We start from the raw sequence: 144,179 nt of genomic DNA on the forward strand, positions 1-144,179 counted from the left end.
CTTTGTCAAAAGCCTCAGATGCAGAAGCGTTGTCTTTCAGCACCATCTGCACAGAGGGGAAGTGCAGCACCTTTTTTTCTCTGTACATGCACAGAGAAGATGCTCATCTGGGCTTTAAATCCATTTAAAGCACTTATCATGTCAGCAACAGTCTTACCTTTGCCTTGCAGCTTACAGTTGAAATGGCTCAGTTTCCCAGTAATGTCCGTCAAAAATGCAAGGTCAAGTATCCACTCAGTGTCCTCCAGCAGCGTTGTGTCATCGCCTTGGATTGCATGAACTCCCTGATTTCACCCAAAAGTGACAAAAAACAAAGCAAAGTCTGTGCCCTGCTGAGCCACCGGATTTAGTAGCAGGTCACCACAGTCAGCTGACAGCTCCTTCAACAGCACCTTGAATGCTCTGTGCTGTTTAGCTCTGGAACGGATGCTGTTTATGATCTTCACGACGGGAGTCATGATGTGCTCGATCACCTTTGCGCATAACGCCTGTTGGTGATTGATGCAGTGGTAATGCATGAAGTTTGGGCACTCTGTGTCACCTTTACAGTGAGCGATGAATCCCGTATGTCGGGCGATCATAGCAGGGGCCCCCTCGGTAGTCACTGATACCAGCTTTTCCAACGGTACCCTTTTCTTCGCGAAAAACTCCTTCACCGCGTTATAGATGTCAACTCCCTTCGTAGTTGTCTTTAGCGGCAGTAGTGTCAGAAGTTCTTCTTTTGTGGAGAAACCATCAAACACCATCTGGATAAAGACCATCAGCTGTGCTGTACTGCTGCTGTCCACAGACTCGTCACACTGGATGCTAAACCAACTGCACTTTGCCAGATCCTGATCCAACTGATCGGCCAAGTTCCCGGACATAGCCGACACTCTTCTAACAATTGTAGTTGCCCCCAGCTGGACATCAGAGAGAGTGGAGATTACATCGTTTCCATACTTCTCGTCTTTAAGCACAGTTTTTGCAATTATCATCATTGCTTCTTTGAAAACCTCCCCGTCTAAAAATGCCTTCTTTTTCTTAGTCATGAACTGTGTAGCTCTAAATGAGGCTTCGGTTGCTTTTTGGGAGTTTTTCACTGGTCTCGTGAAAAAAGACTGCTATTTGCTCAAACCTGCCTTTAATTCGCGGGCCTTTTCCGCTCGCAGTGTGCTGCCCTTTGGGTAGTTAGCATGGTAGCTTGTGTGACACGTTCGGAAATGTCTCGCCACGTTGTGCCGCTTTGCCGTTGCCACAGTTGCGACACACACATGAATCTTTCACAGTGGTAGAAAAGAACTCTTCCTCCCATTCACTGTGAAAATGATATGTTTTCTTCCTTTTTTTCTGCCATGTTTTCCTCATCTCCTCACCTTTGCTGGTCTTCACGGCAACTGTTTCCGTGGAGACCAGCTAGCACTGATCTAATTTAATAATAAATTTTTTTTTATATATTATCTCTAACAAATTGACACCAATGCAATTGTGATAAAAAAAAATAGCAAGAAAAAATAAAAATAGATGCAGCTTACTGGTAAGTTGTTATGGCGAGCTATTTTTAGAACAGGCCTGCGGGCGACTCATGTGGTCCTTGCGGGCGACCTGGTGCCCGCGGGCACAGTGTTGGTGACCCCTGCTATAAACAGTACATTGCACCTGATGGTGACCTGTGCCTGTGCAGACTTTATTCTTTTGTACTAGAATCTCTCAAAAGGCTCGTTACTTTGGTCGAGGGACATTTAACATCAAACTGATTTGAGCCAAAATGGTTTGATCAGCAACACATAAAAAACAAGTTGATCTGGTGATATAATATAATAATTATGACAAGTACGGCTCAACAAAGTAAAGACAAGCAATAGTTCAATATGTCACCACTGTGATGAATAAGCACCACGTGCATGAGAGTTACCAAACGCAGAACAAATACCAGCAGCTCCAGTTAGAGTCTGCATCATGTCTCTAAAGTTCGTGCAGCAGACACATCATCACGTATCAGGTCTTTATGTTGGACCTGGAGATCAGCCATGGCTTCTAACGTTCTACTGTTTCATGTTTCTGGGATTGCTGTAGTCATGAGAAATCATTTGCTTTTTAACCACAAATACAAAACTGTTTGAAGCACCTTACTCTAGCTAAACGGTGAAGGAGGAACAACAAGCAGGTCACAATTTCCTGCTTTGGATTCACAAACAAGGAAAGCAAATTATAACATTTCCCAGCCTCTACTTTGATGCTCAGTCTGCTTTTTACTCCTTTAGTTTAAAGCTTCTTCAGATATATCCTGGTGGCATTGTGTGCTGCAGGGCTTGTTGGAAGCTGTCCACTCTAGCAGGAGGAATTGGCACTTGCCTGCTTTCCAAACTCCAAGCTCTCTGTGTTTTCATCAATCTGTCTCTCTGTCAGTACATCTCTGGGGAAATCGAGGCTCTTTGCTGACATACCTCTCTCTCTTTCTCTCTCACACACACACACACACACACACACACACACACACACACACACACACACACACACACACACACACACACACTTTCACCATCTTTTGCGATATCACTCTTGTTCTTTCCTCTCCTCCATCTATCACCCTCCTTTCTTCTCTTTGTCTCAGGGGTATTTGAGGCCAGAGCAGCTGCTGTCGCGTCAGGAGTCATCCACTGTGACAGGATGACGAGCAGCACGCAGGCTCAGACCTGCTGGACCAGTCCACAGGCTGCTAGCTACGCCGTGCACACACACATGCAGTGTTATAGGGAAACAAACATGGTGATTATACCGTTTTTTTTCTGTCTGCAACCATCAAGTTTATTCTGCTCCACGATAAATAATAAATGCTAAGCTCTTCTTTCTGCCTCGGTGTCTTTTTATCTCTTTTCTGTTAGAACTAATAGAATAATATTATTTTGGTCTTTTGGTTTAGGTTTTTAGAAACTGTGTTGGTCCTCATATATTTCTCTTTCTAAGAATGACATGTTCAGACCGATCTCATCTTTGAGGAAAATGAAAATCTCGTGACTTAATGAAAACCAGTAAACTTGCAAGCAAAGTCAGCAGAGTAAGACGTCAGCGCACATGCAGACAGCAAGAGGAGCATATGCTTGGCTTGCAGACTTGTGATGTGGTGCTAGAGATATTAGAGATGCTAAACATCGGACAGCAATCCTCCTGATTGCTGCTTTGTCATTTAACTGAAATCATCTTGATTTCTTGCACATAACAGTGTGTCCACTGTGCTCAGACATTCAGACCATGAATGTGCAGACAAACAGTCTCCAGCAGCTGTGTGACGTTCTCATGTAAATATGGACCAAACTCTTTCCTTTCTGGATGGTGGTTATGTTTTGGGCCTGTTCATCTTCATGCCTATAGCAGGAGCTTCCACGTGACGCTGTGGCAGGTTAGTGAATGTCTAACAGCCTTCAGTCAGGCATTCTCGGGGTGTCTTATCTATTAGCAGCTGGTTCACTTGTGCTACCAGATGCTCATGGAGCGCTGTTAGCTTCTTTAGCTAGTAGCTTTGAATCATGTCAGGGCCTGGTGCTGCCCAACTCTTCATGCTTGGATGTCTGCCACTGTGATGGTTACTGGAGCCTGCTCAGGGACATTGCTATGGCAGCTCCACTAACCACTGAGCATTGTTCTTATGTGTTGCTTCTCCCATATACTGTTCCAGAATTGCTCTGTCTCCAGCCTTGGTGAGGCTGTTCCCATATTGTTCTCTTGCCACTGAGAATTTGTCTTAGATGGTTCAGGATTCTCCTGGTGTTTATATGCAAGGCTTTAGGTATGAACAACTTGTTGTTCTTGTAAAAAATCCCACATCTTCTACTAACTGCATACATTTTGGAAAGTAACAGCATAAAAAAGCAGTGCAATAAAATCGGGAATGTGCAAATGAGATTTGTTCCAAATGTAGTTTCTGCATTTGTTCATGAGGCTTTCTCGTAGTGTCTCTGGACCTCTCAAGCTAACTCGAAGTGATCTGATGACAATAGTTACTGTATTGAAAGAGTCTCGAGGAGTGTGTGAGCCTTACTCGTTTAGGATCAGGCTATTTGCAGAAACTTCACCTGCTCACCCAACAATGAAAACTCCACCTGTGCAAACAGAAGTAGAAGAGGCAGAGAGTTCAGCGGAGCTTATAAAAGTGAGAGTGGCAGGTCTAGTGAGGGATGCATAAACAAGCTACAGACAGAGCTTTGAAGCTGACAGGGTCCACTCGGTAAATAGTAAAATAGTGAACAGACATGTCCTAGAATGACGATCAGGACAGTTACCCTGCTTCAGATGCAATCAACAACGATAAAGCCTCGTCTTTCCCCCGACTTTCACCCAACAGTGTCTTCCTGTTGTTGGCAGAAAGAGATAACAGCAGAGGTGGAGAAAGTCGTGTGTTTGTGAGGGGGAGAAGGAATGACTGTTTTCTCATTAGCAGGTAGATAGGATATGGCAAAGGGGATATTTATCATAAGACACTTAAGGCTGACATACAGTATCAAACACACAGACACATGGTGCTGTTTCTACTTTGCTTAGATCACTTTATACAGCTTGTGCCATTCGCCCATCGCGCAGCATTCTCATCTAACATTCACACATGTGAACACATCAGGAGACACTTGGGGTTAAGTGTGTCACCTATGAAGCAGGCGGAGATAGAAACACCAACTCATTAGTGGATGCTCTGAGCCACCCCACTGCGTGATCATGGCTTTACGATCTAATTCTGTTGTTCTATGTTATTCTCAGTACTCTCACCAGTCTGAACTCAAAGCATGAAAGCAACATTATCTGAATTACATGAATTATATTTTATACATTAGGTTAATCTGAGAATGTCACACGCCTAATCTCAATTTTTTAACAGTTTCTAGAAGGGAAGGAAGCAGGAGGTTTTTTCTATTCTACATCTCTGTGGCTATAATCATATTTCACTCAGACAGTTAACATTTCAAATGATTTATTACATAGTTGTAGTTTACATCTCGGCTCCAAGCTTATTACTCCTGACACACAGCATGTGAGCAGCGGTGGTGGAGGGGTTGGAACATCAGCTGGAGACATGGCAAGTTTCAGTGGACCAGCAAATTTGGAGCTTGTGATTGGCTGGGGCCGCCATATGGAGGAGAAAAGTGATGATTATTCTGGGGGCCCATGATCAACAGGGGCCGTAGAAATAGCAGGACAGTCCATTAGTCACCATGAAAGAGCGTTTGCTTCTCAGGGTACTTTGAAAAATATTTGTTTTTGGGAAAAAAGATTCAAATCCAGTCAGCCTCTGACTCCGCCTCCCTCCTCCTGATTTCAAGATGTGGTTTGGTCCAGATGCTGAGATGCGCTGAGCACCAGTGCAGCGGCAGGTCAGAGCCTGTAGCATGACAAAAGATGACAGCAAAACATAGCTTTCATTTTTTTTACCAGTAAAGGTGAAAGTGAGAGCTAAAACCTGCAGGACACCGGCCCTCGAGGCCTGGAGTTTGACACCCCTGTTCTAGACAATATTTAATTTATAATAATGCATTATCATTATACCCCATGTGTTTCACAGGCTGACCAATGATGTGAAGCTGAAATAGATTAAAAACTACTGCAGGTGCAGCACAGAGACGTAGTTTAGCTTTCTTGTGTTAGAAAATTAATATCCAAATGATTATTTAAGTTCTATTTTTATAAATAAAAGCTGTAAAAATGATCTGACATCTTTTTACAATCAGAATTTAAATGGATTTGGAACCAAAAACGTATTAACTAATTTATATTTCATTTGTATTTCATATCAGGTCTTAATCAGTGAAAAAAAAAATCATTATCATTACAATATTAAAAAGTAGCAAATGGCTCACACGTTGTAACAAACCTTTTGGGTCATAGCACCACTAGGGGGGGTTGCCCAACTATTGTAGTAGCTATGGGGGTCTCCTAGTGGGTGTGTGAGTTGTTAGCGGCAGCCATTCCATGCTGCTCATGTTCCATGCTCCAAGAAAACACCTTACTTACTGTTGTGACAAGCTGGCGCTGGCGGTACAAATCCCCGCACATGTAGGTTCGGACGAGTACAGCCGAGGAGACCTGGCTTATAAAGTGTAATGTTGCTGACGGCGAATAAAGGTCTGTTATTGGATTTAACTGACTGGCTCCGTGTTATCCGGCTAACCTCCACACCACATGCCCGCTGGACCTGCTAGCCGCTCCTTCCTCGCCAGACTGCTGTTACAATGTCTCAGTCTGGCACAAACTCATAAAATGTACAGTAGGCAGAATATTGATCTGTATCTGCACAGGGTTTCCTGGCTGAGTGAGATATGACGTACCTGTGAGGATGATGCGGTGTTTAGGATCCACAGAGGCAGAATCAAAACAAACTGAGGAGGATTATCAGGGTCACAGTTTGAACCACAGCTTTGGGCATTTCCACTGTACTGTGCACTTTATGCTAAACAATGACAAACAGTTCAGTACAGAATATTATATGTGGTCAGCGTGAACCACTCAGTGCAGCTAAAAGAAGCAGCACATGACGAGTTGATGAAAGGAAGTGTAACTGTGGGACGTCACCTCAGGGCCATGACAGGTGAAATCACACTGGGAGCAGTGCACATGTGAGCGTGCTATAACTGAACCCATTATCTGAGGAAACATGAGCTCCGTACAGCACCTGTGTTTGATTGGAGAGATGGGTGATGATGATAAGAACACATAAGCACAGGTGCAAAAGTCAGCCAATGCACAGCACACAGATCAACACCACTGGTGTGTGGGTATGTTCCTGAAAACATCTGAAGACAACAGAAATCAGTAATTAAGTTAGATGCTATTAAAGAACTGTTTTCACCTGCAAAGGGACTGATTAACATAAATCCTTTCATGGTGGAAGAGAGTGGAGGAGAGAAAGAACAGCCAGTGTTCCTACTGTTTAAACCAGTAACTGTGATGGTGTAGTAAATACTACCAACAGGGATAAACCACAGAACAATTCAATTCAATTCAATTTTATTTATATAGCGCCAAATCACAACAAAAGTCGCCTCAAGGCGCTTCATAGGTACAGAGAAAAACCCAACAATCATATGACCCCCTATGAGCAGCACTTTGGTGACAGTGGGAAGGAAAAACTCCCTTTTAACAGGAAGAAACCTCCAGCAGAACCAGGCTCAGGGAGGGGCGGGGCCATCTGCTGTGATTGGCTGGAGTGAGAACCAGCAGGAGAGTTTTGGACTTCATCAATAAAAAACACTGTTCACTTCTTTTTGTGTTTTTCTTAGAAATGAATGGAGCTACACACACACTTCAAGGTGTGATCCAAGCTCTGTAACGTAAATGTCAGCTTCTGTGATTTCATTGAAAAAAGGATTGCAATAAGGAGCCTACCTCAATACCATCTCACCAAAAGATCACACCTGTCCTCTGCAGGCTCCCAATTCACTGCAGATTCTTCCTCTTTATTCTCAGAGCCCTGTGTTAATGGCATCCAGCCTTGGTGACTCATCCACTCACGTCCCTGCTACCTCACTTCTCACAAACACCGTCTGCACCAACAGGACGAATTACTGGGCCCGCTCCCCCGTGTGTCTGCAACACATCGTCACAGGCAGAGTCAGTACCCTGTGTGCCAGGCTGCAGAACATTTAAATGTCATTAATTACACATATACCAGGTCAGCCACCCTGCAAGGCTGTAGTGTTAATACTGTCCATCATCCAGTGTTTTCATGGCCAACTGAGAATCACCTCAAAGTCATTTATATTGCGCAGTAATAATGCAGGCCGCCGCTAAAGGGTAAAGATGGGACATTTGCTTGAATTAGATATCACCTGCGTGTGTGTCAGTTCATTTCAGCTGCTGTATTTGTGCCTTTGTTTCATTTACTGTTGGCACATGTGTGTGATATGAATATGAGAAGCCAGAGTTGCATGGGTGCTAGCGTCTGTCTTTGAAGTCTGACGGTAACACTGTAATAGTTGAAATGTTGTTCAGTATTTGTGTCGTGTACAGAGGCTGTGTTTTAGGCAGGATCTATTATCCCAGTGAATAATCATATTGGAGAGCTCAGGTGTCCCTCTGCCTCTGCCTGGTTAGCTCCTGGGCATCCTGCTCAGTCTCATGATTTGATTTTCTCCTCTCTTCCACTTGGCATCAATTTGCATTACTACTGGCAAGGCCTCACAAGGGTATCAATACTGATTGCCAGCCATAAATACAATGTAATGTTTCAAAGAGACAGACTTTGAATGAGACATTAGCAATATTTATGCCACTGCTGATCCCATAAGCTCCTTATTTGGAGGTCACAAGAATGCAGAGTTATACATTATAATGAAACAAAAACTGAAGTGCTTGCCTCTAAAGTAGTGCTTTATTTGTCTGGCCCTGCAAAAACATTAAGACTGTTAATAAGAATGACCAGAAACATGACGAGTGACACGGAAGCAACGAAGCGCCCTACGCTGATGTCAGTGTCACGTGATGGTTGAACGTCACATTTCCTGGTGTGTTTTGCATGTGCACAAGTCCACTCCTGCAAACTGTCTCCTGTTGGTGCTCGGGTGTGAAGTTTACCTCCCAGGTGAGAATCATACTGTTGTTGTGTCACCTGTGGGGTCGGGAAGCCCTCCCTCCTGTCTAGGTGGAGTAGTTCAGCTGGCCTGATGTTACTGCTGTTTTGTGCTTGTTTGTGCTCGTTTAGTCTTTTTTGTTTTGTTCTTTGGTATTGTTTGGGTCAGCTGCATTCAGCGTTGCTGCTCTGCTGCTTGAGCAGCGACATGTGCGACTAATAATTTAAGGTTAACTTTGCATTTGAGTCCGTCTCCCTCCTTCTTTGAATGTGTGTTTTTCAGAACAAGAAACTTTAACTTTTGAATTGTGGAACCACGTCTCAGCTTTAGTTGAGCAAACCTGTGCACCTTACTGGTACTTTTACTGATTTATTTATACAGCTTTTGGAAGAAACCACACCAGTGGATTTTACAGTAAACAAATAAATGTAAGGCATCAAATGATGTAAAAAGTATTTGATATTTAGCTTCCCATAGAGCTAAATATGATGCTCTGCAGGCACCAGATAACAGATTGTGGAGCCCCTGTGCAAACCAGGAGGGGCTCAACATTAGTGAAAGTTCATCTCAGCCAGATGCAGTGACAGATAGAATCAAGCTAATGGCAAAGACAATTACTAGCACGGATGAGAACTTCCTCCCTCCTCCTCAATCTCCTGCTACATTCCTTAAATATGAGTATACGAGTGTTTAATTAAGCAGCAATATTAATTAAGACTTGATGATATTAAGTATGGGTGAAGAGTTCTGAGGCTGGTTACAGTAAATGAGTTTAAGATGAATGTAAGGAGATTCGTATCCTGCACTGCATATTGCTTCTGAGCTTAATTGCACCAAGACTGAAGATATGAAAGAGCTGCTGGATGATGATGAGCCGTGTGCATTTGCACTGAGGTAATACAGCATTAATGACTGTGCAAGAAAGCGTTAGCGAGTAACTGTAGGTGGAGGTGGATATGAGAAGTGTACTACAAATGACAGAACAAATGACTCGGTCCAAGTACAAACCGACCCAAACAGGTTTGTTTGGGAAGAAGAAGAAGAACTTTGAGAAAGGCTGCCCTACATCCACTTACCTACATCCACTTTGTCCGTATTTGCTTAGCTATTAAACCCTGAGAGATGCTGGGTCAAATCTTGTTAAGTAAATGAAGCAAGTAAGCTAAATTCTTTTTTAAAGATGGAGTACTGTTTAATTTGCAGCTGAAAGGCTTTTCATTACTAAATTAAATGCTTGTATAAATATTCTAGTGCACTGAATGATAAATGATTTGTGCTCTGAGTTGCTTAATAGAGTTCTCTATCTTGCCTCTGCACATAATGATCCACCTAGCTCTGTACTGAAAAGACTCAAAAGCGCTGTACACAATTAACCTGGCAGCAAATAGAAACACTCTATTCTCTTTGTATTCAAGCACTACAGTGGTTTCAAAGAACCATATTTAATCTGATTGCTGACTTTCTTGTGAGCAATTAAATAGTATTTTCTGTGTGGCACTAGCTGATGAAACCACCTAGTGTGATTTAAGGTATTTCTCAACTGGATGATTACAACAAAATGAAACTCCATGCACCTGAAGGCTGGTAAAAAGCCACATACACAATTCACAACGATGCAACACCAAAGACACTGATTCAGTAAAAAGGACTAGATGTTACAGTCCCTGATAAAGCATTGCTTTAGATGGAGAGACTCTTGAGGGATGGCTGTTATGAAGAAAGGCAGCCCAGAAACTTTGCCAGCAGCACACATCGTTGTGTGCCTCAACTTTCGGTCTTTTACCCAGGCTAATCTGCCATTTTCCTTCCTTGGTTAGGTTTAGGGATTAGAGATCTGATCTAAATTATCATTTTAAATTTGGGACACATCATCAGTAGTGGACCTTGGATTCATCGGGTGTTTCGGTCATTATCACTAGACACCCTCATCCAAGGAGGCCCTGCCAGGGTTGATCAGGCCCTGGAGTGTGTCACTGGTTTATGTTAAATTATTATTTCTCTTCTTTCTTCTGTTTAGTTTCCTACGGTTTATTTTCTCCTATCTATTCACTGCAACTGAGAAATAATACTTACCTCTTTAGCATTTATGGAGCCTCACTTCTTCAAAGGGATAGAAAAGGGGAACGAGAGAAGTAAGAGAAAAGGGACAAGATAGGAGAGAGCAGAGAGACGAGTCGGAAGGGGGCGCCCGATCTGGCTTCTCACACCTCCCCGCCGGATCGGGCTGTGTGCTCTACCTCCCCACTGCCTCCCAGAAAAGGGAAGAAGAGCAGAGGGGAGAAGAGCAGAATATTTATTTTCTCTCACGGTTAGCTGACTGCCTTAGCTGCCCAAGTGATGTCAGCCCTTTTTAATCATAGCCAGTGACTGGTCCTCTCAGCACTGTTAGCTAGTTCTCTTATAGCCTGCCGTTGCACCTGTCCTCTGATCCCAATCTCTCTGAGCAGTTTTGCTGTTGTACTGGCAACAAAGCCCCTGCACCTCACTTCCACCGGACGCACCTTGATCTTCCAACCTCTGTCCTCTGCCTCAGCTGCCAAGTTGGCATACCGCAGCTTCTTGCGCTCAAACGCCTCCTCAATTGCTTCCTCTCATGGTACCATCAGCCCAAAGATTTATGCAAGTTTTTGGGAGTTAGACCAAAGGACGAGATCTGGTCGCAAAGTTGTTGTTATGATCTCTGTGGGAAAAATTAGCCTCTGATCCAAGTCCACTTGCATCTGCCAATCCCTGGCGACCTTCAGCTGGCCAAAGTCTGGGGTTGAGGGGCTTGTCTTCGGCTTGTCTCATTTCCGGACAAATGTTAAAGAAAACTGATGCTCGTCTTGGTTCATGAAAGGTTGAGCGTTAATGGATTTTCTTTTGCACTCAACTTTCTCAGCTTGACACCCGAGAACCTGGTTGTGTCTCCATGTGTATCTGCCCTGAGTAAGGCTAGTCCTACAACCAACCAAGATGTGCTTGAGTTTTGCTGGGACTGTACACAGGGGGCAGGATGGGTCCTTTCCAAACCACAGCTGCAGATTTATTGGGGAAGGTCGGGGGTTCGACTCCACTGAACGGCTACCCTGAGGTACACCTGAGCAAGGTACCGTCCCTACACACTGCTCCCCGGGCGCTGCATTGGTGGCTGCCCACTGCTTCACTGGGTGAATGGGTTAAATGCAGAGGAGTAATTTCCCTACGGGGATTAACACACACACACACACACACACACACAGACACACACACACACACACACACACACACACACATTAATCGTATGTCGCTCGGATGATGAAACTTAGTCTATTAGACTCCATGCCCCAGATTTCACTCCATGAGTTTCCTCTTTTCCACACTCTCCCAATTCACCCAGCGACCCTGTTTGGCCAGCGCCACGGCTCTGGCATGTCTGGCTGTTTCCTCCTGACGACGCACCTCCTCCACCACCATTTTTCGACGTTCGGTTACAGATGCCTGTTGCCACTGAGGTGTTGCTGCGAAAAGACCAAATGCTCCTCTGCCCTGTTGGTCGTGACCCACCATGTCACGATGCCCGAAGAGCGGATTTCGCCTGTAGCACAGATGTGGCTGGGGTCCACTTTCTCCCCGTTGCTAGGGTGGGAGCAGTGCCTCTCACTATGGGGTCCCGGGCGTCCGTGAGTAAACTCCTCAACCAGGCTAGGGATAGGCAATGACAGTATCCCGTCGCTGTAGAGTCCAACGCTGCTGAGGCATTTGGGAAGTCCGAGCCACTTCTTAACGTAGGAGCTCACTTGCCCTAGCTAGTCAGTCAGCCGAGACTGCAAGACAGGGCTGACCAACCTGTGCACTGCCTGGATTGATTACAAGAAGGCCTATGACTCAATGCCCCACACCTGGATCCTGGAATGCCTAGAACTGTATAAGATCAACAGGACCCTGAGAGCCTTCATCAGGAACTCAATGGGGATGTGGCGGACAACACTAGAGGCCAACTCCAAGCCCAGAGCACAAGTCACCATCAAGTGCGGGATCTACCAAGGAGATGCTCTGTCCCCACTGCTGTTCTGCATAGGCCTCAACCCCATCAGTGAGATCATTAACAAGACTGGCTACGGATACTGACTACAGAATGGAGCAGTTGTCAGCCACCTCCTGTACATGGATGACATCAAGCTGTATGCCAAGAGTGAACGGGACATCGATTAACTGATCCACACCACCAGGATATACGGCTGGAGAAGTGTAGTCGGATGATAACAAAGAGAGGGAAGGTAGTCAGAACTGAGGGGATCGAACTACCAGAAGGCAACATTGCAGACATAGAGGACAGTTACAAGTACCTGGGGATCCCGCAGGCGAATGGGAACCATGAAGAGGCCGCTAGGAAAGCTGGAAGCATCAACTACCTGCAGAGGGTCAGGCAAGTCCTGAGGAGTCAGCTGAACGGTAAGAACAAGATCCGGGCTATCAACACCTACGCTCTGCCCGTGATCAGGTACCCAGCTGGTATAATAAGTTGGCCAAAGGAGGAGATAGAAGCCACTGACATAAAGACAAGAAAGCTCCTTACCATGCATGGATGGTTTCACCCCAAGTCCAGAACCCTGAGGCTGTACGCTAAGCGGAAGAACAAAGCTGGACTGAAAGACAGCACAGAGGCACTAATCATGGCAGCACAAGAAAAAAGAAGATCTCATATTTGTTTCCAATTCTACTGAATCATCTGCTGGCCGGCAGAACGAATGGAATGGAATGGAAATCAGTGTGCTTAAAAGGTCATACTCAAACCGTTAACACAAGATTGCAGCTTTTACAAGTTAACTGGTCCATGCGAACTTATCTAACCCCTGTTAAGTTACATTCATTTGATAATAATATCCTGGATACATGTGTGAAATGTGGTATAGAAAAGGGAACTTTTTTCCACTGCTTATGGGAATGTGAGGAGATACCGAAGTTTAGGAGGGAGGTAACTTTAGCAATAAATACTATGTTAAATAGAACTCTAAATCCAGACCCCAAATTATTTATATTGGGACTTTGTTCACCATCTCCAACAATTCAAAGAGAAATAATGACCCTCATAAATATGTGCCTCTTGCTAAATGTCTAATTGCATTGTATTGGAGAAAAGTTGATAGACCAAAACTGGAGCATTGGTTACAGGACATGTCCTCATCTCTGGCTGTGGAAAAGATAACCTATATTTTGAAAGGGAAGAAGGAGCCGTTTGAAATTGTCTGGAAACCTTTTATATTATACTTGGAAGGAGTGGACCTTTCACAAGTTTTGGTGGAATCCGGGGAACCTGGAGTCACATAACGGAGAGACATAACGGAGTGATATAACCGTGAGGGATATGGTGGAATGACACTTGGTATAGTCCATCTGTTTTTGTTGTTGTTGTTTTGTTTTTTGATTGTTTGTTTTTGTTTTTTAAACTTTTTTTTTTCATATTCCTGTGTATGATTTATTTGATTTGTATTCTAAGTGTTATAAAATCTCAATAAACATATTGTTGCAGCTCAGCCTTTGAAACCATTGATCATCAGATATCTGCATCTGTCCAAAAATGGTTCACCTCATTTCTGGTGGATATAACATTTTTGTTTTCAGTGGGAAACTTTCAGTCACATGAAGCTGAATTTTCATGTGGTGTTCCACAAGGATCGGTTTTAAGCCTCTTGTTATTTTCATTATATGTTCTGCCTTTAGGCCGTATCATTAGCAGTTTCAAAATTATTTCATTACCATCAGCGTGCAGACGATATCCAATTATACATCTCATTTAAACGTTTTGAGTTAGACAAATTATGCATTCTAATGGATGGACTTAAGAAAATTAATGGTTGGATGACAAACAATTTTCTGCAGCTGAACGCAGACAAGCCTGAGTGTTTAATTCTTCCTCCAGAGAGTATCAAGCCCCAAATTAGACAACATCTGGGTTCTTTCTCATTGATGGTAAAAGCTCCTGCTCAGAATCTTGTGTTAGTTTTTGATCAATCTCTGTCTTTAAATGCTCATAAGAGCCTTACACCGTGATCTCTCACTGCTATGTGGGTATTTACCTCTTTCCAAAAAGGAAACACTAAGCAAAAGAGGAAACCACCTCTGTTACCTGTGTCTCCTGTACATGATGATGGCAATGATGATGAACATGAACTCTTCTCATACCTACCTGTTCCTTTATCTGCTGAACCTGTCACATTCACAATGCTTACTGACTTACCCACTGTTCAGCAACCTGTTCCAGTCATCAACCAGCCTATTGTCCCAGCAGTATCTGCTACTGAGGAGGAGAGTGAGATTACCTCAGAGAACGTGTACCTATTGAAGAGGAACAAGTTATGGATAGCGAGGCACAGGACATTTGCTGTGAGCCTGCTAATCTTGCTGAGACCCCGAGAGCTGAAGAAAGCCCATCTTCTGACCCACATACTGTAGAGCCATCCAGAAATGACTTACTACAACATTCAACTACTGAATCAAAACCTGTGAGCCCTGAGGCTGAACCACCCTTGAGACACTCAACCCACTCCAGGAATCCTCCTGATTGGCCGCAGTACATCAAGCCTCTGTTGAACAATATTCAGCCATTTCTCCATGGTTTGATGGTCTGACACCAAATGAAAAGTTTGGTGTCAGACTTTCTGGAATTAGTAGGGAAAAGGCCCGTCTGGCTACATAGATGGCAGGAAGTTATAGATGTAACCAGAAGTCAAGAAAAGATTTGAGACTCTTTGGCCAAAAGCAGAATTATAAAGTAAAATAAAAATGAGCTTGCCTGGGGTTTAGGTTTTTAGCAAACTGGAGATGCTCAATGTTCAGATCAAGAATGACAATAGTAAATCAGTATAGGGATAATGTATAATCACCCCCAATCACGGTGTGTGTGGATAAGTGTAAGTGTAGGTTCGCCCTCCCCACACAGCTCCACAGTTCATCTACACCCACCCACTTTGGGTCCACGTGGTCATGTTTGTTGACACATTCATAATAAGGAAACACCACATAGGGAAATGAGATTTCTGTGGATTTCTGTGGTTAATGTGATTTTATTTTATTTTTAGTGGTTTACATGAAGGAGGGAGACGTAAATCTCTTGAATGTTGTGTGAGCAAGTTTATTCAATTTTCAATTCAATTCAATTTTATTTATATAGCGCCAAATCACAACAAAGGTCGCATCAAGGCGCTTCATAGATACAGAGAAAAACCCAACAATCATATGACCCCCTATGAGCAGGCACTTTGGCGACAGTGGGAAGGAAAAACTCCCTTTTAACAGGAAGAAACCTCCGGCAGAACCAGGCTCAGGGAAGGGCGGGGCCATCTGCTGCGACCGGTTGGGGTGAGAGAAGCAAGACAGGATAAAGACATGCTGTGGAAGAGAGACAGAGGTTAATAACAGATATGATTCAATGCAGAGGTCTATTAATACATAGTGAGTGAGAAAGGTGACTGGAAAGGAAAAACTCAATGCATCATGGGAATCCCCCGGCAGCCTACATCTATTGCAGCATAACTAAGGGAGGATTCAGGGTCACCTGGTCCAGCCCTAACTATATGCTTTAGCAAAAAGGAAAGTTTGAAGCCTAATCTTGAAAGTAGAGATAGTGTCTGTCTCCCGAATCCAAACTGGAAGCTGGTTCCACAGAAGAGGAGCCTGAAAACTGAAGGCTCTGCCTCCCATTCTACTTTTGAATACTCTAGGAACAACAAGTAGGCCTGCAGAGCGAGAGCGAAGTGCTCTAATAGGGTGATATGGTACTACAAGGTCATTAAGATAAGATGGGGCCTGATTATTTAAGACCTTGTATGTGAGGAGCAGGATTTTGAATTCAATTCTGGACTTAACAGGAAGCCAATGAAGGGAAGCCAAAACAGGAGAAATCTGCTCTCTCTTTCTAGTCCCTGTCAGGACTCTTGCTGCAGCATTTTGGATTAGCTGAAGGCTTTTCAGCGAGTTTTTTGGACATCCTGATAATAATGAATTACAGTAGTCCAGCCTGGAAGTAATAAATCAGAATCAGAATCAGAATCAGAATGGGTTTTATTGCCAAATGTTGAGCAGGTTTACAACATTAGGAAATTGCTGCGGTGCTTCAGTGCAAACATGCTGTCATAAATTGCGCTTAAATAGACATGAAAAAATAAAAGTCAGAATAAGAATTAAAAGTGCTACGTAGAAAGATATATGCATGAGTGCAGGTGGTGATCAGTGCCAAAACATGGAATCATGCAGTGAACACAGCGTAGGGTCATGAGTTAGTGGTGGGGACAGTCGTACGTTTATTGTTCATGTGTCCGACAGCAGAGGGGAAGAAACTGTTCTTATGGCGAGAGGTTCTGGTGCGGATGGACCGGAGCCTCCTGCCTGAGGGGAGCAGGTCAAACAGACTGTGTCCAGGGTGAGAAGGGTCAGCTGAGATCCGGGCTGCACGCCGCAGTGTCCTGGAGGTGTACAGGTCCTGCAAAGATGGGAGTCTGCAGCCAATCACCTTCTCAGCAGAGCGCACAACACGCTGCAGTCTCTGTTTGTCCCTGATAGTGGCTCCAGCGTACCACACGGTGATGGAGGAGGTGAGGATGGACTCGATGATTGCGGTGTAGAATTGCATCATCGTCCGTGTTGGCAGGTTGAATTTCTTCAGCTGCCTCAGGAAGTACATCCTCTGCTGGGCTTTCTTGATGACGGAGGTGATGGTGGGCTCCCACTTCAGGTCCTGGGTGATGGTGGTACCCAGGAAGCGGAATGAGTCCACAGAGGTGATGGGGGTGTCAGTCAGGATGATGGGGGGGAGTGGGGCTGTGTGCTTCCTGAAGTCCACAATAATCTCCACTGTCTTCTGGGCATTCAGCACCAGGTTGTTGTGGCTGCACCAAGACACCAGACGTTCAACCTCCCTCCTGTAGGCAGACTCATCCCCGTCTGAGATGAGCCCAATAACGGTGGTGTCATCTGCAAACTTGATTAGCTTGACAGACTGGTGGGTGGAGGTGCAGCAGTTGGTGTACAGGGAGAAGAGCAGAGGAGAAAGAACACAGCCCTGAGGGGAGCCGGTGCTGATGGTCCGAGAGTCAGAGACATTCTTTCCCAGCCTCACGTGCTGCTTCCTGTCCGTCAGGAAGTCAGTGATCCACCGGCAGATGGGATCAGGCACATTCATCTGGGAAAGCTTGCCTCGGAGATGGTCTGGAAGGATGGTGTTGAAGGCAGAGCTGAAGTCCACAAACAGGATCCTGGCGTAGGTTCCTGGGGAGTCCAGATGCTGCAGGATGAAGTGTAGGGCCATGTTGATGGCGTCATCTACAGACCTGCATGAACTAGTTTTTCAGCGTCACTCTGAGACAGGATATTTCTAATTTTAGAGATGTTGCACAAATGGAAGAACGCAGTCTTACATATTTGTTTAATATGTGCGTTGAAGGACATGTCCTGGTCAAAAATGACTCCAAGGTTCCTCACAGCGTTACTGGAGGCCAAGGTAATGCCATCCAGAGCAAGAATCTGGTTAGATATGTGATGTAAGAAATCTGCAACATCAACTGAGTGGAAATAAGTTGCTTTTCTGAGAACCATTCTTGTCCACACTCCACACTTGACCTGGTCCTGCACCGTGGGAGGCCCAGACATGCCCTGCATTTCACACTGTGGGCTGCCAACTGTGGGCCATGTGAATCTGCCCACAATACACAATACCAACACAAGCCCCGAGGGGGCAGGGATGGTGGTATTCATCCCTCTTGGATACACTGAAGAACCGAGCTTGTACAGACAGCAAAGAGGGAGACGTTGTCATGACATCCATGAACAAGAAGAAGATAGAGGACTTTGAGTGCTCAGGTAGAGTAGAAAAGTGCTATTAACGAACAGTCCAGATTACACTTGCACAAGAATATGTAAAAAGATGAATAAAATCCCAATTTCTGAGCATCTTATAGTGCCATTAGATTTAAATTATGTTTTTTTAAATGGGGCATTTATTATGCTGCTCTGTGTGATCTAGTTAAGTGCTAAACAATGATTTAAAAATTCCTTTACTGATGAAAACAATGCAAACTTGAATTAAAGGAGGAAGAGATGAGGATGGGATGGAGAGAGTGGAGAGAAGACGTGAATGAGGATGTTTGATTGGATGAGTGGGAACATTAGATGAACTTAGTGAAGGGAGGTGAAGTGTGCTGGTGAGCGTTTAACGTTAAAATGTGGAGTTTGGTGGCCAGCTAAGAGCTATCAGGTTGTACTGGGCACAGTGTGTGTGCAGAGTCTGTGTGTGGTAGTAAAACCTCCCATGAAAAAACATATTTTTGTTGAAATGTGAATTATAGGTTCATTGTTTTTGGTTAAATTTCTGCCTGTTTTATATTGTCTGTTTTACCCTTTTATTATTTGTTATTTTATGTGCAGCACTTTGTGATTCTGTCTAGAAAGGTGCTATATGAATAACATTTTATTTATTTATTCACTGATATGTTTATCTCACTCATGTTGTTAGCAGCTTGCTAACTAAATGTTAGGCTCAGCCTCAGAAAGCTTATCTGAGTTGTACATAATTCATACATTTCTTCCAAAAACACAGATATAGCAGACGTCACATAGTTTGAATTTTCAGGAATCTCAAACAAATTAAATTACACAACTGTATCACTGAAGTGACCATTCACACTGAAACAGCTGTCCCCAATACACAACACACACAACACACATCAGTCAATCTGTTGTTAACAAACACTCAGGATGAGACAAGAGTGAAGCTTTCCTGCTTACCCGGCAGTGGAACGCTTCAATATTCTTTTACCTTCACATAATATTGAAGTATATGGTAAGCTGTGGCACTGTGCCTGATTTTTGTCCTTTCCTTTGGTAAACAAAGTTATTTCCACCACCAATTGAGCTAGAAAAGTTACAAATTATACAGAAATGGACAAAAATGAACAAAAATGACTACATTAAAACAAATTGTTGGCTTTCCATAAAACCTCTCAGTTCAGCCTCTGAGAATTTTTTCCCCCAGATATTGTAGACTTCCTTTGTCACTGTGCTGACACACTTCCTATCGAGCAGCCACATTAATAATAAAAAAAGTACTTTTCAGGAGAAAAATCAAAACTAAATATATAGAAAAGAAAATGTTTTTGTGGCAGCAGGCATGTCTTGACAAGCCGGTTGTGTCCCCACATTAACTTACAGCTGGCACCACGACTTACTACAGACGCTAATGCAAGTCTATAACGGTCTGTTAATTTAGGTTTAAAGACATGCAAGTAATCTTCAGTCAGATTATATCTGATTTACTCATTCGATGATCGGTTTGTCTGATATCGGGTAATGTTGGCTAACCTTGTGTTTAGCTTTAGTGTTGCTGGATCACCAGTAAGAAGCTGGTACCTCTGTAAAGGTCACATATATGGACTTTTGACCTTTCTCACTGCTATTTTAATTTTGTGTAGTGTTCTGTTGCAAAGTGTAGCGACTCTGATTAAACACCAAGCTAAACCTGTGTCAGTGAATACAGGAGTCAGAGTAGAGTTGACTTTTTCCTCTCAGAACCTTCATTTGACAAGCGGTGAAAAGGCGTTGCCTGAACAATGTTTCCAAATGGATGGATGTGGCTGAGCCTCACTCTCCCTCTCAGAGCAACCAGGAAGAGGAAGTAATCAGGAAATGAACCAATACAGGTAATCCAGCAGGAAGTGAGGTTATTGTCAAGTTCACCTTCAAAATAAAATCTTAACATTTAACATTTTTGACCTTTTTACTGTTCTTTCTAACTTAAATACATATAAATGAATTATTTTAAAGGAAACATAAAAGATAAATGACATAAATGCCTTTGAGGCATCATAATTTGTATTTACCTTTAAAGTATAGAACTCCAGTCCACACCGACGTTTCCAAAGCGAGACACAAAATAGTGGACAGTGCAGCAGTTTTTGACCTGTAAACATGGCTGCTTCCGTTCATTTCAACATAAATTATTGTAATTGTGTGAACATCTTTCAACAACATATATAAGGGTACGAGGACTAAATTATGCTTAGATGAGACATGTTGGACATATGAGGTCCTTATGTGCAAATTCAACAGCTGCCCTATTCCACCTATTACACTGATAAATGTTGTGCCTGCAGAGTTTGCATGCTCCGTTTTGGGATTGTTCTTTACCCTCTTAGAACAAACCCACTCAGTTTCTTTTCCTGTGTGAATCGAAGTAATCATGTACAAATACTTTGTTACTGTATTGAAGTAGAATATTCGGGTATCTGTAATTTACTTGAGTAGTTTTTTTCTGACAACTTTGGACTTTGACTCCGTACATTTTTAAACAAGTGTCTGGACTTTCTACTCCTTATATTTTGTGAAACATAAACAGTTTAGTTTGCTGCACTGTGATGGATTTAAAGTAAAGAGCAGTGTGTGACTGGTGCACAGTGACCATCTAGTATGAAGGCAGCAGAAACTGCCTGCGTACTGCCCGCGTAGGGAATGCAACTCAGCCAGGACAACTCCTGAAACATCTGCTGACATCTGGCTGAATTCAGGTGCATAAATCTGCAAAGAGCAGCTGGTCAGCTGATCACAGGCTGTATATTAAGAAAATCTACTGGACCCCTCAATATAAATTATTATGAATTGTGCTTTTCTTCCTCGTGCTGAGCCATTGACACTTAGTTTAGGGTCCCCCACCTACTGAATCAAACTTTGACCCCTGACTGTTCACATTTTCCTTTTTAGAGGCAAAGAAAATAGAGCTTCTCGTTTTTCTACATATTTCCTCTGAAGAGTTACTGTTTACTTTCTTACTTTGAGTACATTTCAGAGCCTATACTTTTTTACTCTTACTTGAGTAAAAAAAATGAATCAGTACTTCAACTTGTACTGAAGTATTTTTCAACACTAGTATGTTTTATATTTTAGATTCCTAAAAGAAGCTGCCACCCTTTGCTTTGTTGACAGAGCTGCAAACCCTCGGCCTTCTCTCAATGAGCTTCATGATGTCGTCACCTGAGATGGTTTCACCTCACAGGTGAGCCTGTCAGGGTTCATCTGTGGAGTTTCTTGACTTCTTCATGGGGTTGGGACCATCAGTTGTGTTGTGCAGCAGTCAGGTTGGTGCACAGCTGACAGACCTATTTGACAACTGTTAGAATTCATATAATCCCAAGAACCAATCAGCTAAGTAAAGAGAAACAACAGCCAGTCCGTGCAGTCGCAAAAACCATCAAGCACTAAAATGAAACTGGCTCACACGAGGACCGCCCCAGGAGAGGAAGACCAAGAGTCGCCTCTGCTGCTGAGGATAAATTCATCATCAGCCTCAGAAATCACAAGTTAGCAGCAGCTCAGATTAGAGCCCAGATAGATGCCACACAGAGCTCCAGCAGCAGACACATCTCTACATGTTCAGAGGAGACTGTGTGAATCAGGCCTTTACGGTCAAACAGCTGCTAAGAAACCAGGACTAAGGAAAAGCAACAAGCAGAAGAGATTTGTTCGGGTCAAGAAACATGAGGAGTGGACATTAGACCATCTGTGCTTTGGTCTGATGGGTCTAAATTTGAGATCTTTGGTTCTACCTGCCGTGTCTCCATGCAGAAAAGGTGAACGATGGTCTCTACATGCATGGTTCCCACCGTGAAGCATGGAGGAGATGGAGGAGGTGTGATGGTGTGTGTGTGTGTGTGGGGGGGGGGTGTCACCAGCAACCGCTGGTGACATCGATGGAGATTTATTTAAAACTGAAGGCACACTGAACCAGCATGGCTACCACAGCATCCTGCAGCAACATGCATCCCATCCAGTTTGCATTTTTGGACCATCATTGATTTTTCAACAGGACAATGACCCCAAACACACCTCCAGGCTGTGCACGGGCTGTCTGACCAAGGAGAGCGATGGAGTGCTTTGCCAGATGGTCTGGCCTCCACAGTCACCTGACATAAACCCAATGGAGATGGTTCAGGATGGACCACAGAGTTACGAAGAATCTTAAATATAAAACATGTTTATTTATGGTTTTGATGCCTTCATTGAGAATCTAGAGTGTAAACAGTCATGAAAATAAAGACAAACCATTAAATGGGAAGGTGTGTCCTAACTTTTGACTGGTAGTTTATATAGATACACACACACACACACACACACACACACATCTAACTAACCAGCCATCAAACTACTGGAAATACTTCCATTCTTTGTATTGATCCCTCTCCCCTGCTGGTTCACCGACTCCACCCTGCATTACATTGGACCCCAAATTAGTATCGACAAAAGGAGGCGATTTCTCACTGGCCAAGCTCAAAAGATGTTTCCCTGCCCTTTGGAAAAGGGAATGAGATTAAGGGATATTTATAAGGCTTCTCTCAGTATGCTAACGTGCTGCAGGCAATTCCCCTGGAAGACACAGAGCTGCAGCATAAGATTTCAAATGGGCTCCTCCTAAAAACAGAGTCAGAGAGTCACTTTGTGCTATAATGTCCCCTCAAAGCTCTTACTGGTCATCAAATCCCATAAAGTAGCTGGTGGATGTAAATTATCCGGGGCTTAAATAAGGATCGTATTCACTTTTATGACAACTGGGCATCCAAGTCCTACTGCTTAAATGGGAAATTAAAACCTGAGAGAATTAAGCTTTCAAAGGATTTGATTTCGTCCCAAGCTTTCTGGTGGTGCAAGCACGTAAACAACGCATTGATGGAGGGGTGTTGGCACTCTGGGAGAGATGGTATCAGACACTGATGAGCAAGAGGCCCTGACTTCCGGCGCCCCCCGTGTGCGGCAGCCTGTTACAGCAGCTCTGCTCATTCTGAGTTTCTTTCTTTCTTATCTTTTCTTCTCGTAATTTTTTATAACTAACGTATCAGTAATTAGACTCTGCAACCATGTTCTACCGTTTTGTGCTAGTTCTGGTCATTTTTCTTAGTTTATTTCTACTTTTTTCACGCGTGTCTGGGGACCCAGAGCAGGGATCCTTTGTTTACAGTAAGGATCAGCTGTTAGCGCTGCGTCCCGCAGCGGTACTGCCGGCGGACAGACCCGACATTCCCAGCGAGCTGAGGAGGAAAAGACGGGGGTGTCGTGCTGGGAAGGAGCGCCGTCGACCGAGAAGGAGACGTTATCGACCATCTCTTCCTTCTGTAATCATTGGAAACGTAAGATCTTTGCCCAATAAGATGGATGAGCTCACGTCGCTAACCTGGTCACAGAGGGAGTACCGGCAATGTAGCATCATGATGCTAACGGAGTCGTGGCTAACACCGCTAACTCCGGACACAAGCGTGACACTACCGGGATTTCAGATGCTGCGAGCGGACAGGACGAGAGAGAGCGGTAAGAGGAAAGGAGGGGGACTGGCAGTTTTTGTGAACGACAGATGGTGTAACCCTGGGCACATCACTGTGAAAGAACAACTCTGCAGGAGAGACATTGAGCTGTTAGCCGTTAGCATGCGTCCATACTATCTGCCCCGGGAATTCTCGCATGTTATCGCAATAACAGCGTATGTCCCCCCCTCGGCCAACGCGGATGCAGCCTGTGACACTCTCCACTCAGTGGTCAGCAGACTGCAAACACAATCTCCGAGAGCCCTTCTCATAATATCAGGGGACTTCAATCATGCCTCTTTGGACTCCACACTGCCCACCTTCACCCAGTATGTGACCTGCTCAACCAGAGACAATAAAACACTGGACTTACTGTATGCCAATGCAGAAGAGGCATACAGTTCATCACCTCTCCCTCCACTGGGCAAATCTGACCACAACCTGGTGCACCTTGTCCCTGTGTATGAGCCCTTAGTGCGCAGGGTGCCACCAGCCACCCGCACAGTGCAGAGATGGTCAGAGGAGAGCGAGGAGGCTCTTAAGGACTGTTTTGAGTCGACTGTGTGGGAGGTGATCTGTGACGACCATGGAGAGGACATCGACAGCCTTACTACATGCATTACTGACTATATTAATTTCTGTGTGGATAACACCGTACCTACCAGGACTGTACGGTGTTTCTCCAACAACAAACCTTGGATTACCCCAGAAATTAAAGCTGTCCTCAAGCAGAAGAGGAGGGCCTTCAAATCCAAAGACAAAGAGGAGTTGAAAAGGGTGCAGAGAGAGTTGAGGGGACTGATAAGGAATGGGAAGGACAGCTACAGGCAGAAGATGGAGAACCAGCTTCAGCAAAACAACGTTGGTGAAGTCTGGAGAGGCCTCAGAACTATCTCAGGCCACAAACAGCAGAACTCTCTGCCTGGGAGGGATGTGAGATGGGCAAATGAACTGAATCATTTCTTCAACAGATTTGATTCAACCATGAGACAGTCTACAACATCGGCTGCAGACTCACCCACCCCCACTGCTGCTGTTCCACCTCTGACACCTCAGACACTTCACACCTCCTCTATTCACCCTGCTCACTCCTCCCCACCCCCAACAACAGCATCCAATACACACTCAACACAAGGCTCCAGCCTGTCTCTCTCAACCACCCAGGTTAGGAGGGAACTGAGGAGGATTAATGGCAAGAAGGCAGCGGGCCCAGATGGCATCAGCTCGAGGGTCGTCAGGTCCTGCGCGGACCAACTGTGTGGGGTGATGGAGCACCTCTTCAACCTGAGCCTGAGGTTGGGAAGAGTCCCACAGCTCTGGAAAACCTCCTGTGTCGTACCAGTGCCAAAGACTTCACGCCCCAAGGACCTCAACAGCTACAGGCCGGTGGCTCTGACATCCCACCTGATGAAGACCCTGGAGCGGTTGGTCCTGGCTCAGCTTCGGCGCCTAACAAGCTCATCACTGGACCCACTTCAGTTTGCCTACCAGCCTGGCATTGGAGCGGATGATGCCGTCATTCACCTCCTACATCGTTCCCTCGCTCACCTGGAGACCGCTGGAAGCACTGTGAGAATCATGTTCTTTGATTTCTCCAGTGCCTTCAACACTATTCTTCCCTCGGTTCTGAAGGACAAGCTGGAGAACTCTGGAGTGGACCATCACCTCACTACCTGGATTTTGGACTACCTCACCGACCGACCACAGTATGTGAGGACTCAGGGCTGTGTGTCGGACAGGGTCGTCTGCAGTACGGGGGCCCCACAGGGAACGGTTCTGGCTCCGTTCCTCTTCACCATCTACACTGCAGACTTCTCCCACAATTCCACCCAGTGCTTCCTGCAGAAGTTCTCTGATGACTCTGCAATAGTCGGCCTCATCACTGATGGGGACGACAAGGAGTACAGAGGACTGACTCAAGACTTTGTGGACTGGTGCCAGCTGAACTACCTCCAGATCAACGCCAGTAAAACCAAGGAGCTGGTGGTAGACTTCCGCAGGCACAAGCATTCTCCACTGCAACCACTGAACATCCAGGGTATGGACATTGAGGCTGTGGACAGCTACAGGTACCTTGGTGTTCATCTGAACAACAGACTGGACTGGACTCATAACTCAGACGCCCTCTACAGGAAAGGGCAGAGCAGGCTGTACCTGCTGCGGAGACTCAGGTCGTTTGGAGTGGAGGGCCCACTCCTGAAGACCTTCTATGACTCTGTGGTGGCTTCTGCTATCTTTTATGGTGTGGTCTGCTGGGGCGGCAGCATCTCTGCTGGGGACAGGAAGAGACTGAACAGGGTGATCCGAAGGGCCAGCTCTGTTCTAGGATGCCCTCTGGACCCAGTGGAGGTGGTGAGTGACAGGAGAATGGCGGCTAAGCTGTCATCCCTGATGGACAACATCTCCCACCCCATGCAGCAGACTGTGACAGCACTGAGCAGCTCCTTCAGTGGGAGACTGCGGCACCCACGGTGTGGGACGGAGAGATTTCGCAGGTCTTTCCTCCCCACTGCTGTCAGACTCCACAACAAAGACTTTAACTGATCAAGCACACACATCCACACATGTGCAATAACACTAAGTGCAATAATCTTTTCTGGCATCGTTGTATTTTTACTCAGTTGTATATAGTATTTGTATTCTATTTTTATCTTATTGTATATTTTTATTCTATTTTATTCTACTGTATATAGTATATTATTTTATTCTATTCTGTACAGCTGTGTACTGTATTTATTCTTATTGTATTCTAATTTTTGCGTCATAACTTTTGCACTGTCCACTTCCTGCTGTGACAAAACAAATTTCCCACGTGTGGGACTAATAAAGGTTATCTTATCTTATCTTATCTTATCTAAAGAGGCTGACAACTAGAAGGACAAAAACGTGGGCGTTGAAGGAGCTGAAATAGGGGAACACTAGATGGCCTTTGAAGCATCCTTGACCTCGCCTCAAGGGTCAAGTCTCCTACATTAGCTCTGGTTTGAACGTAGTAATGAGCATAACAGAGAAACTAGGTCACCAAGGACGAGGGAGAGAGGCAGTTGACAGCACATCCTCCCATCTCTGAGCCAAGGTGAGTCGCACCACCGACATAGAAAACCATCAGTTTGAGAATGTGCAAATATAAGAAGCAAAAGAAAGACCAAACTCTTTTGTGTTTTTTCTCTTTCTGTCTCTGTCTCACTTTCCTTTTGAAACAAAAGTCACTTTGTTGTATAAAACATGAGATGGGCATTTTATTTCTACTCAAACCGTCATGCCAGATTTGGAATTCATAACATCGATCCAGGAGGGAAAAAGAAAAGAGACAGAAGGGAAAAGTAAACTCATTTGCAAAGGGAAGTACACTTGTAATTAAATTTCAAGCTAAAAGCCCTGTTCATGGTGCACTCTCATTTGCATCCTTCTTAAATATGCATGAATTTATTTTGCATGAACAGGCACAGTGTCTACACAGGAGACGTCACACACAGTTTCATGCATGCAAAAAGAAATAAGAGGAAAGGAAAGCCATATTTAAAAGTTCACATGGGCTTGTTGATGTTTTGGGGCCTTTTCAGCTCATTAAAGCATTCATGTGTTCATCATGTGCTCTCCATGTGTCAGGAGATGTGTATCTGCTATCTGGAGTGAAGCTTAAAGGCACAACGATCCCACTGATGCCGTGATCCACATCACTGTGGTCTGTCTTTAGATGTTCCTGTGATTTCTGGATCAATATCATTTCTCACTCTTATTTATTTTCACAAGAATCTAATGAGCAGCAACTGATTTCTTTACTGCAAGTTTATCATGGAACATGTTATCAAAAAACAGAAAAAAAAGTCTTACAGGTATCAAAGGTTTCGCTTTGCACACAAACAAACAGCACACTCGGTGCAGCACTCTGGAGCCACTCTTCATTTCTTCATGTTTAGGGTCCAAGAAGCCAGAATTTCTGGTTATTTTTAAGTTGGAGGCTTGAATGTCTTCAAAAGTTCTTCTTTGGAGTTTGGCGGCTTTTTCAGTCACTTCACTGTCACGGTTAGCGTGGAATTAGGGGAGCGAGGACCCAAACACAGACACACGGGGATGAGGTGGATATGAACAAAAGCCTTTATTTAGGGCTGAACAAACGTTACAGATAAACAGGAGGATAACTAGAAAAGAACAAAGAAAACCTAGACTGGGAAATCTAAACCGGAAATCTGAAACACAACTAGAAAACCTGAGACGTGGAGACACGGAGGGAATGCCTGAGGAAACGCAGGCGGTGACACACAGGAGAGAATGCAGAAGTAATGCAGACGATCCGACAAGGAATAAAGGGAAGCACACACACACACACACACACACACACACACACAAGGAAACGAGGAAAGGGAACACAGCTGACACCAATCAGATGAGACGAGACTGGGAGGAAGCAAAACAGAATATACTGATGCACAGGACGCAAGACTCGCCAAAGTAAAACAGGAAACATGAACATAGGACCAAGAACACTAATAATAACAAATAATAACAAATAACCCAAAAACTAAATCACTGAATATTAACACAAAACATAAACACAGAGTCACCAGACTCCGTATCACGACTTTTTCAGAGGAATGATTTCTTCATTATTGAGCTTCGTAACCCTAAACTATGAGCAGGAAACAAACTCCAGCTTTGTTCATAGACTAAAGTTTATTTATTAAGCACTTTTCATAGACAGACAGAAGCGCCGCACACAAAGGTTAAAATAAACACAATGTTAGGTACCAAAGTAGACAAAACAGACAACAATCAGTCAGCTAACAGTCTGTGAGTGGAGACAATGACTTGTAACTTTGGGCAGTTTGTTACCAGCAGCCTCTTTTACCAGATACCAGAATGAGACAGTTATCTTATTATTTTATTCTAATGCTGGTTTTAAGGGTTTGTTTTAAATATTTATGTAATCTTTAGTGTTATTGTGCTTTTTGCCTTACTTTGCCATCTTAGTCATAATGTGTAATACTTTCCTTTTATTATTTTATTTTTTTTGCATTTCCTACATTTCATTTATGGTCTTATGGACTCTTTTGGTGTTAAATCAAGAAAGAAGAAAACAAACAAACACTAATGTTTTTGTCACAGTGACAACTTCATGAACAGTCTTATTGCGCACACACTTGTTCATCTAGAAATCATTTTGTATGTTCTCACTGAAAGCTTAATACTGTTTCTTCTAGCTTTGACGATCCACACTGAGACAAACACAAAGTGAAATGTGAAGCTGCACACAAAAATATTTCCAGTATTTCTTTTCCATTGTGCGTTTTGACCTGCAGAAAATGCGACGGTAGAATCTCACAGGATGCTAGAAACGGCATCAACGGCACCCCAATGTGAAGAGTGTGTTTTTAATAAATCACCAAAGCAAATACTTTGTGTTCACTAAATGGTCCACTCTCTTTCTATTAGCATCACATTTAGGCCTGGTGCACTTTAAGGAACAAGAGTATTTGACGTGACAGCGTTGCACTGCATATTTAATACTGTGGGACTGGCAGAGGAAGGATTCCACTTTGTAAGTAAGTAAAAAACAAAGGGAATGAGTGTGTATTTGTGTGTGTGAGAGAGCGGGAGGATGGTTACACAAGTTAGAGAGAAAAGCCATGTCTGAGAGATTACCCAGAGCTAAAAGTGTAACAGTGCTTCTCTGTATCAAATTGCATAATTCAAAAGCCATCCTGGTCCTGTTGTGTTCTGCTTCACTTCAGCCTGGGTCCTCAGACACTTCTCTGACTTCTTCATGATTGAGACATCACTGTACACAGAGAGGGAAGGATGAAGCGCCTGGCTCTGTTTGGCCCTCCCCTCGTTGGAGCAAATCACAGTTCCATGTTTACGGCGCAGCAACTGTTTTTTTCTTTCATTCCCAGAACACACTTTGCATTTTAATGAGGCCCCGGCCTGCATACTAAGTGCACATTAAGCTGGCTCTGTGGGGGTGAGTGTGTCGATACATCACGGTCAAAGTGAAGAAGCACTCTTCAAATTTTAAAATGAACAAAAGCTGGAGTTTTTCAGTTCCCCGGTGTGAGCGTGTGTGTGTGTGGGTGTGTGTGTGTGGGTGTGTGTGTGTGGGTGTGTGTGTGTGGGTGTGTGTGTGTGTGTATAGCCTGTGATGATTTTGAAAAGGTTATTTGGTTGCACTGGAGAAATTTGGGGAGGCTGGAAGAGCGGGTGACAGCTTTAAAGGGACACTGCAGAGGACTTCAGGACTTCCTGAATAGTTCATTGTTAGGGTTACTACAACTGAAGCGGTACGCACTAGTACTGATAATGAAGACTGAGCTACACACTGATATACATCAGCTGATCACAGATAAAGATGTTTCCCAAACTGATTGAATAACCTGAGTATTGATACATGTGAGATTTAAAAAACAAAGTATCTCAGTAAAATGTCCAAATAAATAGAGCCTGGAAGTAATAAATGCATGAACTAGTTTTTCAGCGTCACTCTGAGACAGGATATTTCTAACTTTAGAGATGTTGCGCAAATGGAAGAACGCAGTCTTACATATTTGTTGAATATGTGCATTGAAGGACATGTCCTTGTCAAAAATGACTCCAAGGTTCCTCACAGTGTTACTGGAGGCCAAGGTAATGCCATCCAGAGTAAGAATCTGGTTAGATACCATATTTACACCACCCTTTGGATGGCGCTGTCACTTGGTGTTCGATCTCTCTGCGTTAGAGTACCACTTCCTGTTACAGCACACGGTGGATATTTGTGTAGCTTATCTGCGTAGCAGTTTAATAAAAAACTTGATATCTTCTTATTTCATAGTATAATCTTCACGTGCTTCATCTGAAGCACACTCTCTGTGTACTCACTGCCTAATTTATAGGCAAAGTATTCACTCACTGTCTCTGTACTGTTTCGCTAGCTTAGCTTAGCTTGTAGCCAACTTGCTAGCTGCATGGCCTCTTCACCTGTCCCTCCTGCACTTTCTTGCTCATTGTGTCAGATGTTTAGCTACTCCTCGGCCTCCTTTAGCAGTAATGATACTTGTAACAAATGTAGCATGTTTGCAGCTCTGGAGGCCAGGATTACTGAATTGGAGACTTGGCTTTGCACCTTTGATACACCCGTAGCCAGGCAGGCCCCTGTAGCCAGTGCAGACGAAGATAGCATAGGCCCCACTAGCTTCCCCCTGGCAGGCCCCGAGCAGCAGGGGAAACAGGGCGGCTGGGTGGCGGCGAGGAGGAAGCATAGTCCTAAACAGAAGCCCCAGGTACACCACTGTCAGGGCTCTGTGTGCGGGCAGGCAGAGATGAGGATCTAAATGCAGGACTCGGAGACAGAATTGTCACTGAAAACCTCAGCTTTATTGCTGGCACAAAAACCAAACCGTGAAACCACAAACTGGAACACACAGGCAAGTCTGAGGGTACAACACGACACTGAGCAAAGGCAAACACAGGGCTTAAATACACAGGGAAGTAATCAGGGAATGGAAAACAGGAGGGAGACACAGCTGTGAGAGATTAGGGCTAACGAGACAAGGGAGAAGTAAAACTGAACACGCTGACATCACACATGGACATGAACCTTCAAAGTAAAGCAGGAAATAACAACACAAAGACGCAGACTAGACTCTGAACTACACCTGCAGGAAAAACGTGGACACCAAAACAAAACCTAAGAACTAAACCCTTAACCAAAATAAACTGAAACATAGAATTCTAATAATAGTCAAGAAAGACCAAGAATCAAAATACAATACAAACTACAAAATCAAACCAAAACATGACAACTCAAAATACTGGGTAAAACTGACCCAGAGCCGCGACAACCACCAACCCGACTCTGTTCTGAGACATGTGAAGGTAGAGTCACCAGCAACCATAGCCAGTTGTCTTCCAGGGGCCAGAGCAGGCGACATTGAGGGAAATTTAAAACTGCTGGCTAAGGGTAAATGAAATTTCAGTAAAATTATAATTCACGATATTTAAATAATCTGTATTCATATGTATAAAGTTTTGATATTTGTAAACAATTTTATATTTGTTAGTCATATAAATTTCCTGCACCTGACATAGACATCCAAAAAACGACCCAGTCCAAAGTTCAAATGCTGACGTCCAAGACGGGTCATAGCTGGACGTCCAAATTGTAGACTTAGTTTGGATGTCATATAGATACGACTGACCCAATATAGACATGATCTGCACATCTATCCGACGTCTGGTGTTTACTGTGTTGGTATAAGAGACAGCACATTGTAACATTCAGGCATAATCTAACACAGTAACACTTTTATTTGTTACACCTTCGACAAGTTGCTTGTTGTGTGGAAAGAAAAAAACTCCTTTCAGTTCATTGCTGCTCTGTTTCATGAAAACAGTGTTACTGAGCAACAATATGTGAGGCTTGCCTCTAAACACTGTGTGTGAGGACTGGGCGAACAGTTTTAGGACAGAGCCACAGTACAAACAAAGTGCCAATTATGCATTTGTTCTGATATCATCTTTCCCTCCTGAAAATAAACTGTCCTAGTAGCGACTATCACAATCACAACAGTGATAACATGTGCTTTTTTAACAACCTTAATTTGTGTATTTTGCAGGAAATTGTGAGCTACAGACTTTGTATGACTCATTTAAATATTCTCCTCATGAAAGTGAAACTTACAAATACATATACCACAAGGCAAGCCGCACAAATACTCCTGATCACAACTTTCAGTCACAAACTCAAACTGAGCCTCTTTAATACCTTTGAGTCAACAGACACACAGAGTAGTTATGTCTCCTATCTCCTATTCCTAACCTCTTTTACTTCATTGGCGTCAAGGGAAAGTGGATAGGAGAAATGCTAAGGACTTACTAAGGAAACGGAAGAGCCTTACCTCAATGTGATGTCCACCGTGTTGAAACTACAATGTGTAGAAGAAGGACTTCAAAATGTGCATCTGATTTCACCACGATGTGTTCTTATGGACGAACAGTCTGTAAAAAATATCCCTTCATTAAAAAGGCTGGCATTTTAAAAAGGAAGGAACATTTAAAAGCGCTTAGAGTGGCTGGTCCCAGCACACCTCAAATCCTGCCCCCCCCCCCCCCCCCCACCCCAACCCCCCACCCTGGACCCCCACCAATTTGCATACCATCAGAACAGGAGCACAGAGGATGCAGTCTGTCCTCTGACACCTGGACAATAACAACACCTACGCCAGAACAGCGATCTGACGTAATTCAGCGTTCAAAACTCACAATGAATGGTTATTGGACTTCCTGACCACTGGCACTTTATATAACTACTGTATCATTCATCCATAAATCTCACTGATCTCACCTGCACCACTGTAAATGCTGTATTCATACTGTACAATACAATAATTATAGTTTTTACAACAGTTTCTTAATACTCACAATTGTATATCTAGTTTTCATATGTATAACCATATGTGTAACCTATTATTACTATTATTATTATTATTATTATTATTATAAGCTGTACATAGCTTGTACACTCACTACAGCTGTAGCCTGCACATACTTATAGTTAGTATAGTATATTCATAACATACCTTTATACTGTGTACATTGTAACACCTATAATAGATCCATATTCTGTATATATCTATATTATTGCTGAAGCACTTCTGGATGGATGCAACATGCATTTTGTTGCCTTGTACTTGTGACATGTGCAATGACAATAAAGTTGAATTCTATTCTATTCTATTCTTTAGGGCCGGATAACAAGCCAAAAACCTTTTTCCTGGCCTGACTTACTCACTGCAGTTTGGTTCTGTTTAAGCTTTATCATATGTTGTGTACAAACTGAGTTATGTATATGTCAGTGAAATTTGTTAGTAGTTATTTAGCCACCCAATATTTTATCTATCAGACTAATAATGTCATGGTCCGTGGTCCTGTGTCTGTGGAATGCGTGATGCTCGGGTAGCCACACCCCCGGGCTGGGCCATCACCAGCACACCTGCTCTCCATCCCGGTGATTACACGGAGATCCACTTAATCCGGCGCTGACGGATGCTCCACGCCAGTTCGTAGTCATCCCCACAGTGGTTTCTACTCGGCGTCTGCTACCTGCCTGTCCTCCGGCTCAACTGGATCTCGCGGTGCTCACCTGGCCCACTCGCCATTCCACGGACTTCCTGCCCCCATGGACTGCCACACTTCCCTCCCGAGCTCCCACGGTTCCGTTCTATCCCCCCCGCCGTCCCGATCCCGGCTTCCTCGTGTCATTGTTTCCCCGGATTTTTAGTTTCTGTTTTGCTCTCTACTTTCCCCGGGTCGCCTTTCGTTGTTTTATTAAAGTGTCTTTTTGTTAGCTCGGAGTCTGCGCCTGGATCCTTTCGTGCCCGCGCACCACGGCGCATGACAAATAAAAGAATAAATACAGGATGGAATGAACTGCTTGCTCATCATTTTTGGTAGCAGACTTGTTAACTTAGCATATACAAGCTAAAGTTGCCCAGATTCAGATTTGGTGGAAAAATTATGACTCGCACATTAACATTTGAAGTTTGTAGCAATGTAGCAAACTAAGACGTAAACCTGCAATTGTAACAGTCCACCAGAAACACATTCCTTGCTTTGTATCTGTCCACTGGAAGAGCAAACAATTAAGTTATTCTATTAGAACCCTTTCAAAATCACTCAGTACATCAAACCCTAAAAGGCACAAAATGAAACATTTTTCCATTAGTGAGAAAGATGGTTTATTAAAAATGCCTCTGAGACAGTTAGAGATGGAGACAGTTAATGCATGTTTATTAAAAATTCACGAGATATTTTGGAGCATCATTCATCACATAAAGGGGAAAAATCATTTTCTGCTATAATAATCCTCTGTCTCTTTGTCTCTCCTCACCCACCGTAGTAGCTTCTTGGTTCAGTCCTGGTTGCTGGTGGCAGGGCTGGCACATGCCAGGCCTGCTCAAGCCAAATCCTTTGCCAAGTAGTGAGAATCGAGCCAACACTGATTTGTCCTGTCACCTAGTGGGAGTCAAACTGAGTCTGACAATATCAACTGTTTCCTGGGGCTGTGAACATTGTCAGCACCGTGAAACACATTAAAGCAACATAGCACTCAGTTATCTCGCACTGAAGCTCGCTCTACTATTACCATACAAGGACGGCTCTCTACTTATTGAATAAATGTGGGTTTTCATGCTTTCATATTCAGTTCCCAGTGGTGCACAAACCAACAGTGGAACTATGTACACAGTTCTGCTAGACTCACACTTCCACTGATCCCACTCAGGTTATTCTGCATCACAGTTTTGCAAATCTCTGAACACAAATTGCAAATTGCGTCACTTAGCAAGTTTGGTTCACGTGGCCTTCAAAATGCAATACACTGATTACCAACAGGTCTCACTCTCACTGCACTGGACCTACTCAAGCTGGAAGAAGACTGCATCTGTGTGTCATAGGTCATGGTTCTTGCAGGTCTTGCTCCTTTTTCTCTTGCTCTTTAGTCTTTATATTTACCTGCTGAGCCTCACCAGATATAGAAATATAGATTCTTAGACACAAGTTTTTCCTTGATGTTTTTTTAAAAAAGTGTAATTGTTCAGTTTTAAGTGTTAACATCCGAGACGTCACACAGACTAAGCCTATGTTTGAACATGTTTGTGTATCAGTTCGAATGTGCTGTTTCCAGCCAAACCGAAACCCTGCATTACACTGGTGTACTCTGTGCCTCACCCACCCCCCAAAAAACCTCCCATTCAGTGAACTGAAACCAGTGCATAAAATAAGAGTAACCCTTCTCGTGTGACCTTACATCAGCGTCATGCTTGTATTTGTTTTTCACTGTTTGAGCTTTGACTGGAGCTTTGTTAGTTACATCATTGTGTTGTTCCTTGTTGTTTTAAATTGATTTTCATGGCACATGCCTGCAGAGAACTGAATGAGGAGCTCAGCAAACCATCTCCTAATGTTCACGTGTGGGTGGTTAGAAGCCTTTGTAACTGCATTTGTTCAGGGCAATTCAACTTTAGTTTCACGGATTTAGGATTTTGCTGTACATGTCTGTTGTTTCCAACTTTGCATGCATTTTAATCACTGGACACGCGAACAAACAATGAAGATGGGACTCTTCTCCAGCAACTCATGTGATCTGTAAAGTATTATACAAAGACAGAGACCATACGTACTCTGCACATAAAAAACAAACCGACACTAGACTTGCTTTGGGCTTCAGTTTGTAGGTGAAGGAACATTTAACTGCTTTAGCTAGTGGCGTGCAGCTAATGAGCCTGTAGGTAAAACGTCCCAATAGTGGGAGGAAACCTGGACCCCTCTGTCCTCACATGTGTTTGCCTGGAGGAATAACACATGATTTAACCCCTGAACCACTGAGAGGAAGTTCATACCCAGAGGGAAACAGGTGCATGTTAGTGTCTTAGTGGAGTTATGAGGACATAAACTGCTTTCTCATTCCGGTAACCTGCCGTCCTTTTTGGAGCAAAAGTCTCTGGAATTAGAAATAAATATTTGGAATATAGTTAAAGGAAGGCTTAGGATTCAGAAAGTGAAAGTTATGGTAAACGAATGCAAGTCAGTGTGCTGTTCTCTGAAGTGTGTGTGTGTGTGTGTGTGTGTGTGTGTGTGTGTGTGTGTGTGTGTGTGGGTGGGTGTTTGTGGATCATATCACATTCACAGAGAGGAGACGTTGGCTTTGCTTTGTGCTCTCTCTGCTTTAATCCTCCCTGACAGGCCCTGTGTAAATACCACTGACGTTTGAAGCGGTAGGAGACGGCTTTTGGTTATGAGGGGAAAGTTGAATCCTGAGCAGGAAGATGATGTGCAGGCTCTTTCTTTCCAAGCCTGGATATTTACACAAAGGCCAAAGGGCAGGTGAAATTTACATCTTCATGTTTAAATTTAGGTTTGAATCCTTTCATGTCTCTCCATGTTTTCATCAGTATGCAAGGTTCTGTAGTCATCGTAATGACACACACTTCTTAATTAGAGGGTAAACATGGAGAAACATGTTAAACATGTTCTCTTTGCACCTTTCAGCTTATCTTTGAAGGCCACCAGCTATACGTTTCTTTTTTTAGTTGAAGTTTTAAAGCCAGTGATGGGAATAACGGCATTACAAGTAACGGCGTTACTAACGAGTAATCTAACGAATTACTATTCCTATCATTACAACATCGTTACCGTTACTAACAAGAAAATGCGGTCGCGTTGCTATTTTTCAACAAACAGACAGTTGAAGCTGTGTTCAGCTGACAGCATCTTATATCAGCTGCACAGAAGTAGCTGTAAGTCATCTGAGCGCTGCAGCTTTAAGCAGCTGCGCGTTCCCGCGGACGGTGATCACTTTCTGGTAAACGATCACTTTTTGGCACAACACCTGGAGCTCAGGGGGCAAAACAATCGCACGAGTGCTGCTGTTGGACTGAGGAAGAACAAAGTAGTCGTGGTAAGACAATCACATGACCACTTAAAGACAAAGCAACAAGGTGATACATACCAGTTTATAAACTGTGATGATCGGCCAGTAAAACCAGAGTCATGATAAACAAGATATACGGCTGTTTGTTCCTCAATAGTTTCATAACGTTTATATAAATAATAAAACAAAACAAAAACAGCCCGTTGGTGTTGGTGGAAAAATGCACCATGTCAACCAATCAAAAATGATATGGCAACATGACGTTTGGTTGTTTAGAGAGGGAGAGAGAGTGAGAGAGAGATTTGTGCCGTTTAGCGTGTTTGGAGTGTGTAGTTCATGTGTTGTCTTGTGTAGTTAGTGTGTAGTATTGTGGATAGTTTTGTGTTGTGTGTCAGAACAATGAGGCGACTGCTGTCTCCAGGTAGAAACAGGAGTGACACACCTGCTGCTGTCAGACCTGCAGGTGTCAGGCTGTGATGTTTCCTTTATAGTGGACAGAAATTATTTTTTTGGAGTGGCACAAATAACTTGTGTGGCATCTTATTGAAGAACAGCTGATGGTGTTCTAACAGAACAGGCCCAAAGAACAATTATGGAATTACTTTGAGCTTTTCATTGGTTTCGATTTGCCTGTTTTCATTAACAGAACTGTTTAAAGAACCACTGCCATGTACATGTTCTCTTTTTTTCATTTCAGTGTTGGTCTTATGTCCTGGTTCAGTCTTATGAATATGTGAGCAGCACCAGCCACCAGATGGAAAAGACAAAAAAGGCAAGTTCCACAAGAGGGTGGGTGAAGGTCTTTGGGTGCTCCAAAGTGTAAGAAAACACTCACAGTCAGCTCACAGTTCACATTTTTTCAAAATGTGTGTGTTTTAAATCATAATAATAATAATAATAATAATAATAATAATAATGGATACTTTATTGATCCCCATGGGGAAATTACTTGTTTTTCTCTGCATTTGACCCATTCACTCAGTGAAGCAGTCATGTACCAAAGCCTGTTTTGGCATTCAAAGGAAGAAAGAATATAACATGGCTAATGGTTGCACAGCAGCTGTTGATTGACAGCTCAGTCTGTGTCCCCACCCTCACTTTAGTCACAAGCTCTCGGCAGTGACCGAAAGATTTAAGATGGGGAAGGAGTTTCCTATGGAAGGTGGCTGGGTCATTCAAGAGGGACCTAAATTAGAGCTCAACATTGAGACAGCTGAGGTGGTTTGGACATATGATTATAATGTCTCCTAGACACAGTAATATTTATGCAGAAAGATGGAACCAGTTCAATTCAATACAAAAAATGGTGGGTCAAAAATGAGCAGACCTGATGAAGGAGCAAGTATCTACTAACTAAAATGAAGTCGAGGTTTGATGCTTGAGAGGCAGCTGACAGGGTGAACTCTTTTATTAAACATCGATGGTCTTCTTGACACAGATTGATGGGGAGTGAAATATTCATCCAGCAAAGGGCTGCTTTATTAAAATCATGTTCACTATATAAATCCAACAGCTCTTCCTAACAGCTGAGTTTCTGAACAGTTGGATGCAGAAGAACACAAATCATCGTTTACGGTGACCAAACCCATTCTTGTATTTTCAGCTTGTACTGAAAGCATGAAGACCTTATCCTCAGTTACGTGAAAAACCCACATTTTACAACCCCAGCAGAGGTAGCGGTCCGACTCACACATTCAAACTACACTGAACCCTGTATCCAATGCATAGACCATTGATGTCATGCTATGTTATTGTCGGAGGTGGGCATGCAATAGCCCCGCTGATTATTTGGCTGATTTCACTTCCACAGGCAATGGGTGTTGCCCCAACTTGTGGATCTCCAAGAAGTGTCACTTCCTTCTCCATAAACTGGTACCTCCACTTTCACAAATGCAGTCTCCATACTGTACATCATTATGTTTTCAATTTCCAGGACACTATGGGAAGTGTGTGCATAGTGTGCTAGGAATTGGATTGGAACTCACCTTGAATGGTAAGTTTATGTAGCTGTAGCTCAGGTGGTAGAGCAGGTCAACGACTAACTGGAAGGCTGGTGGTTCAATCCCAGTCTGCTCCAGTCTACATGCCAAATATCCTTGGGCAAGATCCATGTTGCTCTCTGATGCATCCATGGGAAGTGCTTGAAAACAACTTAGAAAAGAGTTTGGGTGGATGTACAAATTGTGTACATCACTTGTGTGATGAAACGCCACATCCAGATGAACAGAACCAACTTTTTGATTGGCCCTTACCTGCCAATCACAGCATCTTCTGTCACTATGCATCCTCAGTGTACAGTGTATGTACCTTACCATGAGATATGAGATATATACTTGGTTACTATCATCCACAGCATATTTTTCTCCACTTCAGCAGTCAGTTCATTAACTCAACTGATAACCAGTCAGTCACACTCCAACACAGATAGTGAACCACATTCACAAGCAAGGACCTGTTTGTGACAACAATCACACTTCACAGAAAGGCACAAACTTTGCTTCACCACAAACTCGGGGCAAATTCTGCAGTTTCTTGTTTCTTGCTACGGGGCAATTACATGTTCTCATAAAACACTGCCACCTAGTGGTGACAGTGGTTAAATTTTACACGTTTCATTACATTTAGGTCATTTAAAAATCTGTGTAAAAACAAATGGAGTTGAATATGAGAGCAGCACACATGGTTTTCTGTCTTTCTGTCTCCGGATGTAGTTCCTGTAACCAAATCAAACTATCCTGGAGAGAAGTGACAGATTCTGTTGGATGTCTATGGCTGCTGTGTCCTCAAATCTAACCTCCATATCATGTAAACAGTAGAAATACCTCATTTGATTACTTTGTTTCCTGTCTGAAAAGCTTCACAAAATTCAAAGACTGAATGAAAGAAGAGCACCCAGGATGAAAAAAATAAGGCCAGAATTCAAACCTTATTTTCATTCATCCCACCTCCTCACAAGTGCAAAGGTCAATGTATATTTTGCTGGAGGATAGAGGTTGGTAGTGGTGAGAGAAAGACAGAGAGAGGATAGCAGCGCCTGGCTTTCCTCCATTTGGGTTCAGTAGGGCAGAAAGCATTAGAAGAGAGTGGCTGTGCAAAATCCTTCCACCTACGCCCCTGAACCTGCCACAGCCCCAAAACACACCACAGGGCACGTTGGAAGCCAACTAAGCACCCACAATGTTTCAGGAGCCAGAAACCTCTGGATGGTGAACAGTGGGGGAGGTCAGATCATAGCAAGTGAAGCAGCTGGCAATAATATCAGCAGCAATAGCAGATGTCTTTTTCTGACTAGATTCGATTTTAAGGTGACCTGAAGTGTGTGCAACAGTTTATATTCAGTCTGAAGAATCACTAAGTGTCTTGGCAAAAGGTCAAGCCTTCAGTGTAAGATCCTGTAAATCGCTTCTGTTTCAGTCTTTTATCATGTACCAGCGCATGGATGAGACATTTTGTCATCTTTCACTGTGATCAACCTTGAACGCGTCTCTAACTTTTGCATTTCATTCGAGTTAAATGACGAGTGTAGCTTCAAATCTTTAAACAATGTTATTTTAGAGGTGGGTGTATGGATGACATCACTTTCTGATATCACTCCTCTGTGTATATCTGAAAGGCAACTTGGAAAAACTCAAGAACTCAACAAGCTGCGGTGAGACTCCAACAGAGGAATCCCACAAGCTACTTAATGGGAAAAATTAGCTGTTGGGATGAAGTCATGGTGAAAATGAGCTTGTGGAGCTACCTCTAACATATGTAGAGATGAAATATTCACCTAAATACAAAGAGACTGCAGATGGGGTGCTTTAAAAGAACTGGCACAAAGGCATCAACGTCATTATGCAGAGCCAGGTACACAGCTACCTGCAGTAAGCTATGGTGGAAAACACAAAAGCGACAAATGTAAGATTGTGAAGATGGGAGAACATCTTGAAATAGGCCCAGTTCAACCACTCAGCAGGAAGCCAGAAAAACAGGAAGAGAACACAGAGCAACCATATGAATGACTCATTGTATGGTTCAAGAAAAGGGCAAGATAATATGTGCCATTGGGGATTTATTCTCAAGTAAGGAGAAGAAGAGCAAAATAGGAAAGTGCAGCTCCCAAGAAGAAAAAGAGACGAGACTGCCAAAGGACAGGTGGTTCCGGACAAGTCCGCATTGGATGTTGTACATGTTAGGTCATGTACCCGAGCCACACTGAAGGAATCTGAAAAGTAATGCTGGATCCCTGAACACCAGATTTGATGGGTCCTCATGAATGCAAGATATGTGGTCAATGCAATGCTGGATGAAGATGACAGCCAAAAAAAAAAAAACAGCCCTATTCCCCAGGGATCAGTGTGCATGGAAGTGGCTGGATCAATGGGAGTGACCAGGAAAAAGTACTCACTAACAGGCTCTGCTTGGGTATTGGTAAGAAGAGCCAAGAAGAGCCAACACTTACAGTGTGATTACAATGTTAGAGCAAGTTTGCAGTGTTTTACGTGTGTCAAAGGAACTATGGGCAGACAATGGAACTAATTTTTGTAATACTCAAGTGGATCATTGGCAATCGACAGAATGGATGAGGATCTATTCTCCTCTGTATACACCGCAGGCCAATGGGGTGGTCAAACAGACGATTGGACTAGTTAAAAACCAGATAGGCAAACATGCCAATGCAGAGTAGAGCACCAAAACCCTGTAAATAATGAGGGCGTCGAACGACCGACCAAGAGCTAGTCACCACTCCCGAGCAGAGAGTGGGCAGAGCTCAGAAGGGGAGAAGGAAGTCTCAGTTAATGTAGTCAAAGAGTGTGGATCAGAGCATGTGACCATTGAAAAGGTACTGTAGTAAAAGCTTAGTACAAAGAGTCTGACATAGTTGAGAAGATTATGGATAGAGACATAGTTTTGCTCAAGAAGAAATGAGACCAGCATTGAACAGCTTAAACCAATTCCAAACTAGAAGGAACCAGGAAATGGCCAAGAATACCCCAAACCTACCACTCAGTGTCAGAAGGGCCAAAGTCTATGTTTTAACAAGGACTGTGTCGGAGCTCTAGACAGACAGAGCTTCGAAGATACCGAACCACGCTAAGATATGATTCCTGTTGGAATGGTGAGAAATACCTGTGTGCTAAATGAGCAGAAGATTAGATGACTCAAAAAACAATAAATGCTGACAGAACAAGAAAGGTTACAGAGGAGCAACCAGATTTGAACCTTGCCTTCCTTCTTTCTGCGTCATGCAACACAGTGCAACGGAGGATGATCCACTCTGTTAAACAGGAGGCAAAGGCGTGAATCGGTTCTGCAGCCTCTGGTGACTTCAGTCATCCTGCTGCCATTCTCTCTATTCTCTGACACATTTTTGATATGATAACTGTACAATTATTATTAGGAACATACAGTTTTATATTTCCTGTGTGCAGATCTCAATCCTCATATCACAGAAGAGTCCTGTGCAGTTTTTTGTTTTTCAAAATAAAATTTCCCTATAATACATAAATATCAGCAGATCTTCACTCTCCTCCTGAGCCATTGTTTCTGTAGCAGCTCAAACTCTCTGAGTAAATTTGCGAATGCTGTGCTCCATTTTACTGTTGCTGAGGTGTGTGTGAGTTCCCTGAATAATTCTCTGGTAACTGCTCTGTCCCAGTCAGTCTAACTGTTGCAGGCATCAGTGTCTGCCAGCTCTCCTAAGCCACAGTGTTACCTGAGAATTCATCACCATGCATTGACATGGAGACACAAACACATTCACAGACAAGTCTACATGTATCAGTCCATGTGCACACAAACACTGCAGCCTGTTCTGGGGTTTTAATTATATGGGTGCTGCACCGTCTCTGTGATGCATCTAGGGCATAGGTGTCAAACTGGGGCCCGCGAAGCCATACCAAATTACTATTAGAGCTGGCCTACTGGTATTATACAGCTAATATATATATTGTTTAGTATTAAGCTTTGCTTGTTCCATATTCAGTCCATAAGAAAAGATTCATTCTTATATCTGGAGGAAGGTTTTTTTTTTCAATAAATATCAATGTTAGCCCATGATTTTGTTCCAGTTTTCAATTTTGGCCCACTTTGTATTTGAGTTTGACACCCCTGATCTAGGGGATTGTTTAAATGGTCAGATGAGCTGATGTACCACAGACCAAGAGGAAGGCTCAGGGGAGCCTCAACAATGGAGAGACTGTAACAATGTGAGTGTATATGCACAACCAGGTACAAGCCGTGTGTTTGTGTTTGCACCACACTTGTTCAAAGTGTTCAAAGTTCGTTTAAACAGGCTGTAGAGAGCGTGACTGTCATGGCTAGATGGTCTTCACTGATCGTCTTGCCAATTTGTGTGGTGTTTGTGTGTTCTGTGTCGTGTTCTCCCTCTCCATCCTGTGCATGTTAACCATCGAGAGGATGGTTAAAGAGGCCCAGCAACAGGAGCCGGACCCAGGGACGGGCCCTGACGGACGACTGTTCGTCCCCACAACGGTCCGGGGCAAGGTTATACACTGGGCCCATACAGCAAAGTTCTCCTGCCACCCTGGTAAGAACCGCACCGTGAGTTTCCTGCGACGTTTGTTTTGGTGGCCCTCTCTTCTCAGGGATGTTCGGGACTACGTTGCGGCCTGCCCTACCTGCGTTCGCAATAAGACCCCCAGTGCCCCCCAGGCCGGTCTCTTGCACCCTCTGCCGGTCCCCAAGTGCCCCTGGTCGCATGTTGCTTTGGATTTTGTTACTGGTCTACCGTCGTCATCAGGTAACATGACCATACTAACTGTTGTAGATCGTTTTTCCAAGGCGGCGCACTTTGTGGCGTTGCCCAAGCTCCCGACTGCCTTAGAGATGGCTCGGCTCCTTACCGAGCATGTTTTTCGGTTACATGGGATTCCACAAGACATTGTTTCCGATCGGGACCCCCAGTTTACTTCCCGGGTCTGGAGGGCGTTTTGTTCAGGACTAGGGGCCCGTGTGAGTTTGTCTTCAGGTTTTCATCCTCAGACGAACGGTCAGGCGGAGAGGGCGAACCAGGAGTTGGAAACCATGTTACGCTGTGTGGTTTCCTCGAACCAATCCACCTGGAGAGACCAGTTGGCTTGGATTGAGTACGCCCACAATTCCAGCACGTCGGCGGCCACTGGTGTGTCTCCGTTTGAAGCATCGCTGGGGTACCAGCCACCATTACTTGCCATCACTGAAGGTGAGCTGGCCGTTCCCTCTGTTCAGCATCATATGAGACGCTGCAGGCGGGCGTGGCGCGCCACCAGGGCGGCTCTGTTGAGGACGACGGCGCAGAATAAGCGGTTGGCCGATCGTCGCCGCACTCGTGTTGGACAGCAGGTGTGGCTCTCTTCCAGGTATATTCCCTTACGAACTGAATCCAAGAAGTTGGCCCCGCGTTTTATTGGGCCCTTTTCGATCCAAGCTGTGTTGAATCCGGTGTCTGTTCGTTTGGCCCTTCCTCGCAACATGAGGATTCATAATGTGTTTCATGTTTCCCAGGTGAAACCGGTCCGGACCAGCCCTTTGTGCCCACCTTCCAGGCCCCCGCCGCACGCCCGGGTTGTTGCCGGCGCTCCTGCTTATGCCATCACGCGGATTATGGATGCCAGGCGTCGCGGTAGGGGCTTCCAGTTTTTGGTGGATTGGGAGGGGTATGGTCCGGAAGAGCGTGCTTGGGTGCCGTGGTCTGCGATTCTGGATGATGCTATGGTGAAGGAATTCCGCCGCCGGCACCCTGACAAGTTTGGTCGGTCGCCGGGAGGCTCCCGTTAATGGGGGGGGGGGGGGGGGGGGGGGGGTACTGTCATGGCTAGATGGTCCTCACTGATCGTCTTGCCAATTTGTGTGGTGTTTGTGTGTACTGTGTCGTGTTCTCCTCTCCATCCTGTGCATGTGTTTTTCTGCTGGAACATGTACTTCCGGAAGCCGTGGCACAGAACGGCAGTTGACCGGAGGGGAGTGTCCTGAACTAGAATCATCGCACCTGTGCAGAATTACCTTGCCAGCGCAGACCTATTTAACGGGGCGGTTGAGTCACAACCAACGCTGGAACGTTGAACTAAACCGGGGTTCAAGGATTGGAGGAGGAGCCGGCACCAGGAGTTGTTGTGGATTATTACTGCACTGTCACCGTGAGGAGAGGTCGCCGTATCACTGCACTGCCCTTTTTGGATTATAGACTTGAACTGTTAACTCACCTTTTCACCGTAAATAAATCCACTGTCATTCTGCAAGGAGTCTCGCACCTGAGTCCTTTAATCCAGTTCTCCATGACAGTGACACTCTTTATAGCTGCTGTTGATTGTCTTTCTTTTGACATGATCACACAGACTGAAAACAAACCTTACCCACAGACACCTAAAGTAAGCCGATCCACCGTGTTGCTGTAGTGGACAGTTTTGGGATGTTTGGATCCTGTAACAGGGAAGGATCTTCACAAATCAGCATAAACCTGTTGTAAACGATCGCCTTTATCCTACAACGAAACATTTCTATCATGACTGGAGTGCTCACTTTTAGGATGACACTGACCGCAATGAGATTGTGGAGAGATGTGTTAAGACAGAATTACAATGAAAATATAAGAAGCTATCCATCCATTTTCTTAATAGCATATCCATTTCAGGCTCATCATGGATGTGAAGCCTATCCCAGCTATCACCAGTTTATCAAAGGGTAAACTCAAAGAGACAGATTCAAACTTAAACCTTTAAAATCATCAACTAACTTACAACTCACTGCTTTTGCACTTAGTTGGACAGAACCCCAGAGCCTCTTCCTGTGAAGTGACAGTGCTAACCACCACACCTCTGTAGAGAGTAGCAGCTCTCTCGGTGAAAGCTCCTTGTTGATGTCAGTCATCAGGAGAGAGTGGCCACACCGCTTTGAGCTTATGGGACCTGGAACTCACATGACCGCTCATGCACCGAGCGTATGCAGGAGATCATCTTTGAGTCTTGAAGCACACAGGCTACAGCAGCAGAAGATCACAGCAGGTGCACCTACTTTCAGCAGAAAACATGAAACAATGGCTGCAGTACACATTGGGCTCATCACTGGAATAAAACGCTGCCTGCTCTTATCTGATGCTGTAAGGTTTGTCAGAATTGAAACATCCCTGTAACAGTAAATCCGGCTGCTGATGGTGTAATGCAGCGGTGCCCAACCCCTGGACCACAGACCAGTTTGGTACGGACCGCGAGAGTTGAGGCTCGGGTCTGAAATTTATGGTTTTCAGGGCTTTTATTGTTATTTTTTTATCGCTTTTATTGTTAACTCGGTTTCCCTGGGTCTCCCGTTTCTTATGAATAAATCTTCTTTTTTGGTTTACTGGTTTTATTTTGTTGTATTTATCTGTGACACCTTAAAGGCCGGTCTGTGAAAGTGTTGTTGGACATAAACCGGTCTGTGGCGTAAAAAAGGTTACGGACCGCTGGTGTTATGGAATGGGGGAAATTTTCACTGCACACTTTGGACCTCAGTTGAATTAAATTAAATGCAACAGCCTACCTGCACATTGTTACTGGCCACATCTATGCTTGTGTGGCCATCGTGTCATGGCTGCTTCCAACAGAATAATGCTCCATGTCACAAAGCTCAGATCTTCTAAAACTGGTTTCTTGAGCGTAGCTCTGCAGTCATATGACTTCCAGTCATCAGCTTGATTGACATTGACATCATGGATCAAATATTAATTAAACAGCCAGAGCTCTGATTGGCTGACTCAGATTTTTTATATAACTGAGTTAGCATGACAAACAGAACTGCGTGTGTTGGGCGCTACGGGTCACGGTCAGGAGCCATTGCTGCCTTTCCAAAGGCTAACGGTCTTGATAATCATCCAAATTGTACCACAAATGTTAATAAGAAACTTCCTGTTCTTTTTAGAATACCCATAATATAACTGTACTTTTCACCTAACACTCTCTTTTTGTCAGGTTTCCTTTATTCATTGTGTGACAATCTCTTCCCATGGAACAGAGTTTCTAATGAAACATTTTATTAAATATTGGCATTTCAAACGTCCCATCAGTCAAACCTCAGTAAATGTTTGAGACGAGGAGACAGAAGGAGCCCACATACATTGCAATCAGGGTTTATGTTGACAGTTATTTACAGAGTTTTAGGAGCACTGATGAGTGCCGCAGCTGTCTGTCATTCTGACGGATTACAAAATAATTACTGTCACTACAACATGGTTACACACATAATCTGTCTGGGAGAAAAGCAACAGCCCTCACAATAAATTCTATACTGCGCAAGAACTTTTTTTAGGAAATGAGACATCTTTGTAGGGCCATGAAAAATTATATTTATAACTTATATTCAAACCAGTGAAACCTTGAAAAGCAGAGCAGTCTATCCCAGAAAAACAACATGCTAAGGGGGGTATTACTTTCTGACAGCCCAGGGATTAATGAGATAAAGTTTTCCTTACTGAACAATGCTGACTAATACAGTGCAAATCTGGTTCTATTCAGGTACGATGGGCCTGTTCTTGTCCAGAGTACCGAAATAACCACACACACACTTTATCCTTCAAGCTCGGGCCCTCTACCAGAGGCCTGGGAGTTTGAGGGTCCTGTGCAGTCTCTTTGCTTGTCCGAGGACTGTGCTCTTCTGGATACAGATCTCAGATGTCATTACTGGGATCTGCTGGAGCCATTTCCTCAGTTTTCGAAGTCACTGCCCCAAGTGCTCCGATTACAGCAGGGACCACTGATCCCTTCACCCTCCACATCTTCTCAAGCTCCACTCTTGGTAATTCTCAAGCTTCACATGTTCCTTCTTCCAGATGTTTCTATTACTTGGTAGAACTCTACATCTATTGGTCTTCCTCTGCTTGTCCACTGCCACTATGTCTGGTTGGTGAAGCATTAGCACTTTGTCAGTCTTTATCCTGTAGGATCTTACAATGTTCGACCACATTAGACCTTAACCAGGTCATTCTGACCTCAGGACTTCCAGGTTATACTCAGCACAGATGTTCCTGTACACTATGCCAGCCACTTGGTTATGGTGTTCCATGTACGCCCTGCCTGCTAGCATCTTGCACCCTGCTGCTATGTGCTGGATTGTCTCAGCCTGCATGTGGGGTCTTGCCTGGTGCGGTACATAACAGCATCTATGGATCTTGTGTTTAGAGCTTGTTCCTGTGCTGCCTCTGTTTTATCTTTCAGTCCAGCCACTGGTAGGTTTCTCATTATCAGCCACTTCTTCTAGCTGCCAGTGGTACATATCGTCCATGATGGTTCCAGTTCTTGCTCCTCTCCTTTCTCAGTCTTCTGCTGCCTGAGGTATGCACTAAGCACACTATGAGTTGTGGCCATCATCCTGATGTACTCATGGATGTCTGCTGCTTCATCCTGTGACATTTCTTCCACACTGTCCAGGTGCTGGACTTGAGATGAAACCATCTGAATGGTAACCATGGTAAGAAGCTTCCTTGTCTTGATGTCAGTGGCTTCTATGTCCTCCTCTGGCCAGCTTATTATGGTGTTAATTGCCCAGATCTTGTTATTCTCATCAAGCTGACTCCTTGGGACTTGCATTGCTCTGCAGGTATTTGATGCTTGCTTTCCAAGTGGGGCCTTTATGGTTACCGTCTGCAGGTACTTGCAGTTGTTGTCAGTGTCTCAGCGTACAATCCCCCCACCTTGCATCTTTTTGTTACCATACAACTACACTTCTCCAGTTCAAATGACATTCCGATGTTGTTGCTGTAGATATTAGTGATGTTGATCAGTCAGTGTGTCGTTCACTCCTGGCATTCAGCTTGATGTCATCACTCTAGAGGAGGTGGCTAACGATTGCTCCCTGGCTGAGGGGGTTCAGGCCTATGCAGAGCAACACTGGGGAAAGCGCATCTCTTTGGCAGATCCCACACTGGATGGTGACTTGCTTTTACCATCTCAAACAACTCTTCTGTTTATCAGTAGCTGTTTTGCAATTCTGGTGTTTCTAGCAATTCCTTTCTGTGGCCTGCTCATGTATTGAGCATGTGCCAGTAAGAGTTGTTGTGTTGTGCCCTCCTCCCATATATTCATTTCAATAGAGTACAGCGGATTTATCCTCCTGGCCTCTATGTCTCTGGTATACCTCTCCAGGTAGCTGCAAATCTTTGCATGGCAGTTTTTAATCCTTCAAGTATAGACAGCTTGCTGTATTTCCGTGTTCTCCACACTTTTCTGTAGCTCCAATAGTTGGTTAACTTCTGTAATGCTATATTTGCATCTTCTGTAGACCGTCAGTGGGTACTTCACATGGTCTTGGTCATCGGCCACAGAGGGTCCCGGTTTCCAGCGTAGCCATTAGAGATGGCACGATACCACTTTTTCATGTCCAATACCGATATCATAAATTTGGATATCTGCCGATACCGATATGAATCCGATATAGTGTTTTTTAATCAATAAAACTGTTTTTTAAAATATATTTCTGCTTTTTGTATAAGTTCATACTCAAGTAAAACAAACCCACTAAAGCTATTCTGTTATATCTGTATGTAAAAAAATACACTGCACCCAAAAATATTTCATAGTTCAGCAAAACTGATCAATCTAATAAACTTAAACCTGCTCCATCCTCCCTATTCTGGTATTTTAAAGAGACAGTTGTTGCTTTGAAGCATTTCTTTAGTTCAGGTGTGTGTAGCTCTCCTCTCCTCAGGTATGATGGGTATTGTAGTATGAGTGCCATGAAAGAGAGGTGAAAGCTGAGACCAGAGTCTGGCAAAGCTGTCAAAGATTATAATTTCTAAGTGTTGCTTTAAATCTAAACTCCCGCTCCAGCAGGATTTACTTTGTCCTCATATATTTCGTGTTTCATTGCCTTCAGCATTTAAAGCTATAATAGCTGAGCCCTCAGTTTATAGTGATGGGCACCCTGTCAATCATGCTAACTGACAGGCACAATGGATTAGCATAACATCTGTTCCACCTGATCTTTCTGCAGTAAAATGACACATTTTCATACAATGCTTCACGTTCTGTGATTACCAGGAGTCCTCGCTGGTCAACGCGCACTTACAACGCTGATCACACTTTATGGAAATAAGTCAGTCGGAAGTTTGGGGACTGGGAAAGAGGGAAAACTTAAAATTGTGAACAGGCCAATTAAGACTCGAGCAATGCAAGGCATCTGTATTTCGGTGTGTGTGTGGGTGGGGAGGGTGTGTGTGCTTGTGTGTGTGTGTGTGTGTGTGTGTGGGGGGGGGGGGGGGTGCACATTCAGTGGCATCTGTTTGAATGGATATAGATTTTGTTTACATTCCCCACCTTCTTTAGGAGATCTTTGCATGCATGTGTGTGATTTATGCTCCCACCAGAGCAGGGATTAGCTTAACAGCATCTGGATGCTCACTAATTGGTTCTTCTCTCCACACAACCATGAAAAAATAGCACAGCTCACCTCCTTGTGTGTATTTGTGTGTGTCTGCCTCTCACATAAAGCACAGCTTGTGCCAGTAATTGGGGATTACCATGGTAATATGGTAAAACATGTTAACTGGGAAAATAATTATACTTATTGCAGTTAAATAGCCCACGATTGTTAGTGACGTCTAAACGGTCATTCCTGGCACTTGCAATATTCATTGGCACCTTTTCTGCGTCTTCCTCTCCTGATTAACCTGGCTCTGCTGCTGCCATTGTCTTGTGGCACATAGCATTGCCACTTAACCATGCAATGGGCCCACTGCCACTATTATTATACACTAGTTCCTGCAATGAGGGGCCTTTAGCAAGGCTAATTTGCAATCTGTCCAAACTAAACACTAAAATAGGAAGTGTTAAAGATGGAGAAGCATCAGATTATAGAGTGCTGATGACACAAGCAGATATATGTGAAGCAATGCATAAGCGTACTTACTCTTTACACACACAGGATTAATATCATTGCATATACAAAGACATGGAGAACATTTAGCAAGAAGCAGGAAATCACACATTACAGGTTAAAATGCATTTTTTCATTGCTGACAGCGTCAAGCACATGTTGTTCATGGACACATTCAGATACAACGCTGCGGGACACTCTCCCACAGCTAAGAATTTAAATATTCTTCTGATGCTTTTGTTATATTTTACATTTCCCCAATTCTAAAGTCACAAAAATGTACATTTCTTCAGTTAATTAAATGGCAAAAGTGTAATTTCTCAGATAAGCTATTAATTTTCTACTGAACTGATAATGAAAGATTTTTGCAAGTCAGTGGGTGTCCCACGCGCTGACAAGGAGTAGGTTGCATCAGGAGGGGAATCTGGTGTAAAATCAAGCTGGAAGTCAAAGGCTGATTTTCCAGGTTGGATTTCAGAAGAGAGAGAAAAATTCAGGAATACGTTGGATGAAGTGGTAGAGTGTCACCAGGAGAGAGAGAGTGACGATTGGAGCTTCATGTGGGAACAGAGGTGATGAGGAGGTGCTGGGGAGATATGATGTTAAGGAGAGAAACACAGAAAGCAGATGGCAGTGAATTTTGTGAAAAGGGTGGAAAGGCTGTCGTGAACATGTACTTCAAAAAGAGGGCGTGACACAGGGTGATGTATCGAATGAAGGAAGGTGCGCACGGGTGAATCTTATGGTGTAATCTTAACGAGACAGGAAACTGCGAGGTGTTATCAGAGGGGAATAAAAAGGTCACATTGGACAGTAGTCTGTGGGATGACTTCGGACATTAACAAGAAGAAGGGAGTAGTGAAAAATTAAATGGTAGAAGTTGAAGATAAACTAATGTTGCACAAAGTTCAAGGATGAGTTGAGACAGGCTCTGGGAAGTTGACTGGGAAAGGGCAGCTGTACCAGCCCGTTCTCACTCCCGAGGCGTAACATGGTGACGTTTTGTCACCTAGCGTAAAATGTTACGCTTTTGGAGTGAGAACGTGTTAGCTGTACTCATAAGGAAAACAGCCAAGAAGGTGTTAAGTGTAGAAAAAGTGAATGGGAGATGGCAGTGGACTTTTTAACCGTATTGTTTAACCCTTTGAAGCCGGTCGGAGCGAGCACACTCGGTTTTGCTTAGCTATTTCTAAATCCCTGTAGAACCGGAACCACGTGAGCTAGCGCAAAACTTTTTTTTCCACATGAAACCGGAGGAGTTGTACTTACATCTTATGCCATCAGCTTGTCCTAGGTCACGGTTTACTTCCACATAAAGCTTTGCAAATATTGCATAAAAAGCGCTTGCAGCAACAAAAACATAATATTCCAGAAACACGCTTTGCCAATCCGATCAGCTGTTTGTAACACTTCCTACATTGAAACAGACGTCAGTGCGAACGATCGCATGTCCGCCATTACCTGCCCGAAACCGGAAGTGACGTCATGTTCATGGAAAATGTAGTTTTTTACTTGTAGGCTTTAAAAGCCTATAGGGCTTTGGAGTTGACGTCACACCGCAATGTATCGTGAGAGCGCGGCGCCATCTTCCGGGTCCACAAATCAAAACAAACGCACTGTGGAACGACGACCACAAGAAACATGCTTAAAAGCAGCTCAAAAGAAAACAGACGGTATAGAGACCGATTGCGTTCAGAGGCGAAGCGGCGGGACTTGAAAAAAATAGCATGCATCTGTAATGTGGACCCGTATGAAATAATGCAGTGGAGTGGAAACCCAGACGACCTACCAACGTTGTCCTACCCCGATATCTTTACGTTTCTTGTTTCTGGAGTAAGCGCTTACACTGCCAACCAGTTTTGTAATTACAAGTCGCTGAAGGCGCACATCCAATTTACTAACGGCTGGGTGCAAGATGTGGCTATTTTCAACCTGTAAGTACGTCGTCATTCAAACCAAGGTAAGTCAGCTGGAGCGCATCGAGTGTAATAGCCATGGTTCACCCCCCACCACAATTAATGTTACACATTTATCAATGAACTACTAAAATCTCGTTGCCATATTATGTGTCCATAAGTGTAAAGTTGATGCAAACTCCCACATTGATAAGATATTACAGCCATTTCATAGGCAGGCTTCCCTACACTTGTGCGAAAGAGTTAGCGAATTGTTACATAGCACGTATGTTTCCATTCGATGTTTGTTCGCAGTTTCTATAACCTCCGAGACCACCAACGATAATATTATTAGGCTATAAAGAGTGATATGAACATATATAGAACTTACCGGAATGAAAGTGTCTGGAGCACCAACAGATATCTGGAGATGGAAGCGAACTGGATATCAGCTTGTCTCACGGCTGCTATCCAGGCTAGATGCCTTCGTTTGGTAACATCGATACACAAGCTGCCTCATGTTGCTTCCAGGTTGGGAAAGAATGAAAAGACTTTTTAAGCTTATTCCTGTGCCGGTCGTGCGATCGAACATTGCAGTACGAACCATTGCTGTTGTGTGTGCCTTCGCTCCTTTTTCGCTTGCGCTTTGTTTGGACCCGGAAAATAGCGCATCAGGCCAAAATCCTTTCCACGCCCACCCCCGTGACATCACGCTCCAAAGCCCTATATCGGTGTTTTTATAAGTCATGTTTGACTTTATGCTTTTCTGAATAGTTTCTGGGATGCTTAGAACTCAAATTGCACTGCTTTAAATAGTTTATTTTGATGCCGATGCTGTTTTCTTTGCAAATTTGCATCATAGGATTGTTTTTCGTTTTTTCTCCAGTATATAAAAATTGGTGTATCTCAAAAATAAAACTATGAAGACACTCAAAATAAATTTCCTGTGGTTTTAAACTATTTTTTGCAACTTTTTTGTATTTAAAGTTTTGAGGGTAAACCTCTTAAATTTCTCTAATTAGAAATATATGTAAAAAAAAAAACAAAAACGATTTTAAATTTTTCTTTAGTTTATTGCATTTTTTTGCAATTTATGTAGTTAAATATTATTATTATAATAAATATTATTAAAATTTGGGCTATAACAGTTGTATTGATGTATAGCAACTTGAAATGCTCCCAAAAATGGCACTACAACATGTAAACATATAAAGCTGTGGCGGACTTGGTTCTATGGTAGGTCTTAACGGGTTAACGTAATCTTGGAGAAAATACCTGAGGAATAGAGAAGTCGATCGCTACTAAAGAACAAGGCTGGAAGGCTTCGGTAAATAAGGAGAGATAAAAGTGATGAACCGTACGGTGAAGAAATCTTACAAGGATCAGTAAGCAGCAGCATGGCTTCATGGTGTGAACAAGCACTACACATGTTATGTGATGTTTGCTTGGGAGAAGTTTAGGGAAGGTCAGAAGGATCTTTACTGCCCTTTGTGGATCTAGAGAAAGTATATGATGGTGAACTGTGGTGCTGCGTGAGGAGGTCAGGATGTGAAGGTGGTGCAGGACGTGATGAGGTCAGTAAGACAGTGGTGAGGTGTGCAGTAGAGACTGGTTCAAGTTGGGAGAGGGACCAGATCGGGAATCTACTCTGTTTCTTCTTGTTTCAAGTGGTGATGAGCTGAGAGATGAGGCAGGAGTCTCTGTGGGCGATGATGTTTGAAGACGACGTTGTGATATGAATAGTGAGAGTTGGGAGCACGTGGACGAGAGCCTATATAGGTGCATATGTTACAAAATGTGACAGCTTGCAGAATAAAAAGTGAGAATGTGAAGAAAAATGTGAACTGAAAAATTTCTCTTGCAAAATTGTTTTCACAAAATATTCAAATACATATATGAAGATTGATATTCACACATGTAGCTTGAGGGTGGTACAGGGTGGTGGGGGGCAGAGGTCAGCCAGTCAGAAAGAGTAGGTGCTTTAACACAGTCTTCTGTTAGTGTTAGGTCAGTTATTTGACACAGTCCACTTCCCAGTTTGTCCCACTGCTGGAAGTAAGGGAGGACCTAATTCACTCTAGTTTTCTGTGGTTCAGTCTTTGTCAGACTGATTTACATGTGTAAAAGAAAAAACTTACATTTGGCGTTTTCCACCTAAGAGAGACAAAAGATGCAGACAGAGGAAACATCAGGATGAGATGTATAAATCACTCAAATACAAAAGTGCTATGTAAGAACCAGTCCAGTTACTCTTTACATCACTGGTAATGGTACGACTCTGCAGATTGTAATGTTGGAGTCAGCTTGGTTACCACGTGACCGTTACAGTCTGAGGTCTTTTTAAAGTTCTACAGTGACCAGCAGCACCCATATCTCATTTACACAGTGATCCTGCCTGACCCAAATAAGTCCAACAACCTATTTTTCTTTGTATCGTATGCATGCCCCTCCCCCTCCCTTATTCTTCTGATTATCTATTTCTTTATTAATCTGTCGTCCATGCATGATCCTTTTAGGAAGAGCCTTCTCTTATTCGATTAGATGGGTTTTCATTTCGGTAATGGTGGATTAGGCAACCAGAAAGATCAGAGGGGATGTTTGTGCCCGACTGTGCTGCCTCTGCTACAATGCAACACGAAAAGGACATGCACATTCAATGTATGGTGAGTGTGTGTGTGCTCTAAAAGCTCAGTGTGTGTGGATGCGTGCATGTGCTGTATATTTGCTAGTAGCAACTGTACCAGTCGTTCCTCACTAATCTCTGGCACATATGCATTATAATACAGTGGTCCCTCCTATAACGTGGTTCACCTTTCACAGCCTCGCTGTTTCGCAGATTGTGCAATTTTGCATGCTTTTTTTTTTTACAGTGCATTGTGCTGTGCCTTCTGATTGGCTGTCAGTCTCATGCCGTGTCTCCTGTACAGTACAGAGTGCATTCAGCTTGTCAGATTTACATAAATCTTAAACCTCTAGCAGTGTGACTCTGAAGTGCTGGACTGTATGTTTGTAAGTTTTCTCCAACAAACAACAGTGTCGACGAAACGTTGTCACCTGCGGGAGCCTTTGGACTTATTTTTCTATGAAGGTTTGAACTGTGAGAGTTTAAACAAGAGAGAAAAGTGTGAACATGTTCCTGCCTGTCTGAGAAAAGAGTATAAAGTGTGTAGTGAGGGCTTTTAATAAAGCTGCTATTTCGCGGATTTCACCTATCGCGGGATATTTTTGGAATGTAACTCCCGCAATAAACGAGGCCGCTGTATTCCACGCCTACATTTAAAATGTGCACATGATAAAATAGGAACAGGGAATGGGCCATAAGATCAGTTTCATAATCATTAATGATAATAAGACTGACTTCATTGTTAGTCAGTGGTGCAAGTGTCAGTCATTATTCAAATACTCTGTTGGTGTCAATCTAAACTGTGTGGCAGGTAAGGGTAGGACCCAGATGCAGGACTCCAAGACCAGAAACTGAACTTAAAACAGCAGCTTTATGGCTGAAAGCAAATTAAACTAAAGACAAACTAGAACTAAGCATCTCGAACTGGGAATACGTGACATAACATGACAAGGCAAGAACCCACAGCTAATGCGGAGAACTTGACAATGAACAGAGACTGAAGACTTAAATACACACACAGGATAACGAAGAGAAACCAGCGGGAACACAGCTGGGATAAATCAGACATGGACTACAAAAGCTAAACTCAGGACAAAGACTATCAAAATAAAACAGGAAGTAACGGGGGGAGAAACGGACATGGGAACATGACTGACTGGTGGAGGGAACATGGAAAACAGAGACAAGAGTAACAAAACGAGAAACACAAGCAAGGCACAGCGACAGAAACTAAAGACTGGAACTATAAAACACAACAGGAGCAGAAAACAGGCAAGAGAACCAAAACCATGACTGACACTAAAGGAAACAGTGAACACCAGGTCACAGGCTGTCAGCAATACTCAAATAAATGTCAATGAAAGTGTTAGCCTACATGTACTATGAACACAGGCAACACAGACCAAACACGGGATGCATCCCATTTATGTGTAAGCGTATAAATTTCTTACATTTACATGTTTCAGATGATCAAACTAACTTTTAGATTAGACAACGAATAAATAAAACATGCAGTTTTTAAAAGATGATTTCCATTCTCGACAGAGTTGTTTTAATTCAGCCTCACTGGAAGGTTTTCAAGCACGAACTGGTCAATGCACAACATCTCAACTGGGTTTACGGTGCATCCAGAAAGTATTCATAGCATGTTACTTGTTCCATATGTTGTCGTGTCACAGCGTTAATCCAAAATAGATGAAATTAATTTTCACACACAATAAAAATGACAAAGTGGAAATTCTTGCAATATCACAAAAAACATATAACATGTACATAAGCATTTATAGCCTTGCATCCTGTTTCTGCTGATCATCTGTCAGATGTTCCTACAGCTTGATTTGGAAAGGCACACACCTGTCTATATAAGGTCCAATAGTAGGTTTGTGTTCTGAAATGCACTGCCAAGAAAGTCCAAGAAAGTCTGTAGACTTCCAAGACAGATCTGGGGAAGAATTCAGAAAACATTCAGCAGCACTGAAACTCTCAATGAGCAGAGTGTCCTGCATTATCCATCGATGGGAGAAGTCTGAACCATCAGGAATCCGGGTTACAAGGGTCTTAGTCAAGGAGGTGGACAAAAACCTCCTGGTCCAGCATTGCTCTGTGGAGGGAGGAGGTGATCCAACAAACTACTAAACAAAGGCTCATGTATGGACTGAAGGACGACTGCAGCTCAGGAGGTCATCTACTAATTTGAAAGCTGGTGATCTGTTAGCCTAAGAACGTTAGATAGTAAGCACTTAGGAAGAAAAGGCTTGTAAGGCATGAATGAGGTATGTTGTGTAACGTGTTTTGAGCAAAGTACAATGTAAAAATCTGTTCATGTAGCACTTATGTACTGGTCATGCATTAGTTTGTTATATCAGTTTACAAGAACCTCCCTCTGTCATTATGGAGTACTGTCAGTAGAATTTTGAGGTGGGAAATAAATTCAATCCATTTTGTAAGTTTAACAGTTACATACTAAAGTTTCACATGGCTTATAAAATGATTACTCCGTACAAATTACTAGTCAGATTTTAGATGTACTATCATTGCAAATATTAAATCATCCAGGCAGCTGTAACCATATAACAAGATCATAAATATAAGCTGTAACCTCAGATATGCACAGTGAAGCACAACTCCATAATCCTGTAAGAATATCGTGGATTTATTTCAGGACACACATATTAATGTTGCTTTACAAGATGGTGATTAAAGCGCACTCAAGGCAACACAAAAAATCAGCGTTGTGTGTTAAATACTGGATCAGTGTTTGAACCTCTGCACATGACTGTCTATGAAGAGGAATGAGAGTCATTCTATGAAGTTAAAGTGCACACTGGACTGTGTACATATAACATACTATAGGGTGTGTTTTTTAAAAGGCTTGGCATTTATCAGTGTCCATTGAAGGGAGCTCAAACTGAGCTACAAGCTAATACTAAGCATGAAAAACATCCCAGTTAACTGAACTAAAAGCTTCCAGGTATCATCCAGGTAAGTAAATCTCCAAATCTCTTGTAAACATTTTATAAGATTGGGGAAAGCTGCAGTCAGCTGAGCCTGAAGAAGTCACCTGGATGAGTGATGAAACGTTTCTCCCACAAAATGCAGATGAACAAAATCAGCTTTGGGAGATTCTTCTTTGGCTTCTATCTTTAACGGGTCATCTGGATACGTCTCACCCTATGCTAGCATCCTTTTTTGTCACGACAACAACTCTGTCTATGTCCCACCATCTCTATGTCTCCTCTTTGGCCAGCAGCACCACAGGTGGTCATTTTTAACCTGAGCACCAACTGATCAGGTCTGGAAGCACCGGATGCCCTTCCTGATGCAATCCTCCCAGTTATCCAGGCACAGTCACCTTTTCCTCTGACTATGTATTAACAGACCTCTCTGCATTGAATCATACTTGTTATTAATCTCTGTCTCTCTTCAACAGCATGTCTTTATCCTGTCTTCCTTCTCTCTCCCCAACCAATCACAGCAGATGGCCCCGCCCCTCCCTGAGCCTGGTTCTGCCGAGGTTTCTTCCTGTTAAAAGGGAGTTTTTCCTTCCCACTGTCGCCAAAGTGCTTGCTCATAGGGGCTCATATGATTGTTGGAGTTCTCATGAAGCTCTCTACACACTGTTCTTGAACTAATCTGAAGGCGACGTGTAGTTTGGAGATCTGCACTGAGTGACTCTGCAGAATGTGGGTGACCTCTGTGTCCCTCAGTATCCACTGACCTTGCTCTGTGATATATCATGGCTACCACTTCATGGCTGAGTTGCTGTTATTCCCAATCATCTCCACTTTGTTATAATACCACTAACAGTGAAATGTTTAGTTGTGAGGAACTTTCCCGACTGGAGGAATGTGGACTGAGCTCTGTATTTTGGTTTGACTCTCCGTTGTCTGTGTAGATCAGTTTATTTCAGATTTCCATCATAATACATTCTTGCTTATGTGGATGAAGCATATCATGTGTCTTCATCCACAAAAAAAAACATTCCAAGTGAAATAACGACAACAAGAAAGCTATTTTTTGGAGATTATGTATCGGAATTTCAGGAGCAGGACCACGCCTCCAAACACGCTCCTTCTGGTTTACATCTGTATAGGTTCCCCTAGTTCTGCAAGCTGTTCATTCTCGTTTACGTGCTTCACCCTCCCTCCTTGTTCTCAATTCTTAACTTCTTCATTTCTATTTAGTACACGGGGATCTGCCAGGCCCAGGAGCCGTTGCCAGTCCCCATCGAGGCCTTCCCCAAACCGCAGCTCAATTCATGTCAAAGCATCACCTTTACCTACTAAAACACTGTCAAACCTAAGATGGCCTTTTTACTGTGGCGTGCTGGGGTGCAGGCGTCAAAGCAAAGGACGCAAACAGACTGACCATCAGGAGGGCCGAGGCTGTTGTTGGCATGAAGCTCTCCACCCTGGAGGAGGTGATCAGTGACAGACTGCTGGTAATCATGGACAATGACTCCCACCCTCCATAACACACTGGACAATCTGAAGAGCAGTTTCAGCAACAGGTTCCTACAACCAGGCTCTGAGGGAGCGTTACAGGAGCTCGTTGCTTCTGCTGCTGTCAGACTCTTTAATTCATCCACTGAGGTCAGATCCACACACCAACTGAACACACCTCAGTGCACCCTGTCACTTTGTACACCTCGACATATTTGCACATATACCTGTCCTTTTATATTTATACCCATATTTATCTAAGTATATATCTCTCATATCTCTGTTTCTACTCTCATTTTATACGAGTGCTTGATGTTTGCTGTATATTTGTTGCTATGACAGCTCAGTTTCCCGGTGAGATCAATAAAGTGTCTCTCATCCTGATTCTGAGACACTTCCAGCAGTGATGGTCAGTGCTCTGGATTCGTCAGATGAATGCATATGGATATATTCAACAAGAACATGCTCAGTATTTGGACCACACATAAGTTCCTTCATAGTCACATGTCACTGATTGTGTCTTATTTTGCAATTAGTGCAGTTCCACCACAGTCGTTCTCACTCAGATGAACGTCCCTGTTCACTGAAAATAAATAAATAAATCAAGAAGTCAGGTACAGTCACGCTGTCTTAGACAGCTCACCAAGCTCATCCATGTTATTATCCCAGGACTCCACATTGCCTGTAATAATCTTAACTGAAACAGTGTTTCTGCTCCCCTGGGCTTACAGGCCTCCCCCCAGAATTGGCAGCTCAATCAGCTGGTAAAGATTCTCCATTAATAAGAGTATAATAAGAGAAAGTAAAGCAGACATTTCATCTTTACACAATCATCAACGAAAGCAAAACACAAAACAACAACAGGAGCCGTGTTGAGGACTAAGGAACGAAAAAAAAGACTAACCGATAAAGAAAAGCCACTGGACGTTTTTAAGTCTGTTGACGACGTTTCAGCTCTCTTCATTTCTAAGAGCAAATGGTGAAGAGTCCCAGACTGGGATCAGATCTGGGAACGGTTTCATTTCATCAACGACTCATTTTTGGTAGAAATGGTCCCCTTAAATCTATTTAAAGGTTGCTTTAGTGCAGATTGTCTTTAATCTTATTTGTTTTGTATTATTGTATTTTCAGTGATTTTGATGTTTCTGCACCGAATTCTTTGTTTTTTTCATTTGCTTTTAGAGAGGATCTTGCTTTCTGCACACTGATTGGTCGTAGTATCCACTGGCAACACACACACCTTGAGTGGGAACATGAAATCCTGTTCAAAAAGACTGATGGTAGATGAATGACCTCCTTTTAACAAACTGGAGGTTGCTTTGGTGAAAATATGTTTTAATAAAATGATGAGCCTTGAACATATGTCATATTTGCCTGAAAGGCAGCAGGATGATTATTTTTGCACCACTAAGTCTCAGTTTGTAATTGGAAGCAAGTCTGGCCATTTGTTTTGCAGGGATCCAAATAAGCTGTGTGTCCCTGCCACGAGCACATGCTTCACTGTGTTGTTTTAAATGGCTGGAGAAATCTAGTCTATGGTGGAATTTATTCATATTCCTAATGGCATATCAATTGTCTTGATTGCCTGACCTGATGAATAATGGCAGGGCTCTGGGGCTCAGTCTTAACCCCAGCAGGCACGTTGCCAGTAAATATTTACTCTACGCACTATTAAAAACATGGCACAATTCTGCCGCTGCAATTATGAAAGTGCCCCTCTGTCTGCAAATTCAAGAATACATCTTGATCTAGTCAAATTGCATTTCATTGATAGAAGCCCGAGCCATGCCAGATTAAGGATTAAAATAATCCCACAGGCAGTTTTCAATATTCGGTTTCAGCAAACATGGCTGTGGATTGGAAAACAATCATAAAAACAGGCTTAGGATTGTTGCTGATGCTTCTTCTGTCCTGTCAAATGAGAAAAGACTGGCAACCTGCTACTGAAAATGATAGTCAGCTAATCTCTTCATATAATATCAATGCAGATTCCTCCATCTGCTGCCCCGATCACTGCTTCACCTTGAATCATGGAAACTGAGATGATATTCCTGCTGAAGCTTTAAACTTCCTAAAGAATACTTTATAAGAACATTTGGGGAGGATATTTCCTATTTTCTTTTTCATTGTACCGATATGTATGTGCTGAATCTCGAAAACACTGATGAGATCATTCTGTTCTGTGCATTCTAATTCCGTTGTTTGTTTTAAACTTCCATTGTTTTCATTCTAATTCCGTTTTTTGTTTTCCAATTCCGTTGTTTTCATACAAATTCTTTGGTTTTTGATCAAATTCTGTTGTTTTCATTCAAATTCTGTTGTTTTCATTCAAATTCTGTTGTTTTCATTCAAATTCTACTCTTTTTATTCAAATTCTATTGTTTGTTTTGGAATTCTGTTGCTTTCATTCAAACTCTGTTCTATACATTATAATTCCGTTGTTTTCATGTTAATTCCATTGTTTTCATTCTACTTCTGTTGTTTTTGAATGAAAACAACGGAATTTGAATGAAAACAACGGAATTTGAGAACAAACAATGGAATTTGAATCAAAACAATGGAAATAGAATGAAAAGAACAGAAACAGGTACATGGTAGACTCGTCTTAATCTCCATTTCTGTCTGACAACTATTAAAAACATTAGAGAGATGCATTGTATTGGAGTGCATGCTCCATCTTCACACTGTAGGTAACTCAATCCCAGATGCATACATGCATCGTGCACAACTCCCAAAAGAACAAAAAGGATGTTTAGGCACGATGACATTTGATAATTTCTCCTACTTTCAGCAGCGTTTGGGTCTGGAGCATCACTCTGTGCTGTGTGGAAAACACTCAGAGACTTAAGATGAGTCTGTGGCATCCACACAGAGTGGTCTCAGCATCTGTGGGTTGGTTTTCTTAGACCCAGTCATGATACTATCTTATCAGTTGTGAAAGACTCAGTGATTTTGTGTCACAGAATGATAAAGAGAATCTTTTGATAGTGTCACGGGTCTGGGTCTCATGTGAGTGTGTTCAGTTTTACCTCTGTCTCGTCTTGTTGATCATTCCCAGCTGTGTCCACCACCTGTGTGTAATTCCCCTGTGTTTCTCTGGGTGTATTTAAGTCATGTCCTCCGTCATTGTAGTTGCTGGTCCGTCTGTGTATTCCACCCTGCCTCATCTGCGTGTTCTCCCTGCTGTCCGCCGTTAGTCTCTTCTGGTCGTTCTCGTTAAGGTTTGTGCTCTGTAGTTTAGTTGATCCCAGTATAGTTTAGTTCCAGCTCCATTTGCCGTTTGCATTTACTTTCATGTTCAATAAACCACCTTTACACCTTCACGACTGCCTGCACTTGGATCCTCCTTTTCCTTTTCTACACGGCTCTCCTCACCCGCTGTGACAGTTAGCTTCTCTTTGCACTAAAATAAATGGAGGTTTTATATGATTTATAAATGACTGAATACATTTTGTTTACATTTTATATCCCAACTTTCTTTGGGGACATGAAGTGTTGCCTTTTTTAGGTATCAGACATTCACCTACATGCATTTTCTTTCGTGCACAGAATTAATTAACAACGTGATGTCGTCTCAGGGTGTGATGTGATGGTGGAATTGGGGAAGAAATGAAAACGTGTGTGTAGGGAAACACCAACCTTTCCAACAACACAGGCTCACTGACACAAAGGCAGTTGGGAGTTATGTATCACGCTGACAAATATCATAGCACAGACACCATTCTGCGTAAATAAATCATGCCAGCAGCTTTGAGACACAGGACTAATTGACGCCCCGGGGACGAGGACGAGCCGGGGACAAAGGCACATTTGACTTCTCTTATATGCTGAGCCCAGTTCAAATATCAGCCTGTGGATTCATAAATTGTATCTCTCCGTGTCACTGTGCTGGTCTCTCTAGTAATCATTTTCTGTCAGTCGACAGACTTCAAACTGTCAAACATAACATTACCCGTCACCTCGTTTCTGTCCCGCTCGGAATAACATCCCTTTACTTCATCCCTGCATTCATTTACATCCTCTGTTTGATCTTCCACTGTCTGCTGCTGGATCTCAGGCTATTCAAAACACTTGAACTGGGCTGCTGTTTAACCTTTTAAGACCTACCATAGAACCAAGTCCGCCAGAGCTTATATTATATGTTTACATGCTGTAGTGCCATTTTTGGGAGCGTTTCAAGTTGCTATACATCAATACAACTGTCCATAGTAGTCCATAGTAACTACATTAATTGCAAAAAAGTGCAATAAACTACAAAAAGATTTTAAATCATTTTTGTTTCTTTTACATATATTTCTATGAAATTTAAGAGGCTTATTCCTCAAAACTTTAAATACAAAAAAGTTGCAAAATATAGTTTACAACAAGAGGAAATTTATTTTGAGTGTCTTCATAGTTTTATTTTTGAGATACACCAATTTCTATATACGGCAGAAAAACGAAAAACAATCCTATGATGCAAATTTGCAAAGAAAACAGCAGGTGCATCAAAATAAAATATTTCCAGCAGTGCAATTCGAGTTCTAAGTATCCCAGAAACTATTCAGAAAAGCATAACGTCAATCATGACTTATAAAAACACCAGTATAGGCTTTTAAGGCCTACAAGTAAAAAAATACATTTTCCGCAAAATGACGTCACTTCCGGTTTCAGGCAGGAAATGGCGGACATGCGATTTTTCGCGCTGACATCAGTTTCAATGTGGGAAGTGTTACGAACAGCTGATCGGATCGGCAAAGCCTGTTTCTGGAATATTATGTTTTTGTTGCTGCAAGTGCTTTTTATGCAATATTTGCAAAGCTATATGTGGAAGGAAACCGTGACCTAGGGCAAGCTGATGGCATAAGATGTAAGTACAACTCCTCTGGTTTCATATGCAAAAAAAATGATTGCGCTAGCTTACGCGGTTCCCGTTCTACAGGGATTTAAAAATAGTTATGCAAAACCGAGCGTGCCCGTGCCCCTTTAAAGGGTTAACAGCATGACCATGTTGACATTTAGTGAGTTTAGTTGATCATCACATAACATTGTTTGTCACTTTCTGGTTTTCCGCCTGTTCGACAGTTTTGTATATTTCATTTGTTAGCCTGTCAGAATTAGGGGCAAGAAAGGCAGTGGTGTGGCACAGAGAACATGATTGTAGTATGGTGGACGTGAAGACCAGTCCCCAAACTCTTTGTGGTGCAAATGCTTGCATTACAATATTAATATAGGGTCACATTTTTCTTGGGTACAATAAAGTGCTTTGATGCAGCTGTTGTTGTGATCTGCTCCGATGTAATGTTATAGCCCATCTGTGGGCCAGACCATAACATGAGGGTGATCCATACCCGTCGACCCCAAGCAGCACATCACACAGTTAGCATTGTTCAATGGTGATTTATTTACAATGAGTGGATTTAAAACAAAGGAAGGGAGTGGACTATAACGTTTGGGTGGACCTAACGCCGAAACAACAAACAAAAGGAGCCCATCTCAAGGATATATCAAACTGTCTCCTCAAAAGAATTAAATCAAATGAGAGCAGCTCACCTCCCTAACTAACAAAAACATGAGAACTGCAATCAAACAAAAGGGCAGTCTCCCCCTACGTGCGCCTAAAGTCTGCTGGCCGTCCATGGTGTCATCAAATATGTTGTCTCCAGGTAATTAGCCAATCCGCAGGAACCGTTCCCTGGATCCACCAATGACAGAAAGCCACCTGCACACTTAAATTTGCATATGAGAGACAACATTATGACAGCAGTCATAACAATAAATAAAACGTTTTAGGCTTTACATCCCGATATAACAGCAAAGCCTGTTAAAGACATGCCTGTCCACCATGTGGATGTCACGCTTTGCCTCTCAGAGACGTGAAATGCAGCACCAGCAGAGGGCGATATTTTATTCCAAGAGAGCATGAAAATAAACATTAAAAAAGAGAAACATTTACATGTGATTACATCATCAGAATCAGAAATACTTTATTAATCCCGAAGGAAATTATGGGTTACAGCAGGCAGCATGCTGGCTGGCACATGCGCACTAACGAAGGAACCCTCCGACCAAAAGTACTATAAACAAAGATCACATTGAGGAGACAGGTCAGAGAGGTAGGCTGATAAGCAAAACAACGGAAATACACCACATGAGGTAAGAGGAGGAGAAAAAAGCTCCACCCAGAGCTCCTGATGGGAGAACAGTTTGAGGACAGAAAAAACACCTCAGCACAAAAGCGCATGACTCTTAATACACCATAGGGTGAGAGTAAGAGTAGACAGCACATCTGGTCCTGTAGCATTGGGCCCAGACTGCCGTCTGACCTCAGCCTTGGAGCGTTTGAAGGCATTTGGAATCCAGGATGGGTGTCGTGGGATGGGAGCGAAGAGTCTAAACAGAGTCTGTTATCAGGGAGAGAGGCTTTTGTTCAGCTCCAGCCTTGAGACCACAGCTGGCGCCGATATGGTAGCCACCTGAAATGATGGTGGTTTCCTTTAGTGCGAACAACTGCATGTCAGCTTTACAGTGGATCTAAATGTCTGTCACTGGTCTCTCAATCTTCCTTTGGAGAGTCGTGAGCTTCTCCGAGATCTTATCCGTGCTGCGTTCAATGAGCCCATTTTGAGAAGTCAAGATTCACCCCATCGTTTCCATCACAGCGGGCAGCCTTGTGGGGTTTGAACAGCCATTTCCGCTTTCTTTAATCTTCGATAAGCCAGGGCCAAGCCAGCTCCGATCAGCAAGAGCCCTGTTATCAGGGTTTGGAAAAAAGTAGATGTCCTCGATGTCCTCGATTGACAGTCCCGCCAGGCACACGACCCTCCAGTTCCTCCACCCGTCCATCGTGTATCTGGCAGGGAATGTCCTTCCAGGACACTTGGGCTCTCCCAAATCCAGGCTTCTCATTGAGAAGAAGGTGTCAAGTGTATTCAGGGACCAGTTGATCAAAAGATAAGGGAGAGGGAGAAAATTCTTCATCAAGAGCCTAAGAAAAACCACATAGTATTATTTTACCTGGCATAGAAGGACCCTTGAATGTACTTTATACCTTATTTGGTCAGTTCCTTGTTGGCTTTAAATAAATTATCTCCTCCTACTGGTACTGGAGCTTAAACGTGCTTAGAACAAGCAAAGGGTGATGTCCACATGGTGGACCAGCATGTCTATTACACGCGTTGCCACAGTTGAGTTTTTCATAGTGCAGTTGTTCTTTGTGCAGCATCGTAGCGTTTAGCTATGGCTAACAAAAAGAAAGATTAGACGGAGCAGGTCTGTGGAAGCCCTTTCTCCTTCTGATCTCCCTCTCTCCCCATCTCCATCTTTCACATCTTTGCTTCTTTTCACAGAAAGAAAGAGAGGATGTCTCTGTGTTGGACACAACCTTTCTCTCAGTTGGCTTTGGGCCTTTATCTCCCTCTATCGTCCTGAGACTGGATAAAGAAATAAATACTGTTGGTTAAAAAAATAAAGATGTTTCCTTTAACCCTGTGAAAAGAAACACAGCAAAACTCAAACTAAATGAAAAAACCAAAAGCACACGGACACACAGCTGAACGGATTTGGTGGCTTTGCATGTTAATATCACTTTGTGAAAGACATGGTTGCCTTGACCTTTCAGACAAAAGAGCAGAGCGACCATCTGGCACATTACTAAAGTCTAATCAGTGCTGAACAGTGTATGCATAAGTTAATAAATATTAGGACACAACTTTATAACTTTGCCTCTGTTCACAGATGCTTTTTAAATCAAACAGTAAAGATGAGTATTGGAAGTGAAGACTGTCACCTGCACTTGGATCATCTCCAAGCTAACTGAACAATTAGCTGGCAACAAGTTTTATGGCCAAATCACAGCAAACCTGCTTTATATTGTAATGTCAAGAACAGAGAAAACAATCGTATGACCCCCTGTAAGCAGGCATTTTGGTAAAAGTGGTGGGGGTGTAAACCACAAACCTTCTGATTAGCAGATAATCTGCTCTACCTCCTGAGTCTAAAGGGCTCTGTGTCATCATTAAGACTGATACTGATATAGAAATGTGAGTTTGTTGGGTTTGTTTTGGTTCTTCACCCTATCAGAGAGAGACCAACATTTCTTTGGTGGCTAAATCAACCACTAAGAATGCACAGGCTAATTCCATTGGCCCCTGTTGGTTGGGGGTGAGGGGTCTCAGGATGGTAGGGCCTTGGTGTGGCTGATTCTCAGGAACATTTTGTGGGAGCCAGTTGCTGATGTGGGTGAATAAAGGCACAGGGGGTGTCAGTTTGTATCTTATAAAAAAGAAAACATAAAGACGTTTCCAAATGGGACTTTACAAATCCCCAGAATTATATTTGTCTCATCATCCTGAGACACAAACTTCTAATCACAGAACAATTAGCAGGAATGGAGTCACCACCTGTCATTATCAGTCGCTAACTTCCTCTGTGACTGTAAGCAGGTGAGTACCAGACACACACACACACACACACACACACACACACACACACACACACACACACACACACACACACACACACACACACACACTCTTCATAACCTCATTTCGTCTCTGCACAACAGAAAAGCATGTTGGCATCAAGCGCTGCATTCAGAGGGAGCCCGATGGCAACAGTCTGAAAGGGCAAGAGAAAACCTCACCAGCAGCTCAAGAGCATTTAAAGGCACTGAAGGCTTGGCTGAATTAAAAGGGGATAATGAATTTCAAATGGCTGTTTATGTGGAGCTGTGGTGGATGCCGAGAGCTTAAGTGCCACTAGGGGGTTATGACAACCACACTGGTGAAATCAGCTCACTGTCTTCTGTCTGTGGAAGCTGTGAGTGAAGCAGATCCAGGGTCAGCGAGATGGAAGAGTAGTCTGTCGGATCAGGATGAAGGCACTCGTCTAAGAGCAGACTGCACACGATAAGTCCTTGGAGACTCAAGCAATGCATCCTCCTCTTTGCTGTGGGGGAGTTTGAAGTGGCAGTGCCAGCAGCATCCACGCCACCAGTGGCTGATGGAGGAGGTGCAACGCTACGGCACATGGGATATGTCATAGAGGAAATTTAAAAATGAGTAGGTCTCTTTCAGATGGCAGATGTTAGCCCAAGAGAAGAAGAATCACTTCTGCATACATACATGTTTGACATGGCTCATCTGCTATCTGTGTGAGGAGAAAAAGCCTGATGGATGTGGGTGCAAATGATTTTCTGTATCTCTCTGTGTCACAATGGAGAGAGACGTCTCCCAGTTCTGATGTTTTTTGTTTCATAAAGATGTAAAGCAGAAGATCAGAGGTATTCAGGAAGGCTTCTAACGGTTTCCACCACCTACCCTGGCCTGGCCAGTCTGGCTCCAGTTACTGTAGTATAGCAGTATACCAAAGATATCGATCTAGTGAGTAATCCCACTGTCTTGAAACTTAAAGTATGGACTAAGAAAGCAGGAAGACTCTGAGCTATGCTGAAAATAGTTTCCTACCCTGGAGTCTGAAGTCAAACTGAAAATGGACGTGAGGAAACAAAGTAAAGTCCAAAGATACTGCAGCCGTGGAGCATATTTTCAAAAAGGTAAGGAAGTGTTTGGATATTATTTTGGCAGTCAGTTCTTCAAACCATCTGTTCATTGAAGCATGTGGGAGAATATACTGTGCTGTTTGTGTTGGAAGGTGGAAGCATTTAGCTATACAGCAATTTAGGATTCTTCCTGAAATTCACAACCCTGTGAATATGAGTTTCTGTGCTGAGCCACAGTATGTGTGACGTAACACAACACAGGTTTTACCCACCTGTTAAAAAAAGGTTCTGTCTTTTTAAGGCCCAAAGATCCACCAGGCACCTCGACTATCAGCGCATGTGTACACTGACCTTTAACCTTTCTAGATATAAAATAACCAAATAGTGACAAATGTTTGTGACCGAAAGACTCCCAAAGATCAATAAACTGCTGATTATGTCTGGGACAGAGCTGCTTCACTATCATCACTCTGTGTTATCTAAGCTCTAATTCAGACCAACTCTATTTGTCTGCGCTACTGTGGATTAAAACCTCAATATCAATTTATGTTTTTGTAAACATCTATTAAACAACATTACTGTAAATGTGTAATTTGAACGAGACATACTGAGTATATTCAGTTTTTAGGTGTCATCTAACAAGCTGCTTGTTTGGTTTGGATATCCCGACACTGGCAGCCTTTTATTATCTCTGCAGGCAACGTAGTTAGAGCTCATCTTTATATTTTTACATGCTGCAGTGCCATTTTGGGCAGTATTTCAAGTTGCTATACATCAATAAAACCATTATATCTCAAATTTTAATATTATGTATGCATTAAGTCCATAGTAACTACTTAAATCACAAAAAAGTGCAATAAACTACCAAAAATCATTTTTGTTTTTTTTACACATATTTATAGTTCGAAAAATTTCAGAGGTTAATTAGAGAAATTTAAGAGGTTTACCCTCAAAACTGTAAATACAAAAAAGTTGCACAAAATAGTTTCCAATCAAAGGAAATTTATTTTGAGTGTCTTCATAGTTTTATTTCTGAGATACACCAATTTTTATATACTGCAGGAAAAACAAAAATAAATATTACAATGCAAATTTGCAAAAAAAAAAAACAAAACAGCATCTGCATCAAAATAAACTATTTCCAGCAGCAATTTGAGTTCTAAGCATCCCAGAAACTATAACTAACTCAAAAATGAATTTTAAAAATGCCACCAGATCTGTAAAACGACTTTTTCCGCAAAAATTACGTCACTTCAAGTTTCGGGCAGGTAATGGCGGACATCAGATAGTTCGCGCTGATGTTTATTCCAAAGTAGGAAATGCTATAAACAGCTGATCAGACCAGCAAAGCGTGTTTCTGGAATATTATGTTTTGGTTGCTGTAAGTGCTTTTTATGTAGTTTTTGCAAAGACATATGTGGAAGGAAACTGTGACCTAGGACAAGCTGAATGTATAACATGTGAGTACTACTCCTCCGGTTTCATATGCAAAAAAAATTTTTGCGCTAGCTTATGTGGTTGCAGTTCTACAGAGATTTAAAAATAGTTACGGAAAACAGGGCGTGCCCGCTCTGACCGGCCATAAAGGGTTAATGATATAACAAGATACTGGTAATAATATGATAACTTGATAGCAATAAAACACTGACATCTTTGACATTTAAAAGTTTCATATAACATATTCAAGTGGTAGTAAAGTCATAACAAAAGTCTGTGTTTGATGGTGAACAATGTTGATATTATATTTAATGTTGTACTTTAAAGTACCTGGAAACTGTGGAGGGCCAGGAGTGACAAAATGAATTTATGAAACACACCAATAAATCATTATTAAATGTGTCAATAATTAATTAAAGCAAATATTTAAATGCTCATAAATTTCATTTAAACCATTTAATAAATTATTTATTTATTTAAAATTTAAATTAATTATGGACACATTTAATTAATTATTTAATGGTGTACTTAATTAATTCATTTTGTCACGCCTGGCCCTCCATAGACATGGTGGCTCATCTCTTTAATAATCAGGAATCAAGGCTGCAAAACAGAAAACTGTTCTCATCTATTTCGACGTCAATGCTGATCAAAGCAAATTTCAAGTCACATATTAAAAATACCCATGTGATACTTTGTGTTTACTACCAGGAATCAAGGCTGCAAAACTCAAACTACACATTTGAGTTTCACAGTCATGTATCGTTTAACTGAAAATCTGAGAGTAGAAAAAGAGGCGTGCATGTGCTAAATGTAAATGTGACAGTCATGAATCAATTCATGGTAATTACACAGTTTATTACACCACATACTAAACCATTTATATGCAGCTCCATATGCACAGCACCGTGGTCACACATTCAAGCCATTGTTCACAAACATATAAGATCAGCTCTTATGACATCATTGCACCTGAAATAAAATAAAAAAAACATACTGGACCATCCTGACTATGTGGAAGTTCAGTTTAATTACCTTTCACTAATAAAAGACTTCATCTGAAGATTGACATGAACATGTGAGATTTATGTCCTCTGTAATGGACGTTTGTTTTTTGTCTGTATCTTTTGACGTATTTGAGCTCGTCTACTACGTAATAAAGTGTGCTAACTCAAGATCATCCTGGGCTGTGATGTGTCTGGATGGGTCCTTGTAGCTGCAAAGAGGCAAGAAATCACAAAACATTCAATGTGATTCTTTTTTCCTCGGGTCTCAGGAGGATGCAGCAGTGCAGTGTGAAACTACAAATACAACCAAGGTTGAGAAACAAACACAAACTAGAAAGTGCATTTTCTGAAGAAACTGCAGTGTGAATGCTTGAATCTGAATGTATGCATTGAAATGAAATAATTACTGAATTTAAGTTAAAAATTTTGAATGAGATAAAAAAAAAAACCCCGAATTTAACCTGAAAACAAAAGTGCTGAACTGCTAAAAGCTGAAGGTTACACAGAAGAAGAAGTTGGAAAAAAGCTGAAAATGTTTTAATTGTAAATTAGAAAAACCTAAGAAATGAGAAAAGAACATTTAGAGTCAGAAAACATCTGAAAGAATATTAAAAGGTCATATTCTTTGAATCACTGAATGACTCAAATGTGATCCCTCCACTTGGACCCACACAGTTTAAAAAGTTTACATCTCTGAGCTTTGAAAGACAAGATGTTGGAAAGAGAACAACGATGGCGACGTTTTGAGGGTAAAATGATGGCTTTAACACTGTGGACACAGCAGCAGTTGAAAGAGAAGTGTTTAAGATTAATTTTGGCAGAGTGGCAGAGAGAGCTTGTTAAGCAGGCAGGTGTGAGCCTGGTTGCTATAGTGACCGCACCCAATGGCTCCATACACACGACACAGACATGCACCTCACTTTTGCTGCTTAAAATGAACAGAAAAGTCAGGCCGAAACAAATCGTTCCCAAATGAAAAGTAAAAGTCGTATTGACAAAATTCTTTCACCGTGAGCGACAGCAATGTCTAGTCTACCAAATTCTCAGTTTTCATGTCTGTGGAGTTTATTATATGGACGTGGTGACAGTGGAAAGACACCATGCTCTTCTGATTTTCAAACGAACCTTCTGAGCCATTTTAACATTAGAGTCTATGGAAGAGTTGGAGGGAGGAGGCTGTGCATTGGTGACATTTATGAAAGAACCATAACACCTAGTACAATAGTAAACACATTGGATGAAAGAGGACAGCCATGGCTACGTTTTGAGGGTAAAATCATACCTGTAGAGCAAACGCTGCGGACACAGCAGCAGTTTTAAAAAAGATTTTAAGATTATTTTTTTTGCTCCTCTCACTCTAGCAGTTGAGCTGCCTCACTCTAGCCCCAACATTCCGTCCCATACACACCCATTATAAACTCTGAAACGGGTGAAAAAACATCATGAAACTTAAACTGGAACTGAAGAAAAAGTATAATAGATATTGAAAAGATAAATGCAAGTTGAATAGTTGAATGTCTTGTCTTCGTTTTAAAGTTTGAATGGTGGCTCTATGTCAATGTATGTGGAAGTAGTAAGAGTTTAAAAATGAGTAAGTTGAATGAGGATTTGAAGGGTCTCCCCATTGAAATACATTATAAATTTTTGTTGAATAAAGTTGAATAAAATTAAAAATATAAATGTTAAAAATATGAAAAATGGAAGCAGTGTTGTCCAAAAGAATAGGAATCTAACGGTGTTGGAATGGTTTTTCTAAGTTGAACGGTTTTGAAGGAGTAGGATTACAAAAAACGTACGGAATACAGAATAAAATATAATAATAATAATAATAACTAGAAAGTGCATTTTCTGAAGAAACTGCAGTGTGAATGCTTGAATCTGAATGTATGCACTGAAATGAATTAATTGCTGAATTTTGAGTTAAAAATATTGAATGAGATTAAAAAAAAACAAAAAAACCCCGAATTTAACCTGAAAACAAAGGTGCTGAACTGCTAAAAGCTGAAGGTTACACAGAAGAAGGAGTTGGAAAAAAACTGAAAATGTTTTAAATGTAAATTAGAAAACCCTAAGAAATGAGAAAAGAACATTTAGAGTCAGAAAACATCTGAATGAATATTAAAAGGTCATATTCTTTGAATCACTGAATGACTCAAATGTGATCCCTCCACTTTGATCCACACAGTTTAAAAAGTTTACATCTCTGAGCTTTGAAAGACAAGATGTTGGAAAGAGAACAATAATGGCGACAATTTGAGGGTAAAATGATGGCTGTAACACTGTGGACACAGCAGCAGTTGAAAGAGAAGTGTTTAAGATGAATCTTGGTACAGTGGCAGGCAGAGCTCGTTAAGCAGGCAGGTGTGAGCCTGGTTGCTATAGTGACCGCACCCAATGGCTCCATACACACGTACACAGACATGCGCCTCACTTTTGCTGCTTAAAATGAACAGAAAAGTCAGGCCGAAACAAATCGTTCCCAAATGAAAAGTAAAAGTCGTATTGACAAAATTCTTTCACCGTGAGCGACAGCAGCTTCTAGTCTACTGAATTCTCAGTTTTCATGCCTGTGGAGTTTATTATATGGACGTGGTGACAGTGGAAAGACACCATGCTCTTCTGATTTTCAAACGAACCTTCTGAGCCATTTTAACATTAGAGTCTATGGAAGAGTTGGAGGGAGGAGGCTGTGCATTGGTGACATTTACGAAAGAACCATAACACCTAGGACAATAGTAAACACATTGGATGAAAGAGGACAGCCATGGCTACATTTTGAGGGTAAAATCATACCTGTAGAGCAAACGCTGCGGACACAGCAGCAGTTTTAAAAAAGATTTTAAGATTAATTTTTTTGCTCCTCTCACTCTAGCAGTTGAGCTGCCTCACTCTAGCCCCAACATTCCGTCCCATACACACCCATTATAAACTCTGAAACGGGTGAAAAAACATCATGAAACTTAAACTGGAACTGAAGAAAAAGTATAATAGATATTGAAAAGATAAATGCAAGTTGAATAGTTGAATGTCTTGTCTTCGTTTTAAAGTTTGAATGGTGGCTCTATGTCAATGTATGTGGAAGTAGTAAGAGTTTAAAAATGAGTAAGTTGAATGAGGATTTGAAGGGTCTCCCCATTGAAATACATTATAAATTTTTGTTGAATAAAGTTGAATAAAATTAAAAATATAAATGTTAAAAATATGAAAAATGGAAGCAGTGTTGTCCAAAAGAATAGGAATCTAACGGTGTTTGAATGGTTTTTCTAAGTTGAACGGTTTTGAAGTTATAGGATTACAAAAAACGTACGGAATACAGAATAAAATATAATAATAATAATAATAATAATAATAATAAAGATTAGAATAACAATACTGTGAATGCTTTTCAAGCATTCACACTAATAATAAAGATTACAACAACAATACTGTGAATGCTTTTCAAGCATTCACACTAATTAAAACATGCAAACAAAATGCTTTATGTTTCCTCATATCATGATCACACTGGTGAGTGATGACAATACAAGCTTAGAGAAAAAACGCACACTGCTTTAAACTGACTACATAATTACACAATTACACACAGGGAGACACACTCATAGATGACCTACACAGTACTCTGGGAAGCATGTAAATACAACAGCAACACTGAGCTGCCAGATTTAAAGGTTTTTCATTCTCGTGCACACAGTCCTGAATATATTATGTAACTGTATGTAACAGCATCTAATCAGAAAACAAATAAAGTATCCTTACACACTGAAACTGGATACAACATGTTTGTCCAAATACATCATAAAACTCTATTATTTATTCCACAGGGATCTATTTCAACTCTGTGTAGAATATTTTCTTTGATCAGAATTTTTGATAGTTTTAAAGTAAAGAGTGTAAGCGTGTCATTATGTACGTACTGTTCACTATTACAGTCTGTTCAGAGAGCTACGCTTCCACCGCTGTAGCTCTGTTTACCTCACATCGATACATCTGTACAGCAATATGAACATCTGCATACCTGAATTATTTGTACATAATCTGTTCATCACATTTTATACAACTCTCACCTGTCTGCAGTCTGCTGCCCTTCTGATTAACTGTATTCATACATGTGTAATGACAATAAGGTTGAATCCTAATTCTAAATCAGCAGCACAAAATATTAATCGGTGCTCTTGTTGAAATGTTTGTGAAACACTGCAGCTCTGTTGGCAACAGCCATGACACAAACGTTCTTGATAAATCCTTGAGTATAGTAGCTCTGTGTACTCTGTGTACTCTGTGTATTCTGTGTATTCTGTGTACTCTGTGTACTCTATGTACTCTATGTTCTCTGTGTACTCTATGTACTCTGTGTACTCTGTGTATTCTGTATACTCTGTGTGCTCTATGTACTCTGTGTACTCTATGTATTCTGTGTACTCTGTGTACTCTATGTATTCTGTGTACTCTGTATACTCTGTGTACTCTATGTATTCTGTGTACTCTGTATATTCTGTGTACTCTGTGTATTCTGTGTACTCTGTATATTCTGTGTACTCTGTGTGCTTTGTGTATTCTGTATACTCTGTGTATTCTGTGTACTCTGTGTACTGTGTGTACTCTGTGTATTCTGTGTACTCTGTGTATTCTATGTACTCTGTGTACTCTGTGTATTCTGTGTACTCTGTGTACTCTATGTTCTCTGTGTACTCTATGTATTCTGTGTACTCTATGTACTCTGTGTACTCTGTGTATTCTGTATACTCTGTGTGCTCTATGTACTCTGTGTACTCTATGTATTCTGTGTACTCTGTGTACTCTATGTATTCTGTGTACTCTGTATACTCTGTGTACTCTATGTATTCTGTGTACTCTGTATATTCTGTGTACTCTGTGTATTCTGTGTACTCTGTATATTCTGTGTACTCTGTGTGCTTTGTGTATTCTGTATACTCTGTGTATTCTGTGTACTCTGTGTACTGTGTGTACTCTGTGTATTCTGTGTACTCTGTGTATTCTATGTACTCTGTGTACTCTGTGTATTCTGTGTACTCTGTGTACTCTATGTACTCTGTATACTCTATGTATTCTGTGTACTCTGTGTACTCTATGTATTCTGTGTACTCTGTGTATTCTGTGTACTCTGTATACTCTGCGTACTCTATGTACTCTGTGTACTCTATGTATTCTGTGTACTCTGTGTACTCTGTGTACTCTATGTATTATGTGTACTCTGTATATTCTGTGTACTCTATGTATTCTGTGTACTCTGTATATTCTGTGTACTCTATGTATTCTGTGTACTCTGTATATTCTGTGTACTCTATGTATTCTGTGTACTCTGTATATTCTGTGTACTCTATGTATTCTGTGTACTCTGTGTATTCTGTGTACTCTTTGTACTCCGTGTACTCCGTATATTCTGTGTACTCTGTGTATTCTGTGTACTCTGTGTACTCCGTATATTCTGTGTACTCTGTGTACTCTGTATATTCTGTGTACTCTGTGTACTCTGTGTACTCCGTATATTCTGTGTACTCTGTGTACTCCGTATATTCTGTGTACTCTGTGTACTCTGTGTACTCCGTATATTCTGTGTACTCTGTGTATTCCGTATATTCTGTGTACTCCGTATATTCTGTGTATTCTGTGTATTCCGTGTACTCTGTGTATTCCGTGTACTCTGTGTACTCCGTATATTCTGTGTACTCTGTGTACTCTGTGTACTCCGTATATTCTGTGTACTCTGTGTACTCCGTATATTCTGTGTACTCCGTATATTCTGTGTATTCTGTGTACTCCGTGTATTCCGTGTACTCTGTGTACTCTGTGTATTCTGAAGAACATTTTTACAGTTTGCTGCACACCAAGTTATCCTGCATGTTTACACAGCTGGGTTCTCTGGGCATTAAAGTATTGCTGCCCACCTGAGCTAACCTCATCAGTTTGCATATGAAATGCAAGATTAAGTAACTCACACTCTGTCAGTTCAGCTCCTCGGTTCCTTCAGTGCCTGGGAAAGTATCCACAGCGTCATCAAAGTGTGACATAGAAGTCATGAGACGAGCAAATGTTTTCCATTGGTTGCATCGGTGTGACTCGATGGGCTTCAGAGAAGGCAAACTCCTCCCAGCTACATCACACGCTGTGACACGTAACCATGGTAACCAGTTACCTCAGTTACACGATGCAATGCTTGATGTACATGAGGGAAATCTTCTTTTCATGTGTTGCTGATACTGTGAAAGGGAATTATATTCCACGTATCTCCAAGCTTGAATCCTTTCCTGGAGGTTTGTGTGTTTGAGCTCTGACGTTGCATCTGCTGTCTGCTGCAGTCACTCGTCATGTTTGGGGCTCATTTTAAATAATCAGTCAGCAGAATGAAAAATAATGCACCTTCTGTCCTGCACCTGCTAACCATATCTGTGCAAATCATTACAAGTGATAATGGCCATTTAATGGCCTCCTAGCTTTCGAAGTAAGTAATAAAATTACAACAGCATGCGCTATGAAGTGAATCACATTTTTTTTCCATTTTTTACACCATGCAATAATGGTATGTATGACGTGCATTCACATGACATGCAGTGGGGACATATAGTACATGTGAACACCATGAATGGCTGCAAAAATGACGTTGTACGGGCAGAGCACCGTGGATGATGCTCCTTCCTTTGTGGGACTCAGGAGGAAAGAGAAGAGAGAAAAGGAGAACATGGAGGGACAAAACAAGCCACACGAGTGAGAAGACTAACAGTAATAGCAGTGGTGGCATATAGACAGTGTTGGGGAGTAACGGAATACATGTGCCGCCGTTACGTATTTAAAATACAAAATATGAGTAACTGTATTCCGTTACAGTTACCGTTTAAAAAGGTGGTATTCAGAATACAGTTACTTTGTTGAAATAAATGGATTACACTGCGGTACTTTCCTGTTTCATGTTGTCGCGGGTCAGGACTGTTTGGGTTTTGTGTGACAGCTACGTTCTGTTGTTCCAGGCGGCAGTGTTACGGTTGCCATGGTTACAGGGCGACGCGCTCTCTCTCTCTGCGACTGTGTGTTTCCTGGGTGAGAGAGCGCCTTTTCGTTGTTGTTGTTGTTGTGCTAAGCTAACAGGCAGAATGCTACAAGCATAGCTCTAAAGAATGTAGCATCATGGGCAGTGTAGTCCGTGCTGCAGGGAGAATGGACTGCCATACACGTTATGGGTCTGTGAGCGCGAAGAGGGAGAAAAAGGAGAGTCGAAAAGTATGAGTTGTCATAGAGCAGAAACGGGAGCTGGAAGCATGTAAATATAATAATAACCACTGCAGCCAAACGGAGAGCCTGACGAGCCCAGTTGTAAGTAAGCTATTAAGACTCGACTGTACACCGTGTTCCTGTTTTCCTCCGAAAACAATAAGTTCCGTTGGAGCAGCCTTTCAACGCCTCTCTCTGTCTCTCGCAAGAAAAGTTGACCCACACAACAAAGTAAAGCTAGTTTTCAGCTATGAGCCCCACACAGAACCCACCGTATTAGTCAGAGGTCCCTTTACTACGGTTCGGAGCCGCGGACCTTCAGTAATAGTAATAAATCACAGCAACAGTACATTCACATAGCTTTAAAAAGCATGATAATATATTAAGCAATCCAGTAACGTATTCAGAATATGTTACTGTCATTGAGTAATGTAACGGAATAGGTTACAGAATACAATTTGGGGCATGTAATCTGTAATCTGTAATGGAATACATTTTAAAAGTAACCTTCCCAACACTGCATATAGATACATGGGGAGTGAAAGAGGAGAGCAGAGAAGTGCTTCATGGGAAGGCCTGCAGTAGCTTGAGCCTTTAGCGTCACAGCTTTGAGATCAGTTTGGCTGAAACATGTATGTATGCTGTTACATATGTTACCATGACGCTGTAACTGATCCATACAAATGAGTTAAACATGAATCCTTTTATATAATTTAGTGTTGTTAATGTACGATCAGCACCCAAAAAGATGAGTGAGGTCAACTTCACTGCTTCTTTTTCTAACTTTTTGCTGTTACATTGACAGTGGCAGGCTGAAGAAGTGTTGAGCAACAGAGTCACAATAGTTGCGATGAGAAGTTAATTATGTCAAAGAAGTTCAAGAATGAGACGTTGGACATATTATTTTCTTTCATATGTTGCTGCAAATTAACTGACTCCATTTCCAACATGAACCAGAGGCGAAAGGATTTCACAGAGTACAACACAGAAGCCTGACTGAGGCTCTTACATTTATAAGAAGGTCAAACTGTGCTGCTCTTACATCTGTAGCCTGGAGCTTTGTCTCTCTTCTAGCTTCTCTCTGCCTCCTCTCACGCATGCTTGAAGAAAAAATAGGATGTAAACAGCGTGAGGTCAGGTCATAAATGTTGCAGTCATCCTCTCTTCTGAGACTTACAGCAATGTTTTGTTTGAGTTCTTATCTGTAATCTATTGTTTTCAAGTGCATGAGTCCGTGCTGGGTTGTCCCTGTGTGTGTGGGTGTGTGTGAGAGACTGATCATCTGCAGGATGCAGATCGTGTTTTTGTAGAGTGGACCCAGAAGCAGACCCATGAAACCAGGACTGTTCTTAACAAAAGGCTGCACAAATATAGAAAACAAAAGGCTAAAGGAGACGAAGATTTTGCTAACAGGAAACTAAACTAGGCAAAACAAAACACTAAGAACGCAGAACATGAAGCATGGCTTGGCTGATGGTTGGCAATGAAGACGGAGCCTCATTGGCAGGTGGCCAATGACGGCAGAGACGGGGACCCTCAGGTGGCTTCCCTGGCTTGTTTCTGGTTTGGAGACCTCTGGCGGAGCAGAAGCAGGGGCAGATGGGGCTGAGACCTCTTGCTGGGACAAATCAGGGCTCAGGGCTATCTCTGGATGCTGCAGCCTAGGAGCCAGGATACATGCTGGGGAAGTCTGGGCCCTAGCTGCCCTGGGAACAAGGACTGGGACCAGCAGGACCCTAGCCACCCTCACCCAGGGAACTAGTGCGGGTGCAGGGGAAGGCTGGGCCTGGGGTGCCCTGGGAACAGGAGCAGGGACCAGCTCCTGTTCCAGTTCCCATTTCCCGTGGAATTGGTATGGGTGGAGAAGTTGGCATAGCTGTCACCTCAGAATGAGCAACAAACTCTGAATGTGCTGGTTCAGGAGCGTAATCAACTTCTGGGGCTGCAGGTTCAGGTGGACCTACACATGCAGCTCACAAACTTACACTGAGCCGGCTCACGGCATTATTAGAAGTCTGGTATTCATATGGAATGGACTCGGAATAGACAATATAACGACCAATTCAGTTCAGATTAACTTCTCTCTCTTTGCAGCCATACAGCCATACGTATCCTGATGTTTCCACAGCAGATCCTTGTGAGGGGAATCAGTGAGCTGATGTCTCAGTCCCTCTTTGTATACAGCTTGATGTCATCCATGTACAAGAGGAGGCTAATGGCCACTTCAGCCCTATCAGTGTTGGGGACAGTGTATTTCTCCAGTGTCAGGTGTACTGTATTTCTGTCATGATCTGGCTGTGTGGCAGGCAGGAAATAGGACCCAAACGCAAACTCACGGGAAAACAGGACTGAACTCAAAATGCAGCTTTATTGCTGACAAGATGACAAAAGATAACGGCGATACAAAATAACATGAAACTAAACTGGGAAGTACTAAGGAACAGACTTACGAGGAAACACACGGAGGGGCACACAGTCATGAGGGAGAACGCGACACAGAACTGAGGGAGACGCAGACATAAATACACAGAGGGTTAACGAGGGAAGTGGGAGCACACGGGGAACACAGGTGACACTGATAATCATAACAAGACACGGCAGGAGTGAACACCACACTGGCGGGAGACGGGCAAAGTAAAACAGGAAGTACGGAGGTTCAGACAGGAGGAGAGAGAGCACGGGGAAAACACAGACATAACGGGCTGGGGAAAACATAGAATAAACACAAAGAGAGACGAGGGCTCATGACTACACAGAGGGGCACACAGGGGGTAAGAGTCACGAAGGGAAAACACTTAGGGAACAACACAACAGGGCAACTCAGGAAACATGGCCTAAATAAGGAACAAAATACAAAAATACATGAAAACTAAGAATACTGGGCCAACATGGCCCAGGACCATGACATCTTCACAGTTGATGGTAACTTGTAATTGCTTTGGAGTAACATTCAGTTGCTGATGCTATGTTGTCAGTGTTAGCCTTGTATGTTGCCAAGCACTCCTGTATCCAGGGCCATAGAGTCACAGGCTTTCTTGTCCAGCAGGTGCTCAGGTTGTACGTAGTGGAAACCAGTGTAAAAATACTGTAAGAGAGACAACTCAGCTACCACGCTGCCAAATACATCTACTATAGTGTTAGTTCCTGTGCTGCAGTAGACAATAGCATAAGCTAACTACTAAAAGTAATTAACATGCATATGACACATGGCACAAGTAATGCTCTGCAGCATTATTAGAACTGATCAACGGGGTTTATAATTGGGCGCTCCAACTTTTATCAGGAACTCAAAAACTGTCACAGAATATCTGGTGACCTAATAAATCTGGTTGCTCCTAATTCAATTCAATTCAATTCAATTTTATTTATACAGCGCCAAATCACAACAGCAGTCGCCTGAAGGTGCTTTATATTGTACAGTAGACCCTACAATAATACATACAGAGAAAAACCCAACAATCATATGACCCCCTATGAACAAGCACTTTGGCGACAGTGGGAAGGAAAAACTCCCTTTTAACAGGAAGAAACCTCCAGCAGAACCAGGCTCACGGAGGGGCGGGGCCATCTGCTGTGATTGGTTGGGGTGAGAAAAGGAAGACAGGATAAAAGTAATTCTGATTAGAGACCTTAGTTTTCACAGGAGCTACAGTATCCAGAGTCGTACGCAGTGAGGAGGTAAAATTATTAACAAGATGATCGACCTCTGATGGGGCAGCGTTCAGGTAGCTGCTCTGTGTTGGTACAGGGCATTGCAGATGATAACAGTGGGTGGATTGTATTAAGTGCACTTGATTGTCTGATCACAGGCAGGTGAGACCACCATCATAAAAAGCAAAAGCTTTAGCATTTTGCTCGGCTATAATGATCAGGCTCCATCCACAAGCTCTACTCTATAGCCCGAGAGCAGAGCAGTGTGAGTGCAGGCGTACCTATGGCTCATTTCCAGAAGTAGAATGGGAGGTGTAGTCTTCAACTGTCAGACTTCTCTCCCACGGTGCTAACTCCCAGTTTGGGTTCAGGAGACACATCTCCTTTATACTTTAAAGATTCGCTTTCAAACATTTTTTTGTAGCTTATTGTGAAAGTTGACCCTGAACCATCCTTTGTTAAGTCCACTGAGAACTTCTCCAATAGAGTTATCCCATCCCTCTCGCCTTTCTGCAGGCATCTCCACAGCCACATGTTCCTGATTTGTACTTACAGCCTCCCTTAACCTGCCGAGTGTTTACTGTTTGTTATCTCTCTGTGGTATTATTTTATCTCTTTTATTTTTACACAGCCCATCTCTCACTGCTTCTGGTTTACAAACGTTTTCAAAGACTTGTTTTCCCTTCACACTTTTGTGCAGTGCTTGCTCATCCCTGAGCTGCTGGGTTTCTTTGTTATAGCATTAAAAGGTCTTACCTCACAATGAGATAACTATTGTTTTAAATTAGTACTAGAGTCAAACTGAACTGAAATGTATTGGTTGGTGGAAATAAGGTGATAAAAGGTAATAAAGAAAATAACAGATGATGTGCTGTGATTTTAATGGATAATTAGAAAGAATAACATGGGAGAGAATCAGTTTCTCTTCAAAAGTAGGTAATAGTGCAGTTTAGCTGTATAGAAGCTATATTTAAACTGCTAATGTGGAGTTTGTGTTTCCACCTTTGACAGCTAGCAGTCTGTAATGAAGATAACTAATGAAATAATAGAGTTTTTCTAAAATTAGTCCCAATAAAAGTAAACCCAGGCTAGTAATGCACACTGCTCTGCTAGCAGGACCGAGAATATTTCCTGGTGCTCTGAGAAAACTGTAATTACACGGACTTTCACTCATAACGGATAGCAGACACATAGTCTAAGAGCAGGAAAAAAGTCTGTGAGGAGTCTGGAATGTTCTGTAGCACACAGAGCAGAACGACCGCTGTGTGTTTTACATGACACTGTATCTCCACACAGCTCATCAAAGCTGCCTTTAAAGGGTTTCTGCTGCATGCTGATCAATGAAGACAAAGAGAAGGTGGAAATATTAGTGGAGGCTATTGTTTCAGGTTGCTGATAGTGAGTCTCTGTGTGTGTGTGTGTGTGTGTGTGTGTGTGTGTGTGTGTGTGTGTGTGTGTGTGTGCGTGTGCGTGTGTCTGTGTGTGTGTGCGTGTGTCTGTGTGTGTGTCTGTGTGTGCGTGTGTCTGTGTGTGTGTGCGTGTGTCTGTGTGTGTGTGGGTGTGTCTGTGTGTGTGAGTGTGTGTCTTACAAACACACAGACACACACACAGTGTATCTTTTTCATTGAGTGACGTGCAGCTGAGACGTGCTGACACAGATTAGGTTTATATGATGACGTGACCTGATGAGCTGTGGCTGTGCGTACACGTGATTATTCCCGGAGACGTAAAGATGTCTGTGATAATTCCTTTACTATAAATGAAACTCCATTTATAGATTTTAATGGAATCTTAATTGCCAGCTCATTACTCTCCTTTACTTTTATAGAGACATAAGTAACAAGGAGACATGGAATTATTTTATTTGTAGAAGTTCAAAATTAGATTCGAGCCGAATATTATCTGACAAATGACATCATTTGAATCAGCTGATTTGAGTGGCCAGTCTTCCTGATTTGACAGGAGGTCTGACCCCATAAGAAGACCTCGTTGTTGGGACCGTTTCTGTCCGTGCAGGCCAGGAGACAGTAATACTTTTTGTTAGTAACAAATACAGGTAATGGACATTATACCTGTTCCTATGGTGCCTCATCCTGTGATGAGCACAGGAAGACAGCTGTAGTTATATATGTAGTTATACCGAGTGACAGCGGACAGGAACATGAGGTGCTGGTCCCCGTGGCAACCGGAGGACTCCGGGCTGTGATGCCCAAACTTCTGATATTTGATAATGGAGAGAAAGGGACAGTGTTAGATTCCTGTGCACCCGATGTACTGAGTGTGCTATTGTTACCGTACACTATGAGGAGATTTACCTCCTTAGTTATGCTGTTTGGGTTCAGGTTGGATCAGCACAGTGTTGTCAGCTGATAGATTTCTATCAGCTGATTGGACGTCTGAATGTAGCAGCAGAGGAACGTTCTTGGTTTTTACTGCTTTAGCCACACACACCAGCACATCTCCAATTATGTGTTAGATTTTAGTTATTGAACACTTCATTGCTACTGTTTGGATGTATTTTTTTAATTTTGGTAATTAAAGTGTACTGTTATTATTTATAATATTAAATACTGCCATCATTATTATCATTAAAGAACCATTCATATCTAGTTTATATCTATATGTTTTATTAGTGTGTCATTAATAATTATTTCATCACCCTTTAAGAGACGTCATTCAATTATTTCAGTTGACTTTATCCCAAGTTTCATGATTTATCTCCATAACACAGTCAAATTCCAACTTTTAAAATAAAGAACAACAACAACAACAACAATAATAATAATAATAATAATAATAATAATAATAATAATAATAATAATAATAATAATAATAATAGTTGATTGGTGGTTCCATCCTTTGAGACACGAGCTGAGGCAGACGTGTGGAGCGAGTGCTGTTTGTCTGTTTGTGTCGTACGAACATTGAAAAGAAAAATGTATTTGTTAGAAAAGCAGAGAGTCTCAGTCATAGGCTGTTTTTGAAATTACAGGACTCTCTCCAGAAGAGGTATAAAGTACATATTATGAGCAACACTGGAATGATATATAAGTAACAATTACAGAAAGGTTTATTTCCTTATTAATTCATCTGGCACTCTGCTTTTTATTGTAAATGACACAAAAAAAAGAAAACTCCTCAATGATCTATGAGGTATTTTCACATCATTTAATTATGTTTGCCACCCTGAGATGAGCAGGATTATGAGGGAAACATAATAATTGCAAACACATGAAACAATCGGCAGAATGGTTTGTGGTGTCTGCTGTGGCAACAAACACAGAGAGCAGAGAACAAAATCAACCCCAGTGTAACCCAAATGTAGACCATACTTCCCATTAACGGTAATAATACACTCTCGCCAAACAAAGATGGAGATCGCTTCACTGACTTTCTACATGATTGGTGATAATGAAATTAGTTCTCACAAATGAACCACGACGTGCTCAGAACACTATTTTCAGGAGTCAGTGTGACACAAAAGAATGAAGGTGTCTTTGTCAAATACTGGTCTAAAAAAAGAAGCCCTAGTGTCCAGACTTACATTCTTTAATTCAGACTTAAAATTATTGACAGACTGTCAGGTAAAAACGACATGAAAATGTTCTGGAGAGACAGAAGTGGTCCAATCAGACGTAATCTTTTTGTGCAGGAAGGTTGGACACACAGCTCCCTGTTTTTCATGAAAATGTGACAAAATGTCAGTGCCTGGGAGGAGGAGTAGAGATATAGACGCATTTCACATGTGACATGAAGGAAAATACGACTCTTTGTAAACCGTGTGGAACAACTGTCACAACTAAAGACAAACTTTATACTTAAGTCAGCTGAAGTAAGTTCAAGTTTAGTCTTTGATAATCTTGTGATATTTAGTCAACTAAAACTAAACTTCAACTAAAAGCATTTACATGCCTAATGACTAATACTAAAGGACGCTCCTCTTGAGTGGGGGAAAAGAAAAACTTTGCTGAAGAAACTCCTTCCATTGTCTTCCTGAAGAAGGTCGGGCTGGGCCCATGGTGCACCCTGGACAGGTCACCACTGTGTCACAAGGCCAGCACAGAGAGGCCACCACACCTAACTATGGGCAGCAACCTAAAATGAACCTAAAGCCACTCTCTGCATTTGATTGGAGTGTGGGAGGAAGCCCGAGGACAGAAACACAGCGAGAACATGCAAACTCCACACAGACGGGCCCAGTCTGGTGGGGGATTCAAACCCAGTCACTTCTTGCTGTGAAGGAACAGTGATAACACTGTGTCACCGTGTGGCCCCTGAAAAACTCATTTCACAAGACTTTTCAGTTAACGAGCCAAATCTGTCTTTAAACTGGGGGGGACTGTTGCTCCACCCGAACAGAGGACTGCTGTGCTCCAACTGTTACGTTGTCACATATTAATGAAACAGGGACAGTACAGGTACAGGGGTATATATATACAATAGGTTAAATTATCACAAATAAAGTCAGATGTTAACTTTAATAACACCTTAACTCTTTACCCATTGAAGCTCATTTCCTGAGTTAGTTTCGGTCATGTTGCTGGCGTGCTTACAGAACAAATCGACTGGGGTTGCATCAGAATCAGAATCAGAATCAGAATGGGGTTTATTGCCAAATGTTGAGCAGGTTTACAACATTAGGAAATTGCTGCGGTGCTTCAGTGCAAACATAGTGTCATAAATAGCACTTAAATAGACATGGAAAAAAATAAAAGTAGGGATAAGAATTAAAAGTGCTACGTGGAAAGATATGTGCATGAGATATACATGAGATATATACATGAGAATAAGAATTAAGAGTGCTACGTTGAAAGATATATACATGAGTGCAGGTGGTGATCAGTGCCAAACATGGAATGATGCAGTGACACAGCGTAGGGTCATGTGTTAGTGGCGGGAACAGTCGTACGTTTATTGTTCATGTGTCCGACAGCAGAGGGGAAGAAACTGTTCTTATGGCGAGAGGTTCTGGTGCGAATGGACCGGAGCCTCCTGCCTGAGGGGAGCAGGTCAAACAGACTGTGTCCAGGGTGAGAAGGGTCAGCTGAGATCCGAGCTGCACGCCGCAATGTCCTGGAGGTGTACAGGTCCTGCAGAGATGGGAGTCTGCAGCCAATCACCTTCTCAGCAGAGCGCACAACACGCTGCAGTCTCTGTTTGTCCCTGATAGTGGCTCCAGCGTACCACACGGTGATGGAGGAGGTGAGGATGGACTCGATGATTGCAGTGTAGAACTGCATCATCGTCCGTGTTGGCAGGTTGAATTTCTTCAGCTGCCTCAGGAAGTACATCCTCTGCTGGGCTTTCTTGATGACGGAGGTGATGGTGGGCTCCCACTTCAGGTCCTGGGTGATGGTGGTACCCAGGAAGCGGAATGAGTCCACAGAGGTGATGGGGGTGTCAGTCAGGATGATGGGGGGGGGAGTGGAGCTGTGTGCTTCCTGAAGTCCACAATAATCTCCACTGTCTTCTGGGCATTCAGCACCAGGTTGTTGTGGCTGCACCAGGACACCAGACGTTCAAGCTCTCTCCTGAAGGCAGACTCGTCCCCGTCCGAGATGAGTCCAATAACGGTGGTGTCATCTGCAAACTTGATTAGCTTGACAGACTGGTGGGTGGAGGTGCAGCAGTTGGTGTACAGGGAGAAGAGCAGAGGAGAAAGAACACAGCCCTGAGGGGAGCCGGTGCTGATGGTCCGGGAGTCCGAGACATTCTTTCCCAGCCTCACATGCTGCTTCCTGTCCGTCAGGAAGTCAGTGATCCACCGGCAGATGGGATCAGGCACATTCATCTGGGAAAGCTTGCCTCGGAGATGGTCTGGAAGGATGGTGTTGAAGGCAGAGCTGAAGTCCACAAACAGGATCCTGGCGTAGGTTCCTGGGGAGTCCAGATGCTGCAGGATGAAGTGTAGGGCCATGTTGATGGCGTCGTCTACAGACCTGTTGGCTCTATATGCAAACTGCAGGGGGTCCAGGAGGGGGGCCGTGAGGGTCTTGAGATGGGAGAGAACTAGGCGCTCAAATGACTTCATGACCACAGATGTCAGAGCCACGGGTCTGTAGTCATTTAGTCCAGTGATCCTAGGTTTCTTGGGGACAGGGATTATGGTGGAGGACTTGAAGCAGGCAGGCACATGACATGCCTGCAGTGAGGAGTTGAAGATGCCAGAAAACACTGGGGCCAGCTCGTTTGCACAGTGTCTGAGGGTGGCAGGAGACACGCCGTCTGGGCCGGGAGCTTTCCGAGCATTCAGGTTCTTAAACTGCTTCCTCACATCTGCTTCATGAATATGAAGAGTTGTGGTGGGAGGAGGTGGTGTGAAATCCTCTTTTGTGTGGGGTGAGGAGGGGGGTGTTGTAGGTGAAGTGTTTGATGGTGGTGATGGCTCTATGGAGGGGGGAGAGGTGGGGGAATTAGTGTCCAAAGTGTCTCTATTGTTGGGGCTGTTCAGGTCACGTGGGTGGTCTCTGTCTGTCAGCTACTCTTGGAAAAACTCTTTTCTGGTGGTTGTCGAACCATCCATCCATCCATCCATCCATCCATCTTCATCCACTTTACCCGGGGCCGGGTCACGGGGGCAGCAGCCTAAGCAGAGAGGCCCAGACCTCCCTCTCCCCAGTCACCTCCTCCAGCTTATCCGGGGGAACACCAAGGCGTTCCCAGGCCAGCCGAGAGATATAATCTCTTCAGCGTGTCCTGGGTCTGCCCCGGGGCCTCCTCCCGGTGGGACATGCCTGGAGCACCTCACCCAGGAGGCACCCAGGGGGCATCCTTGTCAGATGCCCGAACCACCTCAGCTGGCTCCTTTCGATGTGGAGCAGCAGCGGCTCTACTCTGAGCCCCTCCCGGATGGCCAAACTTCTCACCCTATCTCTAAGGGAGAGGCCAGCCACCCTTCAGAGGAAGCTCATTTCTGCCACTTGTATCCGTGATCTCGTTCTTTCCGTCACTACCCACAGCTCGTGGCCATAGGTGAGGGTAGGGACGCAGATCAGGGAGGCCGTTCCTCCCAGTCACGCCCCTCCAGGTCTCGCTGTCGTTACCCACGTGAGCATTGAAGTCTCCCAGCAGAACAACAGAGTCTCCAGGTGGAGCACCCTCCAGCACCCCCCCCAGGGACTCTAAGAAGGCTGGGTACTCTGAACTGCCACTCGGCGCATAAGCGCAGATGACAGTCAGGACCCGTTCCCCGACCCTAAGGCGCAGGGAACAAACCCTGTCATCCACCGGGAAAAACCCCAACGTACCGGCAGCAAACCGAGGAGATATTAGAATACCCACAATGCACCCAACCCCTATGGGCCTCCTCTGGGTGGTGGGCCTGCGGGAGGATGGGCCCATGTCTCCTCTTCGGGCTGTGCCCGGCCGGGCCCCATGGACTAAGGCCCGGCCACCAGACGCTCGCCCTCGGGCACCCTCTCCGGGCCTGGCTCCAGGGGGGGCCTATCCCGGGCAGGGTAAACTGTTCCCTCGATGTTCTCTTCATAAGGGTCTTCTGAATCGCTCTTTGTCTGGTCCCTCACCCAGGACCAATTTGCCATGGGAGACCCTACCAGGGGGCAAAAGCCCCCAGACAACATAGCCCCTAGCGATTCACGGAGAGGTTGTCGAACCACTTTGTTATTAATAAATTCTGAGATGTCCAAACTCGTCAATACAGGGAACAGGTTAGGTCATCAAATATAATTAAAGCTATTGAAAACAGTGCACTTAAACATTTGTTTCAGACTGCAAACCAGTCTCAGCATCATCCAGTAAATGTTTGCCTGTTTGCCTCTGGGTTCAGCGTCCATACTCCAGACTGCTTCACTCAGCCTCTGTCCTGCTCTCTGCTCAGAGCTAAATGTGGCTCTGACAAGCCCAGATCCAGAAAAAGCAGGCAAGCTGTATGAAAAACATCAATAAAAACAGAATGTATTGATTAGCAATGTTTTATAAACATATTACAACACGACATAAAACAAAGACATCACATTTAAACAGAAAACACAAGAATCAGATCAATTTGAATTGGATGGCAGCAACGAAACTCAAAAAAGTTCTGAAAGGGTTTGTCACTGTGCAGCAGCAGCAGACTGTGAGCATCGAGCAGCAGCTGGACTTTGTGGACAGGGACGTGTCCTGTCCCGTCAGACAGAGGATTCTCACTGATCAGGCTTTTGAACTGAGAGCTGAAAACTTGCCAGATGGTCGCTCTCCCCTTCAGCCCAAAGCAGCAGTGGACAGCAATGTCTTCAAGTTGGGCTCAATGCAGCAGCTTCTAAGGAACCAGGACTAACTTTTTACACCAGTCATGTTACTGCCCTGTTGCCCTGTTGCCCTGTTGCTAGTTGACCTAATCAGTTGCAAAATGTTGCTCCAGCTGTTTCTTGTTGGTTTTAGTGACATTTCAGAATTTGTTGCTCCCATCCAAGCTTTTTCAACATGTGTTACCGACATCAAATTCAGGGTAAGTCAGTCTTTTTCATTATATATCTAAGTGTAAACATTTCATATACGTGCATATTCCATTCCATGTAAGCAGTCTGTCTAACATTTGTGCACACACCTACACAGGTACACTGGGCAGTGACTCCACCCACATATACTTAGGAATAAGACGTGAGGACCTAAGCTACTGTAGATCTTTCTCACTGACCTGTACTTAATGTCTTAAGTGTGTTCACTCTCACACTGCTGCGTTTACTATGTTTTCTGTTTCATGTCCAGTGTTTGTCACCCAGCATGCACCTCCAGGTCTACCCCAGCTCCCAACCCCCACTGTGTCAGCATGTATAACCCCAGGCAGTGGGCACCGCGCCAGAGACGACACACTGACCCAGATTCCTGCTCCTTCTGTCTGCAGCATCACAAACACACAAACACACACTCTTATTTGCTGTGTTAATGGGGTTTGTGGGACAGGGGACACAATCAAAGCTGTAGCACTTGTGTTGGACAGAATAAACACTAACGGTGCATCAAAAACAAAAGACCTGAGAAACTGCCAACACTCATTTCACCCACTGTGACCACAAGCTCTTGTGTTCTGGTCAGAATTCCACAGTTAAGTCCATTGAATATTTAGTTTGGTGTAATGTGAGTGACACCATCTAAAAATTGTTACATGGGGGTAGTGTGGGCATTCACCAGTTTGCTTGAGGAAAACACACAAAGTTTTTCCATAAGTCCAGCTATCTCTGCTATGCAGTAAACACATACTCACGTCCTTAAGCAAACTGGTGAATGCCCACACTACCCCTAACAATTTTTAGATGGTGTCACTCACATTACACCAATGTCATGAAGATTATTCTGACCTTACTGATGTCACAGAAATCGAATAAAATGAACCTCAGAGTGTGCACCTGGAGGTAAGCGCTGTCTTAGTTAATCAGACCCTGAATGCATTCACATCTCAGGCTGCAGCCTCAATAGAAGCCTCAGTGCACTTTTATACAGCATCATTTCCTTAGTAAAAGTGAATGAATGCACCGACCTGAGCTGTGAGCAAAGTCGTTATGTTTACGTTGTAATCAGCGAGTAACAAAGTCAGAGGAACTTTTACTCAAACCTTAACCTCTTATTTGTCTAATACTGCCTAAGACCCTGCAAAGGTCAGAGTGCATCCTCCCCGCTGAGCACTGAGAAGCTCATCCACGCTTCCAGCTCATGCAGACTGGATTACTGCAGTGTACTTTCTCTGGCATCACAAATCAATAACAGGTGCTTCAGATGCAACGGGCCCCTCACAACCAGAACAAATAAAGAATTTCCTACAATCGGACCTTCTTTAGTTTAGGTCCAATTTTAACATTTAATGAATGAATCATCAACTTTAACTCACTGCTGTTGGCAAGAAAAAGGCAGGAAAAAGCACATGTTCTTTTATGTTGTTTATTTTCATAGTGAAGCCATCCCATCATAATGTTCAGATGCTGTAGGAGAAAAGAGAACAACAAAGGTGAATTAAATCATTTAACATCCTCAGTGGGCATATTTAATTGAGGCAGAAAGGAAGAATTTAATTGGAAAATGTATCTTTTGTCAACATAATCACTGGAGGGGAACAAGTGGAAGAGAAAAAATAAGCCAGCTCATTAAGTGTTTGATTAACAGAGGGGGATAATTGTTTTTATTCAGACAGCACTTCCCAATCTCAGAATTCATTTTGTAATCTCTGCTTTTTTTGTTGAGTGATAAAGGTAAATAAAGGAGATAACAGATGTTGATATGTTCACAAGCATATACTTATCAGAAAAAAACAAAGTGCGTATTAAGATTGGTCTCCGTTATTTATCTTGGTAACAGAGGCTGGTGGTCGGGAGGTGATGAATGCTGATGTGATGTCTTCCTCTACCAAACCAACATCTGTGCCCACAGCTCGTTGTCCATTCCAGAGCAGCCCTGCGCTGAACTGAATCAGCGAGACTTCAGCTTTATGTCGACCACCTTGTTTCCAGGACCACGCTGTACATCTCCCCAACTAATGAAGCCATTTTACAGTAACAACCTGTTCACTTCATATCATTTTAGTGGCACTTTTCATCTAATTCTGGGTTTTGGTGTTTGAAAGTTGTCCTGTTGCCTGTTGGTGTGCACTAGCTCTCACCCTCTGACAGCTGCCATAGACTCAGCCCCCACATAGTCAAGACAGAAAACTTCATAAGATCAGTATGGAAATATTTATTTATTTTATTTTTATTTAGGACAGTGCATTTTAATGAACATAAATTAAAAAAAAATTACATGAATGTAAACATACCAGATTATAGCCAAGGGCTAATTTCCATCTGTTGTCCTTAAGCATAAGAAATAGATATAACGACAATTACAAAATACATGTGTGATGATACAAGCCATCAAAAAATGTCTTAAAATTTTTCTTAGCAGTGTTGGTAGGTAGGCTATTCCAATACACTGTATCTTTTTCTGCTAACATACATCATCCATCTATCCATCTATCTATCTATCTATCTATCTATCTATCTATCTATCTATCTGTCTGTCTGTCTGTCTGTCTGTCTGTCTGTCTGTCCGTCCGTCCGTCCGTCCGTCCGTCTGTCTGTCTGTATGTCTGTATGTATCTGGCCCACTCCATATTTGCTAGTGTCATAAGTGAGCTTAAGATGACATAAATTCTCTAGATTGGGGATCAGGTTCGGGATTAGTGAAAATGAATTATATTGATGCTCTAATGAATTTCACACATTTGCAGAAGAGAACATTCGAGATTTCCTGGAAGAATAAACAAAAGTAAAAGAAATAAATGAAACGTCTTTAAAGTCCTGGATGTCTTAACTGATTATGGTTTAAGCTTGGTCCTCACATCGACCTCCGAGGTCCACTTTAATGTGTAGCATTGACAGGAGGAAATGAACACAACACAGTTTCCTGCTCTGAAGGCAGTGTGTTTTAAAAGCTTACAGTGGCCCTCAGTTTTTATTTATTCAATACAATTTAACCTTTATTTAATATTTCAGCAAGTGATTCTTGCCATCACACACACACGCACGCACACACACACACACACACACACACACACACACACACACACACACACACACACACACACACACCTTATAATAGGCTTGAAATGTGATTGATCAAACTTGGCCTCACTCTGCCATGGCCCTCAGGGGTAGAATTACTCTTTTTTTTTTACAGATGGAGGGCAAAGAGTGATTTGTTGAACTAAAAAGTGTGAGGAGTCACTTGTGTCATCCTTTTAATCCCATTGCTCTCTCCCTCACGGACCACCACTGACAGGCTTTGGGTGAATTTGTGTGATTAAGGCGGGATGGGATGCTGAAAGGCACGAGGCATGGCCAGAGCAATCTCTGTGTTTGGCTGCTGAAATGGTGACTTGATGGGCGTTCCGCTTCATTTCAGCAAGCCCACATTACTGGGCAAAGACTCTGAAAGATGACAGCACACACAGCTGTTAAGTAAATAACAACATGCACATTAATAGGCCAAACACTGATTGTGGCTCAGCTACACTGGTTACATCAAATTAGTTTTAATTTGAAATGTTCTCACATGTTTTTACTACAGTCTGACAAAGATTTGCTTTTCCTTCATTATGAGCGTCACAATCCATGTTTAACAAAGATAACAAAAGTACAGACATTGTTTAATTAAACAGAAGTATAGATAGCTGTGTTAAATAATACCCTGAAGTAGCTTCTTTACTCAAGTAAAAATGAAAAAGTATAGGCTTTGAGATGTACTCAAAGTAAGAGAGGAAAAAGTTACTTTTTGAAGGACAATTTTATAGCTGTTTTTGTGCAAAACGAACTGAAGCTTGTGCTATATTAATATTAACACATGAGCACATAAACTTAACTCAGTGGTTAAGCTCTGGACTTAAGTTTTCTGAAAATCTTCTGAATCTGATAAGTCGAGACGGACGTCACTTCTAAAATTGATACCACAGGTGTGTCTGCTAGGTGTTTTAAAAATGTTCTGAGATTTGACACTGAAGAGGTCGGCTACACCAACAAGAAGTATTCAAACAGTCAAAGATTCAAAGCATTTCTCTGCACAATGAAATTCGTTCTCTGCTGTCCACACACAGATGCTTGTTAATGTGTACAAACAGAACTAGAACAGATAAATACAAATACTATGAATAAATAAATGGAGACAAAAAATTGAAGTATTGCATAGATTTATGTGCAAAAGAGATATGAGCTTAATATGCTGGTTTGATCTGTGATATGACCTGATGTGCAAAAATGATTATTACTGTTCAAAAATAGGTCAGTGTCATTGCACTCTGAAATGAAAGCATATAAGCAGTTAAAAAAGCAATCGTGGAATCAAGTTATGGACCAAAATGTATCCTATGTATTCATCAGAGTAACCTTTGGCAGATACAACCTGTGTCATTTTTGACTTTAAAGGAAATAATTAATAATCTGAGAAGCTCAAATTCTTTGCACGACATTATTCCCTCTCGTATCATTAAGGATGCATTGAATACAATCGGGTCTTGTATTTTATTTCTAATGAACTTCTCACTGTCATCTGGCTATGTTCCGACTGTCTTTAAACATGCAGTCGTGCAACCTGTCATCAAGAAAAGTACCCTTGATCGTAACATTCTAGCTAATTATAGGCCGATTTCTAAACTTCCTTTTATGTCAAAAGTCTTAGAGAAAATAGTGCTTCGGCAACTACAGACCTATTTAGAGAGAAACGGTATAAGTGATAAATTTCAGTCTGGATTTAGACCGCGTCACAACACCGAAACTGCCCTACTAAGAGTCTTTAATGACCTTCTCTTAATTGCTGACTCTGGGCGCTCTGCGGTCTTAGTACTATTGGATTTGACCTCAGCCTTTGATACGGTTGATCATGATATCCTTTTGGCAAGATTGGAACATGTAGTAGGCCTCAAAGGAAATGTTTTATCTTGGTTTAAATCATATTTTTCTGAGAGGTCGTTCTCCGTCTCGATGGGAAAATATTCCTCTTCTTCTGCCCATTTCCGCTGTGGTGTGCCCCAGGGCTCGGTACTGGGTCCTGTGTTGTTTTCTCTGTATATGTTGCCCTTGAGCTCCATTTTTGAAAAACACAATGTCTCTTTTCACTGTTACGCTGATGATATTCAAATCTACCTTCACCTGACTGGGGATGCTTTATCCTCACCACATCCTCTGTTTGACTGTCTGAGTGATGTCAAGGATTGGTTATCACGTAACTTTCTTACTTTAAATGGAAAGAAGACAGAAATTATTGTTTTTGACCGAAATATGCCTCTGGGACAATTGACTGACACATTTGGGCCTGTTGCTAACTACCTTACTGATACTGCCAGGAATCTTGGAGTCTTCATGGATAGTTCCTTCAAACTGGATAAACAGGTCTCTACTGTGGTAAAAACTAGCTTTCATCAACTACGCCTAATCTCTAAGGCCAAACCCTACATACCACACAAAGATATGGAGGAACTCATTCATGCTTTCATTACGTCAAGACTGGACTATTGTAACTCACTCTACTTGGGTCTACAATCTTCTCTTCTGCAGCGTCTGCAGCTGGTCCAGAATGCCGCAGCACGTCTCTTGACCGGCACTAGAAAGTTTGACTCTATCACTCCTGTTCTGAAAAATTTACACTGGCTTCCTATCAAATATCGAATTGATTTTAAAATTCTATTGTTTACTTATAAAATTTTAAACAATATGGCACCTGACTACTTAGCTGATCTCCTCTGTCTGTACAGCCCTCAGAGAGCACTAAGATCATCGGGCCAACTGCTCTTGGTGCGACCTAGGTCTCGGCTGAAGACCAGAGGAGACCGTGCCTTTGCTGTTGCTGCACCCAGGCTATGGAATACTCTTCCTCTTCATATTCGCGCATCAGATTCCATTCAGTCTTTTAAATCACGTTTAAAAACGTATTTGTTTGATCTGGCATTTAAGGCGAATTAGGGTAATTTACATCTGGCTCTGTATTTAGATTATGTAATTATCTTATATTTTATATATTTGTAATTTATATTTTATTGTGATTTTATTTGTACTGCGATTTTAATGGAAAGCACTTTGGTGTACTTCAGTCTTAAAAATGTGCTATATAAATAAATTTTGATTGATTGATTGATACAACAGCCGAACACACCTGTGGCATTCTTTCATCTGTTCTCTTCCAGTTATCCTTGTCAGGGTCGTGTTGGGGCTGGAGCCTAGCCCAGCTGTCCTTTATTTTTGACACAGCTTTCTCTGATATTTAATCTTTAATTTAACTAGACTGCATCTCTGATATCAGTTGAGCCAACATTGGCTGAAAAACTCAAATGCATGTATTTCAGTGGCTGCATACTAGCATTTTCAAGTCCAAATAATGAAACCATGCCTTATAGCAGAGGAAATAAAGTGTTTATCCTCCCAGGACTCATTCTTCTCAACCTCTGTCCACACTGATGGGTGAGCAGACAATTAGTGTTTCTGTATTTTAAGTGTGATCTGCTGTCAAAGGACGTCGTATATATTGGATGCAAATGAATGTGGTTAAAAACCTGATTTATCATAAATCCCATCTGTGTTTCAAGAACTGCCGCTGCCTCTCTGGACACCAGCCAGCCCTCCTCACAGTTTGCTGACCCCAAGTTTGACAGAGACGTATTGCACTGCAACCTGCTAAAGTGAAATCTGTCATCATGCACATGACTATGACCTGTCCCTGTGTATTCTGCCATTTTAAAATTTCTACTGAAATATTTATGATATTTGATCTGAATATTTGAATTCTGCCACCTGCTTTATTCTGTGAGTGTATATTGTCTGTCTCCTTCTCTTCATTGTTGTGTTCATCCCTCATGGTTCTGTGTTCCCTTGTTCTATGTTTCCCTGAAAATTCCAACTATTTGGATCTTTGCTCCTGCCCAGTTACTGTTTTTGAGGAGTTCCTTTAGAGGGTTTTTGGGCTCATTGGCCTCCTTTAACTCTGACAAGAAACAATACATTCAGTCCCAGTTTAACTGGATTGTGTTGGCTTACCTGACCTACGTGGATCATTTGGCTGACTTTCTCAGAGAATTTGCAGTGACTCCTCATCAAATTCCCTTTAGTCTTGCCTTGCCTTTGCTGCCTCCTGCTTCTCACAAAAGGTCCAGACCAGCTGGAGCACTCCCAGCAGCTGGAGCTGGGAGCATGGTCCCCAATGTGGTCCACCTCCCCATGAGAGAAAGCGCATTCCCTGACAGCACAGAACAGGTAGTCCCACCTATGATGCTGTAGGCCAGCCAGAGGTGTTGGCCACATCCACCGATGGACGCTTCTTCTAAAGGTCAAGCTGGAGTTTGCCCTTTTTGTTTTTGAAAGAATGCTTTTTGTTACTTTATTTTTGTTTATGAAACCTGTTATTTTATGGTTTAGTGTCATTTGTATTGTGTAAATGTTGAGAGAAAGAATGGCAGTGAATGGGCTCCGGCCTGAGCAGGACACTAACGTCAGTATCCTCTCTGTTAATCCAGTTTTGAATAATTGGCTACGCAGTGCTCTCGGCCTGTGTGCCGCTTGCTGCCGGTCCAGATTTCCCCGAGGTCTGACCGGTAACACTGAAGGCCAACTTTATACAAAAATTACAGGAACATCACTTTGGAACCAAAATATAAAATAATGAACACTTGTTCACGACTTTGTCACAGTAACCTACTGTTAACTTTTTAAAATTTCAAACCTATTATATGTTGTGAGTTAGCTCTCACAGCTCAGCACAAGGCTGCAAACCACACTTTAGGAATCGCTGGTATGAGGATGAATATCTGTTATATAGTTCGGAAGGCACGCTGTCTTTTTTGCAGAGAGGTATTTCAAACCTAGTGAAAAGTATTTGACACACGCATTTAAGTACTGTTGCTAACCTTTTTGTATTACTTACAGGTCAGATAAGGCAAAGGGAGAAACTACAGTAAACTATAGACTGAACATTTAATAAATATTTAATCACAAGCTGATGCAGAGATTAATCTAAATCTTCTTTCCTTCCATTCTGATATACAGAGCAAATATAATAATCAACATATTATTTATGCAGACAGCTGTGACATGAGTGAGTGAAAGAGCTCTTAAGGAGAAGCTGCAACCAACCCGTTAATGTCCGGCCTTACTTGGATACAAGTTAGAGAGTATGGCCGAGGAACATCATGTTTTCTTTTTGTAACCCATGCGAAATGCAGGGTATAAAATCCCTTTTTGTTATCTAAGACTATAGCCTGTTATTGTCACAAGGGGGCGCCCCGAACTCAAAACGGAAAGGGAATAACATCTGTCAAGTTATTTGTGTTGGAAAATGAGTCACATGCCTTTTGTTAGCTACCTGTTAAGTTGTATAATGTATTTGACTAGCCGATTCAGCTCAGAAACTTTGGAAAAAAAACAATCGGGAGCTATGAGAATCTGATGTGTTGTTTTGCTTATCTTGTTCTTCTTTACAGTGTGTTATAAGTGTTGAATGTTTTGAGATACAGATGTTTTACTGCCGATGCTAGGTCCGATGCTAGCTGCTAATTGCTGTTACCCATCCCACCCCACTGAAGCCATATCCCAATCGGGAGGTATTCAGATAGATGCACTAGCTCTGTTTATATTAGAATGGTTAGGTCTTAATAGCAATGAGCATATTTCAAGTTTAATAGTATTTGCAGTGTGAGTTAAGTTACATTTGCTTGTAAGCCTTAAGGATGAATGTCACCTTCATTGCAAACGATGACTGTTTACGTTACTGTTTAAGCTGCTGATGTTCTTTACTCTGATATAATTGTGATAAAACAGTTGATACTGGTACGAACAAGTTACTGTAACTCTTGTAACTTGGTAAAGCTAAAAAGAGTGTCATTTGTTATTAATGCATTTGGAAAAGAAGTTAATGAGCTCATGTTAAGAACGCAAGATGGAAAAGAAATTCATTGTTCTGCACTGTTTGTGTAGATTGGTTTGTTGAACTGATAGAAAGGATTCCGGAGAACCACTGACGGCGAGCCCAGCCCGAATGAGATCCTGGATGATTGTGAAATGGTGTGGCCAGCCATGCGATCGGATTGTGGGATTTGCCTGAGAAACTGATTCAAGCCAACCTTGGATTTCAGATAAGCCCTATTGTAACCCGGTAGAGAAAACTGCCTTTATTATTTTTTCTTGTTTTCGCTTTATTTGTATAAATGTATTTTCATTATTTTATTTTGAAAATAAACATTTATTTTGGAAAAAAGGAAGTGTGATCCTCTAGCAAACTTTATTTTTCTGTTGCCGGATCACAAGGGGTAAATGCCTTTTTCATTGGTTGAAGGTGGTTTTAGCCCCGTCTTCCGAAATACCACACCGAACCATCATTTCACATGAGCTAGATCTTTTCGCACATGGAAGTAGATGAGACAGGCCACGGATAGCTCGTGCGGAATTTTCTAACATTTTGGTTTTTTTCCTTGTTCGTGTGGAAGGAACTAAGATTTTGGATTCCGATGGATTCTCTCCGGATGGAGATGGCGAGCCTGAGCCCAGACTGAACTTTGCAGAGGAACTTACTCTTCTTCCTCGACGGAGACTCCCAAGTGGTAACACACAAACCACAAATGAAAGAGAAAAAGAACTAGACTAAGAGTTTTTGACTTGACAAATGACCAAAGACAAAAAGACAACTGAATATTGAGCTCAAACGACTATTTTTGTTTTGCCGGCTTATTCTTATTCTTGTTATTGTTATTATTATCATTACTACTGTCAATGTGGAATTTGTGTCTTTGTTTATTTCATTTTTGTGCAAAATAATAACTGTTGCTGCTCAAATTCCTGTCTCCAGCCATTTCATTCTGCATTCGCCTCGCTTTCTATTGTAGCCCTGCCGAACCTAGCAACTGGTCCGTAGTTTGGCTGTCCTAAACTATTTAAAATGAGTCAGTGGTTACACTATGCACTACTTTTCCTAATAATAGGGTCTGCGCACTGACAATTCCCGTGCAGTACACTTGTTTGGGTTTCAACAACTTTAACCCTTTAAAGTCGTTTTGCGTAACTATTTTTAAATCCCTGTAGAACTTGAACCACGTAAGCTAGCGCAATAATTTTTTTTGCATATGAAACCGGAGGAGTTGTACTTACATCTTATGCCATCAGCTTGTCCTAGGTCACAGTTTCCTTCCACATATAGCTTTGCAAAAACTGAATAAAAAACACTTGCAGGAACAAAAACATAATATTCCAGAAACACGCTTTGCCGATCCGATCAGCTGTTCGTAAGACTTCCCACATTGAAACAGACATCAGCGCAAACTATCGCATGTCCGCCATTACCTGTTTTTCATTTTTCATTTTTCCTGCGGTATATAAAAATCTCAAATATAAAACTATGAAGACACTCAAAATAAATTTCCTGTTGTTGTAAACTATTTTTTGCAACGTTTTTGTATTTGTATTTAACGTTTTGAGGAATAGACCTGTTAAATTTCTCTAAGTAGAAATATATGTAAAAAACAAACAAACATTTTTTGTAGTTTATTGCACTTTTTTGCAATTTATGTAATTACCATGGACTTAATGCATACATATTATTAAAATATGGGCAATAACAGTTGTATTGATGTATAGCAACTCGAAATGCTCCCAAAAATGGCTGCACAGCATGTGAAAATATAAAGGTAAGCTCTGGCAGCCTTGGTTCTATGGTAGGTCTTAAAGGGTTAAAGGACAATTCAAATCTTCACAACGGGACTGTTTCATTCATTCAAAAGAGCTCTGATACAATTCAGTATAAGTCTTTCATTTAAGTGTCTTTATTTTATTGGTAAGTGGCCTGTATTTGTATAGCGCTTTACTTAGTACCTATGGACCCCAAAGCGCTTTACACCACATTCAGTCATCCACCCATTCACACACACATTCACACACTGGTGATGAAGCTACATTGTAGCCACAGCCACCCTGGGGCGCACTGACAGATGCGAGGCCGCCGGACACTGGCGCCACTGGGCCCTCTGACCACCACCAGTAGGCAACGGGTGAAGTGTCTTGCCCAAGGACACAACGGCCAAGACTGTCCAAGCCGGGGCTCGAACCGGCAACCTTCCGATTACAAGACAAACTGCCAACTTTTGAGCCACCATCATTATTTTATTCTGTTTTACACCTATTCACCTTCAAAATACAATATTAGTGTGCAATTTGGTTTATTGTGTGGTGTATGTTTATGAATGGTACTGAGGCAATAAAGGTCCCAGTTATTCACTCCTTTTGTGAGTCTCCAAAACAAAGCCTCCTTCCAAACCTAGTTAGATGTCTAGGGTCTCTATTTGAAGTGAAGTTGTACTGGTCCCGAGTAGAGGCGCTACATTTTGGTTGCCATTGCATTCATTCATAAATAATTCTGCCATGAGCTTTTCTGTTCGGATGAGGAAAATGTTCGAGGTTTTTATTCTGTCCTTCCGTCTGCATCCATCATGACAATCTCACACCCATCTCCTTACCTCTTTTTCTTAATATTTAAATACTGGAGAAATGTGCAGTGGAAACTTATGTACTCTCTAATACATACTCCCAGAAAGCCACTTTTTTATTTATTTGGGGCCATGTGGGAGGTTACAAACCCAAAGCAATAAACAATATATCTTCAGGAAGCATCTCAGGGGCCAGACACACATTGAATTCCTCAATCCCTCCTCTCTCCCATGTCTAATAAATTAAAGCATAAGCGGGGTTACGGAAGTCAGATCAGCAAGCGTATTAGATTTGATTATTGCCTTTGCCTCTGACGCTGCATTATTGCTTTGGGATCCCCAGAGAAAGGTTCTCTGCACCGAAGGTAGAACTCAGAAAGTCAGGCTGGTAAAATTGGAACGCTGTGAGGAGGCTGAGGGAGCAGATGAGGGCAGGGTGAAGCCAGAAAGAGGAGGATACACACACCTAGGAAGAGTTCAGTCACGATACGAGTGGCTGGTTTTGTTTAAGACTGGACAAGAAGCTTGTGAGGTGTAGAAAGCAGAGCTGAAGAAAGCTAAAACTGTACTATTGAAAAGGAAAAGATGTTATGACATATAACAATAACCAAGACAATTTTAATATTAAATGTGATTTTTACTAAGAGCAAGGGATCATTATCACATTGAATTTGATACAACAGCACAAAATGAACGCAATCGATGATAATATGATGTTGAAGGGTTGGAGCCCATTAGTCATCTTTCTAACTGAGACCGTTGGAGGCCGCTAGACAGGCGCTGCAGTCGGTGCAGGCTTTCATACCCTCAGAGTAAACGTCTGCGGAACTGGAAGCCTCTTTAACTCCATCAAGATTGACTGCGTCAGTGATCTTCTTTGACATACCCGTAAGCCGTGCCACTCTAATACACATACGGTAAGTCTTATCAAACTGTGTCACTTACAGAACATAATAGCCCTTTATTATCAGTGGGCTAGAACTACATTGTGGAGACAGAGCAAGGAAAGCACCGTTCACACCGTCTGGGCTAGTAAATGTCAGGGTGAGTGGTCTGGGCCATTTTGAGTTCTTAGTTCACAATCTGTCGATTTAGATTCTGTTTAAGGGTTTGACATTTTCTGTTTAGTACTTGTCTTAGTTTTACTGTTGGTCATAGTTTTGATTATTGATTGTGTTGAAAGCACAAGTCAAAAAAATGATCATCACAGTGCTCGCTGCTTGCTCTCGGTGAGGGAGGGATCGGTGTACCAGGTAGATGACATCCACCCTGATTCCTGACCAGTAGGTGAACTGACACAGGAAGTCAGGTTGAAGATATGCAGGGGGGCTGGTGGAACCTGGGGCGTGGGAGAGGTGATAAGTGGAACGTTGTCAAATCTGTTGAAAAACAGATTCAAGTCGCTGTCCCATCCCCAGTCAGCAGACACTGTGGCTCCTCTATTGTCCTCGAAGTGTCCAGAGATGTCTTTCATGTTCCTCCAGACGTCTCGGACATTATTCTGTTGGAGTTGGTTTCCATCTTCTTCTCGAAGCGCTCCTTGCCACCTCGGATCTTATATTTAAGATCCTTTTGCACTCTCTTCAGTTTCTCCTGGTCTCCAGACCTGAAAGCCTTTTTCTTCTTGTTCAGCAGGGCCTTAAGTTCTGGGGTCACCCCCTCTTCACCATGGGGTGTACGTGGGGTGGAGAAAGACCAAGTTGTGGTCTGAGTGGCCAAGCGGGGGGAGGGGTGATGCACTGTAAGCCTGCTTTGTGTTGGCAAACAATAGGTCCAGGGTTGCCTTGTATGGCAGTCAACATACTGGGAGAGGTTAGGGAGACTGGCAGATAGTGAGGCATGATTGAAGTCCCCAGAGATAATGATGAGGGACTGTGGATGTGCCATCTGTAGCTGAGAGACCGTGGAGTGGATGTACTCACAGGCCGCCGTGGCCGAGGGCGGGATGTTCACAGTCAGCACAATAATGTGAAAAATCCCTGGGCAGGTGATATGGCTGGACGCTAACCGCTAACAGTTCAGTGTCTTTGGTACAGCTCTGTTCCTACACAGTGATGTGTGTACATACGTACACACACACACATACATATACATACATTACATTATATTCAGTTCGCAGCTTTCATCCCAAATATTATAATTCCCATTATAACTTAAATACTTCTTTAATATAATGATTTGTGTTGATATATGAAACCAATAATGCAGTGTAGCAGTACTGGCTCTGCATGTATGATCAGGCCACAGCAGTCTCAGCTTGAGCCAGTGATGTTTCCAGTCTGGGTAGTACCCCAACAACATGACTGTTAACCTGGCAACGTTAAACTAAAACTGGTGACGGCTCATCTGGGATGTCTGGCCGCGCAGTCTCTGGACGCCATGTCTTCGAAAAATTCGATTAATACTTAAAGTCTCAATGTGTAACATACAATAATACACAATAATCCAACCTTTTTGCTTCAAACATACATAATATATGGATCATAAGTAAATGTATGAATCCTCTGTACCTGAACTGAGAAACCAGTTAAAAATGCCTTTTTTAGCCAAAACATAAATGCACTGAGAGGGTGTCACAGTTGAACACCATAGATTTATCTACTGGATAAATATGAAAATGGTTCATAAATTAAAACATTTTGGGTGGAGGAGCCAGATATCACCAAACATGACAGGGTCTGTGTTGCACAAGAAGGACCTACACAAATAATTTTAATCTTGTGGTTGATCAGTGACAATGACAACTTTATTTAAATAGTACTTATGTATATAAAAATGTGCTTAACACATAACAGAAAACTTTTTTTTAAAAGTCACAAAGCAGTGAAAACAACAAATGAGAACAAGACAAAACAAAATTAAACAAAACCACATTTCTTAATGTGAACCTGATGAGCTGAAAGGTCTGACTGGATTGTGGATTGCCAATGAAGTCCCTTCAATACTGGTGTAATGTGGCCAAATTTCCATGTACCTGTCTTGCTGCTGCATTTTGGATAAGCTGTTGTAATGGTAAATGGCCTGTATTTGTATAGAGCTTTTCTAGTCCCCAAGGACCCCAAAGCACTTTACACAATCAGTCACCCACACATTCACACACTGTATGTAATAAACTAACCTACCTATAAACAGCGTTGGTCAAGTTACTTGAAAAAAGTAATCAGTAACTAATTACTGATTACTTCCCCAAAAAAAGTAATCCCGTTACTTTACTGATTACTTGTTTTCAAAAGTAATTAATTACTTAGTTACTTAGTTACTTTTTAAAAACACGATTTACAACCTGAGTAGGTGATAAAGCAATAGATCTTTCAGCCCAATTCTACTTTTTCTGCATAATCCATCATACAAAATGTAATCAAATGGAAAAGTCTCTTTTTAAAACTTGTTTTATTAGTTTTAATATTTTAACTTTATGCATCAAGCAAACATTTAATTATATGCAACATTCTCTGACTGGAAGAAATTAGTTTAACATTTAAACCTATTTTCTGCACATTCCAGCACATAAAATAAAATATTTTTGTGTTTACACTCAGTCTTTAAAATAGATGCAAGTAAAACACAGCAGAAAATAAATAAAGTCAAAGACTCAGCGATCCTGTTGCTCTATTTTCACCTGTAAAGCAGGAGTGGGGTAGGCGGAGGTTTACCCTGGTGCAGGTGTGCCGCGGTCAGTGGAAGAATCCGCGAGTTTCTCTGTGAGTTTCCCATCACGTCGTAGCTACTCGGTGCTTGCTTGGAAGTTCAGGGGATTTTTTTCACTGTAAAAAGAAGTTTTCTTCCCACGCACAGCGGACACTAATGTTTTTGTCACTTTTTATTGAATCAAACTCAAAGTAAGGTCAGTACTTCCACGCTTTAAACGCTGCACGCTCATACTCTCTCCCACAATCGATATGTGATCCATTGTTGATCTGCACACAGCTGTTGTCATGAACGTCGCACTCGCTTACGTCACTGTCGTGAGACATTCTCGCAAAAAAATCACGGTTTTAGTAACGCAGTAATGCAGCGTTCCTACGGGAAAGTAACGGTAATCTAATTACCGTTTTTGCAATAGTAATCCCTTACTTTACTCGTTACTTGAAAAAAGTAATCTGATTAGTAACGCGTTACTGCCCATCTCTGCCTATAAATGCATGTCCAGTTTCTCAGAGTCAGTTGGAGACAGCAGTTTTCTAACCTTTCCTTACCTGTTTTTAAGTGATAGAAACCTTATTGATGTGAGAAACCGATATCATGGCAAAGCATAAGATTGACGCACCGGTCCACCTTGTCTATTTCACGTTCGATGGACACCCAGTTAGAAGTTTCAGTACGTGCAGATGTCGGAGTACCAGCAAGTGCTAGTGACCAAGGAAGGTGTGAACGACATCCCAGGGGCAATTAAGCTAGGTGGCCAATATGTATTTATATATAAATGTGTTATTAATGTCTCCTTAAACACATTCTCGAGATTATTTTCATGTTTATTTCATACAATATCTCCCCCTGCTGTTACAGCAGAATACTGCATCTTCTGCATGCATGTGTACGTCACGCTTTGCTGTGATACTGGGTTGGGCGTGATGATCAAAACCTGCCAAGGTTCCTGACTGGCTCACTGTGTTTCAGAGAAATGGATGATGAATATGAGCACATATTTTGTCTCTGTCTTTTTGGACCAACAAGTTTTTCTGTCTTGTGTCTGTTAAGTTCTACAAAGTTTTGAGACGTCAATCAGCTACTGTCGTCCATGCACCTTATTAGCTAAGACCCAGCTGCACATCATCAAGTGTGAAGTCCAACTGTGTCATCTGCATGAGAATAGTTGGTTATAATGTGATTCTTTATGACAGGACAAAGGAGGAGCATGTGGATTGACTCTGAAGGAACCCACGATTTAATTTTTATCTGTGCAGATCTAAAACTGCTAATTGAAACACAATGTCTACCATTTAATGTAATTGTGACAGCGAAGAACATGGATCATGTGTGGAGATCAAATTTCAACCCCTGACAATCAATAAGCTGGCGTCATTATCCCATGTTATCTGACAACACCATCTAAAGGCATTCATCTAAAGGAGTAATTATGAATTGCTGTTTGAATAAAGGAGGAAGTTACCATGATATTATCAAGGGAAGCAAATTACAGACTGTTATCATTTGATAATAGCACGCTGTCTTCTTCAAAGAAACACCTGATATCTTGTAATTGTGAAGATATTAAAAGGATGTACTCCACGGACACATTAGCAAGTCTGCATCCATTAAAACAGCTAAACAGCGTGTGCTCAGAAAGAATGACACACACACACACATGCTCCAAATGGATTAAGGAAAAATGTCAGCATCTTTGCCGAAAGCAGGAGGACACACACACACACACACACACACACAAAGACAAAGAAGAGAATAAAATGATTTCAAACAGAATTATTTCTGGTCCAGCGCACTAAGTAAAAATCAATTCCCTATTATAGAAATAGGATACAGAAAGGAATTAAAACTTAATGAGGTTTTCCAGCTAGGGTCCACCCACTCTTTAACCCTGCACATGACAATGTGGTGAGACAGTGTGTCACAGCTGCAAATGCTATAATGTGTTGTGTGTTGAAAAATTCAGTGCATATCCACATGTGTGCGTAAGCCCTCTCTCCTGTGCAAAGCAACAACATGACAAGATGACAGTAATGCTGCTGCATCCTTCAAGGCTTCTCTTTCCTCACAGGTATTCAGGCTCATCTGTCTTCCCTCTCCAGCATGCACGCACACACACACACACACACACACACACACACACACACACACACACACACACAAACCTCACTCTGTCTGTTGACAGTATTGATCTCCAGTTGATCCATAGTGACATAAGACAAAGCTTTTCATGTGACAGGCAATTAGATGGCTGTGGATCTTGCAGAGCCCAGCCACAGGATGGGATGGGCAAATACTGACAACACCAGTCTAAACACTGTATGGAGACGGGAAGTGAAGGATCCTGAAAAAGAAGGCCTCTACAAAGGCTTTCACCCACATTTGTCCCTGGAGTTATCAGTGTCTCCTCAAACACCTTCTGCACCACAACTTACTGTGCATATTGATTAAGTATTATTAGTCTTTAGAAGACAAACACTTAAGTCCAATAGCTCAGTCGACCAATCAGTTTATTCATCCCTCATGGATCCATCACCCACGACCATGCCAATCATTACCTTCACAATCCTGGCTGAAGCACATGCTTCAAAGGCTCCAGTATGTAGTTTCCATTTTCACTTCAAATATTAGAAGATGGAAAAAATTACTGAAAAAATGTGGAGATACGGGGGATACTACTTCCTAAACCTCCGAGATGTAACTCATCATATGTGCTAATCCTAACCCTATACTTAGAGCAAAGGAACGTGAGACTGATGCATGTCAGAACAGTTTGTTGTTTCTCGATTGCCAAAATTTTGGACAACAATTTCCTTATTTAAGAAAATAAAAAAATTCTCCACTTTCTCCTATAAGGTCAAGTGTCCTGCCTGCGAGGACTTCTGCTCTTATCATTGTCTTCACCCCCTGGAGATCTTCTGGATCTCCTCTCTTAGACCTTGATACTTATCAAGTGTCTCGTTTTCCTTTTTCCTGATATTCCCATCAGGACTAGTCAGGACTTGCTGTACTCTCTGAGAGTATTTTATGGTTGCAACTTTCCTAGTGGATTATTCATAATTCCCATTTGATTGAGGGATTCCAAGGTACTTGTAGCTATCCTCAGTGTCTGTAATGTTGCCTTTTGGTACAGTCAGTTCTGACTATCTTCCATCTCTTTGTTACCATATGAGTGCACTTCTCCAATCCTTTGGTTGGCCATTCCAGATGTGTCTCATCCATTAGCAGCTGGTTCACTGCAGAGATGAGAAGCAACAAAGCACAAATGCTTTGGTTCTCTGCTTAAATAGAATTTTCAGGTATTTGTTCTTTTTATTTGTTCAAAAGTGTAGGCAGCAAAAGTAAAAAGTAAAATCAAAACTCTATACTTTCTACTACTTAAATTTTCAAAACAGACCTGTTACTTTGGTTTACAGGATTTTAAGGGAGTATTTATTTGACACCACTGTGGGGCTTTAACTGGTTTTACCCTAAACAGTAACACATCAAAGGCTATCCTGTTTGTGTAATTATCACCAGGGGATTTTGCATAAAAAAGACTAAAGAAGCAAAACCAAGTACCAGGGTCAGCGGTTAGATTAAAGCTGATGTAGCATTCAGCTAGCGATATTGAAGAGGACGGTGCATAAAGCGAGTAATATTTTTTAATTGGCAGGTAATTTCAAATGCAGCATTTCTATCAGCTTAACAAACATCGGCAAACACACAAACACTAAAGGTCCATCTGCTGTCAGGAATGAAAAGAAAGAGAGACAAGTTTACTCACAGATGGTGAAAGAAAAGAAAGACAGGGCAGGAGAGGAGGAAGAGAATATATTTAAAGCTTAAACTAAAGTGCTCTTGTTTTTAAATCCGATTTTGGGTCTGTGCTTGTGACATTGTGGAGGTTTTTTCATATTGTGAAATGAACTCATGTAGATTATCCGTATTATCTATTGGTTCCATGAAAACCCTCTGCTGTACTGTAATGATTTAAAGTAAAGACCAGTGTGTGACTGGTGAACAGTGTCTGTGGTGCTCATGGTCAGAGTTTTGTGTAGCAGAGATGAATTAATATTTAAGCTCATGATGCTCATTATGACTCATTCACTGCATCCAGTCTCTATACCAACAGTTTACTGCCTTTCATGTATTACTGTCAGTGTGGAGGATACAAATATAGCTGGGACAACTCACGAGACATCTGCTTGCATCTCGTCCACAAAGATCAGTAAACCTCAGCAGTAGCCCAGATCAGCTGATCACAGCTTGTACATTAAGAAAACATCTTTTCCTCGTGCTGACCAGCTGCGCCTGATATTAGAGTCCCGCCATGTGCTGAATCCCACTTTACTGTTTCCCTACTTAATTCTGCTACTAGTCACATGTTGCATCGTAGGCAGCAGCACATAGAAGTATTTTGTATTTTCTTTTTATTTTCTTTTTTTTTTCTGCTAGTGTTCTGTTGGTTTAGTTAATTTTGCATAGAAATAGGTGGTAGAAATGTAGAAAGGAGATACATTTTACTCTCTGTACCTGTACTGTACTTTTTCTTTTTTGAGTGATGAAATTTAATCAGTTCAATCAATAAGTTCTTATATCTGTACTTCTACTTAAGTAGACAATGACTGTATTTTTGTCACCTCCGGTACTCTCAGGTACAACCCTCCAGAGTCACAGTAAGTAAGCTGTGAGTTTGATTACTATTGGCAAATTTAAGCTAAAAGATCATTTTACCATCACAAACAGCCACTTTACAAATTTGTAATCCAGTAACGTGTCCTCAGCTCTTCTCCCCTTTGGTTTTCTTTCTTCCTCTCCCCCTCTCTCTTTCATTCTTTCCCCCTGTCCTATTAAAAAAAAAAAAAAAAAAAAAAAAAAAAGGATGACAAAGGATGAACTGAAGCTCCGCCATCACGTGATGTCACATGCTGCTGTTTCTGATGTCACTTCCAAGAAAAAAAAAAAAAAAAAAAAAAAACGTGTCCTCAGCTCTGTGGGTCAGAAAACACCCCTCTTCCACACGTCCATCCACTGACTGTTAAGCAGCTTCAAGATAGCCCGTCAGCATCAAGTAAGCCAGTTCGCCATGAGATCGCTGTTTCTGTGACTGTGTCTATGTGATAACTGCGATGGGGAACAAGTTGTACAAGTGCTGTGGAACAGCTGCCTTCTAGCTTTCATTCCTTCTTATCTTAATGAATCAGTTCATTATCAGCAGCTATGACTAACCATCACTGCTCTGTGTATCTTAATCCCTCAATGCCCCGTAGATATTGTGCACTGCTTAGAATTAACAGACTAATATGATCCAGTTCAGACTCAGGAGAGATGTGCCTCCTGGTCCTGGACTAAGGTGGTTCTTCCCACCCTGGAGAAATTTAGATTTACTGCTATTGATTAAAGGATGGTAAACCAAATAAATGTGGCTCTAAACAAATTATTGTGGTGTCGTAAGGAGTTATGGGTCCCTGCATCAGATTATACAAACCCCTAAAAGGTTGCAATGATGATTATGATAAATTGTGTTTAGCTGGATAGATAATCTATTCTTAATTATGATGAAATTGAATATGTTTGGGAGGCATTCCACGCCGGCCCGTGGCCTTATAAGAAGCCATTAATGGAGGGAGAAAGAGCAAACGAGAGGGTTTTATTTTGTCGGGAAACAGGTCGACAGCCTTTCAAATATCATTAGAAGTGATGGGCCGCGATCCCCTGAGAACAGCCTCCACCTACATCTGATGAATGGAAATGCTGAGGATTAATTGTGTCCCTGTGGGCAATGCCATCCAATTCACAGGGATCATACATGCATTTGTGTGGGATAATTGTCATGTATTGAGAGTTACAAGCACACATCCACCAGCCCAACTAACAAATGCCTCTCCTGTAGCCCAGCTGCATTATTCTCTTTTGCAATTGGTAATAAAATCAAGTTGTTTGAAAGCATTTTCACACCACAGGAAATTTATTTTTAGTGTCTTCATAGTTTTATTTTTGAAATACACCAATTTTTATATACTGCAGGAAAACAAAAATAAATATTATAATGCAAATTTGCAAAAAAAAACTGCATGTGCATCAAAATAAAATATTTCCAGCAGTGCAATATGAGTCCTAAGCATCCCAGAAACAACACAGAAAGTCATAAAGTCAAACATAACTTTTAAAAACACCAGTATAGACTCATGAGGCCCTGATGGTAAAAAAAACTACATTTCCGCAAAATGACGTCACTTCCGGTTTCGGGCAGGTCATGCCGGACATGCGATAGTTCGTGCTGATGGATGTAGGAAGTGTTACAAACAGCTGATTGGATCGGCAAAGCTGTTTCTGGAATATTATGTTTTTGTTGCTGCAAGTGCTTTTTATGCAGTTTTTGCAAAGCTATATGTGGAAGGGAACCGTGACCTAGGACAAGCTGATGGCATAAGATGTAAGTACAACTCCTCCGGTTTCATGTGCAAAAAAAATTATTGCGCTAGCTTACGTGGTTGCAGTGCTACAGAGCGCTCCGACCGGCTTGAAAGGGTTAAACTAGTAGTTTTGAAATTGAATCAGCAGAAAATTACCAAGTTGAGCCCACTTAATCTAACTTATTTGTTTTTGTAAAAGTAACAAGTAGAAAGAATTGCTTATTATTTGGATTTTTTCTTCTTTTCTATAATCTCAACATTAAATGTGTACATACACCCATGCTCTTACATTTGAAGGATCTGGTGAATAAGATGGCAGTGTAACATATGCAAAACGTTTTTTGCTACTATGTCATTGCAGATTACAACACACAACATTTGGTCGTGGACAGCACCAGACATGTCTGTATGGCAGTTGTCCTGAAAACACAAGGAGCCCTTGCACACATTTGTCCAGATACCATGCAGCTGAAGAGAGGCCTGAAGTGCTCGCTGCGTTTAAGTGTTTGGCTTGCACTGCTTTTTGCCTGACTCAGAAGGACTATTAGCAGCATATAGGAAATCACTTGAAGAGACACAAAGATGCATTTTGTGTTTTTAATGGATGTGACTTTGGCACTAATATATACAATACATTTCTAAAGCACAAAGGCAGGAGACATTAATCTTGTTCTGTAACTAATTTTAAGTCTTGGAAAGTCATCATAGTCAGACTGCTGACCACTCTGATGTCCCAGAACTCAACAATGATGAAGGCTCTAGTGATGGTGATCCTAATATGATTTTTGGAGCACTAATCTGCACTAATAGAAAAATATGGGCCGTTGGTTGGAGTATGGAAAATGCATTTTGAGGTGAAAGACAGATTTTTTAAGTTGTGAGACACACTAACAATTTAAAAATGTGTTGCTGACCCTTTCTACAAGACATCAAATTACGATGCCATACCACATGCAATCAAAAGACGTGAACCCTGCCCTACTCATCACAGAAATGTCCAGAATGCCTGTACATATACCTACAGTGGAGCAAGCATTCATTGGGCTCCTTCTCCTGACTTATAGGGATCTTTAAAAAGGTGATAACAACATGAAGCGTGTTAATCAGGGACCTGAATTTCTGTGTTATTTCATTTGTGGACACAGCATCTAGCCAGGAGCCTCTAGCAGATATGCTGTCAACCTGCATGGTGCAGCCTGCCTGGAGGAAGTCATAACGTATATCCTACAAAGCATAGACTGACTGAGTGTAGTCGTGTAGACATCAATGAGTATTCCTGTTATGAAGGTTACTCTGAGGATGATTCTATGTGTAATCACATCACACATTAAATCAGTGGAACTACAGGTCCACCAAATTGCCCCCTAAACCTGTTAACTGGTTCTGCCACGTTTGACAGCACTGTGGGCAAAGGTTTGTGATGACTGCAGTCAGTCTTTCACTCTGCTGTGACAGAGCTCATTCTTTTATTCAAGAATTAAAACAAGTGTGCTGAATGGTTCTAATGAAAGAATGAAGGACCTTTCTGTGGTCATGCCAAAGCATCTCCATTGGATTTCAGTCTGGACTTTCACAAGGCCATTCTGAAACCTTTGTTTTTGAGCCATTCAGAGCTTGACTTGTTATGTTTTTTAATTTACTGTCCTGCTGCATAATCCAAGTGCATTTGAGTTTCAGGGCACAAGCTGATGGCTGTCCATTCTGCCTGAGCAGAATTCATGGTTCTGTCAGTTACTACCAGTTGTCCAGGTCCTGGGAGCAGCAAAGCAGCTCCATACCATCACCCTAAAACCTCCATGTTTGTCTGTTAGTATGATGCACATTTTTATGAAACTCTGCTAGTTTCACACCAGCTTCAACAGGATGCAAACCTTCCACTTTCAAACTTCAACTTGTGTCTCATTAGTCCTCAGAATATTGTTCCCAAAGTCTTGAGGATCATCAAGATGTTGATTCAAATGTGAGACAAGCTTTTCTGTTCTTTTTGGTCAGCGGTGGTTTTTGACCTGGAACTTCTTGCCCAGGCTCATTCTTAAAATTGAATCATGACAAATTATACATCCGGCGCCGCACAAGCGGTAGCCTGTTACTAGCGGCAGCCTGTTCCTATCGGCAGCCTGTTACTAGCAACAGCCTGTTACTAACACCAGCCTGTTCCTATCGGCAGCCTGTTACTAGCGGCAGCCTGTTACTAACACCAGCCTGTTCCTATCGGCAGCCTGTTACTAGCGGCAGCCTGTTACGCCTGTTACTAGCGGCAGCCTGTTACTAGCGGCGGTTGCCTGTCATCAGATGGATTACCAGGAATGTAGAAAAATGCTGCTAACAGAGACATGGCTGCACTACTACTACAGTCCTACATTTCATGGATTCCAGCTGATATGGGCGGACATGCAACGGACAGTTAGCACACTAGCAGTCTGGAACTACTAGCAGATAGCATGAGAACCTACTACATGCTCAAGGTGGAGCCTCTCAATTATGTACCAACACAGAAAAACAGTGTACACTGAGGTGAAAGTTTCAGTGGTGCTTATGTTGTTGGTGCCTTTTGGGGCAGTTTGATGGCAAATCTGATGTGGTCTGAATGACCTCTAATACACAGCAAGACATGTTGCTTGTGTTTCAGTTTTTGTGGATAACATTCTAGTATTTCATTACTCTCTTCATACTAATTAGCAGATATCTGTTTCTATACAACAGAGTATTAAGTCCACATCATGAAAAAAAAATGATTTTCTTAATTTTGGGATTAAAGTCAAAAGTTTGACATTAAGGCTATTTTGACAAAAAAAATCTCCACATTTAGAGTTTGTTGTGAAAATATTATTTTGAATTTATTCTTAAAATAATATTTAGACTTGAATTTCCAAATTTCAACTTCATTTTCAAAATGATGAGTTTTCTCACTACTTCATCGAAGGTTTCTGACATGTACTGCTCATGGCCACTTTTAGCTGCTAAAAAACAAGGTGGGGTTCAAAATGCTATTGAAGCTTAATGTGAGTTATGCCAATCCTTTATATCACAGCTATGTGTCTAGAGGAGAACACTAGTTGAACACAATACATTTTCTCTGTATTGTTTAAATGTCCTTAACCAAGGAGTTATATATTTTCTTACCTTAGAACAAATTATTTGTTTCAACTTTTACAGCATTAGCAGCAAGACTAATATAAAGAAGTTATCTGTAATGTGTATCCTAATTTTTCAGAGCTTTGTTTGGGTGAATGAGAGGAGCCAGTGTAACACTTCCAGCTCTTCAAAAATCACAGACGCTCAGAAGGATTGGCTTTTCACGATTTATTCCTGCAGAAGACATAAAACACACTCAACAGGTGTCTTCTGATGGTACCAGCAATTGTAGCTCCCTCACAGTGCAAACGCGCGCTGTGTTGACAGACTTACAATTAACTTTTTAATAAGGAAAAGATGGAAAATAATAATTTCTCCCATTTTACAGTCTGTCACACTGAACTTGTATACAAAAAGAAACCTTATGACTAATAAAATACATTTCACAATCGTGTAAAACAAAATAACAGGATAACAGAAGCATCACCGACTAAACATTTCCCTCTAGTGGACAAATTAACAATAGCGCATTACATTTTCACTTGCTTGTGCTTTACAGACAAAATGACTGTTAACAAGCTCACGTACCTGCAGAAGACATAAAACACACTCAACAGGTGTCTTCTGATGGTACCAGCAATTGTAGTTCCTACAATGTAAAACAACATCACAAAAAGCACAGAAAAACAGTAAATCCAAACACATTTCCTGCTATGCGCAGCAACCACTAGGGGGCTGACAAAAGCTTACTGCCAAAGAGCATAAATACGGCAGAAACACTGTTTAACAGCAACCAGCCTTTGTTTCGGTTACACAGAAACTTTCTAACATCAATATGAACCTATATACATCGACATGTACAACTTATGTAACAACATTCACACCAGAAACCATAAAAATGCCAGAGCCTTTCATTACAGAACTTACCCTCACAGTGCAAACGCTTGCTGTGAGGAGCGGAAGCCTTAGCAGCTTCTAAACGCTAGAGTGAGATCCGGTTTCTGGGTTTTCAAAATAAAATAAAATTTAAAAAAATGATAAAATTCACACTTAAAATAATAATTAAGAACAGGTAAGTGCATGTTTTTCAGATGTATTTTTAACTCCGTTACACTCACCCCCACTGAATTTTATCAAATTTGAGCCTTAGGTACCCACACTAGTATGCACCAACCAAACAGAGGTCAAAAATCACAGACACCAACTAAACGTATCCCTAAGGATGAAGTGGGATAGGAGCAGCGCTAAACTCCCAACCCAGCAACTGGCAGCAGGGTTCCCGAAATACACCCTACTAATAACCCCTCACAAGGTGTGTACCATGGCTCAACAGAAAGAAAAAAAACAAAAAGAAAAACAAAAATGTAGAGCACATGACAGCAAGTACAAATCCCATCACTTAGGTAGGCATATAAACAGAACATTTAGTCAGAGAAGGACGAAATCAAGGACTTACAAACTGACTTCACATCAAACCTGTCACGAACCACGAATTGATTTGACATTGTCTGGATCAGTCTATTCACAGGTTTGACAAGTCGCCCAAGTCTGGTTCTGATCTGGGAACCATTCCCGGTTTGGCTATAGTCAACCATTGGGGACTGAGCAGCAATGGCAGGAGCAACTACATCCACCACTGCGTCAGGTGTAGTAGAGCATCCTTGTACACCCTCCCCACAGCTCGTAGCAATATCGACCTCCTGGGACGCCATGCTAGAACCAGTTTGGTCAAAGTCCACTTCAACAGACAAGCCCGATGCAGCTGGCAAGACTGAATCCACGCTTGAAACATCAGTAAAATCTCCCTGAGACCGGCTGGACTCTGTCAACTGCGACACCCATGCAACTGTCCTCTCTCCAGGGTCCAAAGGTTCAGAGATAACCTCCAGGTCAGCTGTCCCATCCATGGCATCGGGTGAGCGGTTACCATGAGCACCAACACAGCTCACAGCAGGGGCATTCAAATCCCCCTCCCCAGACGCAGCCCCATCATCATCTTCAGGCGCCGTGTTCACATCCCACGTAGAGGAGACGTGATCCGAGGTTCCAGCATCATCCTCCAGGGGCAGGAAATTCGCCACCAACAGCAGATTCCGGTGGACCACTCTCTCTCGTCCGGAAACAGAATCACGGATCTTGAAAGTGTGAGTATCATGGTTCACATCGATCACGGTGTAGACCGTTGACTCCCACCGATCAGCAACCTTCTTCTTTCCCCTCTCTTCCCTGTTAGCAACCAGGACTCTGTCACCAACCTCAATCCTGGAACCCTTCACTCTCCTGTTATAGAGTTGCGAGTGACGACGCTTCTCCTGCGCAGCTCGGGTGAGTGCAATGACCATTGCTTCCTTCACATCTTCCCTGAGGGAAACCACATACCTGTCATAACAGGTAACAGCAGGATCGCTCAGGACAGAGCGGAACAGAATGTCAACAGGCAACCGGGGCGTGCGACCAAACATCAGGTAAAAGGGTGCAAATCCAGTTGTCTCATGTGCGGTGCAGCTGTACATGAACGCCAGAGTCTGTAGCCGACGTGGCCAGTCCACTTTCGAGTCTGGTGGTAGGGCACGAATCATTCCACCCAGAGTCCGGTTGAAGCGCTCCACACTGCCGTTCCCCATCGGGTGGTAAGGTGTCGTGTGTGTCTTCTTCACACCAGAGACTCTGAGGAGCTCACTTATCAATTGGCTCTCAAAATTAGCACCCTGGCCGCTGTGTATCCTTTCCGGAAACCCGAATACACAGAAGTACCTGTCCCAGAGAAGCCTTGCAACCTGTTTAGCCGACTGGTCCTTGAATGGGAAGGCCTGCGCCCAGCCAGTGAAGTGGTCTGTGATGACCAAGACGTCGACGGACTTGTTGTGTGAGCCCTCAGCCGACCAAAAGTCGATGCAGACCAACTTCAACGGTCTGGACGAGGACACACTGATCAAAGGAGCACGCCCGTCTGGTTCGATAGTCTTACTGACCACACAGCGCTGGCATCCCCGTACATGGTCTCGCACGTCACGCCCAAGGTTCAACCAGAAAAATCTCTTTCTAGCCAGGTCTAAACTCCTGAACTGGCCCTGGTGACCGGCATCATCATGGATCCCTCGGAGGACCTCAGCCTTCAACGAGTCAGGAACCACGAACTGCAGTCGTCTGTTACCTGATATCTGGTCTCTGGAGACTCTGTACAACACACCGTTGTTGAGGACCAGCTTCTCCCAGTGGCTCAGGTATCTTGACAAGGACTGGGTCCCCTACCCGCTCTCTCCTTGAGGGTCTCCTGTGTCTCTCAACGTAGAAGACGACGCGGGAAAGCACTGCATCCTGCAGCTGTGCATCCCTAAGTTCTCTCTCTGAATAGGCAGGTAAGGCCTCCAGACCGGGGGACACCAACTGTGGCAGGTGATGTAAAGCCTCTATTGCTCTCCCTCTTGGGCCGACATCCCACTCGACATGTGACTGCAAAACAGCTGTGACAGCATCTTCAGCCAGAACCAGGGGATTCAGACTCTGCATGCCTTGGGTGTCGGTGGACGACCGAAACGCCCTCTGGATTGATGCATGTGAAACATCTTTCGCCTCATCAAGGAAGTCTGCATATCTCTCAGCCAGCAGTCTGTCACTTACATTATCCTTCACAAAAGGCAATCGGCTCAGGGCATCTGCCACAATGTTCTGACGGCCTGGGACATATTTAATGTCAAAGTCATAGCTTGCAAGTTTAGCCACCCAACGTTGTTCACAACAGTCCAGCTTTGGCTTGGTTAAAATGTGGGTCAAGGGTTGTTATCAGTCCAGATGGTGAACTTGTGACCTTTGAGCCAATGACTGAACTTGTTGCAGACCGACCACTTTAACGCCAGAAACTCCAACCTGTGTGCTGGATAGTTTCTTTGAGACTGAGACAGGGATTTGCTGGCAAAAGCAATCGGTCTGGGCTTAGTTCCACCGTCCTGGATTTGAGCCAACACTGCTCCAATGCCATCCAGTGATGCGTTTGTCGAAAGCAAGAAGGGGCGAGAGAAGTCTGGGTGAGCCAAAACGACTGTATTTAACATCAAGCTCTTGAGCTTCTCAAAAGCCTCCTCTTCTCTGGATGTCCAATCCGAAGCACTCAACTTCCTGCATGGCCGCCTCACCTTAGTTGCTCCCTTGCCCTTCTTCACAGCACCTCTCAGGAGCTCAAACAGAGGTCTGGCAACAGCAGAGTACATGGGGACAAAGTGTTGGTAGTAATTAATCATCCCCAAAAATGATCTGACCTTTTGTTGGGAAGGGGTCACTCCATCAGTGTCCATGAGGTCCACGCTCCTCATGCTCGCGATAACTTCGACTTTGGATGGGTCTGTTGATACCCCATTTTGATCGATGATGTGACCGAGGAACTTCACGGATTTCCTCAGGAAGAAGCACTTTCTGGGAGCCAGCTTCAAGTTATGCCCGCGCAGCCTCTCAAACACCATTTCCAGGCGCTGCAAGGCAGTGTCCTCGTCTGGACCAAACACCAGGAGATCGTCCAAGTAACACAACAGGTTCAAATAATTCTGGTCACCAAAGATGCTGGTCATCATGCGCATGAAGCTCGCAGGGCTGTTGCACAGACCCTGCGGCAGCCGATTATACTCATAAAGACCCATGGGCGTGGTGAAGGCAGAATATTTCCTGTCATCTTCATGCAGCGTCATGTTGTAGAAGCCAGATGTCAAGTCCATGGTACTGAACAGGCTGTTTCCCCCCAAAGCAGCCAGACAATCTGCTTGATGTGGAAGAGGATGGGCATTCTTCAGGGTTCTCTTGTTGAGCCACCGGAAATCGTTGCAAATGCGTAGATCGCCATTCTTCTTCCACACAAGCACCAATGGTGATGCATACTCACTGGTCGATTTCCTGATGATGTCCCTCTCCTCCATCTCAGTCAACACTTGTCTCAGCTTCTGGTACTGGCTTGGGGGCACACGCCTGTAGGGAAGTCTGAAAGGTCTGTTATCTGAGAGGCGAATGCGATGCACAAAGTTTTTGGCTTCCCCACAGTCGAGATGATGGCGGGAAAAGACATCCTCGTACTGCAAAACCAGGTCAGCCATCCTCTCTTTACACTGTCCCGATGTCTCGCAGGACTCTATGTCAACATCACCAAGCCCAACAAGTTTGAGTTTCTCCGTCATGGAGGTGGGCGTGACTTGTGGTGACATGGCCGACTGATGGCTGCTAGCCAGAGTTGTCTCCTGGAGCGCTGAAGCATCAAAGTCCTCAAGCGCCACACAGGAGTACACGTCTGCTAATTTGGCATTACGTCGCAGATGTACAGGCTGCTCAGACATATTGATCAGTTTCAATGGGACCCATCTGTCACCCCACAAGGGAGTAACCAATCTAGCAACCAAAATCCCTCTGGGTGCTGAGCGGGATGACGAGGGCTCTGTCATCACTGTGCTGCCAGGGGAGACATTGATGTTCTTTGGTAGTTTCCCCCATACCAGATATTCGCGACCCGGTTCAAGGGACACAGCTGAGTTACACCTAACCGTGCCTACTTTGTCCGGGATGTCCGAATCTTTCCATGGGGTCAAACCAGAAAGCATAGACAGAAAGTTTTCAGTCTCAAGGTTGGTCTTAGAGCAATTACTGGAGACCGTGTTCCAGTAGGGCTCACAACGTTTAGACTGGTATAATATGTGCTTTATGACGTTCGTCCCCAGTATCAGGTCATCAAGCTGCCCTTGAACCACCAAGACGGGAACTATCATTCTGCAGCCATACACCTCCATCTCCACATTGAAGGCATACTTAGGCTTCACACGTAGTCCTCCACACCCAACTAGAGTCCCATCCACTTTGATAACATCTTGATCAGATATCAGTCCAGACTCAAGCAGCGTCACCTCGGTTGCTTCATTCATGCTGCAGGCCATGGATCCACTGTCCAGCATACCACCCATTTTCAAAAGCCCACCAGAGTGTAGAAAAGACTGTCACTATTGCCGACTTTGTGAACGTTTTGAAAAATAACGTCAGAATCTTTGCATTTTTGTCTTGCCTCTTCATACACTGACTCCGCATCACAGGTATCAACAGTTTGGGAGTTTCCTGTAAGACCTGCACTGCCTCCCACCGAATACAGGTCGGTTAGTTTCCCTCCAGCTGGACCTGAGTAGACGGACTAGCCGGGCAGGACAACCGAACATGGCCAGGAGCAAAGCATGAAAAGCACAGTTTATCAGATAGGCAGTGTGATGCTGTGGTATGCCTGCAGACTTTGCAGGCATCCTCCCTCCTCCGTCTATTTCGCGAGAACTGATTAAACACCCCTCTCCTTGGTGTCTGAGTGTTGTGGTGCTGCATTCTCTCCATCATGGCCTGAAACATATCCACCATCTGACCCATGAGCCTTTCCTCTGACTGTTGAAGATTTTGACTCACCGCAGTCGAAGGGGAGGAACTCAGACTTCTGACGAGGGGATCCCGTGTTGCAGCGGTGGAGGGGAACGAGTCCACCAACCCCTGAAAACCTGAGGATGGGGGCGAGAAGCTTCGGGAGCATCCCTCCGGCACAGCAGCTGCAGGTGAGGCGTTCGGGTGCACGGCGGTGATCGTAGAATTACAGCCCTTCAACTGTGCAGCGCCGCTGGCTCTACCATTAGCTCTCACCTCCCTTTGATAATCATCAATCCTTTGTTGTACGTCTCGAGCAGTCCACTCATGGACAGGCTTGCACTTGAAGACATAAGACAACTCAGGGTCAGGGCAATGTTTCACGAACATACATGCTACTTCATGGGTTAAAGGGGTCGCTGTCTGCCCCTGTCTGCGTAGCCCCTCTATGGCTAGTTCAGCAGCCTTGTTCAGTCTTATCCAATAATCTACTGGGTTTTCATCTCTGGTAGGGAGTGTTGCATAGAAGTCAGCAAGAGGGAGGCACGACGAAGAATCACTGAAATAATGGCGAAGGACACCAAAGATCAGATCAGGTTTCTGTTTGACATCAAGACCTGGGTCACTACGAAGAGCCACTCTGACCACATCTCTGGCCTTCCCCATTAAGTGGCTAATAATTTCGTTAGCCTGGCCATGAATGGGGACCTCTTGCTTCCATTGATAGGTTGTTGCCATGTCAATACAGTCCTGAACCGAACATCTGTCTGTGCCATCACCCCTAAAAACTTGAAGCTCCCTATTGGGCTTAACATGGACAGTTACATGCGGTACATCTCGAGCGGTACTGTTACATTGCTCAGTTTGAGTCTTAGAGTCACCAGTCAGATTCACAACGCCAGCTGACAACAGTTTAGTAACAATGGATTCACCTATCTGGGCTCCTATTTGCTCAACCATGTCAGTAAAACTGTGTACAGCATCACTGTCTCTAATTGGAGTGGAAACCTGGGGCATATCACCCATACCCCTACCGATGGGAATAAAACTCGGGCTTTGGCCTACCCCAGTGTCACTGCTCACAGGACCAAACTGTGTGACATTACTGGCGTCAACTGCACGAACTGGTCCGGCACCTCTACCCTTAGGTAGTACTGGAGTGACAAATTTATCCATCGTCAAGTCACACACTCAAGATGATAACTGCATGTGCACCCCGTTAGGGAGAGAGAGAAAAAAATAAAAAGATAAAAATAAGAAAAATAACAGTATAATAGCAGCAAAACGAGGGAAAGAAAAAATTATAATAATAATGTCCAAATAATTTGAACGTATAACCACACGTTGTATATCAAAACACAGACACTTTCACCCTTGTCTTATTTCAATCACACCCCTCACCTTTTTGTTTGTATGGTTTTTGTCTAAACTCACTTGGTTACAACAACACACATTCAACAGCAGGGGAGCAGAACAGCAGCCACGGCGATGAGCATCAAGCTGATCTGAAGATCCGAATGGTCACGGCACCAGTGTAACACTTCCAGCTCTTCAAAAATCACAGACGCTCAGAAGGATTGGCTTTTCACGATTTATTCCTGCAGAAGACATAAAACACACTCAACAGGTGTCTTCTGATGGTACCAGCAATTGTAGCTCCCTCACAGTGCAAACGCGCGCTGTGTTGACAGACTTACAATTAACTTTTTAATAAGGAAAAGATGGAAAATAATAATTTCTCCCATTTTACAGTCTGTCACACTGAACTTGTATACAAAAAGAAACCTTATGACTAATAAAATACATTTCACAATCGTGTAAAACAAAATAACAGGATAACAGAAGCATCACCGACTAAACATTTCCCTCTAGTGGACAAATTAACAATAGCGCATTACATTTTCACTTGCTTGTGCTTTACAGACAAAATGACTGTTAACAAGCTCACGTACCTGCAGAAGACATAAAACACACTCAACAGGTGTCTTCTGATGGTACCAGCAATTGTAGTTCCTACAATGTAAAACAACATCACAAAAAGCACAGAAAAACAGTAAATCCAAACACATTTCCTGCTATGCGCAGCAACCACTAGGGGGCTGACAAAAGCTTACTGCCAAAGAGCATAAATACGGCAGAAACACTGTTTAACAGCAACCAGCCTTTGTTTCGGTTACACAGAAACTTTCTAACATCAATATGAACCTATATACATCGACATGTACAACTTATGTAACAACATTCACACCAGAAACCATAAAAATGCCAGAGCCTTTCATTACAGAACTTACCCTCACAGTGCAAACGCTTGCTGTGAGGAGCGGAAGCCTTAGCAGCTTCTAAACGCTAGAGTGAGATCCGGTTTCTGGGTTTTCAAAATAAAATACAATTTAAAAAAAAAATGATAAAATTCACACTTAAAATAATAATTAAGAACAGGTAAGTGCATGTTTTTCAGATGTATTTTTTAACTCCGTTACACCAGCATTGACTGTTAGAGAAACGACATCCATGTGTGATTGATGGGGAGATCCTGAAAGACACAAGAACAAAAATGGCAGCAGAGTCAGATGTTTTCATGCTAAAACAGAGAGAATAGTAGCAGAAATGCTGTCTGCAAATGATTCAATTTACTGTAAGTTTGGAGTATGCATTACAGGATGTAGAAATAAATATGCATACTTTAATCTAAAAGACGCATACACACTGAATGGGTGTCTCTGTGACAGCTGGAGTACACTGATTGTGTAGTACATTAACCTGCACTAACAACATGAAACAGTTAGTGCTTAAGTTTTTCTATTTCTTTACTACAGGCCACTAATTATACATTCATGCCTCCCTGCACCAAGCAGGAATGTTGGGAATTCCACTTTCTCTCACGGAGCAGTGTACATTCTGGCTGAGATGGAGAGGACGTGGATATCCATTCTCTGGGTATGAACTCAGTGCTGTATGAAGAATGGCATCGCCTTCATGTCGAGAGATGCCAGATAAGAAAGACCCCCAGCGGCAACGCTGTACACAAGGACAGCAACAAAACAAGAATGACAGCAACCTGATCGACAAAACCTGGCAACAGCATCACTTTATCATACAACAGATATTCACACACCTAGAACAGTTATTATTCTGATTAGGTTGGTAAAAGGAGACTGATATTTCATACACCTGTGATATACATGATACAGAAACTAGTTTCATGGAATTTTTGTAATTAATCTTCTTTCTGCACTGATGTGCTTAATTTCTGTAAAACACATGGATGTGTTTCATAATAGTAAATGTGATTCAGTTCAGCTCAGTTTTATTTATATAGCCTCTGAATGTTTTTATAATTACATTTACTACCATAACACGTTCGACTGAGCAAAAATTCCCCTATGTGAACTCCCATAGGTGAATCACCACCTTTTTGTGATGGATGGGGTTGTGTCCCAGTGATCCCAGAGGCTTTGTTGTTTGGGGCTTTTGCCCCTTCTAGGATCTCCCAAAGCCAAGCTGTTCCTGGTGAGGAGCCAGACAAAAAGAAGACCCCTTTGAGAAAAAGGAGTTAAAGAGATCATTTTATCTGCTTTGGATAGAGTTCTCAGTGTCCCAACCTGGTGCAACCTGGTAATTATAGGCCAATCTCCAACCTTCCTTTCATATCAAACATCCTTGAAAGAGTAGTTGTCAAACAGCTAACAGATCATCTGCAGAGGAATGGTTTATTTGAAGAGTTTCAGTCAGGTTTCAGAGCTCATCACAGCACAGAAACAGCTTTAGTGAAGGTTACAAATGATCTTCTTATGGCCTCTGACAGTGGAGTATGAATGAAACCTGCTAGTAAAAAATTAGTCAGAGAACCGGGGTTATACACATAACCTTAAGTTCTCTTTCATAGCATTCGTTTCGTGTCTCACTATGGGAGAAATATTGACTCCCGGATTGCCAGACATGCCTGTTAAGAAGACAACTGGCAACAGCACTTCACAGGGGAAAAGCTCCCACCTTGGAAGAACCTGCACTGAAGACTGAACGCGCTAGGTTAGGTGCTATTACATCTAACCTGTAAAACCTAGCAAATGTGTGAGGTGAGGCCCAGCATGCAGCTGCACACACCTCCTGGATAGAAACTCCCCTAACGAGAGCCCATGAGGTTGTCAGATCTCTAGTGGAATGTGCACGCAAGCCAGCAGGAGGCTGAAGGCCCCTGCTAATATAGGCCAGGTCAATTACTCCTACTATCCAATGGGAGAGGCGCTGTTTAGACACAGGCTTTCCCATATGTGGTTTAGCCCAGGACACGAACAGCTGGTCACTTTGTCTGACACTCTGGGTTCTACTGGAGGTGTCGTCCTGTTAAATGTAGCTTTTGTTTCCCTTTAATTTCCTTTTAAGTAATTCATTCAAGTTGTTGATCTTCAACAAATTGGTGTTAACTGCCAAGGATTTATTTTAAATAGAAATTTTAAAATGTTAAATAAAAATTTCAAAAAAGAAGTGATTTTTTAAAAGAATAAAATGTGTAATATGGTTGAAACACAGATTCAAATGACACAAGATCATTTTTCCCTCTTAGTCACATCTCTTTCACCTTTTCCTTCTGCTGTGTGTTTGTTTGAATCCTATTTATTCTCTCACTGACAGCTTTTCTATGTGCTCACCTTCCTCAAATGGAAAGAGGGCCTTTCAGTCACCTCTTATGCTGTGATTCCATATTAAGAGCATGTGCTATCAGCACCTACCTAATGAGTCTGGTTACTTTCACATATTTTAGAAACACACAGAAAAGCATTCACCAGTTTTCTCACATTCTTAAGGCTGTTATTAAGCTTTGGGAACAACGACAAATAAAAACCATAACATTTTGTATGACTTTTCAAAAGCAGAGGTATAAATCACTCAGAAAAAAATCAGGCACACAGAGAAATGAGACAACGTTATTCTATCAGGTAATATGTGTTTACAGAGCTTTCAGGTTAACGGCTGCAGTGAGGGAGCCATTGTGAACCATGATATCCGTGGTCATAAACACATTCTTAAAATGCAATTAACTTTATTTAAAAAAATTGTGTTTGTCTTTTTTCTGTGTATTTTACATAATTAACCTAACAAGAGTAATTTTACATTGTGGCAGAAAGCAGGAGTCCATGGAGGGACGGCCCAGCTGACCAGGAGACCTAAACCAGGAAAACTGTGAGGTGATGGAGCATCGCTGTGCTGCCCAAGGAGCAGTGCAAACTTACTAAACTTCTGATGAAAAAGTGAAAATGGCTCATAAGACCTACAACAACAAACTCATTTTCTTCCCATCTAGCAAATATTAGATAGCCCACAGTACTTAGAAAGTCCAAGTAAGGATAGCGCTGACCTTTTCCTCTGACAGAAATTTTCCGCTGCAGACTTGTTAAAATGTGTGGGAGTTATGAGCAGCATTCGCCGTGAAGGAGGTGACATTTTATCTCTACGGCAAAATACACCTCCAGGCTCTCACACCTTCCTCTGTATTCCAAACAGTTTGGAAAATATCTGTATTTTTTGTTCGTTTATTGTAAAAGCAGCAGGAACAGGAGATTACAGTGTTCACATAAACGCTTTGTCTTACTTAACACTATAGTTGAGGGCCTCAGAACTGAGCCTGTTTAATATGCACCACAGCAGTTTACCTCTCTGCAGCACAGGACCGATCATTATCTCTGCCACTGTAAACATGTATGTGTTATCAGCCATGTTCAGTGGATATTGTAATGCCTTTCATTACTTCACAAACATCACCGAGAGAATTTGACTTTGAAAACAGTGCTGAAATATGGGATTGCATTCATCTCTACAACATCATTGTATCAGTCTCTGTTGTAATAAAGAAACCTTTTGTTATTATATTTTCTCTCATGAGATCGTTGCCAGTTATTACTCATACTATTAGGATCCATTCTTCATTGATCTTCTCCTATTATACCCAGATCTGAGCCTGTTATATTGTGTTATTTTCTCATTAGATCCATTCTCCTTCGAAGGTGTTTTCTCATCACAAAGTCAGAATGCCAGCTTACCGTGGAGAAAAGAGTAGACATCCACAAACTCCAGGGTGTTCGAGGTTACTAAATGAACAGTTAGAAATGGAACTTTTTAAATGTAATAATATATTTAGGAATACACACGAAAATATTTTATTGTAACTTTAAAATTCAATTTACCTTCAAAGTTTGTGGATCAGTTTCATCTGCATGGATTCCATGGCACAGTATCCATGGAATATGGTCATCCATAAGTTTATGCTGCTCAAGTGGGAAATGGGAAATAAAGTGCCCAAAAAACCCACATCAGAATTTCAACATTAAGGAAGAATGGAAGAGAAATCTATTTCATATCATAAAATATCTTAAATTAAAAGTCTGACACTCTGATTAGTAACAAGACGATTCTGCATTTTATCACCAATAAGAACTGAGATATTTCTCATGTGGATCCCTGAGAAGAAATTAAACTAGAGTTGTGACTCTAATGACTGTTTATTCTATGAAACACAGACTGCATATGAGTGCCTTATAAAGAAAAGACACAGCAACACAACATAACTCAAAAAGAAGAAAATAATTAATATAAAAACTGAGGTAGTTTGAAGCAATGGTGAAAGATCATTGGCTAAAAGTAGTAAATATTATGAGCATTGAAATCCAGTTTAAAATGTAAAATAATAAACTTTAGGGTAGATAAAATTTGGAAATACAATGTGTTTAATAAGTTTAAAAGAGCATTTGCATTATACATGGTTCAGTTCTACAAGTATCCTGTTTTACTGTGAAGAGCTTTGTAAGTGAATGTGGCTGTGATCGGTAGAAGGACTGAGAGAACGGAAAGTGTGTGAAGTTTGTGCAAGTCTGTACGTATGAAGTGGACCATCTACTTGACAGTCTTTGTCGAGACGCACATTTTGCAGACTGCGTGTGAGAAGCTGAAATCCACCGAGCTCCTCACTTCTGAGCAGCACAAGCCTACCGCACGATAGCCCCTACACGGAGGTCATACAGGCAACAACACTAGATGTTCAATCGACGCTAAAAAAAAGACGTCGCCTGCCGTTACAAAACAAGCCCTTAAGTGGACCAGAACGTCCAAACCTGACATATAAAAGACGCCACTTTACACAGTGGGATGGCTCAATAGAGCTCTGACTTTTTGTCTGCAGTGCTGAAGACAAACCTAGGCTTATTTTCCTCGTGATGGATAGAAAGATGTTCTAGCTTTACTGAGTGCTTTTTAATAGAGCAACAAACTATTTTTCCAGGGTAATTGATGATCGTCTAAATTAGTCAGACACATTTCCTCTCCAGCTTACGAGTCATCTGCTTTAAGCTGCGTGTTTGGGAGTCAAGTACTTCTGATTTCAGGCTTTCTTGGTCAGAGAGTCACAGTATCCAGAGTCATATGGAATGAAGATGTAAAATTATCAACAAGATAAGAATAGAGAACAGAATAGAATATCACTTCATTGTCATTGCACTGAACAACAAAACTGTGCAGGAGTAAAAGACATCAGTAAAAGACATCAGGAGTAAAAGACATCAGTAAAAGACATCAGCAATAAATAGCAAACAGGAGAGATATATACAGTCTACAGGAATATATAGAAAACTAGAGGAATGTATATAAACAATAGAAAGTCACACAAAGGAGAGCAAAGTGCTTGGATAATCAACTTCTGTGGGAGCAGAGTTCAGGTAGTTGCTCTGCTCTGTTGGCACACAGCATTGCAGGAGATAACGGTGGATGAATTATATCCTTAAACTTAATCCAGGGTTCGTACAGGTGCTTGAAATCCTTGAAAATGCTTGAATTTTAATGTTGTCTTTTCAAGGTTTGAAAAGTGCTTGAATTTCAGATGTGGTGCTTAAAAGTGCTTGAAAGTCCAACTGTATTTCATTCACCACAAATAACTATCTGAATACTTTTCTTATCAGATAGAGAAAATAAAATGAGTCGCAAAATGTAAAGGCAAAATTTCCCCGCCTGGGCTGCCTTGCGCCTCCGTCTGTTTCAACGTGTGACCCCGCCCCTCCCTCGGACAGTCGGGGATAACACAGATTATACATTATAAACATTACATTATAAATGTCTCCAAGCTCACACTGAGGCCTTTGGGGCACTATCAGCCACTGAGACAGTACACACATTTATATGAATATTTCATACTTTGAGGCTGCCTGTTTATTTAAGGGAGATGAACAAAATACATTGGAATTGTACATAATAATATCACGGATGATAAATTGAATCGATTTTAAGTAGATGCTTTTCATTCTTAAAGTCTTATATGTTGAATTGAACTATGTGATCTGTTCAAAGCCTCCCAGTCAGTGCTGTTCTCCATGCCTGTCTGACTGTACATGATGTTATTAGCACAAACACTTTAAAGGTGATCATTTAGGACTTTAGCAAAACTATAGACAGCAATGTACTTAGCAATAAAACAGTTAGTTTTATTGGGAATTAACTTAAAAAACAAACAAACATCTGTTTGCTATTTTTTGTCACACAGGAAAGAAGCATCAATATCTGATGAGAGGACTTATTTATTTCTTTTTTGGGGTTTCTTTTTCAACAGGAGAAGAATATCTCTAACAAGTTGATTCGTTGACATTTTTTAAGTGAAATGTGCATTTTGAGTTTATACACTATGTATATAAGGTGACTGTTTCCTTTTGCTGTACGTTTGGGTGGTGTGTTTTGGAACAAAGGTGTTCCCCTTTTCTTACTGAGGTGAAGCATGAAACATGCATGTTTTTTTGCTGGAAAAGCTTGAAAAGGGACCTTGAAAGTGTTTAAAAATTGTTTGAATTTGACCCTGAAAAAGGCATATGAACCCTGTTAATCACAGCACTTTGAGAAATCTACAGAATCTACTGTGATGAAATCTATTTTCCACTGCTGTGTAATCCATCATTGTAAATTTAAATGTTTTTAGGTAATGATCAGTCAGACGAACAAGGGTTTTCAGAAAAAACTGCTACGTTTTCACACAATCTAGAGTGTGATTAAAGTGCTGGGTGGGTTCTTTTACATTTTGACAGAAGCCAATTGAATCTAAAAATCACCCACAATAATTTATTTTATCTGAGCTGAGAACTAAATCAGATAAAAAGTCTGAGAAATCAGACAGAAACTCTGTAAGGCCCAGGTGGACGATAGATGATAACAGGTAAGACTGGTTTCTGAGTTTTACAGCTGGGGTGGACGAGGCTAAGCATCAGGCTTTCAAATGAATTAAAAGTTTGTCTGGGTCTTTGGTTGATTAATAGGCTGGTGTGAAAGATTGCTGCCACACCTCCCCCTCGGCCTGTGCTTCGAGGTTTCTGGTAGTTAGAATGACTCGGGGGTGTTGATTCATTTAAACTAACACAATCATCCTGCTGCAACCAGGTTTCTGTAAGGCAGAGTAAATCAATTTGTTGATCAATTATTAAGTCATGTACTAACAGACACTTGGAGGAGAGAGACCTAATATTTAATAATCCACATTTCACTGTTTTACTCTTTGGTTCAGATGTGGATACTTTATTGTTCTTTCTTTGTGATTGTTTATGTTTAAGTTGTTTGTTGATGGTTTTTAGTTTGTTTTTTTGTCTGTTTGGGAGCTGACAGTCTCTATGGAGATGGATGCCGTCTCTCCTAACAAGACCAGGTTTCCTCCAGAAGGTTTGCCAATTATCTACATCATTTCTGGGACACCACTCAGACAGCCAGCAATTTAAGGAGAACATGCGGCTAAACATGTCACTCCTGGTCCAGTTGGGGAGGAGAAAATTACAGAGTACTGCAGTGTTTTGGCAAAGTTACACACCGATTTATTGTAAATTTTAGTGACATAACAAGATGTCATTACTACTTTGACCCCTGAAAGCCGTTAATGTCTCTAGCTTCACATGTCTCAAAACAGTCACCAAAATCCAGTTTGTTCCTCGACAGGTGTGTCGAAAACTTATGGTATAGAAACTGAACTTTTAACAGTATTCCCTGAAAACTCTCTGATGTTTATTTAACTAACGAGAATTACAATTAACTGTGAATGCATGAAATAGCCCACGTGTGCTGTTTAGATTACATTTAAACCTAAAAAATAAAAATAAAATAAAAAGTTCAGGTTGCAACAATATTGTTACCAAAGTTTGCGAACAAAGCGCTTCTTGTGTTAATGAGCTGTGTCAGGTAAATAATTAAAAACAATAAAAGTCCTGTTGATCTCTTGGATTATGTGAAATATGTGACTTTTCTTCACATTAAAGGTTAATCATGTACAGCATTGTGTCCAGTCATTACTGTGTAGGACTGCTCATCAAACTATGTTGTAACTACAGGTCCCATCCTAGAATATGTATTATGCAGTCTATATAATGTAATGTATGCATGGATTTGTTTGTTTGTTGATAATATGTAGTGTAAACACAGTATATTAATTAGCAAAATGATAAGCTGTAAAAGTAGATTGCTCATTTTGTTTGTTGCCAGGTTTGACTTACATACAAATATAGACTTAATTGATTATGAAGTCTTTTAACTTTCATGTTTACTGGTTTCAGTTTTACAAGGGCATAGCATCCCACTACACTTCTCTACTTTGTGCTTCTCAGGCTGTGTGACCCCCAAACCCCAAACCTAACCTTGACACCTAACCTTGTATTAAAGCATAAAGCACTTCCTCACCCCTAACAAGCTGTGGCTAATCGTATGTAAAGCTCTTAGTCTAGTGGAGCCCCTGGGTAAAACAGACACATTTTATAATTGGCAGCACTAGATTAATGCATGACCACACTCTGTCTCCAGAGGAGCTCAGTGCCTCTATCAAAACTCAAAATGTTCTTCCAGCCAATGCCAACTCTTGTTAACCAACTATCATTGAAGGCTGACTTATGCGTAAATATGTTACTTTGTCACTATCTGCAGTAGTACAGAATTTTCCAGATAATTTCTGGGCATCAACAGTTTTTTAACAGGAAGGGCAGACACAGAAACATTTTTCTTGTTTATTTGATGAAGCATAAATATGATAAAGCATTACACACATTTGTTTCTTTCAATCCAAACAGGTCTTTGGTGCAAATATACAGCGTCATGAAAAAGCACTCTTCCTCATTTCATATTTTTTACGCTTTCATTTTTGAGACAATCAGAGAAATTATAATATCAGAGAAATAGAAGTAAAGTAAATATAAAATGCAGTTTTTAAGCTATGATTTTAATTGTTTTAAAGAAGTTAAGTGACCCTAAGTGACAATGTAATTGCCCTTTAAACCTAATAACTGGTTGGGCCACCTTTGGCAGCAAGAACTGCAATAAAGCGTCTGGCGATGAGTCTTTCACGTCATTGTGGAGGAATCTTTGCCCACTCTTTACAGAATCGTTTTAATGCAGCCATATTGAAGGTATGAACTTGCTCTTTACTGCCAAAGCATCTCATTTGGATTTGAATCCAGACTTTGACGAGTACAATCAAAAACCTTTATTTTACTTTTGTTTTTCTTTGCCATTCACAGTCCCTCAGCCACTCAAAGTTCAACTTTCTGGAGTGATTTGAATCATTGTCCTACTGCATAATCCATGAGAGCTTTTACGCTAGCCAAATGTTACAAGCCTTAAGCCTTCCTAAAAGTTTTTTTTTTTTCTCATCAGTGCACAGAATATTTTTCCCAAAGTCTTGGGAATCATCAACATGTTTTTTGGCAAATTTGAGATGAACCATGTTTGGAGCTCTCCCAGGAATGACTTTTACCCATTAACTCACCTTAGCTGAGGCAAGTGAGGCCTGCAGTTCTTATCTTCTGGTTTTGTTTGACGGAATATGTCACTGCTGGGCTGTTTGGAGTAATTTTCATCGTCATTTTCCCAATAAGCTGGCCACTCCTGGGAATATTCGCCACTGTTCGATGTGCTCTCTATTTTTGGATAATTGCCATCATCGAGGTTCGCTGCAGGTCCAAAGCCTTTGTAACCCTTTACAGATTGACAGATGTCAATGACTATTTGTCGGCTGTTTCTTTAGGTCAAGGTATGATGCTTTTTGACATCTCGCAGCATACTTCACTTTGTCAGACATGTTTAAGTGATTTGACGATTCAGCTGGTCTGACAGTAAACTAAGGTCAGCTTTCCAAAACATGTGGTTAATCACAGTTTGTGATTTAACGTCTACTTTTTCACACAGAAAGGTTTGATGGCTTTCAAACCCTTAATAAATGCAATCATCATTTAAAAACTACATTTTGTATTATTATCTTTATCTAATATTAAAATTTCAAAGTCAGCTTTATTGTCAAAATCCATATGTACAGATTACACACAGTGTACACTAAAACAATATAAAGATAAAAATAAAATAAAAGTCTTACGTACAACACAACACAATACAATCTTACATAAACAGAAACAACAGTGTTCACCACAATCAGTGGGTGTGGGCCAGTCAGTGAAACATTTGTATGATGGCCTGTCTGACAAATGTGGAAAAAAGTCTTCAGGAATACTTTACATACCCCCCAATTTTTTTGAAAATCATTCGGCCATTCTCTAGAAAACCATCAGTTAAAAAAGCAACCAAAAATTAAGTTTACCAGCCTGATGAAGACAAAGATCCAGGGAACTGGAGATGGTGTAGTGATTTGTATTTGTGCCAGTGTCTGTTGGGAGGGAAGTGTGTGGGCCCTGACGGATGGATGGATGGCAGGGTGACAGCGAACAGATGGAGGCTCTGATGGATTGCAGCGACATTAAATGTGAAAAAAGAAGCCAGGACCCTCAGTCAGAATACAGGAGACACTACAGCGCTCGTCTTCCATTACAACTGTACTGGCATGACTGTTAATCAGAAACACTGCGCAAAAGCAGCGCTTAATGTCAACTGTCAACTACTTTGTATAGAGATGCCACCAGCCTCTCTATGAAAGTTTTCACTCTGTCTTATTCTCATGTTTTTGTGTATTTTTCTTTCTCTTATTCAAGCTCAAAGAAACAAAGACTTTTCTGTTCTAACAAGGAGAAAAACAGTTTGGCATCCAAACACCCAGGGCTACCAGCAGAGCAATATGAGGGAACCACAAAGATGCATTATGTGCTTATTCTCATCATTACAAATATATTAATTTATTCTGTCCCAGTTACATCCATCATGTGTCTGACCATCCCAACTCTACCCCCATCACCCATTTCTGCAGCTCTTTTTCTCCCATTGCTTGGTAGGAGGAGCTAAAATGGCTTTTTTCATGTGTAAGGTTGTCGTTCCAGCCCCAGATGAGGCTGGCACATATGGAGCCAGTGAAGAGCAAGGTTAAAAGAAATCTCAAATGCTGGAAAGGTTTCAGTAGAAATGTAAAATGTCACAGGGATGTGACTGGGAGCAGAATGTAATGTAGTCACGTCAGTGAGATAAAGGTCATCTAGGGACAGCAAATCAGCATAAATGTGGCGTTTTAAATAGTTACCGATAAATAGGTCTGTTATACTTAGGACAGAGACGTGGTTCAATGTAAAAACAAACTAAGTGCCTTCTTGACAATTCACATAGTCTCAACTCAGTATTCTCAGGGTGAAATTCCCAGGGTGGCGTTGTTGGGTTTTCATTAAAGCACCGCCATTTTGACACCATTGGTTCTTTGCTCCTTTCTGTATTTACTCTCCACCAGCTCGTGCTGCCACATTTAGCACCAGACAAAGTTTAAAACAAGGTGCAATTTAAATAGTGTTGAAAGCACCAAGAGCCATAGCAGCAGACTGCTCTGTCCATCAAACGCTGCCATGACTATGTGCTTAGCTGGACTTTTTAACAAACAGTCTGACTCAAACACTGTGTCTAACCGTTTTTCCCCACTCGGCGACACACCCGCTGGTAATTGGTGATTCTGTTCTCAGACGTGAAGCTAGAGACACAGACAACCATAGTCAGTTGTCTTCCAGGGGCCAGAGCAGGCGACATTGAAGGAAATTTAAAACTGCTGGCTAAGGGTAAAAGTAAATTCAGTAAAATCATAATTCACATCGGCAGTAATGACACCCGGTAACGCCAATCGGAGGTCACCATAATCAATATTGAATCGGTCTGTAACTTTGCCAAAACAATATTGGACTCTGGGGAGGGGACCAGAGAAAACTACAATCAGACCAGGAGTGACATGTTTAGCCGCATGTTCTCCTTAAATTGCTGGCTGTCAGAGTGGTGTCCCAGAAACGATGTGGGCTTCATAGATAATTGGCAAACCTTCTGGAGGAAAGCTGATCTTGTTAGGAGAGACGGCATCCATCCCACTTTGGATGGAGCAGCTCTCATTTCTAGAAATATGGACAAATTTATTAAACCCCCCCAAAATATGACTATCCAGAGTTGGGACCAGGAAGCAGAGTTGCAGTCTCACACGCCTCTCTGCAGCTTCTCTTGGCATAACTGAAAAGAACTTAGACAACCTGATGAAAGATTTTTGAGTTTTGTGATTATGCTTAGTTGTAGCTTCATTTAAAGGAAGAAGAGCTTGTGAATTGGAACCAACACAGGAAGAGAGATTGAAGCCATATGTGTAGAGGAATGTGGTGACATACGACACTTCCTCCTGTTTTAACAGACAAACTGACTCTCTCTCTCTCTCTCTCTCTCTCTCTCTCTCTCTCTCTCTCTCTCTCTCTCTCTCTCTCTCTCTCTCTCCCCTTATATGGGAATGTCTGAATTTCTATACATACCAAGTTATCTCCTGTTTCAGCTGAAAAGCGAACAGTCTCTCCTTTTATGGAAATGTTTTATATTTTGAACATGCCACTCCTACTTCCTTGAAAACTTGTTTAAGTATAAATAAAGAAAGTTCTGAAAGCCCTGGGCGGTTTTTCCTCTGTCTCACATCTGTCCTGCACACATCTGGTGCAGGATGGATTGGACGGTGAGGGACAATCGTCCATGTGTGCACATGTATAAGATATCTTGAGTCTGAGTTCCTTTGCCTTCTACAATTTCTCTTCACACAACCTAATACACTTAAACCTAAACACTAAAATACATTAGAACTTAAAACTCTGGGTCAAAAGACCCAGGACCTGACACAGGGTCTCCTGGTTAGCGCCCTTCCATTCTCCTAATGTAGAACAGGACTGTTAGAATAGAATAGAATAGAATTCAACTTTATTGTCATTGCACATGCACAGGTACAGGGCAACGAAATGCAGTTTGCATCCATCCAGAAGTGCTTTAGTGATATAGATATATTACAATATATATTAGCAATAATATAGATATGTGAGTATATTACAGAAATGGGTCTATTATGGTATGTTATAATGTACATGGTATGAAGTATGTTGTGAATATTCTATAACTATAAGCTTTTATATAGCTTTCAGCAGCCAATGTTTCTAAGGCTGCTACATCAAGTGCCACCTCTAAGACACTTTCTATGTAACGTAGAGATGCAGACGGCATGTGACAAAATAACTTGAGGTGATGTCTCAGAATGAGAATGTGATGAAATTAGAGCTGGGCAATAGAACAATAACGATATGTATCTGGAACTCTCCACCATTTGACCTTAGAACTGAAGAAGCTTCTCGGATGAGAGGTGAAACGTCTTCAAGCAACTTATGTTCACATTTTGGACAGAGAGGACAGATGGTTTGAAAGAGGAGTGAAAGAAGCCATCTATGTCCACTGTGAGCGACCATCTTTGAACAGAGGCGGGAGTTTACGACACCAACTCTCTGCCATCTATAATCCAGTTTTGAGATCCCTTCCCAGACGCCTTAACGCCCACTCACATCCTGGGCCATCTGACCTCAGGAATTCACATGATAAGGTGGGGCCAGGTTTCACAATGAACACACCCGAAACTCTGGCTGATTGGGACCCACACCCAGTTTCACACCTTGGCGCAGGCGATTAGAGGATCATCAGGGGGTCCTTTTGTCCCTCTGTGGGGGGTTACTCCCACTAGGTTTATATCTGGGACTCTCCACCATTTGACCTTAGAACTGAAGAAGCTTCTCGGATGAGAGGTGAAACGTCTTTAAGTAACTTAAAGAAGTCCAGACGCTTTTCTTTGCAAGCTCCTTTGACTACGATGACCTGGATGACTGAGAACCTTCACAGACAGACAACGATATGTATTGCGAAATAACTTTTTCTCGATAGAAAAATTAAACTATTGCGACAGGCCTCATCTCGCTTGTCCTCTTAAAAAAAAAAAGAAGAACAGCCAATCCAAATTAAGTAGCGCAGAGCTGAACCAATCCCAGCCGCAGCGTCACGTCACGTGACTTGTTACGTACAGCACAAGTGCCAAGCCGCACATGTGTATTTGTTTGGGAAGCAGCCAGCCGCCGTGCCGCCCGGGTAATGGAGGAAATGAGTGTGCCGACTAGAGAAAAATCAACTGAGAGCGTGACCGAAGGTTACCGAAGAGAAAACAGATGATGGTTCCAATGCTGGAGAGATTGTCGAACGGAAGAGCCACAGAAGTTCCGTAGTGTGAAGGTATTTCAGCTATTTCAAGTCTGACAAAAAACAGAATAGCGTGCACTGTAAATTGTGCCGAAAGCAAGTCTGGAAATACAATAAAGCGGTGCATGCTCAATCTCTGACTGGAAGCGCTGATTCGTCATTCGGCTTTTGTCAGACTAAAGTAACTGTTAAAACAGTTTGAAAAGCTAAGCTATACAACAAGGAGAGACTGAGAATTTCCTTTTAGTTCTCAGTTTATTTGATATTGACAAAAGTTAGTCAATTTTGTCTGTTCTTCTGTAAAACAAACTAAGTGTCAGGGTCCTGGGACTGAGTGGCCCAGGGTCCCTGAGCAGTTATGTATTATATTATTATTATTATTATTATTATTGTGTATTGTGGTGTTGCTCCCCCTTCCCTGTGCTTGTGTATATGTGTGTGTGGGTGGCTGAGCACATGTTTATAGGCGGCGTCAGGCCTGGAGGGTGTGGCCCTGCAAGGGGACTGGCCACACCCGAAGCCACACACCTGCTGCTGATCAGGCCTCGTTGGGGGAGCTACTTAAGAGAGTCTTGGAGCTCCCACCGATGCGGGATCATTGCATGAGACTCCACGTTAGTCTTCTGTTCAGTTAAGTTAGTGTGCGTGTATGCCCGCAGTTGTATGTGTCCTGACGGCTGCGTCTATTGTTTCCCACAGGAGGAGCGTGGAAGACACGAGAGCAGCGAGCACCAGGGGGTGCTGACACGGGAGCGGAGAGCACAAAGACACGGACTATTCACGGAGAGACACAACACGGGAGTCTGGGAAAACACGGGCATTTATTGTTTTCTTTGGTATTTTTCTTTGCTTGTTTTGGTTCTGGCCCTCCGTCCTGGACCTCCCGCCGCCCGCCCTGGGTTGGTTGTGCTGTTTTGTTTTTGGTTTGTGTTTTGGGTCGTCGGGAGCCGACCCTTAGAGGGGGGGTACTGTCAGGGTCCTGGGACTGAGTGGCCCAGGGTCCCTGAGCAGTTATGTATTATATTATTATTATTATTATTATTGTTGTGTATTGTGGTGTTGCTCCCCCTTCCCTGTGCTTGTGTATATGTGTGTGTGGGTGGCTGAGCACATGTTTATAGGCGGCGTCAGGCCTGGAGGGTGTGGCCCTGCAAGGGGACTGGCCACACCCGAAGCCACACACCTGCTGCTGATCAGGCCTCGTCGGGGGAGCTACTTAAGAGAGTCTTGGAGCTCCCACCGACGCGGGATCATTGCATGAGACTCCACGTTAGTCTTCTGTTCAGTTAAGTTAGTGTGCGTGTATGCCCGCAGTTGTATGTGTCCTGACGGCTGCGTCTATTGTTTCCCGCAGGAGGAGCGTGGAAGACACGAGAGCAGGGAGCACCGGGGGGTGCTGACACGGGAGCGGAGAGCACAAAGACACGGACTATTCATGGAGAGACACAACACGGGAGTCTGGGAAAACACGGGCATTTATTGTTACTTTGTTGCACACTGTAAATAAACACACTGTTTATACATAGAGCACCGCGCCTGGGTCCTCCTTCCCCACACATCCCCACGGTCTGCCAGCCAGACCGTGACACTAAGATTTATTTATAGAATTAATATTTTGTTTCTAAGTGGAATTGACAGTTTAGTCTGTTTCGTTTGTTCTATTTTAAAACTTAAACGCTTTAGCGGCTGCCTTTTGTGTAGTTTGCAATATTTGCCTTTATTTATCTGAAAAAGTCTCATGTTCCTTAAGTACATCTACCCTGTTGAACTTATAAATAAATATATAAGTAAATAAATATTTACATCAAAACAAGCTGCTGATTATTTCACATTTTACTTGTGAGCAACGGCACATTTAAATCTTACAAATATAGTTATTTGGCTTATATCGTGATAGATATCGTTATCGCCTGAAATGAAAAAAAAAAACATATCGTGATATGAAAAAATCTTATATCGCCCAGCTCTAGATGAAATACAAGTACACTTTCAGTTTAGCATGAAACTGGACAAACTGGACTGTATAGATATTCACCAGTCACTACATGGTGTACTGTATAAAGTGCTTTGAATGCTCAGGTAGAGTAGAAAAGAGATCCAGTGCATTTAACTGTTTATATTTGCAAATATCTTATCAGCCAATCTCACGACTGTGACTCTGTGACTTAGTCCATTGTGTAGGATAGTTGTATGCTTGTAATTTGCTGTACAGTAATTACATCAGTCCATATTAGGATGGAGTCCCTGCTGTAAGTGCCTCAGGTTATTGGAGCAAACTCTTCATCTGTTTTTCACAACACTAAGTGTTTGTTGGGTGAAATTTGTTCGACCAGCCAACATCTTTTAATGCTGTTTATCATATTTGACTGATACAAATGCAGTTTCTGGGGATAATGCAGTGGATATGATCACAGGAGCAGTTATGGACATTTGTATAGAGTGTAATGAACACTGGGGCCTCTTGAAACACTAGGATAGATTTAGTGATTTCAAATATAACAAAGACCCATTCAGTTTTCCCACTGATGCTGGTGTAATCCAAGAGCTGGAGCAGTATCAAAGAAACAGTCCATGCGTTCCTCTGGATCAGAGCCACTCGATGACAGTGGAAGAACAATTCTGTCAGCTTGTAAACAGTTCAACATATAGAGATGCTCACGGCTCGCATAGAGAGCCTTTCTAAGCATGCCACGGGCACAATTTGGAAACTGGATGACAATAAAAAATCTAAAAGCTATTCCTTGTTCCAGCCTACCTTTATTTCCCCTCAGATCTGTGGGGCAGAGCTAATATGCTCACTGTTGACTGTGACAGGTTAACAAAGAAAGAAGAAACTCCTTGTTGAAAAACGTGAATCACATTCTGTTATTTGTGCATCACGGCTGTTGTTGGCAGGATTCGGGACACCAACAGCTCCACTCATGTTGCTGGCTTACTTTGTTTCCTGTGCGATTTACTCCTGGTTTGTGCTGGATGACTCCCAGTGTGTTGAGGGCCGTGGCAGCAGACGTGTGTCAGTCGTACTGCTCACACTGTACTTTTGCTCAGTGGGGGAAAAGCTGCTTTGCTGCTACCCCCTCCTCTGATTTGGCTGTTCATCGTCTCTTGTTCTGTCCTCAGTCATTTTCATGCTCTGCCTCCTTCCCTGCTTTCTCTGGTTTGACAACCTGCTTTGCTTTTTAGCCCATTACCTGTTTTATCCCTATGCCTTGGCCTCTTTTGGTTTCCAAATCCGATTCTCTTATTTTGAATACACACTAATGGTGACAGGCACTCTGATTCAAACCCATTATAAAGGACTGCAGAGCTGGGCCTGCTACCACACATCGCCAGAGGAGTTTCCTTGTTATTCTACTTTGTGTTTGGCTCTCTTCTCAGTGTTGCAAACATCCAGTAAAACTCCCATTCACTTACAGAAGATGACATGCAAAGAAGATGACTGCTGCTTTATTTGCCTCTTGGGATGACCCACACACCCACCGCAGCTCTCCTGCTTCTACCCTCCCTGGTACAAATCAAAATAATGGCCCTTTATTGCTGGTATTCTACCTTTAACATTCACATGAGGAAATTGTGTAAATATGTCAACTCTTTTTTGTCTAACAGTGCATGAAATTGCCAAAAAAGGGGACAGAAGGCCCTAGAATCCTCCATCAGCACTCAGAGGCAGGACATGGATCTCTTAGGGGGATAGAGAGAGTTAAAGGGGGTGAAAGAGAAAACAATCCATGAAATTATCCTGTTAAACTGAATATGATTTAGTGACTGTGTGGTTGCCCTGGAGGCTTAGCGAGCCCCAGAAATGCATACTTACATAAAGTTCCAGTTCAATATTTAATCTATCTCAAACATAGGCCTGCTGAAACCCAGTGAGGCTGCAGGCCCTGTTATTCAGACAGGGATGCTGTGCATGTGCGCAGAGGTAAGTGTGCACGTTACTGTGAGGATTAAATAACTTTTCATCACTAAAAAAAGAAAAGCTCAGTGAATGAAAACTAATCATCATCATCATCATCATCATCATCATTTAGTTATATATCACTTTAAAAACACACCTGGTAGACCAAAGTGCTGTTCAATACTAATATGCACGTAGTAATAAAACCAGACATAGCAATACAATTAAAAAAAATTATATATATATATATATATATATATATATATATATATATATATATATATATATATATATATATATATATATATATATATATCAGTTACCCACAGAGTTAAAAGCCAGGTAATAAAAATAGGTTTTTAATAAAGACTTAAAAACAACAATTTCCTGGTGTTTTGTGCCTCTGGTATTCTTGCCAATCCCTTTCCGTGCCCCGCTCATGTATTGACCCATGTGCCTGTTCATCTTAGTCGCTATGATGCCTGACAGGATCTTCCACGTGGTGCTGAGGCAGGTTATTGGCTGGTAGTTGGAGGGGACCGCTCCCTTCTGGGGGTCCTTGAGGATCAGGACTGTCCAGCCTTCGGTTAGCCATTCCGAGTGTCTCTCATCGACTAGCAGCTGGTTAATTTGTGCTGCCAGATGCTCGTGGAGTGCAGTCAGCTTCTTCAGCCAGCAGGCGTGAACCATGTCGGGCCCTGGTGCTGTCCAGCTTTTCATACTGGAGACCCTTTCTTGGATATCTCCCACTGTGATGGTTACTGGACCCTGTTCAGGGAGGTTGCTGTGGGTCTCTCTTAGATCCACGAGCCAGTGATCATTGCCGTTATGGGTTGTGTCCTTCTCCCATATGCTCTTCCAGTATTGCTCTGTCTCCAGCCTTGGTGGTGCTGTTCTCTTATTGTTCCCCCTTCCACCGTGGCGAACAGCCGGTTTATTCTCCTGCCTTCTATCTCTCTGGTGTACCTCCTCTTCAAGCGGCTGGCCAAGGCTGTGTGGCCTCAGGTATGGACACCATACTATACTTCTTAGGCACCTTGTTTGTTGCAAATATTCTTGGTCTGACTCAAAGTGGCAGCTGCAAAATGTAAACAGTGTGTGGCAGGCTGAGATATAAACCGCACACAGAAACATATACAGTACAGTAATACAAAGACACACACACACACATTCAGCAGAACCAGTCTAGGGGATGGGCAGCCATCTGCCACAACCGGTTGGGACGAGGGGAAGGAGACAGGACAAAAGACGCGCTGCGGACGCGAGCCAGGGATGAGTAATAACTAATGATGAACTGCAGAGTGGTATATAAACACATGGAGGATCTGACCCAGGCTGCTGGAAGCAGGTTACATCAAGTGTAGCAGAGATGAGTTTGAAGCTAAGCTGATGATGCTTAGATTTAGTCACTGAATTCCACCTTCATACCAACCTTATACTGTCTATTATAAAGGCAGCATACACAGTATACTTGTGGCGGGGTGCGGTTGGTGGCTCCGCTCCAGAGGAGGAGTGGAGTAGCAGGTTCAGACTGTGGTGTCAGGGAAGCTGGTTTGGCACAGCCGGTGAGCATCTTCTAATCATGCCTTCCCTATTTCAGTGGCGGCCGGGCCA

General features: G+C 42.4%; 1 protein-coding gene across 1 annotated transcript; it reads right to left on the minus strand.

Annotated features, from left to right (window-relative positions):
• Nucleotides 1-11,983: 11,983 nt before the first annotated feature.
• LOC309715974 (uncharacterized protein) lies at nt 11,984-89,338 on the minus strand (the record flags this gene model as incomplete). Its single annotated transcript, XM_082549506.1, has 4 exons — nt 11,984-12,245; nt 17,387-17,725; nt 88,363-89,206; nt 89,302-89,338. The coding sequence occupies 4 exons, from the start codon at nt 89,336-89,338 to the stop codon at nt 11,984-11,986; spliced, it is 1,482 nt and encodes a 493-aa protein (XP_082405632.1).
• Nucleotides 89,339-144,179: the final 54,841 nt, after the last annotated feature.

Source organism: Aulonocara stuartgranti (genome assembly GCF_965226115.1).
Source record: "Aulonocara stuartgranti genome assembly, chromosome: 2".
NCBI classification, from domain to species: Eukaryota; Metazoa; Chordata; class Actinopteri; order Cichliformes; family Cichlidae; genus Aulonocara; species Aulonocara stuartgranti.